This window comes from Leucoraja erinacea, unplaced genomic scaffold (genome assembly GCF_028641065.1).
Source record: "Leucoraja erinacea ecotype New England unplaced genomic scaffold, Leri_hhj_1 Leri_239S, whole genome shotgun sequence".
Classification (NCBI taxonomy): domain Eukaryota; kingdom Metazoa; phylum Chordata; class Chondrichthyes; order Rajiformes; family Rajidae; genus Leucoraja; species Leucoraja erinaceus.
Window position 1 is genome coordinate 37068 of NW_026576140.1, and position 144179 is coordinate 181246.

Here is a 144179-nt window from a genome sequence, read left to right on the forward strand (position 1 = left end):
CGCAGAAGGTTAAGGGGGGACTTGATAGACGTTTTTAAAATGATGAGAGGGATAGACAGTTGACGTGGAAAAGCTTTTCCCACTGAGAGTAGGGAAGATGCAAACAAGGGGACATGACTTGAGAATTAAGGGACTGAAGTTTAGGGGTAACATGAGGGGGGACTTCTTTACTCAGAGAGTGGTAGCTGTGTGGAATGAGCTTCCAGTGAAGGTGGTGGAGGCAGGTTCGTTTTTATCATTTAAAAATAAATTGGATAGTTATATGGACGGGAAGGGAATGGAGGGTTATGGTCTGAGCGCAGGTATATGGGACTAGGGGAGAATATGTGTTCGGCACGGACTAGAATAATAATAATAATAATAATCTTTATTTATATAGCACTTTTCAACAAAACCAGTATTTGAACCAAAGTGCTTTACAGAGATTGATTAAATTAATTGAACAGATCAAATGTCAATAAATCCATAAAAACAAAAAAAGAGAAAAAAGAAAAAAGACACAGAACAGTACACTATAGAAATCAACAAGAAACGTCCCCCCACAGCAGAATTCACTGTGAGGGAAGGCACTAAAATTATCCAGTTCTCCCCCTCATAGTCCCACCCGAGGTCGGGGTCTATATGTGGCCTCCTCAGCCAACTCGATGTTCTCAGGCCCTCTGCCGCGAAGCTGGATCATCGGCGTCGGGTGAACATTCTTCAGCGGCCTGGACTGAAGCGGCCGCTTCCTCCCTGAAGACTGCAATGTCCAAAGTTCTCAGGCCGCGCTGGCCGGACCGCTGACACTGGCGAACTCGGACACCAGGCCCCGCGGTGTTGAAATCCAGTGCCGCCCGCCCGCGGCTGGACGCTCTGCAGCCGCAGCTCAGCGATGTTCCCAGTGCTCCGGAGCTTACCCGAAGGCGACCCGGTAAGGCATCGCCCGCTCCGCGTTGGTGTTGGTGTCCCAGCATCTGCACCGCCGGCGAAGCCCCGCAGTCCCGGCAGGAAACGCCGCTCCAGCGCTGCTCCAGCTCGACGGTAGGCCGCACAGAGAGGACGAAGAAGCGGTTCGGAAGAAAACCGCTTCTCCGACCAGGTAGGACTGGGATTTAAACAGTTTTCCCCCCCCCCCCCCTTCCCCCCCCCCTTCCCCCCCCCCCCACCCACCACATAAAAGAAGACTTCCAATTAAAATTTCCCACGGACAGGACTAAAAATAAAAATAAAAAAGGGAGAAAGGACGGACTGCAGGAGGAGCAGCCATACACAACGGCGCATCACCCCCGCAGTCCGCCATCAAATTGGGGTGATGCGCCGTTGTGTATGGCTGCTCCTCCTGCAGTCCGTCCTTTCTCCCTTTTTTATTTTTATTTTTAGTCCTGTCCGTGGGAAAGGGTCGAGATGGCCTGTTTCCGTGCTGTAATTGTTATATGGTTAAATGGTTATATCCGTATATCTCTCTACAAATGTTGTTATTGTACCAACTTCAACTACATCCTCCGGCAGTTCGTTCCCAGATACCAACCACACATTCTGTGAAAATGTTGCCCCTCAGGTTCCTATTAAATCATTTCCCTCTGCGTTCTGTTTCGCGATTGCCCTATCCTTGGGGGGGGGCTGCATTCACGTGGAGAGACTCCCATCTAATCAACCCCTTTCACTCTCACAATGTTCTGCCCAACCAATGTTGTCCATTTGTAGACTGTTCCCGATTGTAATGTGGGACACGTGGTGGTCAGTCAGAGCGCAACAAGTCCCACAAACAGCAATGACCCAGATCGTCTGTTGAAGGCACATTAGATGAGGGATAAGCATTGTCCCCAGGACACTGCAATGGAGAGGGGAGGTGGACCATTCTCAGATGGATCTGGTGAGGTCGAGGGAGGGATTTCCTGGGTTTGGGAGTCTGGACAGTGACTGGAAATTTGCCATTTCTCCAATGGTGTTTACCATCATCTGCAGATGTACCATATAAAGCAAAGATTAACACAAAATGCTGGAGTGAATCGGCGGGACAGTCAGCAACTGAAGAGAAGGAATGAGTGACATTTCGCGTTGAGACCAGTGTTGCAGTGCTACTCTTTTAGGTGCCGGAGATGTCAAACCGGTACGTCATTTCAAGTTGTGCTTGGGGGGGGGGCAAGATAGTTTCCCAAGAGGGTCAAACACGAGTACATCCTATCACTGCATATCAGTGTATAACAAGTACAATAAAACAAAAAATACCTATTTTAATAATGACAAAATATTGCATGGTTACACTCACTAATTATCATGAAATATAATTATCAAGACAGTAAAGAAAATACGGCAATCATGTATTTTTACAGAGGTACCGGTCCGGCATCAATTCCCCCCGACTCTCCCGCAGCTCTGGACCTTCACACACTCACACACACTCACACACTCACACACACGCAATTGCACAAACACACACACACACACACACACACACACACACACACACACACACAAAAACACTCACGCACACTCACACTCACCCACACGCAATTGCACACTCACACACCCTCACACTCACTCACACTCACTCGCACACACACTCACTCGCACACACTCACACGCACTCACAGACACATACTCACATACACTCATACACCCACTCACACACACACTCACTCGCACACATTCACACATACACACATACTCAGACACACTAACACAAATCCCCACACTCCAACATACTCACGCCCACACAAATAATCACACCTCCACACACTCACACACGCACACTCACACACGCACACTCACACACACTCATACCCACACACACACATTCACTCACACACGCATGCAGTACTGGTATCAGAGGTTATGGGGAGAAGGCAGGAGAATTGGGTTATGAGGGAGAGATAGATCAGCAATAATTTATGTGGAGTTGATGAGGCTAAATGCTCCTCCTATCAGTTGTGATCTTATGAATAAGGGGCTGCACATCAACGGGCAGTGTTCCCCGAAGGTTTCCTCACCTCCATTCGACAGATACACCATGAGCATGGCTTCCCCGTGGCGGTTTCGGACTGAACACAAGGCCGTCATGTTCTCCCCTCCCTCACCCCCTGTCAGGGACAGGAAGCCAGTCACCAGATGCCCGCTTTCCACCTGCCAGGTGTGGAAACGGCCGTGGGTTTGGTTCCCGCTGAGGTTGGCGAGGGGGAGGTGCCAGGTGAGCTCTCCGGATGGGTTCCACCTGGCGGCACAAACACAGGTGACACTCTCAGGTGTCCGAGAGCATCCTGAATCCCGAGAAATCTCTGGCGGATCTGGAGAGGGAAGAACAACAAACAAGAAATGCTGTAGCAACAATGTGGATTTACCCTATTGTGTGTAGCATAGAGTTAAAGTCATGTCATAAGGAACAGGAGTAGAATTAGGCCATTCGGCCCATCAAGTCTACCCCGCCACTCAATCATGGCTGATCTATCTCTCCCTCCTAACCCCATTCTCCTGCTTCACCCCATAACCTCTGACACCCGTACTAATCAAGAATGTATCTATTTCTGCCTTAAAAATATCCACTGACATGGCGTCCACAGCCTTCTGTGGCAAATAATTCCACAGATTCACCACCCTCTGACTAAACACATTTCTCCTCATTTCTTTCCTACGACCTTGTGCTCAGTGCGTAACCGCCACGGGGAAGCCATGTTGACAGTGTTGGTGGAGGGTGAGGACACCTCCCCGGGGGGAGGGGAGCCATGTTCAAGGGTGGAAGGAGAGAACACTTCTGGGGAACGCTGTCCGGTCATGGGAAGTTCAGGTTTAGGTTTAATATTGTCACGTGTAGCAAGGTATAATGAGATGCTCTGGTTTGGATGGTATCCAATCAGATGTCCCACAGTGTGAACTGTGAAGAGGATGTTAGGAGGTTGCAGGGTGACCTGGACAGGTTGAGTGAGTGGGCAGATGCGTGGCAGATGCAGTATAACATAGATAAATGTGAGGTTATCCACTTTGGTGGCAAAAACAAAGAGGCAGTTTATTATCTCAATGGGGTTAGGTTAGGTAAGGGGGAGGTACAGCGAGACCTGGGTGCCCTTGTACACCGGTCACTGAAAGTTGACGTGCAGGTACAGCAGGCAGTGAAGAAAGCTAATGGAATGTTGGCCTTCATAACAAGAAGATTTTAATATATATAGGGCTCTGGTAAGACCACGTCTGGAGTATTGCGTACAGTGTTGGTCTCCTAATTTCAGGAAGGACATCCTTGTGTTTGAGACAGTGCAGCGTAGTTACACAAGATTGATCCCTGGGATGGCGGGACTGCCATATGAGGGAATATTCAAAAGCCTAAGCTTGTATTCACTGGCGTTTAGAAGGATGGGGGCGGGGGGGGTCTTATGGAAACATATCAAATTGTAAAAGAACTGGACAAGCTAGATGCAGGAAAAATGTTCCCAATGTCGGGCGAGTCCCGAACCAGGGGGCCACAGTTTTAGAATAAATGGGAGGTCATTTAAGACTGAGGTGACAGAAAACGTTTTCACCCAGAGACTTGTGAATTTGTGGAATTCCCTGCCACAGAGGGCACAGTGGAGGCCAAATCACTAGATGGCTTTAAGAGAGAGTTAGATAGATCTCTAGGGTCTAGTGGAATCAGGGGATATGGGGAGAAGGCAGGCACGGGTTATTGATTGGGGACGATCAGCCATGGTCACAATGAATGGTGGTGCTTGCTCGAAGGGCCGAATGGCCTCCTCCTGCAACTATTTTCTATGGTTCTATGTATATCTATGACCCGACACATCACACATTCCTTCTCTCCAGAAATGCTGCCTGTCCCGCTGAGGTACTCCAACATTTTGTGTCTAACCTTATCTAATCGTCTTCATCTTACAAGGGGAGAGACTGTGGGAGAGGGGCAGATATAAAACAATGAGCCGGCAATACACAATATGTTCCATTGGCTTCTCGTTTACTTTCAGAGAGACATGACCGTATGCCTACTCACATTCTACGATGAGGGTCACGGACTCCTCCCCTGTCCCGTGTTCATTCTTCGCCACACACTGATAGTCCCCTGCGTCCTTCCGAGTCACCCCAAGGATTTTCATCCACAGCTCGTTGCTGGAACGTGTCGTGTTCAGCGTCTCATTGAGATGTCTCCACGTCAGGTTAGACGCTGGGATACTGCGGATGGAGCAGAGGAACGCTGCAGAATTTCCTTCCTTTACCACGGAATTGTTCACGTTGTTGGGGGAAGTGATTGAGAGATTCCGCGGCGCATCTAAAGACAAATGAAGATTTAAAATGTGAGCTCACACAGTGCACAGAGTATTCCACGTGGCAACCACCTGTGTGAAGTCAGCAAGCAATTCTGTACATTCTTCCCATTGTCACGTTGCAATGACACGCTCCCACCAGCGGACGTGTACAGCTCCTGGAAGGCAAGAAGGAACCTTTCCCATCCCCACATCTTCTCCAATAACTTGGCGGCCTCTGGGGGATGGCGCTTGTTCAATAGACACTGGTGGCAGGTAGGTTGCATAGAAACATAGAAACATAGAAATTAGGTGCAGGAGTAGAGGCCATTTGGCCCTTCGAGCCTGCACCGCCATTCAATATGATCATGGCTGATCATCCAACTCAGTATCCCGTACCTGCCTTCTCTCCATTTCCCCTGATCCCCTTAGCCACAAGGGCCACATCTAACTCTCTCTTAAATATAGCCAATGAACTGGCCTCAACTACCCTCTGTGGCAGAGAGTTCCAGAGATTCACCACTCTCTGTGTGAAAAAAGTTCTTCTCATCTCGGTTTTAAAGGATTTCCCCCTTATCCTTAAGCTGTGACCCCTTGTCATGGACTTCCCCAACATCGGGAACAATCTTCCTGCATCTAGCCTGTCCAACCCCTTAAGAATTTTGTAAGTTTCTATAAGATCCCCTCTCAATCTTCTAAATTCTAGAAAATATAAACCAAGTCTATCCAGTCTTTCTTCATAAGACAGTCCTGACATCCCAGGAATCAGTCTGGTGAACCTTCTCTGCACTCCCTCTATGGCAATAATGTCCTTCCTCAGATTTGGAGACCAAAACTGTACACAATACTCCAGGTGTGGTCTCACCAAGACCCTGCACAACTGCAGTAGAACCTCCCTGCTCCTATACTCAAATCCCTTTGCAATGAAAGCTAACATACCATTCGCTTTCTTTACTGCCTGCTGCACCTGCATGCCTACCTTCAATGACTGGTGTACCATGACACCCAGGTCTCGCTGCATCTCCCCCTTTCCCAATCGGCCACCATTTAGATAATAGATGGTGTTGTCACATCTCGATCGGAAAAACACCTATGCCAGGATCCTCTTCATAGACTTCAGCTCCGCTTTCAACACAATCATCCCGCAGCAGCTGGTGGAGAAGTTGGAGCTGTTGGGGGTTGATGCTGGCACATGCAGCTGGGTCCTGAACTTCCTGTCGCAGCGGCAGCAGACAGTCAGGGTGGGCAGTAGGACATCAAAAACCATAGCCGTGAGCACTGGCTCACCCCAAGGCTGTGTCCTAAGCCCCCTTCTGTTTAGTCTGCTGACACACGACTGTACTGCCAGACTCAATAACAACTTCATCAGCAAGTTCGCTGATGACACAACAGTAGTGGGTCTCATCAGTGACAACGATGAATCGGCGTACAGGATGGAGGTGGAGCTGCTCACAGGTTGGTGCAAATCCCACAACCTCATTCTTAACGTGGGAAAAACTAAGGAGATGGTGGTTGACTTCAGGAGGGCGGGGAAACATCACCATGCACCTCTGCACATCGACGGAGCTGATGTGGAAAGGGTCAGCAGCATGAAGTTCTTAGGACTACACCTGTCTGATGACCTGACGTCCACGGCCAACACCACAGCTCTGGTCAAGAGAGCCCAGCAGCGACTTCACCCCCTCCCAAGACTACGGAAAGCAGGCCTCCCCACCACACATCTACGGACTTTTTACAGGGGGACTGTTGAGAGCACACTGACATACGGCATCACTTCCTGGTTCGGGAGCTGCAAGGCGTACGAACGGCAGCAACTGGACAGGATAGTGAAGACCGCAAGCAGGATTATTGGTGCTCCACTCCCCTTCCTGCTGGACATATACAAGAAGAGATGCATCAACAGAGCCATCTCCATCATCAAAGACCCTTACCACCCATCGCATGACTTTTTCACCATCCTCCCATCTGGGAAGAGGTACAGGAGCATCAGCTGCAAAACCAGCAGGATGCTCCTCAGCTTCTTCCCACAGGCTATAAGACTGTTAAATGAACTTTCCCCCCTGCCAAGTATCGCGCACAAACCCCCCACACTGCAGCAGAGCCACTGTTGTGCCGCTGCCGGTCGGAACGGCTGTTGAATGTTATTGAATGTTATTAGAGGGTTAAATTGTTCATGACATGTATTTTAATTTTAATTGCTATTTATTTTGTAACGAAAACTGAATGGACACTGGTTGAGAAACGTTTTTTTGTTTCCTCTGAGTATGCGAATACTCAGAAAATGACAATAAAGATTTACAATTACAATTACAATTACAATAGTCTGCTTTCCCGTTTTTGCCATGGGCTGTGATTCAACTGTGATGTTGTGAGATGTGGCAGAAGATGCAACAGTGCAAGTACTTTCATTCTGTGGTTCTGCGTTGCTCACACCACTCTATTGGGGCAAAGTGACGATGCATAGAGGGAGGCGTTGAGCATGGGCGGAAATCGCTATCATATCATGGGGGGGTGGGGGGCATATTTTTTGGGTGGCCCCGCGCGCATGCATGGACGGAAACATCGGGAGCTGACATGGTTGGTGAGCGACTTCGAACACCAGCAACAGCAGCTTCGTCCGCCCCGAATCGTGGGGCTTCAATCGACGCGTTCGCGGGGCCTTTCATCACCCGGCGCTGCCTAAAACCGGCCGCGGGATCTTCCATCGCCCGGCAGGGCTTCAACATCGGGGGCCTCGATCTCCTCGACGCAGCAAGATGACTGCGGGGCGATGCAAGACCGCGCGGCCGATTTTAAGCCGCGCCCTGCGATTAAAGGCACAGCGAACGGGCTCATTCAAACTCCGCTCTATGGTCTTTGCTCCACCAGGACGTTGCCCTCCTCCAATCACCGCGTTCTATCCTCAGTCCCACCACCCTACTTCCGCCAATGACCGACACTCCTCTCCTCCAATCATCGCGCTGAATCATCCTGCCCCCCCCCCCCCCCCCCCCCAGCCCCCCACTGCCTGCTGACTGACTTCTCTCTCGTCCAATCGGTGCCCTCCATCATCAGTCGCACCCGTACCAAAGATCTTATAGCAGAGCAAGATAGGCTGTACTGTCTCGCAGAAATTCATTCAAAGCACTTTATTCGTCCCCGAGGGGCAATTTAAAAGGGCGCATTAAAGTAGCTTTTTAAAAAGGGACACAATCAACAAACATAAGCAACACGCATACTGCACAATCAACCAGCACACGCATTTCACAGACACACTGCACAATCACACATCAACATTCAACACATAGCAATTGTTTTAAAATGCTTCCTAAGTGCTTCAATTAAAAAGTGCATATAGAAGGTTATTTCATTTCATATGTTCATGAGTCAGTGATCAGCATTAAAAAGCTGGACAGCCCTGGGGATGAAGGTTGCCTTCCTCCTCTGTGTCCGGCAACCCGGACAGCGGAGTCTGCGTCCTGAGGGGAGCCACTCAAACTCAGGAAACAGGATGTGAGAGGGGTCCTGAAGAATCCTGCGTGTTACCTTTACAGACTGTTGGTCGCATAGGGCAGTGAGAGTTCGGACGGGCTGCTCAATGATTTTTGAGCAGACCTTGACCACATTCAACAGGCGGTTTCTGTTTTGCAGGGTGATGGGAGTGGAACCAGCTAGTGAAAGAGAAGGTTATTACAATTTCAATGAATGCGTAGTAGAATGTGGTGATAATGTCTTTGTTAATCCCAAATGACTTCAGCTTCCTGAGTAGGTACTGTCTCTGATGGCACTTTTTAAGGATTTCCTCTATGTTAGAGGAAAACCTTAGCAGGTTGTCGAAGGCTGTTCCCAGGTATTTGTATACCTCCACTGGCTCCTGCTGGATGATAGCGGACATTTCTAATAGATTATATTTCACCGAATTTCAAAATCCGGATTTCAAAACATGGGAGGGCTTGTCCCCCACCTCTCAAAACATGGAGGGGTGTGGCCCCCCTGTCCCCCCAAGATTTCCGCCCATCGGTTTCCAGGAGGATGGCCCAACATTATCCATGGATACGACGGGTATGGGCCAAAGGCAGGTGGGACAAATGTTGCTGGGACATTTTGGCCGGTGTGGGCAAGTTGGGCCGAAGGGCCTGATTCAATACTCTGTCACTTTATGACTCTGACTCTATGATCCCTGGGGAACTGGTGATTGAACAAGGTCATCGGTAGTAAAGAAAGCAAATGTAATGCCCCAACCCACAATCCTGGTCACATCTATGGGACGATGGTGGAGAGGGTCAATAACTTCAAATTCCTGGGCATGCATATCTCCGATGATCTTTCCTGGACCGAGGCAATTATAAAGAAGGAACATAATCGACGCTACTTCCTGAGAAGATTACGGAGATTCGGCATATCAAAGAGGCTTGTCCTAAACTTCTACAGGTGCATGGTAGAGAGCATTTTGATTGGTTACATCGTGACCTGGTTCGGCAACTTGACGGTCCAGGGCTTGTATACCATGTAATGTTGAGGCTCTATAAGACGCTGGTAAGCCCGCATTTGGATTCTCCAGCATCTGCAAAAAAAATCCCTTGTCAATTCTTCCCTTCCCTCTCGTACCACCCCCTCCCCGGGCACTTTCCCTTGCAACCGCAAGAGATGCAACACTTGTCCCTTTACCTCCCCCCTCGACTCCGTTCAAGGACCCAAGCAATCGTTCCAGGTGCGACAGAGGTTCACCTGTATCTCTTCCAACCTCATCTACTGCATCCGCTGCTCTAGATGTCAGCAGATCTATATCGGTGAGACCAAGCGGAGGTTTATGCGATCGTTTCGCCGAACACCTCCGCTCGGTCCGCAATAACCAAGCTGACCTTCCGGTGGCTCAGCACTTCAACTCCCCCTCCCACTCCGTCTCCGACCTCTCTGTCCTGGGTCTCCTCCGTGGCCACAGCGAGCAGCACCGGAAATTGGAGGAACATCACCTCATATTCCGTTTGGGGAGTCTGCATCCCGGGGGCATGAACATCGAATTCTCCCAATTTTGTTAGTCCTTGCTGTCTCCTCCCCTTCCTCAGTCCCCCTGCTGTCTCTTCCCATCCCCCAGCCTTCGGGCTCCTCCTCCTTTTTCCTTTCTTGTCCCCGCCCACCCCCGCCCCCGATCAGTCTGAAGAAGGGTTTCGGCCCGAAACGTAGCCTATTTCCTTCGCTCCATAGATGCTGCTGCACCCGCTGAGTTTCTCCAGCTTTTTTTGTGTAACCTTTGGAATATAGTGAGTAATTTTGGGCCCCATATCTGAGGAACGATGTGTTAGCTCTGGAGAGGGTCCAGAGGAGGTTTATAAGAATGATCACAAGAATTAGTAGATTAACCTATGATGAGTGTTTGGCGGCACTGGGCCTGTATTCGCTGGAAACAATCTATTTATTTATCTATTTATGTATTTATTTATTTATTTATTTACTTATTTCGAGCAGAATAAAAGAATAAGAAGCAAGTGTGAAACAGCACACAGAGAACAAAACAAGAATGTTTATAAAGTGTCATAAACAATATCTATAAATAAATGAAATCGTATGTTTAGAAGAATGAGGGGACACCTCATTGAAGTATACAGCGTAGTGAAAAGCTTGGATAGACTGGATGTGGAGACGTTGGGAGAGTCTAGTGGGAGAGTCTAGGACTAGAGGTCATAGCCTCAGAAATATCGTCTGAAGAAGGGTCTCGACCCGAAACGTCACCTAATCCTTCGCTCACAGATGCTGCCTCATCCCCTGAGTTTCTCTAGCATTTTTTTTACCAACCTTCGATTTTTCCAGCATCTGCAGTTCCTTCTCAAACATCATTAAAGCTTGAGTTGTTTTACCTAATCCATTGTGAGTTGTCTGTTTTTAAGTGAGTCAACGTTAACATTGGCGTATAGTCGGCAGGATCTTCACTAGGGCCGTCAACAAATGACGGAGTAAGAGGTTGTAATGTGATCGGGACTGAACGGGGAGAAATCTGAGCTCTAATAGACTCTTTGAGATCGAACTCCCGTAGAAGCTCCCGGGGACGTCTGTGGTCCTTCATGAGAGGTTGATCTGGTTCCCTGCTGAGTTCCTTAATACAGACAACGAAAGTAGACAATAGACAACAGGTGCAGGAGTAGGCCATTCGGCCCTTCGAGCCAGCACCGCCATTCAATGTGATGATGGCTGATCATCCTCAATCAGTACCCCGTTCCTGCTTTCTCCCCATATCCCCTGACTCCGCTATCTTTAAGAGCCCTATCTAGCTCTCTCTTGAAAGCATCCAGAGAACCTGCCTCCACCGCCTTCTGAGCCAGAGAATTCCACAGACTCACCACTCTCTGTGAGAAAAAGTGTTTCCTCGTCTCCGTTTTAAATGGCTTACTCCCTATTCTTAAACTGTGGCCCTTGGTTCTGGACTCCCCCAACATCGGGAACATGTTTCCTGCCTCTAGCGTGTCCAAACCCTTAACAATCTTATATGTTTCAATAAGATCCCCTCTCGTCCTTCTAAACTCCAGAGAGTACGAGCCCAGCTGCTCCATTCTCTCAGCATATGACAGTCCCGCCAGCCCTGGAGTTAACCTTGTAAACCTATGCTGCACTCCCTCAATAGCAAGAATGACCTTCCTCAAATTAGGGGACTAAAACTGCACACAATCCCCCAGCTGTGGTCTCACTCGGACTCTGTACAACTGCAGAAGCAACTGCAGTTATGCAGGTAAGACCAATTGTGTATGTTTTGCTAGATGTTTTGCTGCGCAGATAGAGAGCCTGTCGTTCCCAATTACGAAATTGTTAAAATACACTGCAATAATGGGTAACAATTAGGACAAAAGTGAAAGGGAAACGCCGGTGCAACATATGGGTCATTTGAATCCAAAATAATATGCCAGTGGGCAGAAAAACAAGTGAAAAGGACCAAGGCAGAGACAGAAAGCGCTGATAAGAAACATAGAAACGTAGAAACATAGAAATTAGGTGCAGGAGTAGGCCATTCGGCCCTTCGAGCCTGCACCGCCATTCAATATGATCATGGCTGATCATCCAACTCAGTATCCTGTACCTGCCTTCTCTCCATACCCTCTGATCCCCTTAGCCACAAGGGCCACATCTAACTCCCTCTTAAATATAGCCAATGAACTGGCCTCGAGTACCCTCTGTGACAGAGAGTTCCAGAGATTCACCACTCTGTGTGTGAAAAAAGTTATTCTCATCTCGGTTTTAAAGGATTTCCCCCTTATCATTAAGCTGTGACCCCTTGTCCTGGACTTCCCCCAACATCGGGAACAATCTTCCTGCATCTAGCCTGTCCAACCCCTTAAGAATTTTGTAAGTTTCTATAAGATCCCCTCTCAATCTCCTAAATTCTAGAGAGTATAAACCAAGTCTATCCAGTCTTTCTTCATAAGACAGTCCTGACATCCCAGGAATCAGTCTGGTGAACCTTCTCTGCACTCCCTCTATGGCAATAATGTCCTTCCTCAGATTTGGAGACCAAGAAGAGTTCAGGAAACAAGCAGTTAGAGGTTAAGAACAAACCTGGTACCGATAAGTCCTCCGGGGACCCTTGTCTGGCATGGCGACCCTATATATATAGAAGCGGGGAGATGAAGGAACAAAGTCGGGAATAGTTTTGACCACCACCCCAAATAAGATCTTACAGGAGAGTGGTGACTCCGGAGAGTCGTGTGTATGTTGCATACATGACTATCCCTGACACTCTCGCCGGGTGATGATCAGTAAAGCTTGAGTTGGTTTACCCGACCCATTGTGAGTTGTGTGATTTTAAGAAGTGAACCTTAAAACACATTGCAGGGGGAAGTGATTGAGGGATTGCACGAGGCATTTGGAAACAAGTAACATTCAACAACCATAGAGCAGCTTCGAGGCACTTCCAGGTATCCTTTGATTATAAAAGCTGATATCACATTGTAAATTAATTCCTCTCAAAGCACACAGTGGAGGAATTGTCTTTCCTGACTTTGGAGGAGGTAGTGTCCAGTCTGCGGAAGGAGGTCCACAGTGTCAGAGGGTCAATGCTGAGAGACTGGTGCATTTAATAGGGCATTGGTGTAGTATTGAAGGGAACGGTGCACTGTTTGTTTTATGTAACAAAAGTAAATTATTCAATTACGATATAAAATAATACTTACAAAACCAAACCGTGGTAACTCAGCTTAGTACAACATCACCAAATTATCGAAGACGCAAATGTTTCAAACAACTATAATACAATCCTTATTAAGGATACATTGTGTGGGAGGTGCATTGTTGAGGGAGTGACGCACTGTGAGAAGAGCATTGCTGAGGGAGTGACACATTGTGGGAGGGGCAGCGCTGAGGGAGTGACACACTGTGGGAGGAGCAGCGCTGAGAGAGTGACACACTGTGGGAGGAGCAGTGCTGAGGGAGTGACACACTGTGGGAGGGGCAGCGCTGAGGGAGTGACACACTGTGGGAGGAGCAACGCTGAGGGAGTGACGCACTGTGGGAGGAGCAGTGCTAAGGGAGTGACACACTGTGGGAGGAGCAGCGCTGAGGGAGTGACACACTGTGGGAGGAGCAGCGCTGAGGGAGTGACACACTGTGAGAGGGGCAGTGCTGAGGGAGTGACACACTGTGGGAGGAGCAGCGCTGAGGGAGTGACACACTGTGGGAGGAGCAGCGCTGAGGGAGTGACACACTGTGAGAGGGGCAGCGCTGAGGGAGTGACACACTGTGGGAGGAGCAGCGCTGAGGGAGTGACACACTGTGGGAGGAGCAGCGCTGAGGGAGTGACACATTGTGGGAGGAGCAGCGCTGAGGGAGTGACACACTGTGGGAGGAGCAGCGCTGAGGGAGTGACACACTGTGGGAGGTGCATTACTGAGGGAGTGACACACTGTGGGAGGAGCAGTGCTGAGGGAGTTACACACTGTGGGAGGAGCATTGCTGAGGGTTCATTGTGATGCTTTGCAGTTTTGGAGTGCTGCAGTTTTGGAGAGGCAATGCTACCGTGTGTCTTATTATTAAAACTCCTGTCTGTCGGATGAGGTGGCAAATAGACAGTCCCTGCCCTCTCACTTGCTGCCAATGAACGCAGGACTATCCATCGAGGAGTACTGGATGTTTAGGATGATATTCACCAGTAAAATAATTAGTCAGCAACACATTGACATTTATACGACCTTGCTGTGAACGTTATAAAGTATTGTTGATTATGAACAGTCAATTATCCATGTCATCAGCAGAAGCCCCTTTTTCCCACTGACACAATAGTTCACGAGATTGATCCCTGGGATGGAGGGACTGTCATATGAGGGAAGATTGAAAAGACTAGGCGTGTATTCACTGGAGTTTAGAAGGATAAGAGGGAATCTTATAGAAACATATAAAATTATTAAAGGACCGGACAAACTGGATGCCGGAAATATGTTCCAAATGTTGGGCGAGTCCAGAACCAGGGGCCACAGTCTTAGAATTGAGTGGAGGCCTTTTAAGACTGAGGTGAGAAAACCCTTTTCCACCCAGAGAGTTGTGAATGTGTGGAATTCTCTGCCACAGAGGGCAGTGGAAGCCAAGTCATTGGATGGATTTAAGAGAGAGCTAGATAGAGCTCTAGGGGCTAGTGGAGTCAAGGGATATGGGGAGAAGGCAGGCACGGGTTATTGATAGGGGACGATCGGCCATGATCACAATGAATGGCGAATGGTGCTGGCTCGAGGGGCCGAATGGCCTCCACCTGCACCTATTTTCTATGTTTCTGTGTGTCTATGTTTTTCTGTAATGCGTGATTTCAAATGCCCCTGTCCCACTTAGGAAACCTGAACGGAAACCTCTGGAGATTTTGCGCCCTACCCAAGGTTTCCGTGTGGTTCCCGGAGGCTGCAGGTGGTTGCTGGAGGTTGCAGGTAGTGGGAGCAGGTAGGGAGACTGACAAAAAACCCCGGGAACCTCCGGGAATCGCACGGAAACCTTGGGCGGGGCACAATATCTCCAGAGGTATCCGTTCAAGTTTCCTAAGTGGAACAGGGGCATTCGGAACACAGTGGTCATATTAAGGAAGAGGCTTTTGCTCCCCAGCTGCTGCCCATCAGTGAAAGCCAGATGACCTTGTCAGCGTACCTGCACAGCTAATGGATTATTGCTGTTCCTGCACAATAAACGATCTCCGTACTCACATTGCACTGTCAGTGTGAGGATCTGCTCCGATGAGACCGTTGGGTATGTGACTCTGCAGGTAAGGTTTTTCCCGTGGTGTGTGAGCGCTGGGGTCAGGGACAGAACAGAAGTATGTGTCAAAGTGTCACCCCGCTGTGTTACGCTGTGTGAGGCTTTCGGTGGTTCATCAGCCGGGGTGTCCCAGGTTAAGGTGGGTGCCGTTCTATAGCACGTGGTGTTGAAGGAGCAGGTCACGTTCACAGGCTTTCCTTCCACCATTTCAGCAGGGAATATCGTGGGTTTATCTGTGAAATCTAACATGGAGAAACGGAGACTTTTAGTTTCACTATCACTAGATGCATCCGTTCACATCAAAATCCCAGTCCCACAAGAGAATGGACATTCACAAGCATGATCCATGGACAGGGAGGTACAACGGTTGTAGGGGAAACTGTGAAGGCCAGGGCTCAGTAACGTCATGATTTTCTGTGATCGGGTGGATGGGGGCTGGTTTCTCCACGAAGGGCTGTAAGGTGACCAAACATAGATTGTGCGATCATTTCGCTCAACACCTTCCCTCAGTCTGAATGGACCTACCCGATCTTAGATTGCTCCCGTGAATACGTGTTCGGCACGGACTAGAAGGGTCGAGATGGCCTGTTTCCGTGCTGTAATTGTTATATGGTTATATGGTTATTAGTTACTGAGAGAGTTAGGGAGAGGGAGAGGGGGGGAGAGGGAGAGGGAGAGGGGGAGGGAGAGAGAGAGGGGGAAAGGGGGGGGAGGGGAGAGGGAGGGGGAGGGGGAGGGGAGGGAGAGGGAGGGGGGGGGGGGGGGGGATGGGGATGGGAGGAGGGGGAGATGGGGAGATGGGGAGATGGGGAGATGGGGAGATGGGGAGATGGGGAGAGGGAGAGGGAGATGGGGAGAGGGAGAGGGGGAGATGGGGAGAGGGAGAGGGAGAGGGATAGGGGAGAGGGAGAGGGAGAGGGGGGGGGGGGAGGGAGATGGGGGGGATGGGGAGATGGGGAGAGGGAGAGGGAGAGTCCAGGACAAGGGGTTACAGCTTAAAGTCCAGGACAAGGGGTCACAACTTAAGGATAAAGGGGAAATCCTTTAAAACCGAGATGAGAAGAACTCTTTTTCACACAGAGAGTGGTAAATCTCTGGAACTCTCTGCCGCAGAGGGTAGTTGAGGCCACAGTTCATTGGCTATATTTAAGAGGGAGTTAGATGTGGCCCTTGTGGCTAAGGGGATCAGGGGGTATGGAGAGAAGGCAGGTACGGGATACTGAGTTGGATGATCAGCCATGAACATATTGAATGGCGGTGCAGGCTCGAAGGGCCGAATGGCCTACGCCTGCACCTAATTTCTATGTTTCTATCTCCCGGTTGCCAAACACTTTAATTTACCTTCCCATTCACACACTGATCTTTCTGCCCTAGGCCTCCTCCATTGTCAGAATGAGGACAAAGGGAAATTGGAGGGACAGCATCATGCTTTACTTAGCAACTTACAACCCAGTGGTATGAATATTGACTTCTCCAACTTCAAATAACCCCCGCATTCCCACCCAAGTCACACCAGCTTCAAAGTTATCTTGTTGAGCCTCATTGTGCTCGGTCTCACATTTAAAAAAAAAACACAAAATAAACCAATCTCATATTTCGCTTGGGCAGCTTCCAACCTAACGGTATGAACATTGACTTCGTTAACTTCAAGTAACCCTTGCATTCCCTCTCACTCCATCCCTCCCGCATCCCAGTTCTCCGACGACTCTGACGGTCTCCGACTACATTGTAGCGTTTGCCTTGGTTTTACCTTCTCCCAGCTGCAGGTACATTACCTCTCACTCCATCCCTCCCACTTCCCAGTGCTTCATATTCCTCGATCTCCATTCTTTGTCCTGTTTTCACCCCTGACACTTCGATATCTACGTATCTCCCTCTCCCCGGACTTCAGTCTGAAGGATTTCGACCCGAAACATCACCCATTCCTTCTATCCAGAGTTGCTGCCTGTCCCGCTGAGTTACTCCAGCATTTTGTGTCTATCTTTAAGCTAGCATCTGCGGTTCCTTCCTACACTAAACAACTAACTGTTCCCTTTATGACTGTTACATATTTGCATTGCTTTCAATCAATTGTTCTATATCTTTCTAGATCATCGTCTATGTCATTTGTTTCGCTTTCACCTGACTCTCAGCCTGAGGAAGGGTCTCGACCGGAAATGTCACCTATTCCTTTTCTCCAGAGACGCTGGCTGACCCACTGAGTTACACCTTAGGATAATACAGTCACTGATAAATCCAACGTTCCGAAGAGAGACGTGGTAAAATGAGGTCCTTGCTGCTGTGGGGAATGGATATGGACGGAGAGGGCTCAGAGGGTAGGGGCCAAATGTGGGCATTGGGACTAGCCTAGAATGTCAACATGGTTGGCATTGGATAGGTGGGCAGAAGGGCCTGTTTTCATGCAGTATAGCTCTGTGACTTTGTCAAGAGTGGAGATGAGTTTACAAAGAAGCGAGAAAAACATGCAATGGACAGGAATGCAAATTTAAAATTAGTATTGATATTTATTGTTATGTGTATCAATATACAGTGACAAACTATATTATGTGCGCTACGCACGCAGATTAAATAGGTATGTTACAAAACCTACCTGAATCGTGGCTGAGCATCTGCCCCACCCCGTGTGCGCGATTTTGGCGCTGTTTCGAGGGGGCGGGTTTAAAACGCGATTTTTACTAGGCTGTTGCAATCGAAAATGTTCTGCCTAGTAAATCATTAACGGAAAATCGCTGAAAGACCCCGTCGCAAAAGGTATTATTAGTTTTTATGGCCTTGTATAATAGTTATACTAGTTTAAAAACCACTCTCTCAATCCGCAACCTCTCGCAGCCTCAGGGTTTTATAAAGCAAACAATTAAAGGTATGTACCTTATTTTTACATTAAATGGGGCTTGTATATAACCCTGTATACATAGTTTTCTATAGTGAATAGTTCATTTTGGGCTCTTTATATCCCGCAGTATTTTTCTGGGCATTTGAGGGCACAAATCCAGCGCAATGTGAACGTTCTAAACCAGCTCGTTCACAGGAACCCACTAGAAAGCCGATTTAAATTGACTTTAATTTACGGCAATTGAACACAAAATTCCTTCCAATTGGCCTATAAATTGATGTAAATGAGATTTAAAAATCATGTTTTATTGTGAATTATTTGTGAATATTATTTGGACACATGGGCTATTTAAAAATGTTAATCATTTATTAAGAAATGGATAGATGTTTAGATCTAGTAATTGAAGTTTGAAATTAGCTACAATTGGGTAACTAACTAATTATATGCTTTAATTTCAGGTCCTCCAAGTAAGATTATTTTATATTTGTTTCAGAATGCTTCAATCTATGATAACTGAAATGTTCATTCAGTTCTCTTAATTTTTAAGAAGGTTATGGGCTTTTGACTGTCCACGATCACAGCTTTTTTGTTATGTCCATAGAAAATCAATAGGGAACAAGATGCTAATTTCCGAGTATGAAAATGGCCATAACTTTTTTATTACTTGAGATATGAAAGTGAGTTAGGTGTCAAATTAAACTTATTGTTATGCTTTATCTGACGGGATAAATTGCAGACTTGATTTTTTAAATCTCAAAATTTTGTAACATTGCTAGATTAAACCATTAATGAGGACAATAAGATCTGCAAAAGACAAAATAAAGAGGGGGGCAGAATATAATGTCAACGCTACAGAGAAAGTGCAGATGAAAAAAGTACAAGAGCCGCAATGAAGTAGGTTGGAAGAAAGGTATTTTGTCCCTGATGGGAGGAGGAGGAAGAATGAACGGGTTGTAAGTGGTTCTTGATTATGTTGGCTGCTTTACCTGGGCAACGAGGAGTGTAGATGGATTCACTGATAGCCATGTACATGTGCAATGCAAACCTGATAATCACAGTGCAAAAAACTGGACCTATGGTAATCATCAGAAATTAACCAGGAGGTTCCTGATGTGGTGTGTGTGTGAATAGGCAACGTGTACAGTTCATGTTATCCCCCACTCACTGCTGGACATATGTTGTGGAGTGATTATACAGAGCACTTACCTTTAACATGGAGCTGTGTTACAGGGTGGTAGTTGTAACGATCACTCCCAGCGAATTCAACTCTGAAAAAGTACGGACCTGCATCTCTCTGCATGACGTCGCCTATAACCAGGGAACAGTCGTTGTCTCTCAGATTTCCAGACAGCCAGGTCCGATTGCGAAACTTTGTTGATTCTAGACTGGGATTATCGGAGTGGAAGGCTACAGACCGAGGCTCATTGCCCTCACTGTTAAACCAGATTCCAGTCCGTGGTTGATTGTTCAGAGCCGACGGGTACCTGTAGTGACATGGAATCCGTGCACACAAACCATTCTGCGCTGTCACAATGCCGGGTGTGTCCGCACTCCACTCTCCCGACACCACGGCTGAGGAGAGAAAGAACAATCTTTAGTACCGTGTCGGAAGGAACTGCAGATCCTGGTTTAAACTGAAGATAGACATAACATGCTAGAGTAGCTCAGCGCGACAGGCAGCATCTCTGGCGAGAAGGAAGGGTAATGTTTCGGGTCGAGATCCTTCTTCAGCCCGAGAGTCAGGGGAAAGGGAAATGAGAGATATAGACGGTGATGTAGAAGGATTTGAGTATAGGAGCGGGGAGGTTCTACTGCAGTTGTACAGGGTCTTGGTGAGACCACACCTGGAGTATTGTGTACAGTTTTGGTCTCCAAATCTGAGGAAGGACATTATTGCCATAGAGGGAGTGCAGAGACGGTTCACCAGACTGATTCCTGGGATGTCAGGACTGTCTTATGAAGAAAGACTGGACAGACTTGGTTTATACTCTCTAGAATTTAGGAGATTGAGAGGGGATCTTATAGAAACTTACAAAATTCTTAAGGGGTTGGACAGGCTAGATGCAGGAAGGTTACACAAAAAAAGCTGGAGAAACTCAGCGGGTGCAGCAGCATCTATGGAGCGAAGGAAATAGGCAATGTTTCGGGCCGAAACCCTTCTTCAGACTAGATGCAGGAAGATTGCTCCCGATGTTGGGGAAGTCCAGGACAAGGGGTCACAGCTTAAGGATAAGGGGGAAATCCTTTTAAACCGAGATGAGAAGAACTTTTTTCACACAGAGAGTGGTGAGTCTCTGGAACTCTCTGCCGCAGAGGGTAGTCAAGGCCAGTTCATTGGCTATATTTAAGAGGGAGTTAGATGTGGCCCTTGTGGGTAAGGGGATCAGGGGGTATGGAGAGAAGGCATGTACGGGATACATAGAAACATAGAAACATAGAAATTAGGTGCAGGAGTAGGCCATTCGGCCCTTCGAGCCTGCACCGCCATTCAATATGATCATGGCTGATCATCCAACTCAGTATCCCGTACCTGCCTTCTCTCCATACCCCCTGATCCCCTTAGCCACAAGGGCCACATCTAACTCCCTCTTAAAAATATAGCCAATGAACTGGCCTCAACTACCCTCTGTGGCAGACAGTTCCAGAGACTCACCACTCTCTGTGTGAAAAAAGTTCTTCTCATCTCGGTTTTAAAGGATTTCCCCCTTATCCTTAAGCTGTGACCCCTTGTCCTGCACTTCCCTAACATCGGGAACAATCTTCCTGCATCTAGCCTGTCCAACCCCTTAAGAAGTTGGACAGGCTAGATTGGATGATCAGCCATGATCATATTGAATGGCGGTGCTGGTTCGAAGGGCCGAATGGCCTACTCCTGCACCTAATTTCTATGTTTCTATGTTTCTATGTAGAGGGATATGGAACTAATGAATGAAAGATATGCAAAAAAAGGAACCATGATAGGGGAAACAGAGCATTGTTGGCTGTTTGCTTGGAGAGAACAAGATGATGGTGCATATCGTGCGCTCCCTCAAAGACCCTCCCATTTAGTGTGGCTCTCCGCCTCACCGCTCCTCCCACACTGCATCGCTCCCTCCTCACTGCCCCTCCCACAGTGGAGGTGCGGACGGTGACGGCTGGTCCCACCTCAGCTCCCAGCGCTGAGCTCCTCTCCCAAGAAAATTCGCTCCCAGTGGCAGACAAAGAAGTAGAGAGAGTTAGAGAGAGAGCGAGATAAAGAGAGAGAGAGCGTGGCGGAGAGAGAGAGAGAGAGAGAGAGAGAGAGAGAGAGAGAGAGCGGTGCGGCGATGAACCGTGGAGGGAAGACCAGTCCAGTTTTGGTCAACACCTCCACAGTAGGACATTTTAACGGTTTAACGGTCGGAGAGCGAGGTCGGCTGTGGGAGCCCCGGGGCATGGTGGGCAAGCAAGGGGCATCGGGGGGGGGGGGGGGGGGGGGCGAGAGGGAAGGCCCGGTGTTGAGGAGGAGTGGCAGTGGTCGAGTTGTCGGATTAGTGGGGCTCAGTTGGATCGAGCGCTGATCCAAAAGGCCGAGAGTACAGGAACGTGGTAGGAGCGCAAACGGCTGGCGGTTTGCCATGTTTTCACCTGTTTGGCCAAATTTGCTTTAGTTGCTTATAAAACAGAACGTCACTAGGCTGCTGCAAAGCGTGGAGGTGCAACATCAGCAGAAAGGCTGTTTTTTAAATTTTGATTTAAGAAGAACTGATAATTTTGTTTTTATAACATATAACCATATAACCATATAACAATTACAGCACGGAAACAGGCCATCTCGGCCCTACAAGTCCGTGCCGAACAACTTTTTCCCCCTTAGTCCCACCTGCCTGCACTCATACCATAACCCTCCATTCTCTTCTCATCCATATGCCTATCCAATTTATTTTTAAATGATACCAACGAACCTGCCGCCACCACTTCCACTGGAAGCTCATTCCACACCGCTACCACTCTCTGAGTAAAGAAGTTCCCCCTCATATTACCCCTAAACTTCTGTCCCTTAATTCTGAAGTCATGTCCTCTTGTTTGAATCTTCCCTATTCTCAAAGGGAAAAGCTTGTCCACATCAACTCTGTCTATCCCTCTCATCATTTTAAAGACCTCTATCAAGTCCCCCCTTAACCTTCTGCGCTCCAGAGAATAAAGCCCTAACTTATTCAACCTTTCTCTGTAACTTAGTTGTTGAAACCCAGGCAACATTCTAGTAAATCTCCTCTGTACTCTCTCTATTTTGTTGACATCCTTCCTATAATTGGGCGACCAAAATTGTACACCATATTGCAGATTTGGTCTCACCAATGCCTTGTACAATTTTAACATTACATCCCAGCTTCTATACTCAATGCTATACCCAACGATTTATAAAGGCTAGCATACCAAATGCTTTCTTTACCACCCTATCTATATGAGATTCCACCTTCAAGGAACTATGCACGGTTATTCCCAGATCCCTCTGTTCAACTGTATTCTTCAATTCCCTACCATTTACCATGTACGTCCTAGTTTGATTTGTCCTGCCAAGGTGTAGCACCTCGCATTTATCAGCATTAAACTCCATCTGCCATCTTTTTGTGTCACGCCCTTCAGATAGCGGCCTCTCGGAGTTGTGCCAGCAGCCGCACGTTCAGCAGCCTCCGACACTTATGCCTTGTCCCACTTAGGAAACCTGAACGGAAACCTCTGGAGACTTTGAGCCCCACCCAAGGTTTCCGTGCGGATCCCGGAGGCTGTAGGTGGATGCCGGAGGTTGCAGATCGTGGAAGCAGGTAGGGAGACTGACAAAAACCTTCGGGAACCTCCGGGAACCGCAGGGAAACCGTGGGTGGGGTGCAACGTCTCCAGAGTTTTCCGTTCAGGTTTCCTAAGTGGGACAGGGGCATAAGTCCCATGAGTTGATGCGGCGTACACCTAGTATAAAGATGTAATTGCAGACAACCTGTCCTTCCAGGCCATTCTAGATGCTCTGGGTGAGACTACATGCAGGGAAGTCGGAGTCTCAGGCGCGGTGGTCAGTTGGAAATGTGAATGTTTACTAAAGACCCAAACAAAGACAACAAACTGTGAAAGTAACTTTGGCTCAATGTCTCCAGTGCGGAATTTGCACTTTTTCTATATTGCACCTTTCATTGTTGCACCCTGTTTAAAATACCTCAAAGGTTTTGCTACATTTTGGCATACTGTGAATATTTTAACATTTTAAAAAATGTATGTCTATTGTCTATTTTTATTGGTATGTTGTCTGTCTGTGTTTTTAATATTACTTGCACATTTGGAGTATGAGGAAACGTAATTTCGATCCTATGTGTAACTACTGCTGCATAATTGAATTGACAATAAAGTTACTTTGACTTTTTGACTTTGACTACCGGGGAGATGCCGTTCTCGTGGCGCAGGGCCGTCGTTGGCCTGCTACCGAAGAAGCGGGATCGCCGCCTTTTGAAGAACTGGTCTCTCTTCTCAGCACAGAATACAAAGTCTTTGCACGGGCAATGGCGAATCACCTGGGTCCCGTGCTGTCCCAAGTGATCGACCCAGACCAGTCGTGCACAGTCCCGGGCCGGTCCAACAAGGACAATATCCATCTGGTCCGGGACCTGATCCATCTGTCCCAGGGGGCTGAACAGTCAGTCGCCTTTCTCTCCCTTAACCAGGAGAAGACGTTTGACAGGGTGGGTCGCGACTATCTTCTTGGGACTATGCAGGCGTTCGGATTTGACCACACTTCGTGACCGAGTCCGGATTTTATTCACTGCTGTGTAATGCCTTGTTAAGGTCAACGACTCTTTGTTGGCACCCATTCGTGAATTGGCCAAGATTGACTGGCAATTAATTCTAAAAGGGTTGACGGTGGATATGCAATGGAAGACATTTAAAGACTGCATGGATGAACTACAAAAATTGTTCATCCCAGTTTGGCAAAAGAATAAATCAGGGAAGGTAGTACATCCGTGGATAACAAGGAAAATCAGGGATAGTATCAAAGCGAAGGATGATGCGTACAAATTAGCCAGAAAAAGCAGCATACCGGAGGACTGGGAGAAATTCAAAGACCAGCAGAGGAGGACAAAGGGCTTAATTAGGAAAGAAAAATAGATTATGAAAGAAAACTGGCAGGGAACATAAAAACTGACTGCAAAAGTTTGTATAGATATGTGAAAAGAAAGAGATTAGTTAAAACAAATGTAGGTCCCTTGCAGTCAGAAACAGGTGAGTTGATCATGGGGAACAAGGATATGGCGGACCAATTGAATAACTACTTTGGTTCCGTCTTCACTAAGGAAGACATAAATAATTTGCCGGAAATAGCAGGGGACCGCGGGTCAAAGGAGTTGGGGGAATTGAGTGAAATCCAGGTTAGCCGGGAAGTGGTGTTGGGTAAATTGAATGGATTAAAGGCCGATAAATCCCCAGGGCCAGATAGGCTGCATCCCAGAGTACTTAAGGAAGTAGCTCCAGAAATAGTGAATGCATTAGTAATAATCTTTCAAAACTCTTTAGATTCTGGAGTAGTTCCTGAAGATTGGCGGGTAGCAAACGTAACCCCACTTTTTAAGAAGGGAGGGAGAGAGAAAATGGGGAATTACACACCAGTTAGTCTAACATCGGTAGTGGGGAAACTGCTAGAATCAGTTATTAAAGATGGGATAGCAGCACATTTGGAAAGTGATGAAATCATTGGACAAAGTCAGCATGGATTTACGAAAGGTAAATCATGTCTGACGAATCTTATAGAATTTTTCGAGGATGTAACTAGTAGCGTGGATAGAGGAGAACCAGTTGATGTGGTGTATCTGGACTTCCAGAAGGCTTTCGACAAGGTCCCACATAACAGATTAGTATACAAACTTAAAGCACAAGGCATTGGGGGTTGTATTGATGTGGATAGAGAACTGGCTGGCAAACAGGAAGCAAAGAGTAGGAGTAAACGGGTCCTTTTCACAATGGCAGGCAGTGACTAGTGGGGTACCCCAAGGCTCAGTACTGGGACCCCCAGCTATTTACAATATATATTAATGATCTGGATGAGGGAATTGAAGGCAATATCTCCAAGTTTGCGGATGACACTAAGCTGGGGGGCAGTGTTAGCTGTGAGGAGGATGCTAGGAGACTGCAAGGTGACTTGGATAGGCTGGGTGAGTGGGCAAATGTTTGGCAGGTGCAGCATAATGTGGATCAATGTGAGGTTATCCATTTTGGTGGCAAAAACGGGAAAGCAGACTATTATCTAAATGGTGGCCGATTGGGAAAGGGGGAGATGCAGCGAGACCTGGGTGTCATGGTACACCAGTCATTGAAGGTAGGCATGCAGGTGCAGCAGGCAGTAAAGAAAGCGAATGGTATGTTAGCTTTCATTGCAAAAGGATTTGAGTATAGGAGCAGGGAGGTTCTATTGCAGTTGTACAGGGTCTTGGTGAGACCACACCTGGAGTATTGCGTACAGTTTTGGTCTCCAAATCTGAGGAAGGACATTATTGCCATAGAGGGAGTGCAGAGACGGTTCACCAGATTGATTCCTGGGATGTCAGGACTGTCTTATGAAGAAAGACTGGATAGACTTGGTTTATACTCTCTAGAATTTAGAAGATTGAGAGGGGATCTTATAGAAACTTACAAAATTCTTAAGGGGTTGGACAGGCTAGATGCAGGAAGATTGTTCCCGATGTTGGAGAAGTCCAGGACAAGGGGTCACAGCTTAAGGATAGGGGGGAAATCCTTTAAAACCGAGATGAGAAGAACTTTTTTCACACAGAGAGTGGTGAATCTCTGGAACTCTCTGCCACAGAGGGTAGTTGAGGCCAGTTCATTGGCTATATTTAAGAGGGAGTTAGATGTGGCCCTTGTGGCTAAGGGGATCAGGGGGTATGGAGAGAAGGCAGGTACGGGATACTGAGTTGGATGATCAGCCATGATCATATTGAATGGCGGTGCAGGCTCGAAGGGCCGAATGGCCTACTCCTGCACCTAATTTATATGTTTCTATGTTTCTATTCACTTTACGAGGGGGTACGTCAGGGAGATCTCATGTCCGGCCAGCTGTATTCCATCAGTGTGAAGCCATTCCTGTACATTCATCGGACGCGGTTGGCAGGCCTGGCTTTACCGGGGGCCAGCGGAGGTAGTTCTCTCGGCCTACGCCGATTATGTCATTTTGATTTTCACCGACCCTGTTGACCTGGGGAGGAAGCGTCAGTGCCAGCAGGTTTTCTCAGCTGCATCCTCCGCCAGCATCAACTGGGGGAAGTCTTCTGGTCTCTTGGTGGGTCGGTGGCAGGTGGACTCCCTGCGGGAGATGACACCTTGTGCGTGAAGCACCACCACCTCCTCTACCTGGGGGTCTACCTGAGTCCAACTGAGAGGACTTGGTCGGCGAACTGGCAGGAACTAGAGGCGAAAGTCATTGCCCGGCTAGGGCGTTGGTCAGGCCTCCTTGGCGTGCTCTCTTACATAGAAACATAGACAATATGTGCAGGAGTAGAGGCCATTCGGCCCTTCGCGCCTGCACCGCCATTCAATATGATCATGGCTGATCATCCAACTCAGTATCCCGTACCTGCCTTCTCTCCATACCCGCTGGTCCCTTTAGCCACAAGGGCAACATCTAACTCCCTCTTAAATATAGCCACTGAACTGGCCTCAACTACATTCTGTGGCACATTCTTAACGGGGGAGAGCATTGGTCATAAACCAGCTGGTGGCCTCTATGTTGTGGTACCGGCTGGTAACACTGGTCCCGCCCTCTTTATTTGTCACCGTGTGATCCATAGGAGGTTGTGAACTTGTCCTGGGGTGAGAAGAATCATTGGGTCTCTGCAGTGCTTCTGAGACTCCCGTCGGGGGAGAGCGGTCAGGCACTGGTTTGCGTCAGTACCAAAGTGGCGGCTCTCCGTCTCAGGACCATGCGGAGGTATATGTATTCCCAGTGTCCTCCTAGATGGCACGCGCTGGCGCCGTACTTTTTCCGTCAGGGTTGGTGCCTACAGGAGGGCACACAGCTCCCGGTAGCAGGCATCAGTCGACAAGCTAGGCAGCAGTTGCCTGGTTTTTATCGAGATATACTTATCCCAGAAATCTGGTCTCCTTCAGCCCGGGTGGGCGCTGCTCCACATGGTGCGGGAGGTGTTGTGGCTGCGAGGATGGGCAGTCCTCGCCCTTTCACGGTGTGTATCGAGGATAGGCGTATGCGTGGAGCGATTCCGGCCGAGCTTACCCCGGCTACGTCGGAATTGCTCAAAAGATCTACTGCCCGGGTCCCTTCCCGAGAAGCGGCCCCACGCAACATCAGTCTGAAGAAGGGTTTCGGCCCGAAACGTTGCCTATCTCCTTCGCTTCATAGATGCTGCTGCAGCCGCTGAGTTTCTCTAGCATTGTTGTGTTCCCACGCAACATGAGCCGCCTTTCCGAGATGGCATTGCGTGACGCGGTGAGGCGCATACTGCACAGGCTGCTCCTGCACACGGTACACTTCATCGCCCACGTCTTCCGTCCACAAACACCCCGGCGGTCTGTGCCACCACCTGACGGTGGGAGCGGTCCTCATTGGAGGTCTCTCTATAAGGGAGTCCTCCCGCTCTACATCGGGCACCTGGGGTGACGAATATTGCACATGGCTGTGGCATGTAACAGGTACTTGAGCCGGTTCACGGACTCGCCAGCCGCCTGCAACATCTGCGGCGAGGAAGAGACCGTGTTCCACGTCTACATGTAGTGTGAGAGGTTGCAGTCCCTGTTCGACTAACTGAAGGGGCTGTTCCTCACCTTTTGGCTACATTTTAACCCCACACTCCTGATATTTGGGCACCCGGTACAGAGGGGGGTTGGTCAGGAGGGATGGAGGGGATCTCCCTGTCCGTCTGCTCCTGGGCCAAGCCAAGATGGCCATTCACGGGTCCAGGCAGCGTGTAGTCGACGGCCGCACCACAGTTGACTGTCTACCCCAGTCTTTGATTGCGCTAATTTGTATATTTATAACCATATAACACCATATAACAATTACAGCACGGAAACAGGCCATTTCGGCCCTACAAGTCCGTGCCGAACAACTTTTTCCCTTAGTCCCACCTGCCTGCACTCATACCATAACCCTCCATTCCCTTCTCATCCATATGCCTATCCAATTTATTTTTAAATGATACCAATGAACCCGCCTCCACCACTTCCACTGGAAGCTCATTCCACACCGCTACCACTCTCTGAGTAAAGAAGTTCCCCCTCATGTTACCCCTAAACTTCTGTCCCTTAATTCTGAAGTCATGTCCTCTTGTTTGAATCTTCCCTATTCTCAAAGGGGAAAGCTTGTCCACATCAACTCTACCCCTCTCAACATTTTAAAGACCTCTATCTAGTCCCCCCTTAACCTTCTGCGCTCCAGAGAATAAAGACCTAACTTATTCAACCTATCTCTGTAACTTAGTTGTTGAAACCCAGGCAACATTCTAGTAAATCTCCTCTTTACTCTCTCTATTTTGTTGACATCCTTCCTATAATTGGGCGACCAAAATTGTACCCCATACTCCAGATTTGGTCTCATCAATGCCTTGTACAATTTTAACATTACATCCCAACTTCCATACTCAATGCTCTGATTTATAAAGGCTAGCATACCAAAAGCTTTCTTTGATTTAATTTGAATAAAAGTATTTGTATAATACAAAAAGCAGTGTTCGCTCCCTCCTCACCGCCCCACCCACAGTGCAGCACCCGCTCCTCACCGCCCCACCCACAGTGTGTACCTTCTAGTTACCTCCCCTCCCACAGTACGGCATTCCCTCAGCACCAGCGGTGGGGGTTAAGTGAGGGACAGGGGTGGTGGGGGAGGGGTCGCGGTGTGAGTCCGTTTTCTGGATCTCTGCTGAAATTAATCCCCTTCACAGCTCACTGGGAGTGAACTTGTGCACAGACTGTCGCCCGTAAACATGCCCGCGCTGCTGCTGACGGTACCTTGGAGAAGTGACAGGAAGAAGCAGACAGACTGTGGTCTGTGGATGAGGAACAATCTCCCAACCATTGTACGATCCTAGATATCCCGTCAGTTTCCAGCTCTCCCAGCCTGGAAGAGAAAGTAAATACAGTAAAACTACAACACCATGTGAAACCTTTTTTTTATTTTGTATCTTTTTTATTCAAAAAAATGTATTCAATTATTAAAAATATTTACAATACAATGAAACGAAACAGAATCCACCATCATAATACAAGACAAACATATATATTAAATAAACTACCATACAACTATGTTACATAGAAACATAGAAATTAGGTGCAGGAGTAGGCCATTCGGCCCTCGAGCCTGCACCGCCATTCAATATGATCATGGCTGATCATCCAACTCAGTATCCCGCACCTGCCTTGTCTCCATACCCTCTGATCCCTTTAGCCACAAGGGCCACATCTAACCCCCTCTTAAATATAGCCAATGAACTGGCCTCAACTACCCTCCGTGGCAGAGAGTTCCAGAGATTCACCACTCTCTGTGTGAAAAAAGTTCTTCCTCATCTCGGTTTTAAAGAATTTCCCCCTTATCTTTAAGCTGTGACCCCTTGTCCTGGACTTCCCCAACATCGGGAGCAATCTTCCTGCATCTAGCCTGTCCAACCCACTTAAGAATTTTGTAAGTTTCTATAAGATCCCCTCTCAATCTCCTAAATTCTAGAGAGTATAAACCAAGTCTATCCGGTCTTTCTTCATAAGACAGTCCTGACATCCCAGGAATCAGTCTGGTGAACCTTCTCTGCACTCCCTCTATGGCAATAATGTCCTTCCTCAGATTTGGAGACCAAGAAGAGTTCAGGAAACAAGCAATTAGAGGTTAAGAACAAACCTGGTGCCGATAAGTCCTCCTCATCGCGGTTTTAAAGAATTTCCCCCTTATCCTTAAGCTGTGACCCCTTGTCCTGGACTTCCCCAACATCCCCTGTCAAGGATGCATTCAACCCCCCGCGATGCCCAACGGTCCGGGAAACCCCCCAGGGTGTCCGTGGACAGCGCGTAATCCCACCCGGTCTCGGGCGTAACCCCGGAAAAGGAGCAGGCAGCCGGCTCGGGAAGAGCCGTCTTCCGCCTGGCGCCCTGAATCGCTGATTGCCAACTTGGCCAGGCCCAGAAACGACCTAACCACGGCATATTCAGCCCTACCCTCTCCCCTACGCACAGGGTGTCCAAAGATGAGGATGGTTGGTGGGAAATACAGCCAAATGGCACGGAGCAGCCCCTTTAGATATTGGAACTGGGGCTGCAACCTCACACACTCCATATACACGTGGAAAGTGGCAGGCGGCTGTCGAGTCTGTGAGCCGCGAGAGAAACAGGGTGCAGGGGATTCCTCCACCACACGTTCCCGAACCAACCAGTGAGTTTTGGTAGGCACATAACAGCATAAAATCTGTTCATCTCCCAACACACGTGTAATTCACCATCTGTTAGGTGTCACGCAGTGGTATAACAAATGTTCCAGTTGACTGGTCGGCCTAAAGAGAATGCAGTAACAGGTGGGAGGGAGTTTAATTGGGAAATGGGAATCTCGAGAAGTGGGATGGGAGAGCAGTGGTCAATGGGAAAAGTGCCCGGTAGTAGGGAACCGGGACCCTTGTGAGTGAGAAGGTGCCCAAGAAGAGCAAGATGACGTGCCTCAATGACTATCGACCAGTGGCAATACCGTCTGTGGCGATGAAGTGCTTTGAGAGGTTGCTTATGCCGCATATCAAGTCCTACCTCGACAAGAACCTCGATCCACAGCAATTCGCTTACCGTCATAACAGGTCAACGGTGGATGCGATCTCACTGGCTCTCCACTCCGCTCTGGACCACTTGGACAACAGAAACTCATATGTCAGGCTGTTATTCATTGACTACAGCTCAGCGTTGAACAACATCATCCCCTCCAAGCTGGTTACCAAGCTGTCAGATCTGGGTCTCTGCGCATCCCTCTGCAATTGGATCCTCGACTTCCTCATGCACAGACCACAGTATGTCTGTATCGGTGGAAATGTGTCATCTTCCTTAACAATCAGCACGGGAGCACTTCAAGGCTGCGTGCTCAGCCCCTGTTGTACTCTATAGACAATAGACAATAGACAAAAGATGCAGGAGCAGGCCATTCGGCCCTTCGAGCCAGCACCGCCATTCAATGTGATCATGGCTGATTATCCCAAATCAGTACCCCGTTCCTGCCATCTCCCCGTATCCCTCGACTCCGCTATTTCAACGAGCCCTATCTAGCTCTCTCGTGAAAGCATCTAGAGAACCTGGCTCCACCGCCCTCTGAGGCAGAGAATTCCACAGACTCACCACTCTCTGTGAGAAAAAAAAATTCCTCGTCTCCGTTCTAAATGGCTTACTCCTTATTCTTAAACTGTGGCCCCTGGTTCTGGACTCCCCCAACACCCGGAACATGTTTCCTGCCTCCAACGTGTCCAAACCCTTAACGATATTATATGTGTCAATTACATACCCTCTCATCCTTCTAAACTCCAGTGTCTACAAGCCCAGCTGCTCCATTCTCTCTGCATATGACAATCCCGCCATCCCGGGAATTAACCTTGTAAATCTACGCTGCACACCCTCATAGCAAGAATGTCCTTCCTCAAATTAGGGGACCAAAACTGAACACAATACTCCAGGTATGGTCTCATTAGGGCTCTGTACAACTGCAGAAGGGCATCTTTGCTCCTATATTCGATTCCTCTTGTCATAAAGGCCAACATGCCATTCGCTTTCTTCACTGCCTGCTGTACCTGCATGCTTACTTACATGGACTGATGAACAAGGACCCCCAGATCCCGTTGTGCTTCCCCTTTTCCCAATTTGACGCCACTTAGATAGTAATCTGCATTCCTGTTTTTGCTACCAAAGTGGATAACCTCATATTTATCCGCATTAAACTTCATCTGCCATGCATCTACCCATTCCGCCAACCTGTCCAAGTCACCCTGCATTCTCATAGCATCCTCCTCACAGTTCACACTGACACCCAGCTTTGTGTCATCTGCAAATTTGCGAATGTTACTTTGAATCCCTTCATCCAAATCATTGATAAATATTTCAAATAGCTGCGGTCCCAGCACAGAGCCTTGCGCCACCCCACAAGTCACTGCCTGCCGTTCTGAAAGGGACCCGTTAATCCCTACTCTTTATTTCCTGTCTGCCAACCACTTCTCTATCCATGTCAGCACTCTACCCCCAATAGCATGTGCTCTAATTTTGCCCACTAACCTCCTATGTGAGATCTTATCAAATGGTTTCTGAAAGTCCAGGTACACTACATCCACTGGCTCTCCCTTGTCCATTTTCCTAGTTACATCTTCAAAAAATTCCAGAAGATTAGTCAAGCATGATATCGCCTTCGTAAATCCATGCTGACTCGGACCGATCCTGTTACTGCTATCCAAATGTGCGGCTATTTCATCTTTTATAATTGACTACAGCATCTTCCCCACCACCGATGTCAGGTTAACTGGTCTGTAATTCCCTATTTTATCTCTCCCGCCTTTCTTAATAAGTCGGATAACATTAGCTACCCTCCAATCCAAAGGAACTGATCCTGAACATTGGAAAATTAGCACCAATACATCCATGATTTCTAGAGCCACTTCCTTAAGTACCCTGGAATGCAGACCATCGGGCCCTGGGGGTTTATCAGCCTTCAGTCCCATCAGCCTATCCAACACCATTTCCTGCCTAATGTGGATTTCCTTCATACTCACTCTATACTCATGGCTCATATACTCATGGCTGCGTACCCAAACATAGTGCGAGCTCCATCATCAAATTCGCCGACGACACCACTGTTGTGGGACGAATCGCTGATGGTGATGAGTCAGAGTATAGAAGTGAGATCCATCGATTGACCAAATGGTGCCAGCACATCAAACTGGCTCTCAACACCAGCAAAACCAAGGAACTGATTGTGACTTTGGAAGGGGTGGGACGGGGATCAACAATCCCGTTTATATCAACGGGACGATGGTGGAAAGGGTCAAGAACTTCAAATTACTGGGCGTGCATATTTCCGAAGATCTTCCCAGGTCCCAGCACACTGATGCAATCTTAAAGAAGGCACATCAGCGCATCTACTTCCTGTGCTGATTACGGAGAGTCGGTATATCAAAAATGACTCTCTCGAACTTCTAGTAGACAGCATACTGACTGGTTCCGTCATTGCTTGGTTCAGCAAATTGAACGTCCAGGAGCGGGAAAGATTGCAGAAAGTTGTGACCACTACCCAGTCCATCATGGGCTCTGACCTCCCCACCATCCAAGGGATCTATCATAGAAACATAGACACTTAGAAAATAGGTGCAGGAGGAGGCTCTACGCCCTTCGAGCCAGCACCGCCATTCATCGTGATCATCGCTGATCGACCACAATCAAGAATCCGTGCCTGCCTTCTCCTCATATCCCTTGAGTCCATATAACCATATAACAATTACAGCACGGAAACAGGCCATCTCGGACCTACAAGTCCGTGCCGAACAACTTTTTTTCCCTTAGTCCCACCTGCCTGCACTCATACCATAACCCTCCATTCCCTTCTCATCCATATGCCTATCCAATTTATTTATAAATTATACCAACGAACCTGCCTCCACCACTTCCACTGGAAGCTCATTCCACACCGCTACCACTCTCTGAATAAAGAGGTTCCCCCTCATGTTACCCCTAAACTTCTGTCCCTTAATTCTGAAGTCATGTCCTCTTGTTTGAATCTTCCCTATTCTCAAAGGGAAAAGCTTGTCCACATCCACTCTGTCTATCCCTCTCATCATTTTAAATACCTCTATAAAGTCTCCCCTTAACCTTCTGCGCTCCAGAGAATAAAGACCTAACTTATTCAACCTATCTCTGTAACTTAGTTGTTGAAACCCAGGCACCATTCTAGTAAATCTCCTCTGTACTCTCTCTATTTTGTTGACATCCTTCCTATAATTGGGCGACCAAAATTGTACACCATACTCCAGATTTGGTCTCACTAATGCCTTGTACAATTTTAACATTACATCCCAGCTTCTATACTCAATGCTCTGATTTATAAAGGCTAGCATACCAAAAGCTTTCTCTACCACCCTATCTATGTGAGATTCCACCTTCAAGGAACTATGCACGGCTATTCCCAGATCCCTCTGTTCAACTGTATTCTTCAATTCCCAACCATTTACCATGTACGTCCTATTTTGATGTGTCCTGCCAAGGTGTAGCACCTCACATTTATCAGCATTAAACTCCATCTGCCATCGTTCAGTCCATTTTTCCAAATGGCCTAAATCACTCTGTAGACTTTGGAAATCCTCTTCATTATCCACAACACCCCCTATCTTGGTATCATCTGCATACTTATTAATCCAATTTACCACACCTTCATCCAAATCATTGATGTACAAGACAAACAACAAAGGACAACTAGTACATAGAGCTCTATCGAACTTTCTCTTAAATCCACCCAGTGATTTGGCCTCCACTGCCCTCCGTGGCAGGGAATTCCACAAATTCACATGTCTCTGGGTGAAAAAGTTTTTTTTCACCTCAGTCATAAATGGCCTCCCCTTTAATCTAAGTCTGTGGCCCCTGGTTCTTGACTTGCCCAACATTGGGAACATTTTTCCTGCTTCTAGCATGTCCAGTCCTTTTATAATTTTATATGTTTCTATAAGATCCCCCTCATCCTTCTAAATGCCAGTGAATACAAGCCAAGTCCCACATTTGACTTTGCTATTCTTGTTCCCTTAATATACCTAAAGAAGCTTTTACTGTTCTTCTTTCCATTCCTGGTCAGCTTCCCCTCGTACTTCACCTTTTCAGCCCGTATTGCCCGTTTTGTTTCCTTCTGTTGTCCTATGAAAGTTTCCCAATCCTCTGGCTTCCGGCTACTCTTTGCTGTGTTATACATTTTTTTTCTTTTTGTTTTATTCTATCACTAACCTCTTGTCAGCCACGGTTGCCTCCTACTCCCCTTAGAATCTTTCTTCCTTTTTGGAATGAAATGATCCTGCGTCTTCCGGATTATACCCAGAAATTCCCGACATTGCTATTCCACCGTATCCCTTTCCAGTCTACCTTGGCCAGCTCCTCTCTCGTGACTTCATAGTGGCAGTCGCTGCCTCAAAAAGGCTGCTAACACCATCAAAGACCAAAACCACCCTGGCCACAGACGCATCTCTCCGCTGCTATCGGGAAGAAGGTACAGGAGCTTGAAATCTGGAACATCCAGGTTCAGGAACAGCTGCTTCCCCGCTGCCATCAGCCTATTAAACTCGCCATCAAACAAACTGTGAACAATAACAGCCTATTGCACTTTAACTGTTTATGTATTGTGTACATATGCGGTCTGCGGTATATAGACACACTGAACTATTATCTCCTGTTCTGTATTATGTTTACATATTTTGTTGTGCTGCAGAAGCAAGATTGTCATTGTCCTATCTGAGACACATGACAATAAATCTCTCTAGACCCGACTTGCCTTGATCAGAGGGTGGGTTGGAAGATTGCAACTTTCACGTGTCCGCCATGTTTCGACTAATGCATTCAACTCGACGTGCACAAACGGGAGATCAAATAGAACAAGTTGTCCAACAACTTTAGGCCGTGCACGCCACACGAAAGAAGAAGAAGAAGACCAGAGGGTGAGTCAAAAGAGGAACAAGACCCCATGGACTGAGAACAGTTTCAGGAAGCCTGTGAATGCGGGAACGGAGCTGCAGGATCCTGGTGATTTAGAACGGATGATGACAAACATCACTCAGTGAGCCAGAAGCCGAACCGCTGGGATTCCCAAACAGTCGAGTCGTGGATCATCGGAGTATTGTTGGTGCCGAGGCACAGCGACCTGGCGGATGTTGACAGTTGGCTTCCTCCCATCCCTTCCTCCCCGAAGCTGACTTCCTTCCATGCCTTTCTCCCTCAAGCTGGATTCCCCCATCCCCTACTCCCCCAAGCAGGCTTCATCCCATTTCCCTCACTTCCAAAAGCTAGCTATCTCCCACCCTTACTCCCCAATGCTGGCTAACTCCCATCCCTTACTCCACCAAGCCGAGTTCCTCCAATTCCCCATACACCCCAATCTGGCTACCTCCCATTCCCCTTACTCCCCCAATCTGGCTAATTCGCATTCCCTTTACTCCCCCAAGCTGGTTTCCTCCGATTCCCCTTACTCCCCCAAGCTGGCTAATCCCCATTCCCCTTACATCCCCAAGCTGGGTCCCCCATCCCCTACTCCTTAAAGCTGGCTAACTCCCATTCCTTATTCCCCCAAGCTACGTTCCTCCGATGCACCACACATCCCCAAGCTGGCTACCTTTCATTACCCTTACTCACCCAAGCTGGCTACCTACCTGTCCCCTTATTCCCCAAGTTGGGTCCCTCCATCCCTTACTCACCCGAGCTGGCTGCCTCCCATCCCTTACTCCCCAAATCAGATTCAGATTCAGATTCAATTTAATTGTCATTGTCAGTGTACAGTACAGAGACAACGAAATGCATTTAGCATCTCCCTTGAAGAGCGACATAGCAAACGATTTGAATTTAAAAAAAAAATAAGTGTCCGGGGGGGGGGGGGGTGATTGGCAGTCACCGAGGTGGATACCTCCCATCATTTAGTCCCTCAAACTGCCTTCATCCCATCCTTTACACCCCGAAGCTGTATTCCCCCCACCCCCCACTCTCCAACATGGCTACCTTCCATCCCTTACTCCCCCAAGCTTGCTACATCCCATCCCTTACCCCTCCCCAAGCTGGCTATCTCCCACCCTACTTATTCCACCAAGCTGGATACCTCCCTTTCCCCTTACTCCATCCACGAAGCTGTATACCTCCCATTCCCATTACTCCATCCACCAAGCTGGCTACCTCCCGTCCCTTACCCCCTCCCCCCAAGTTGGCTACCTCCCATCCCATAGGCCCCCAAGCTGACTGCCTCCCATTGTGCCTTACTCCCCCAAGCTGGCAACCTCCCTCCCCTCGCTCCCCCAAGCTGTCAACCCCCCAACCCTTGCTCCCCAAGCTGGTTTCCTCCCATCCCTTACTCTCCCAAGTAGGGATCATGACAGAGGCCCCCTCGTGGCGATCCTTGGAAGCGACGACGCGATGCATTCTGTGACGCGCCGGGCGACTATTCTGTCAATATGTTGGACATCGACAGAAACCAACAGCGAGCTACATCGTTTGACACACACGAGCGAACGAACACCCCCCCCCCCCCCCCAAGATGGCTACCTCCCATCCCTTACTCCCATCCCCCCCCAAGCTGGCTACCTCCCATTCCCCTTACTCCCCCAAGCTGGCTACCTCCCAATCCCCCTTACTACCCCAAGCTGGCAACCTCCCTTTCCCCTACTCCCCCTAGCTGTCTACCTCCCATTCCCCTCACTCCCCAGTGCTGTCTACCTCCCATCACTTACTCCCCCAAGTGTGCTACCTCCCATCCCTTTCTCCCGAAGCTGGCAGCCTCCCATACCTTACTCCCCTAAGCAGGCTGCGCCCCCCCCCCCCCCCCCCCCCCCAATGGAGAAGCCAGCGACCAACCACCTGCTTCGGCTCGCTTCATTTAGTTCGTTCTTTTTTTGTTGGTCATGGAATAATTGATTGTAAGACTATAGAACCCGCGGCATCGAATGACATAGATCGATGTGGGGTTTACTGGGGAGAAATAGCAGAAGCAAGGAAATAGTGAACAGATGGAAAGTTATGTATTATCCAGTTTGGGTGAGGGGATGGAAGGCATTTCCCTTATGTGAGGGTGGAGAATGGGGGGTTACCCTGTTGTGGGTTCGAGGTTGGGGGCGTTGAAGGGCATTACCCTGTTGTGTGTGGGGATGCTAATTGTTGGTTCCATTACCCTATTGTGAGTGTGGGGGACTCGAGGGCATTACCGTGTCGGCGGGGTGGGGAATAGAAACATAGAAATTAGGTGCAGGAGTAGGCCATTCGGCCCTTCGAGCCTGCACCGCCATTCAATATGATCATGGCTGATCATCCAACTCAGTGTCCCGTACCTGCCTTCTCTCCATACCCCCTGATCCCCTTAGCCACAAGGGCCACATCTAACTCCCTCTTAAATATAGCCAATGAACTGGCCTCAACTACCCTCTGTGGCAGAGAGTTCCAGAGATTCACCACTCTCTGTGTGAAAAAAGTTCTTCTCATCGCGGTTTTAAAGAATTTCCCCCTTATCCTTAAGCTGTGACCCCTTGTCCTGGACTTCCCTAACATCGGGAACAATCTTCCTGCATCTAGCCTGTCCAGCCCCTTAAGAATTTTGTAAGTTTCTATAAGATCCCCTCTCAATCTCCTAAATTCTAGAGAGTATAAACCAAGTCTATCCAGTCTTTCTTCATAAGACAGCCCTGACATCCCAGGAATCAGTCTGGTGAACCGTCTCTGCACTCCCTCTATGGCAATAAGGAATGTATTACCCTGCTGTTGGAGTGGGGTGTGGGCGTGGGCTTGTTGTGTGGGTGGAATGAGAGTATTACCCCGTTCTGTGAGGGTGGGGGTGGAGGGGATTAACCTTCCATGGGGGGCGGGAGATGCAAATAATTACACTGCTGTGGGAGGGCGGCGTTCCCCTGTTGTGTATATGGGGAGCGGGGTGGCGTTGCCCTGTTGTGGATACGAGGGGATGGAGGGCGCTACGGTGTTATGGATGTAGCGGTGGGGGCGATGGGTGGCAATGTACTTTTGTGTGTGCTCTTCACCCTGCACGCTAATTCATCACCAGTCTTATTTTACTAAGCACCTGACGTCGAATGTTTTTCAGAGTCATAACCCTCATTACCCTGCGTTATAATCTTTTGCATACCACCCGCCCCCCTAATTCCACTGAAACCGACCCCATATTCCATCCGAACTATTCCCCTCGTCATTTCATATTTGTCTATTATGGTTGCAAACATCTAGATTGTTACTTTTGCCCGCGCGAAACACAATGGACCACAATAATTCCTACATAGCAAATGTGGCAATAGGTTGGTAAATATGAACCACAATGAACAGTTCCATAAAACTGTGAAGTGGCCGTTTTATCCGAAAACCACAGGTTAAAGTTTGTCTACTGCCCGACCTTGATTCCGATCGCAGCCATTCAGCTTTATGGGCTCTGACGCTATATTAATAAACGCTGGGCAAAGCTCATCTCTGTCTAACAATGTTTACCTGATGGTACAGTTTGATCAGATTATGCCTCCCTCCACACCCTGTTTCCAAGACACGGGGATGTTCCCAATCACGCAGTGGTCCGTGCGGTTCGGGTTTATGAAATAAGGAGCCCGTTTTCTCAACTTGCCTGGTTACTGTGTTTATTTATCCTCCAGTCTTTCCCTCTCCGCCTCACAAGAAATGCCATGAGCTGTGGCCAGATGTGATATCCCGCCTCAGCCTGGTCATACATTGTTCATCAAATAATCTGTTATTTATAGGATAATAACCTCCACTCTCAGATCTCTATGAGGTCACCGGGCTCCAGGAACAAGGTTGCTGCAGAGGTGCCCGCGGGACTACTCTCCGGTGAACGATGAATAACCAATAACCATATAACAATTACAGCAAGGAAACAGGCCATCTCGGCTCTACAAGTCCGTGCCGAACAACTTTTTTCCCCTTAGTCCCACCTGCCTGCACTCATACCATAACCCTCCATTCCCTTCTCATCCATATGCCTATCCAATACTTTTGAAACACTCTTTCCTCTTGCACACTGTCTGTTACTTGAAGCTGATCCTGGTAGTACCCATTAGGATTGTAGCTGCACTTATATTTGCGGCAAGGCATTTTGAAATTAAATCAGATTCCAGTGTCCATCCTGGGTTATTGCGGTGTTCGACATTGTGCAGCAGGAACATGACTATAACCTCCTGGAGATAAGACTCCGGTTAATGGTCAGAGTTCGCAGATGTGATTAATATGTCTACGATATGTTCTCTGCATACTTTCAAGATAGAGTTAGATAGGCCTCTTAAAGATTCCGGAGTCATTGGACTATGGGGACAAGGGAGGAACGGAGTACTTATTGGGGATGATCGCATTGAATGGCGGTGCTGGCTCGGAGGGTCGAATGGCCCACTCCTGCACCTATTGTCTATTGTCTATTCATTTAGTTGTTATGTTGACGTTTAGAATCAGAGTGAAAACAAAATTGTAGTTAAGCTTATTTTTTTCTGTCAGTGGATATATTTTATCAATCTGTCAGATGCTCACATACTTTCGATAGAATGAAAAGCTGCGAAAATTATAATCATTGGATCTTCTAACCGTGCTCATGATAAATTAATCTTATGAAACCCAAGAATTGAGATTCCCCTCAATATATCCCTCTGTTGAGGCGAACATGGCATTCTGTGTTATTCTGTGTTGGCCTCTTCAAATAACTGATCTGGCTGCTGGAAGAGTTCTATAACATATAACATATAACAATTACAGCACGGAAACAGACCATCTCGACCCTTCTAGTCCGTGCCGAACACATATTCTCCCCTAGTCCCATATACCTGCGCTCAGACCATAACCTTCCATTCCCTTCCCGTCCATATCACTATCCAATTTATTTTTAAATGATAAAAACGAACCTGCCTCCACCACCTTCACTGGAAGCTCATTCCACACAGCCACGACTCTCTGAGTAAAGAAGTTCCCCCTCATGTTACCCCTAAACTTCAGTCCCTTAATTCTCAAGTCATGTTCCCTTGTTTGCATCTTCCCTACTCTCAGTGGGAAAAGCTTTTCCACGTCAACTCTGTCTATCCCTCTCATCATTTTAAAGACCTCTATCAAGTCCCCCCTTAACCTTCTGCGCTCCAGAGAATAAAGCCGTGACTTGTTCAACCTTTCTCTGTAACTTAGTTGCTGGAACCCAGGCAACATTCTAGTAAATCTCCTCTGTACTCTATCTATTTTGTTGACATCCTTCCTATTCTGTCCACTATTTTTGGTTTCAGTGTGTTCACTATTAAAGACAACACATGCTATATCCAATGAACATTCTAATTATGAATAATATAGATGGAGTATAATATTATTTGTTTGTAGCTGTTGTTATCCCGCTCTCTCTATATTGATTCAGCGCTATCGCCACCGACTGTTGTTTCCTCGACTTGTCCAAGCTTGCTGGGAACACGGGGTTTAGCCACAATCACATCCTGCATGCCAACAGCAAAAGTCCCGACATCTCAAACTTGGCAGCAACGGCTACTAACAGCTGAGAATACTTGAGGAAGTTCCGGTTTGAATATTGAGAAATACGTACGTGTAAAACAAAAACTATTTCCTTACAGAACCATTAATAACACACCAACATAGAGACAGTTTCACAGCTGCATAGAAATACTACCATGGCTGGAATTCCTGTGAAAACGCCACGATGTTGCCACATAAGATTTGTGTTCTTACCAGACGCTCTGCTCCCAATCCTGCTTCAAGCGAATCCGCGTGAGTGGGTTTTGTTGGTAGGTGCAGCAGGTGAACACACTCTGAGTAAAGGTCAATGTATAACACAGTCATAAAGCTGGTCTTCAGACCCATCAGCAAACAAGTCCACACCCTGATCCGACATGCTGGCACTGAATAACACAAAGTCTCTTTGAAGCGATTAGTTCCAACACTTTGTTTTAGAAACATAGAAACATAGACAATAGGTGCAGGAGTAGAGGCCATTCGGCCCTTCGAGCCTGCACCATTCGCCATTCAATATGATCATGGCTGATCATCCAACTCAGTATCCCGTACCTGCCTTCTCTCCATACCCCCTGATCCCCTTAGCCACAAGGGCCACATCTAACTCTCTCTTAAATATAGCCAATGAACTGGCCTCAACTACCCTCTGCGGCAGAGAGTTCCAGAGATTCACCACTCTCTGCGTGAAAAAAGTTCTTCTCATCTCGGTTTTAAAGGATTTCCCCCTTATCCTTAAGCTGTGACCCCTTGTCCTGGACTTCCCTAAGATCGGGAACAATCTTCCTGCATCTAGCCTGTCCAACCCCTTAAGAATTTTGTAAGTTTCTATAAGATCCCCTCTCAATCTCCTAAATTCTAGAGAGTATAAACCAAGTCTATCCAGTCTTTCTTCATAAGACAGTCCTGACATCCCAGGAATCAGTCTGGTGAACAGTCTCTGCACTCCCTCTATGGCAATAATATCCTTCCTCAGATTTGGAGACCAAAACTGTACTCAATACTCCAGGTGTGGTCTCACCAAGACCCTGTACAACTGCAGTAGAACCTCCCTGCTCCTATACTCAAATCCTTTTGCTATGAAAGCTAACATACCATTCGCTTTCTTCACTGCCTGCTGCACCTGCATGCCTACCTTCAATGACTGGTGTATCATGACACCCAGGTCTCGCTGCATCTCCCCCTTTCCCAATCGGCCACCATTTAGATAATAGTCTGCTCTACCCCCAAAATGGATAACCTCACATTTATCCACATTATACTGCAAGTTTTGTTCAATACTTCCTGTTTAGCGTATGGTGACAATAACCACGTCCCCACAACAATTCTATCTGCAAGTTTTGTTCAATACTTGACCACCTGATTCGTCTCGGTTCATAGAGTTGGTTAATGTATTGTTTTCCATTGAATATTTCGTTGTAAGACTATAGACCCCAGCGACATCGAACGCAAATATCGATGTTGAGTTTAATGGAGGGGCATAGCAGAAGCAAGGAACTCAGATGGAAAGTGATGCATTATCCAGTTTGGGGAAGGGGATGGAAGGCATTTCCCTAATGTGAGGGTGGAGGATTGAGGGGTTACCCTGCTGTGGTTTTGAGGTTGGCTGTTGTGTGTGTGGGGGTGCTAATTGTGGATGGCATTACCCTATTGTGAGTGTGGGGGGACTCGAGTGCATTACCGTGTTGGCGGGGTGGGGAATAGAAAAATAGAACATAGAAATTAGGTGCAGGAGTAGAGGCCATTCGGCCCTTCGAGCCTGCACCGCCATTCAATATGATCACGGCTGATCATCCAACTCAGTATCCCGTACCTGCCTTCTTTCCATACCCCCTGAACCCTTTAGCCACAAGGGCCACATCTAACTCCCTCTTAAATATAGCCAATGAACTGTGGCCTCAACTACCTTCTGCGGCAGAGAATTCCAGAGATTCACCACTCTCTGTGTGAAAAACGTTTTCCTCATCTCGGTCCTAAAAGATTTCCCCCTTATCCTTAAAATGTGACCCCTTGTTCTGGACTTCTCCAACATCGGGAGCAATCTTCCTGCATCTAGCCTGTCCAACCCCTTAAGAATTTTGTAAGTTTCTATAAGATCCCCCCCACCCCCCTCAATCTTCTAAATTATAGCGAGTACAAGCCAAGTCTATCCAGTCTTTCTTCATGTGAAAGTCCTGACATCACAGGAATCAGTCTGGTGAACCTTCTCTGTACTCCCTCTATGGCAAGAATGTCTTTCCTCAGATTGGGAGACCAAAACTGTACGCAATACTCCAGATGTGGTCTCACTAAGACCCTGTACAACTGCAGTAGAACCTCCCTGCTCCTAAACTCAAATCCTTTTGCTATTAATGCTAACATCCCATTCGCCTTCTTCACTGCCTGCTGCACCTGCATGCCTACTTTTAATGACTGGTGTACCATGACACCCAGGTCTCGTTGCATCTCCCCCTTTCCTAATCGGCCACCATTCAGATAATAATCTACTTTCCTATTTTTGTCACCAAAGTGGATAACCTCACATTTATCCACATTATACTGCATCTGCCATGCATTTGCCCACTCACCCAGCCTATCCAAGTCACCTTGCAGCCTCCTAGCATCCTCCTCACAGCTAACACTGCCCCCCAGCTTCATGTCATCCGCAAACTTGGAGATGTTGCATTCAATTCCCTCGTCCAAATCATTAATATATATTGTAAATATCTGGGGTCCCAGAATGGAGTGTGTAATCCTGTTGTGGAGGTGGGGTGTAGGTGTGGGGTTGTTGGGTGGGTGGATCGAGAGTATTACAATTCTGTGTGTGTGTGGGTGGGGAGGTGGCGATTATCCTGTTGTGCGGGGATGCAAATAATTAAACTGATGTGTGGGGGTAGGTGGGGATTACCCTGTTGGGGGGACGGGTGTAAAGAGGGGATAACACAGTCGCGTGGGGAACAGGGGGCATTAGCCTGTTGTCTGGGGGGAGGGGTGGAGGGTCTTGGTTGTGAGTGGGATTGGTGGGACTGACCATGTTGGACGGAGGAGGTGGGGGTCATTATTCTGTTGAAGGGCATTCCATTGTTGCAGGGGTGGTGAGACATTGTTATGTTGTAAGGGTGTGGTGGGTCAGCGTCGGGAATGGAGAACATCCCCCTCGTATGTGCGATCGGTTTGGGATGGGGAGATTTCCGGATTGTGTGGGAATGGGGAGGGGGAGGCCCCTGGTGTGTGTGTGTGCATGTGTGTGTATTTAACTGCGAACTTGATATGAATGTGAGATAATGTGTGTGTGTGTGTGCGTGTGCGTGAATGCGCGTGTGTATGGTTGTATGCAAGAAAATGTGTGTGTGATTGTGTAAGTGTGTGACAGCGAGTGTGTGTGTGAGATTGTGTGTGTGTGGATGTGCGTGTGCGTGCATGTGAGAGAATGTGTGTGTGTGTGAGTATGTACGTATGTGTATGCGTTACTTAATGTGTGTGTGTGTGTTAGTGTGACTGGGAGTGTGCGTGTGTATGTGAGATTGTGTGTGTGTGTGTGTGTTTATGTGTGTGTGTATGTGTGTGTATGTACATATGAGTATGTGTGTGTGTATCAAGTCAAGTCAAGAGAGTTTATTGTCATGTGTCCCAGATAGGACAATGAGATTATTGCTTGCTGCAGTACAACAGAATAGAGTAAGCATAAATACAGAACAGTTCAGGGTATCTATATAGCATAGACCATATATATACACTTAAATAAACAGATAAAGTGCAAAAGGCTGTTATAGTTCAGAGTTTGTTTGATGGCGAGTTTAATAGTCTGATGGCTGTGGGGAAGTAGCTGTTCCTGAACCTGGATGTTGCAGATTTCAGGCTCCTGTACCTTCTACCTGATGGCAGCGGAGAGATGAGTGTGTGGCCAGGATGGGTGCATCCTTGATGATGTTGGCAGCCTTTTTGAGGCAGCGGCTGCGATCGATCTCTTCGATGTTGAGGAGGTCAGAGCCGATGATGGACTGGGCAGTGGTCACAACTTTCTGCATTTTATTCCCGTTCCTGGACGCTCAAGTTGCTGAACCAGGCCACGATGCAACCAGTCAGCATGCTCTCTACTGTGCACCTGTAGAAGTTTGAGAGAGTCCTCTTTGACATACAGGCTTGCCGTAATCTTCTCAGGAACTAGAGGTGCTGATGTGCTTTCTTTATAATTGCATCAATGTGCTGGGACCAGGAAAATCTTCAAAAATATGCATGCCCAAGAATTTGAAGTTCTTGACCCTTTCCACCGTCGCTCCATTGATAAAAGCGAGATTGTATGTCCATAGCCTACCCCTTCCAAAGTCCACAATCAGTTCCTTGGTTTTGCTGGTGTTGAGAGCCAGGTTATTGTGCTGGCACCATTTGGTCAATCAGTCGATCTCACTTCTATTCTGTGGCTTGTCACCATCCTTTTTTCCAAAAAGGCAAGTACTGATGGAGATCCTGATGTGTTTGTACATGGAACAAAACTTAAAATTGTACATGAGTTTAAATATTTAGGAATCGTGATCGATTCACAGCTGTCTCAAACAACAGGTGAAAAGAACAGTAAATTTAATTCAATTTAATTTGTCCAATTTTAGATATATTAGAAATAATTTAACTATTGATTCAGCCAAACTATATTTTAATGCAATGATTGTGCCATACATGACCTACTATATAACAACTTGGTCACTGGCATGTAAGTCCACACTAAAGCCTGTTGAAATTGCTTATAAACAAGCCCTAAAAACTCTAGACAAAAAGCCCAGAATGTACCATCACTGTAGCATCCTGAAGAAATTTGATCTGCTGAACTGGCAAAACGTAATCAAATATTCGGACTCGATTTTGGTTTACAAAATCTTCCGTGGACTAGCCCCACCTCCGTTAAAGAACTTCATAAAGAAAAATACAAATAGGTCGACAACAGCAGCCTCCAGGGGTGATTGTATAGTCCCGTTTAGGAAAAGTGTCTTTGGGCAGTCAGTATTTTCATATCGAGCGTTGCAGACCTGGAATGCGATACCATGCGTCATACGGGATCTGCCAACCCTTACCTCATTTACCAAACATCTAAAAACATGGTTACTGCAAAATCAAAATTGCAATTATAATCTACCTTAACATTATCCTATGGTACTCTTTTATTGTTACTTTTTTACTTTATTGTTTGTTTTGTTTTGTTTTTGATTTTTGTTTTGTCTCTTCTCTTATTGATTGATTGTGTTGTGATGTGTTTACCTTGTTTACCAGAGGGACTAAAGATGGAAATTAGCTACTGGCTACAATCTTGCGTATTACATGTAAATGTTTATTAATATGCACTGTCCCCTAAATAAATAAATTACAATTACAACTACATCAGTGATTCGCTCCACAACAGTGGTGTCGCCGGTGAACAAGTCATGAGTATAGAGTGAGTAGATCACGGGTCTGAGCACGCAGCCTTGAGGTGTCCCGTGCTGATTGTTATCGAGGGTGACACATTTCCACCGATACAGACGGACTGTGGTCTGTGAATGAGGAAGTCGAGGATCCAATTGCAGAGGGATGTGCACAGACACAGATCTGAGAGCTTGGTAACCAGCTTGGAGGGGATGATTTTGTTGAATGCCGAGCTGTAATCAATGAACAACAGCCTGACATAGGAGTTTTTGTTTTCCAAGTGGTCCAGAGCGGAGAGGAGAGCTCGTGAGATCGCATCCACCGTTGATCTGTTGTGGCGGTAAGCGAACTGCAGTGGGCCCATGTTTTTGTCCAGGTACGAGTTGATTTGCGCCCTGATAAGCCTCTCAAAGCACTTCATCACCACAGACGTTAGTGCCACTGGTCGATAGTCTTTGAAGCACGTCACCTTGCTCTTCTTGGGCACCGGTATTATTGATTCCCTTTTAAAGCAGGTGGGGACCTCAGACCTCAGAAGTGAGAGGTTGAAAATGTCCGTAAAAACTCCAGCCAGGTTTTTAAAACACGCCCGGGTACACCATCAGGTCCAGGTGCTTTCCGCGGGTTCACCTCTCTGAAGGAGTCGGCCTCTGTAACTGTGACTGAAATACCATCACGGCGAATGGGGGCTCGGGAATGCACATTAGTGTTCTTCCTATCAAAGCGTGCGTAAAACGCATTGAACTCGTCAGGGAGTGATGCTTAGCTGACATTTGAGCTGCCTGTTAGGGGGTGATGGGATTGAAGCCCCGCCACAGTCGCCGAACATCAGTCTCATCCCCTAGCTTGCAGCAGAAGTCCCTTTCTAGATCTCACGGTGCGACCTGATGCAAGATCTCTCCCGAGCGAAGTGGTCGTGGTCCAGTAAGAGTTCCGCAAGAGTTCCGCACGATATAGCGGGAGGTAGATAAAGAGTTCCCATGGTACTCTGCAATTCTGTCATTTTTGCGAGTGACTTGTCCGTCTCCCGATCTTTCCCGGTAATCGTGAATGAACATCGTGGAATGTAGTGTAGTTCATCACGTGGCACAAATGATGTCACTTTTTTTCACACACTATAAATATAACCTCCGTTCTTAGAATTTGCTCATTTGCAGACATGCCTATACAAAGTATGTTCGAGTACAGGCTGGTTGTTATTTTCATGGAAGTGCTGTATGCATTAGCGCTGCATATGCATCAAAAACGCTTGCGTGAATGCAGAAGGGAGAGATTAATTACAAAGAGAATTAAGAGGAAGTCTCACTGGATTAAGCCCATGTTTCAACGGAGACCTCAATTTGGACAATATGAGCAACTGCTTAATGTGCTGTGCGAAGAGGATAAAAGTGCATTCAAAAACTTTGTGAGAATTTCACCAGAGCTCTTTAATGAGTTAAAGTATAATTTGGGACCTCTGCTGAAGAAGAATGACACTGTAATGAGAAAGGCACTGGAACCAGGGTTGCGCATAGCAATCACCCTCCGCTACTTGGCCTCAGGTGATTCTTATAAAAGTCTATCTTACAACTTTCTTGTCGCCAGCAACACCATTAGTGGTATTGTCCGAGAAACCTGTGAGGCGATCATCCAATTTTATTCAGCTGAAGTGATGGAATGCCCCACTACACCAGATGCGTGGAAGAGAGTTGCACTGGGGTTTGAAAACAGGTGGAACTTCGCTCACACATGTGGGGCTTTGGATGGCAAGCATGTGGCAATACGTAAACCACCCGGAGGTGGCTCAAATTATTTCAATTACAAGAAATTCCACTCAATTGTGCTCATGGCGGTGGTTGATTATAACTACAACTTCCTGTATGTGGATGTGGGCACACCTGGAAGTGCTGGTGATGGCCGGATTTGGAAAGAAACATGGCTTGGAAAGAGAATGGAAGGTGGAACAGCAGGCATGCCTGATCCAGAGCCTCTGTCAGGAGAAGACAGCCCGGACATCCCATATGCGATGGTTGCTGATGACGCCTTTGCACTACGGCCCTGGATTATGAAGCCATATCCACAGAGGAATCTAACTAGGGAACAGAGGATCTTCAATTACAGGCTGTCAAGGGCCAGGAGGGTAGTAGAAAATTATTTTGGCATCTTGGCAAACAGATTTAGATGCTTGCTCAAGACAATGGAGCAGAGGCCCAAGAATGTGGAGAGTATAGTATATGCAGCATGTGTTCTGCACAACCTGATCCGAATGAGAGGTGCACCTGCTGGATCAGCAACATTCATCCAGGACGGTGACATAGTGGACAGTGACACAGGGGAAGTAACACTAGGTGCTTGGAGAAGTGGTGCGAACAAGTTGAAAATGGTCTCACTGCAGCGTTTCAGAGGTAACTGGGGCACAGCCAGTGTGAAAGAGCAAAGAGACCATCTCTGCGCTTACTACAATTCACAATTGGGGAGTGTGCCGTGGCAGGACAGCTATATTGATGGGTAGCCGACCACAGGAACACCACTGCATGTTATAAGCTGACTTCCTAGTGTGGTTCTCTGAAAAGTACTTCCTATAATTTGTTCGTCAGCAAAACCTGCCATTTAGAACATTGCATTGTCCCTTTAAATGCCTGAGTTCATGCGTGTAGCGGAGGTTGATGGATATAATGTGTGTTAAATAATCTTGCGTGCCTCAATTGTTGTATTTCGTGTTTGCGAGGCCCTTTTACAGACAAATGTTTTGTGTGATGCATCTCCTCTCAATATGTGACAGAATTCGTCTTCTTATATTGTCAAATAGGAATAAAGACTTTGTATCACATTTACCGTGCTGATTGTCTTATTTCATTTTCTACCAAGAGGTGAAGAACACGTTTAAATAGCTGGACATTTCAGGGTCCTGCACACTCAAAGATGTTAATTAGTTAAAATGTGATTATATCACCTCCTTCAAGGTATTTTGTGTTTCAGCATGATAGGGAATAACATTAGAGACATTCATCTTGCAGTGATGTATTAATGACGATTTGCAGACATCAAGCTAATAGTCAAAAATATATTTATTCAGCAGGGAGATAAACAAGCAATAACAATCAAAATGCTGAGGTAAAAGCTTTATCACACTTCAGGATATAATAAAATGTGGGGCCACCTACAGAAAAAAGATATGCACAAGAGTACAAAAGGACACATCAATTAGCATACAGACATTGTAAAAGGAGTATAGATGTCACACAAAATGGTGAGTGGCCAACAAATAAAATAAACCAAAACTCAAGCTGTTATTTGAAAAAGCACAAAAAATATTATCAGCTTCCAAGGGTTAATTGGGATAGTTGACGTCAGCGCAACCTTGCGCACTGTCTTGAAAAGGACCATTCCCACGGATCTCTCCGCAAGCAACAGGCAAAGGTGGATCTCGAGCAGGCTGCAGGTCTGCAAACATCAGAGGTGATGGTGAGTGTCTCTAGAATGAAAGTAAGAAGCACATGTGAAAAATTTCCCACGGACCTTACAATTGCGGGAACTTCCATTAAAGTTCCCTTTTAATATCAGAGTTCTTCTCTTGAATCTCATTAATATCAGAGTTCTTCTCTTGAAGCTCATTAACACAACTCATGAATAAGTTGTTGTCCATATGTGGATGCTAATGATTTTTTTTTAATTTATATCGCACTGAACACAATAGTTTACCTGTTCAGCACGGAATGCTGGATGTCCCCCCATTGCAGGCGGCAATCCATAGTGCCTGTCTGTGTACTTTAGAATCACAGAGTTATGTGTTAGTCCATGTAAAAAAAACACAGATTATGATTCAAGTTTGGGAAGCGCACATATCTTTGTTAATACCTGGTCATAGAAGTGAGGCAGGCGAGGCTGAGGAACCAGTGGACGCTGCTCCTGAGGTGCACGTGCTTTCATTAACTGCACAGACAACACCACACATTAAAACTATGTTGCTTTATGACGCTGAATGAAGGGAATAATTTTAAGAATAGATCTATACCTTCTTATTTCTATAAGTGATCGCACCATTTACAATATCCCATCCATAATCCCATTCATCATCACTTATGACACCTTTAGTGATTGATCGACCAAACTCGATTGCCCTGTTCGTGAAGTCCGTTTGTGTGCGTCCTTCCTGCAACAATCTTTGGCAGTCTTGAATACTTCTATTGAGCTTAAAATCCAGAGCGCAAATATAAAAATCATCAAAAAGCAGGGTGGGGGCATTGTCCAATAAGCATCAAGTTTATATACTCACAATACTAATTCTGTCTACATCTGTCCCTTGTTCAGCACCTCCAGCTGTGGTGAGGTCTATGCTTGCACTGTGCCTACTGCACAGCTGTTTGCTGCTGGATGGGCTTGGTGTGGAAGTCCCTTCCAGAGGATCATCTAACAGCTGTTCAATGATGTGTTTTTCCTGTAGGAATTACATGAAGTCATTTACACATGGTGTCCAGAGCCTCCAGATATCAAAAATTTGCTGTAGTAAAATTACCTTGGGTGCGCTAGTCCTGGTCACTGCACGCACAATATGTCCTGATAGGAAACGCCACCTCTCCTCTATCCACCTATTCCTCTCTGTCTGTCTGTTCCCAGCTGTCCCTGATTTTGTCCCAAGTGCAGTGATTTTTCCGTACATGGTCCTCTGGTTAGCGATCCATTGCACAAGTTGGTCATCTGCATTAAAGTAGAGTGCTGGAATTAAATAGAACTTCAAGCATTGGATATATTCCGTTAAATTAAAGTTTTGGTCAGTAGTTTATGAGCATGCCCTCCGCATTTATTCTGCCATTTATTGTTCTTCTTGGATAACAGAGCACAAGTTGGTAAATACAGATGGCCTTTTTGAAGACAAGCATTACAATTGAAGATTGCCTGCCCTCATGCATAATTTATTTAATGGCTCTTTTAGAGACATGATCCCTACTTCAAAGAAAGAGGGTGTGAAAGCTGTCTGCCACTACTTTTACATTGCAGCTGCAGGAACAGACAGGCTTATAAGAAAAATTAAAGGTTACTGCCAAATGAGCACTTTAACATCTGTAGCGTGGTATGTTTTTAAATCATGGATAACATTACATTGTTCTACTGTACATAAACTTATATACTCACATGAGCACCGGGGATACTCCGCAGCCTTCATCTCCCACAGGTTGCGCTTTCTCTCCCTATTTCTATAATCATCTCTGGATTTATCATAGAGAATCTCATTAAATTGGTACCACTCCACCAGTTCCCCCTCTTGTTCCCTGGTGAAGTTATATGGCCTTACCTTCTGCCATCGTACCTTAATGCTATCGTCTGCGGAGGATATTGGGGAGGCAACAGCTACTGGGGAGGCAATCTCAAATACACCTTGATCACCCTGCTCCTCATTTACCTGCATGGCTACAAACTTTCTTACTGTCTTTGATCCCATCCTTTGTGCTTTTCTGAGAGGCATCTCTGCTAGTCTTTTTACTGTTACAAAGATTCTCCAACAATGACAATTAGGTGGGACGTCCTAGATCACACATGGTTCATTGGCGATATTGAGACCACCTTTTTTTACTCACCTTATGTCCCTTCTGTCCAGCTTCCGGGTTTGCCGTTTGCAGGAGTTCCCATGGTACTCGTAAGAGTCATTACGGATATCGCAAGGATATTGCACTGGCATCTGCACTCATACAATGTTGCAACGCTGCTCAAGACACTCTTGGAGAAATTCAAAAATGTTTGAATTTTCTCCCGACCTTACCAAGTCACACGACTGCCTGCCGTCAGCGCCACGGAGGTCCTCGGTGGTCCACGAATGCCGTACAGCTATCGCAGAAGGTTCCCACGATGTTACACTCTTGTTAGGTCTTGCTTCAGGTCGCACCGTGAGATCGCCCTTTTACCAAGGTAATATCTGGACCTCTGATAGACCTCTGTAACTCCACACCTGAATGCCCGGGATTTGCTCTTCAGAAGAATGTGGATCTCATGGTTCATCCAAGGCTTTTGGTTAGGAAACACTTGGAATGTTTTTGTTGGCATGCAGTCCTCCACACATTTCTTTATGAAGTCTGTAGCGACTGTAGCGCACATCATACCACTGGGTGTATCTTTCGCGTTCTTCCAGAGATGGCTCTGTCCATCAGTGCATTATGTTTATCTTGAACCTCCTGGCAGAGGTTAAGTAGTTGGCTCATATTAGATTCTACTTTGATTGCATTTTTATCCGATTCCATTAGTTTATTCAGTTTCTCAATTAATCTGGTAACCTGCTTCCATAGTTGGTTTCTCACCTTGTTGGCTTCCTTCAGAAATAGAACTCGGCCTTTCTCGGTGAATTTAACTTGTGTCCTTGGTCTTTCATCCCCACCTCGTGCTTCCTCGGTCTTTCTTCATCTTCCTGCTCCATGATTTTCAACAGGTCTTGGCAGATTGCCAAGTCTTTAAATTGAACGAACAAAGTCCTCTTGGCTCTGCTTTAATTTTGTTTGGTCAACATCCTCTTCAGAACAATAACAAATTAAATATGTAGACAACATCTGTCAACATCCACGAAGTTAAACATGTTAGTTCAAAAGGAATGTGTGTCCTATCTTGACTTCGAAACAATCCAAGGTAGGACTGGCTGGATTTTGCCAGACAGTGGAAAAACACTTTCTTGGCTATCTTCCAAGCTAGTGGCTCGCATTAAATTCATGGCTCTTCTTTACAGAAGCCATTTAAAATTAAAGCTTTGCAGCTTCAAAATACTAAGAAATAATAGTCGATTTCTACTCACGTTCATTATAATGTCTTCAGATCTTCAAATCAGTCGTGTCACTGTCGATAAACCTCCAGGCCATTTCTGGCCGAGATCTATTCTCTTCAGTTCCCAGCTGGAACCGGTCTTCTGGCTAAAACCTCTTTCGAGATCCTAGCCTAATCTTCTGTCCCACGCTCTGGGACTGTCTTCACCTCCTGTCAGAGGTATCCTTCGACTTTATGTTGCAGCAGATGTTTATATCGTTCAAGAGATGACTCCCTCTAGCCACTAAGTAAACAACATGGTTAAGGAGAATGTCGTAATATGCATGTGAGCTCTCCGTGAGACCTTCAGAGCTTCTTCACAGATAAATCTTCCTAACACAGTCTTTTGATTAACAGTTTCTTTATTGTTGAAGAAAACCAATCAGGTATACATCTGACCTTATACTCCGACTCGTACACTCTAATCTTCATCAAACTCCAACATATCGCTTAAACGTTAGAAAACTACTCGTGTCTCGGGTAAACGTCGCATAGTCGAAGAGTAAGCCTCCCCCATGTAAGTTCAAAACGAAACTAAAAACTAAGCTTCTGCACAAGAAACCTGGAACCAAACACGCCCTTGAAACGGTAATAAATCCCACCCACAGTCTAAAATTCAAAGGCACGTGCCATAATTAATGACACACAAAATAAGTCAAATGGCCAGTACAGGTGAGGGCTTGGAAACTAAGACGCTTGGACAGGTGCGTGGATAAGACAGTTTGAAGTGTGCGCAAGTGCGGGGATTTTCCAGAGTGTGTGCATGTGTGGGGCCTTTCCATAATGTGTGCATGTGCGGGGCCCCGGGTCAGCGAGGCCTGCGGAATCAGCGATATTTTCCAAACGCTTTGAAGTTATGTACTACAGGAATTAGTTGCTTAAAGCTTAAATAAAGTTTAAGTAAATCACAAGTAGCGTTAAAGTTTCATTTGCCTCAAAACAAGAGGATTTCAGAATAAGAGTAAAGATGTTCTTCTGCAGTTGTATAGGGCTCTGGTAGGACCACATCTGGAGTATTGTGTACAGTTTTGCTCTCCTAATTTGAGGAAGGACATCGTTGTGATTGAGGCAGTGCAGCGCAGGTTCACAAGATTGATCACTAGGATGGCGGGACTGTCATATGAGGAAAGATAAAAATAACTAGGCTTGTATTCACTGGAGTTTAGAAGGATGAGGGGGCATCTTATAGAAACATATAAAATTATAAAACGACTGGACAAACTAGATGCAGGATAAAATGTTCCCAATGTTGGGCGAGTCCAGAACCAGAGGCCACAGTCTTAGAATAAAGGGGAAGCCATTTAAGATTGAGGTGAGAATTTTTTTTTTCACCTAGAGTGTTGTGAATTTGTGGAATTCCCTGCCACAGAGGGCAGTGGAGGCCAAATCACTGGATGGATTTACGAGAGAGTTAGATAGAGCTCGAGGGGTTAGTGGAATCAAGGGATATGGCGAGAAGGCAAGCACGGGTTATTGATTGGGGACGATCAGCCATGATCACAACGAATGGTGGTGCTGGCTCGAAGGGCCGAATGGTCTCCTCCTGCACCTTTTTTTCTGTGTTTCTATGTAACAATTTAAGCAGCTCAATCTCAGAAGTTAAGTAGTGTGACACCGCGATAGAGAAATTATTAAAACCACAACGCTTGGATCTGGATCCCAACTCACCTACTGCTGCAAAGGGATGGAAGCATTGGCTTCAAACACTAAATAACTTATTTGATGAGTGTGGCGACATGGCACCCGATAAATTCAGGACATTAATAAGCTCTGTCTCTTATAATGTATATGATTACATAGAGGAATGTACAACTTCTGATTCTGCTATTGATGTACCAAGCAGACTCTTCGTTAAGACACCCAATGTAATATTTGCTCGACATCTCTTGCTACTCGTAAACAAAAACCTGGTGAGTCACTTGATGAATTTTTTACAAGAACTTCAAAGGCTTAGTAAAGACTGTGCCTTCAAAGCAGATACAGATGATCATTATCGACAGGAACTTATTCAAGACTGTTATCTATGGTTTGGTCTCGCCTTTAATACGACAGAGACTATTAGAAAACAAATCCTTAGATTTATAGTCAGCTTACAATCAAGCTTACTCCTTAGACTTGGCTCAGAAAAATTCGGGTGCTTATGGCTCATCTAATGTGTATTCTGCTGCAACTACTACAAAAGAATCTCACCCAAGTACTAATATGGAGCAAGCTGTAACAATTTCTACTGATAAATGTGCCCTTGCTGCAGCATATACTTATTCAAAAAGGAAGTGTTACTTTTGCTGGGGTAATATTCATAATAGAGCGATATGTTCTGCTTGAGAGGCAACTTGTAATAGTTGTGGCAAGAAGGGACATTATTCTAGAGTAGGCAAGTCCAAAGCAACTACAAAAAATGTGACTGCAGCCATGTATGTGCCTTCTTTATGTGCAATTACAGCTGCATTTCCTCAGAGCTTGTCTCATGCAGCTACAATGGTATCCATCAATGGCCATACACTTAATGTGCTACTTGATTTTGGAAGTCAAGAATGTTTTATAAGTGAACAAGCTGTGTCTCGACTAAATCCAACTATAATTCCTTCAAATAGCGAAATTTCGATGGTTCTGACGACTCTCTATACCAGTGGTTCCCAACCTTTTTTTGGCCATGCCCCACCTAATCAACTCTAAAATCCTGATTGCCTCCCCCCCCATGTGGTGATATATAATTCTTATCATTTAAAAAGTGAACTCCGTTTCAGCTGAAGAAGCTTAAAACGCCAATACCTTGATTGCATTAACTACACAATAAAGACCTTTTTTACCCCCAAAAAATTATTTACTCAAAATAACATCTGAAACATAAACTACATATGTTTACCTGATAGAAAATCCTAAAAAATAAAAATCGAAAATTTGGACCCAGACCTCAGTCTGTCCAAATTTCCCCCCTTAAAAATCAAATTTCCCCCCTGTGGGGCGTACGCCCCACATTGGGAACCACTGCTCTATACTCAAATTATTGGATCTTGTATTGTAGACTTTATTCTGAACAAAACTAGTTATAAATCTATACGTCATGGTATTTTGAAAAATTTGTGTACTGATATAATTCTAGGTCAGGATTTTCAGAAGCAGCACAGATCACTTCAAATAATGTATGAAGGAACTATGCCTCATCTTGTATTGTCAAAGCGAACAGTATTGAGTGGATTTCAGCTGCATCTGTTGAATGTCCTTCATTATTCACTAATTTTTCCTCTAAGTGCAAACCAATTGCTACAAAATCAAGTCATTTTAGTAAACATGACAGAAACTTTATCAACACAGAACTAATATTTTATGAAAAAGTATCATAGAACCCAGCTCCTCCCCTTGGAGGGCACAGGTTGTCGTGGTTAAGGACCCCTTGGAGAGACATAGAAAGAGAGTCGGCATTGATCAAACTATAAACCAGTTCACAGAGCTTGATGCATATCCATTAGCTCATATAGAAGAGATTATCAATACATTAGCTAAGTATTAGATATTCTCCACTTTTGACCTAAAAGGTGCTTACTACCAAATTCCTTTGAAAGAATCAGGTATGAAATACACTGTGTTTGAAGCAAATGGGAAATTGTACCACTACTGCAGAGTTCCTTTTGGTGTAACTAATGGTGTGACTGTTTTGCAGAGAGAGGTGGACAAACTTGTTGAACGGGAAAACCTTAAAGATACTTTCCTTTATCTTGATAATATAACTATTGCAGGAAGTAACTATTACTTAAGGAAGTAGCCCCATAAATAGTGGATGCTTTAGTGATAATTATTCAAAACTCTTTAGATTCTGGAGTTGTTCCTGAGGATTGGAGGGTAGCTAATGTAACCCCACTTTTTAAAAAAAGGGGAGGGAGAGAGAAAACGGGGAATTACAGACCAGTTAGTCTAACATCGGTAGTGGGGAATATGCTAGAGTCAGTTATTAAAGATGGGATAGCAGCACATTTGGAAAGTGGTGAAATCATTGGACAAAGTCAGCATGGATTTATGAAAGGTAAATCATGTCTGACGAATCTTATAGAATGTTTCGAGGATGCAACTGGTAGATTGGATAAGGGAGAACCAGTGGATGTGGTGTATCTGGACTTCCAGAAGGCTTTTGACAAGGTCCCACATAAGAGATTAGTATACAACCTTAAAGCACATGGCATTGGGGGTTCAGTATTGATGTGGATAGAGAACTGGCTGGCAAACAGGAAGCAAAGAGTAGGAGTCAATGGGTCCTTTTCAGAATGGCAGGCAGTGCCTAGTGGGGTACCGCAAGGGTCAGTGCTGGGACCCCAGCTATTTACAATATATATTAATGATTTGACGAGGGAATTGAATGCAACATCTCCAAGTTTGCAATCTTTGGCCGGAAGCAAGATGGCGGAGCAAGATGGCGGAGCAAGATGGCGGGGACTGGTTCCTAAAATGGGTCATATAATCACCCATGAATCCGCCCATGAGCGTACTACACGTTTGCGTGAGAGTAACCCATCTTGCTCTGCTATAAGATCTTTGATTAGCATCTTGTTCCCAATTGCTTTTCCTTTGACTTAACACAAAAGCTGTGATCGAGGACAGTCAAAAGCCCATAACTTTCTTAAAAATTAAGAGAACCGAATTACATTTTCAGTTATTATAGATTGAAGCATTCTGAAACAAATATAAAACATCTTTCATGGATGACCTGAAAGCATATAATTAGTTAATTACCTAATTGTAGCTAATTACAAAATTGACCGTCATGATGGAAATAGTAATAAACCCCCAGACTGCCTTGAAAATTTAACTTGTGATATTCTCAAGATCAGAATTTAATATTATTGTATTATGTGCTGTAAGTCCTCAACAGATAGGTAAATAAATTACAATATCTAGCAACAGACCAAGTCTTTATGGAGAAGATCAGTTGCAAGCTGGTACATTGGCATATTATTATCAGTAGCATCGTAATACTCCTCAGATTGTAATCAATAAGCAACTGTGCACACCTTGTTTTTCCTCAACTTTTCAGTTTTGGCATTGTAAACTTTCCCATTAAGAATGTCCTGCAGATTCCATTTCTTAAGAGAAGGATATTTTTTTTCTAAATAGCCTGAGTATATAGAGAAAGTTTGAACAAGTTAGGGCTTTATTCTTTGGAGCGCAGAAGGTTAAGGGGGGACTTGATAGAGGTTTTTAAAATGATGAGAGGGATAGACAGAGTTGACGTGGAAAAGCTTTTCCCACTGAGAGTAGGGAAGATTCAAACAAGGGGACATGACTTGAGAATTAAGGGACTGAAGTTTAGGGGTAACATGAGGGGGAACTTCTTTACTCAGAGAGTGGTGGCTGTGTGGAATGAGCTTCCAGTGAAGGTGGTGGAGGCAGATTCGTTTTTATCATTTAAAAATAAATTGGATTGTTATATGGATGGGAAGGGAATGAAAGGTTATGGTCTGAGCGCAGGTATATGGGACTAGGGGATAATATGTGTTCGGCACAGACTATAAGGGTCGAGATGGCCTGTTTCCGTGCTGTAAATTGTTATATGGTTATAGTATCCAAATAACAAACTAATCTCATTCACACAAGAATTCACAATATAACATGATTTTTAAAGATCACTGTCATGAATTTATATGCCAGATGGAAGGAATTTAATGTTCAATTCCCATAAATTAATCCAGAAACATCCACTGAAAATATAATCAAAATTATTGTTTTTTGCACAATACATGTGACTCAAACGTTTGTCAATATTTAGTTTAAAAATAATGATCATGGGGAGGGAATAACATGAAAATATAGACAGATAGCTTATGACATGATTGTCCAAAAACAAGAGCATTTTAATTATCTTGCGAGCAGGTGTTTCTGGAACGCGATCGATTGGAACATTTGCAGTGAATTTAAACCCCATATCCACAGCAAAAACACTGCTGTTTCGTATGGGGCCCAAATAACATTTTCACAATGTAAAATTAGATTATAGCCATGCAAGAAGCAAGGTTAAATGTGAAATAAATGACTAACCCTTTGTTTTGTCCCGTTCTTGTGACCGTCATGTTGTAGGTGTTGAGGGCGTTAGAAGTCGCTTTTTATTTTAATCCAATTGTCAAGTACTGCAGCAAACCTTTTTTAAAATATACTGCGAACGGAAATCCGATCAATTTTTCTTCATCAGCTAACAGCCAGAGGAAATCTGCCTCCAATAGGCAGTACAAAATTGCCCCGCCCCCCCTCAAAGGCGCCAAAGTCGCACGCATGGCCAATGGCAGAACTGCAGCGCCGCTGAAGGTAGGTTTTGCAATATCGCTACTCCCGCTCTCTCTGGCTCTGCTCTCTCTGTAAATAATCAATGAATCACCAAATAAACTACAAGTCTGGGGGATAAAACCTGGTCTGGTGGGAGAACTGAGGAAAATAATGATATAAACCTACAGGGGAGCGAAATAAACCCGGTCTGGAGGAAATCAGGTAAATAATGTTTTAAACACAAAATGGAGCTGAATAAACAGGGCTGTGGAGTCGTTCCCTGCCTTCTCCCCATATCCCTGGATTCCACTAGCCCCCAGAGCTCTATCTAACTCTCTCTTAAATCCATCCAGTGATTTGGCCTCCACTGCTCTCTGTGGCAGGGAATTCCACAAATTTACAACTCTCTGGGTGAAATTTCTTTATCTCACCTCAGTCTTAAATGACCTCCCCTTTAGTCTAAGACTGTGGCCCCTGGTTCGGGACTCGCCCAACACTGGGAACATTTTTCCCGCATCTAGCTTGTCCAGTCCTTTTATAATTTTATATGTTTCTATAAGATTCAAACAAGGGGACATGACTTCAGAATTAAGGGACAGAAGTTTAGGGGTAATATGAGGGGGAACTTTTTTACGCAGAGAGTGGTGGCGGTGTGGAATGAGCTCCCAGTGGAAGTGGTGGAGGCAGGTTCATTGGTATCATTTAAAAATAAATTGGATAAGTGCAGGCAGGTGGGACTAAGGGGAAAAAAATTTGTTCGGCATGGACTTGTAGGGCCGAGATGGCCTGTTTCCGTGCTGTAATTGTTATATGGTTATATGTTATATGGTTAAGATTCCCCCCCATCCTTCTAAACTACAGTGAATACAAGCCTGGTCTTTTCACTCTTGCCCCATATGACAGTCCCACCATCCCAGGGATCATTTTTTTGAACCTACGCTGCACTGCCTTAATCACAAGGATGACCTTCCTCAAATTACTAGACCGAAACTGTACGCAATACTCCAGGTTTAGTCTTCCCTGAGCCCTATACAACTGCAGAAGAACCTCCCCACTCCTATACTGAATTCCTCTTGTTATGAAGGCCAACATTCCATTAGCTTTCTTCACTGCCTGCTGTAGCTGCATGTCAACTTTCAGTGACTGGTGTACAAGGACACCCAGCTCTCGCTGTACCTCCCCCTTACCTAACCTAACCCCATTGAGATAATAATCTGCCACCCTGTTTTTGCCACCAAAGTGGATAACCTCACATCTATCTATATTATACTGCATCTGCCCACTCACTCAGCCCGTCAGGTCACCCTGCAACCTTCTAACATCCTCTTCACATCCTCTTTTATTGAAGCCCTTAAATCTGATTTAATTATTTTCAGTGCAGAGAACAGTCTCTCCACGCTGATCTGAGTGTGTGGTATGGCTGTTACTATCATAGCTGCAAACGTTACTATTTCTGGATAAGTAGGGATGAGAGGGAATTATTGACAGGGATTAATGAGTGGGGGTGATGCTGGAGTCAATGATTAAAGAAGTAATAATGGCGAATTTGGACAACGGAAAAGGATTGGTCCAAGTCAGCATGGATTTATGAAGGGGAAATCCTGCTTGACTAATCTTATGGAATTTTTTGAGGATGTGACAAGTAAAATGTACTACTAGTCATGTCTCTACTATTTATTTCATTCCCCTTACATGTTTTTCCTCTACCTGCTAAATTTTTGTAAGGTGTCCTTGAGACTCTTGAAAGGGGCCCATAAATAAAATGTATTATTAAAATAGATGAAGGAGAGCCAGTGGATGTGATGTATCTGGACTTCCAGAAAGCTTTTAATAAGGCCCCACACAGGAGATTAGTGGGCAAACATAGAAACATAGAAATTAGGTGCAGGAGTAGGCCATTCGGCCCTTCAAGCCTTCACCGCCATTCAATATGATCATGGCTGATCATCCAACTCAGTATCCCGTACCTGCCTTCTCTCCATACCCCCTGCTCCCCTTAGCCACAAGGGCCACATCTAACTCCCTCTTAAATATAGCCAATGAACTGGCCTCAATTACCCTCTGTGGCAGAGAGTTCCAGAGATTCACCACTCTCTGTGTCAAAATTTGAGCACATAGCATTGGAGGTTGGGTATTGACATGGATAGAGAATTAGTTGGCAGACAGGAAACAAAAAGTAGGAATAAACAGGTCCATGTCAGAATGGCAGGCAGTGGCTAGTGGAGTGCGGCAACTATTTATAATACATATTAATGATTTAGATTATGGTGTTAAAAGTAAGACTAGCAAATTTGCAGATTGCACAAAGCTGGGTGATAGTGTGAACTGCGAAGAGGATGCAAGGGAGTTGCAGGTTGACTTGGACAGGTTGAGTGAGTGGGCAGATGCAGTACAATGTAGATAAATGAGAGGTTATCCACTTTGGTGGCAAGAACAAGGAGGCAGATTATTATCTCAATGGTGTCAGATTAGGAAAAAGGGAAGTCCAATGAGACCTGGGTGTCCTTGTACACCAGTCACAGAAACTAGACATGCAGATATACCAGACTGAAGAAAGCTGGCCTTCATAACGAGAGGATTTGAGTATAGGAGTAAAGAGGTCCTTCAGTAGTTGTACAGGGACTTGGTGAGACCACATCTAGAGTATTGTGTGCAGTTTTGGTCTCGATTTTACAATTTGAGTAAGGGAATCCATGCTATTGAGGCAGTGAGCGTAGGTTCACCAGGTTAATCCCAGGGATGGTGGGACTGTCAGAGGAGCAAAAATTGTAAAGACTGGGCTTGTATTCATTGGAATTTTGGATGAGAGGGGATCTTATAGAAACACATAAAATTATAAAAGGACTGGACGCTAGATACAGGAAAAATGTTTGCAACGTTGGGGGAGTCCAGAACTAGGGGCCACAGTCTGAATAATGGGGAGGCCATTTAAAACTGAGATGAGAAAAAACTTTGTCACCCAGAGAGCTGTGAATCTGTGGTATTCTCTGGCACAGAGGGCAGTGGAGGCCAAGTCACTGGATGGATTTAGGAGAGTTGGATAGAGCTCTTGGGGCCAGCAGAATCATGGTATATAGAAACTTACAAAATTCTTAAGGGGTTGGACAGTCTAGATGCAGGAAGATTGTTCCCAATGTTAGGGAAGTCCAGGACAAGGGGTCACAGCTTAAGGATAAGGGGGAAATCCTTTAAAACCGAGATGAGAAGAACTTTTTTCACACAGAGAGTGGTGAATCTCTGGAACTCTCTGCCACAGAGGGTAATTGAGGCCACTGTTCATTGGCTATATTTAAGAGGGAGTTAGATGTGGCCCTTGTGGCTAAGGGGACCAGGGGGTATGGAGAGAAGGCAGGTACGGGATACTGAGTTGGATGATCAGCCATGATCATATTGAATGGCGTATGGTGCAGGCTGAGTTGGATGATCAGGCACGGGTTACTGATTGTGGATGATCAGCCATGATTACAATGAATGGCGTATGGTGCAGGCTCGAAGGGCCGAATGGCCTCTACTCCTGCACCTGTTTTCTATGTTTCTATGCCCCACCTGCAGAATTTATTCTATCTATGCCCCTCCAGGCGGCCGGGCAGGGCTGCTCTATAACCTTAGGGCAAGGTGAGCCGAGCGAGCGAGCGCGGGGGGTTGGCGGTTGGAGCGCGTACGCTAACCCGGGGTCGGAGCGCGTGCGCGGGGTTGGCGGTTGGAGCCCGTGCGCGGGGTTGGCGGTTGGAGCCCGTGCGCGGGGTCGGAGCGCGCAGACGGGGTTGGCGGTTGGAGCGCGAGGACGGGGTTGGCGGTTGGAGCGCGTGCGCGAGCCAGGGGTTGGAGCGCGCGCGCGGGGTTGGCGGTCAGAGCGCATGCGCGCGGACAGGGTTGGCGGTTGGAGACAGAGATTAGGTTGGCGGTTGGAGCCCGTGCGCGGGGCTGACCGTTGGAGCGCGTGCGCGAGCCAGGGGTTGGAGCGCGCGGACGGGGTTGGCGGTTGGAGCGCATGCGCGGGGTTGGCGGTTGGAGCGCGCGGACGAGGTTGGCGGTCGGAGCGCATGCGCGAGGACGGGGTTGGCGGTTGGAGACAAAGATTAGGTTGGCGGTCGGAGCGCATGCGCGCGGACGGGGTTGGCGGTTTGAGCCCGTGCGCGGGGTTGGCGGTTGGAGCGCGCGGACGGGGTTGGCGGTCAGAGCGCATGCGCGAGGACGGGGTTGGCGGTTGGAGACAAAGATTAGGTTGGCGGTTGGAGCGGGAACAAGATGGAGATGAACCGGCGCCGGGACCCCGGACCCTGGTGAGACAAAGATGGAGAGAGACAGTTAGAAACATAGACAATAGTTGCAGGAGAAGGCCATTCGGCCCTTCGAGCCAGCACCATTCGCCATTCATTGTGATCATGGCTGATCGTCCCCTATCAATAACCCGTGCCTGCCTTCTCCCCATATCCCTCGACTCCACCAGCCCCTAGACCAGTGGTTCCCAACGTGGGGCGAACGCCCCACAGGGGGGCAATTTGATTTTTAAGGGGGGCAATTGAGCGCGACTGAGGTCTGGGTCCAAATTTTCGATTTTTATTTTTTAGGATTTTCCATCAGGTAAACATATGTAGTTTTTAAGAAGGAACTGCAGATGCTGGAGAATCGAAGGTACACAAAAAAGCTGGAGAAACTCAGCGGGTGCAGCAGCATCTATGGAGCGAAGGAAATAGGCGACGTTTCGTGCCAAAACCCTTCTTCATATGTAGTTTATGTTTCAGATGTTATTTTGAGTAAATAATTTTTTGGGGGTAAAAAAGGTCTTTATTGTGTAGTTATTACAACCAAGGTATTGGCGTTTTAACTGGCGTTTTAACTGGCCTTCTTCAGCTGAAACGTTCACTTTTTAAATGACAAGAATTATATATCACCACATGGGGGGCAATCAGGATTTTAGAGTTGATTAGGTGGGGCATGGCCAAAAAAAGGTTGGGAACCACTGCCCTAGACAGAGCTCTATCTAACTCTCTTAAATCCATCCAGTGACTTGGCCCTCCACTGCCCTCTGTGGCAGGGAATTCCATAAATTCACAACTCTGGGTGAAAAAGTTTATCTCACCTCAGTCTTAAATGGCCTCCCCTTTATTCTAAGACTGTGTGTGGCCCCTGGTTCTGGACTCGCCCAACATTGGGAACATTATTCCTGCATCTAGCTTGTCCAGTCCTTTTATAATTTTGTATGTTTCTATAAGATGCCCACCCCCTCATCCTTCTAAACTCTAGTGAATACAAGCCTAGTATTTTCAATCTTTCCTCATATGACAGTCCCGCCATCCCATGGATCAATCTCGTGGACCTGCACAGCACTGCCTCAATCACAAGGATGTCCTTCCTCAAATTAGGTGACCAAAATTGTACTCAATACTCCAGATGTGGTCTCACCATAGAGCCCTATACAGCTGCAGAAGTACATTTACACCTACATTGAAATCCTCTTGTTATGAAAGCCAACATGCCACTAGCTTTCTTCACTGCCTGCTGTACCTGAACGCCAACTTTCAGTGACTGGTGTACAAGGACAAAGAAGCGAGTGTCACCGAACTTCTGAATTCTCTGGGGTGGAACCCTCTCCAAGACAGACGTGAAGCTCACCGTTTAACCTGTTTTTACAAAATGTTAAATGGTCAGCTAGACATAGATTACAAGACCTAGACCAAACCCAAACCAATTAAGAGCAGACGTGGGCATTCGATCCAATTTGTGATCCCAGCTACAAAGACAGATGTGTACAGCAATTCGTTCTTCCCACGCACAATTAAAACATGGAATAATCTCCACCAAGCTATAGTTATCCAACCAGATGCAACTAAATTTAAAGTAGCACTTCCTTCCCAATAACCCTTTCTGGCTTAATCCTTCCCTTCACCACCTCCAGTTTAAATTCCAGTTGGAATATTTTGGAGGACCAAAGAACCAAGAAGACGCCCAGGTCTCGCTGTACCTCCCCATTACCTAACCTAACCCCATTGAGATAATAATCTGCCCTCTTGTTTTTGCCACCAAAGTGGATAACCTCACATTTATCTATATTATACTGCATCTGCCACGCATCTGCCCACTCACTCAACCTGTCCAGGTCACCCTGCAACCTCCTAACATCCTCTTCACAGCTCACTCTGCCACCCAGCATTGTGTCATCCGCAAACTTGCTAGCATTGCTCCCAATTCCCTCTTCCAAATCATTAATATATATGTTAAACAGTTGCGGCCCCAACACCGAGCCTTGCGGCACTCCACTCACCCTCCCTGCCTATGAAAAGGACCCGTACACTCCTACTCTTTGCTTCCGGTCTGCCAACCAATTTTCTATCCACGTCAACACCCATCCCCAATAACATGTGCTCTAATTTTAGTCACCTGTCTCCCTTGCGGGACCTTATCAAAGACTTTCTGAAGTTCTAGATACACTACATCCATTGGCTCCCTTTAATCCATTTTACTTGTCACATCCTCAAAAAATTCCAGAAGATTAGTCAAGCATGATTTTCCTTTCATAAATCCATGCTGACTTGGACTAATCCTTTTACTGCTATACAATCCTTTTACTGCTATACAAATTATTACCTCTTTAATAATCCTACCACTGAAGTCAGCTAACTGGTCTGTAATTCCCCGTTTTCTCTCTTGCTCCTTCCTTGAAAAGTGGGATAACATTAGCTATCCTTCAATCCATAGGAACTGATCCTGAATCTATTGAACATTGGAAAATGATCACCTATGTGTCCACTATTTCTCGAGCCACCTCCCTGAGGACCCTGTGATGCAGTCCATCAGGCCCTGGGAATTTAGCATCCTTCAGTCCCATTAACATACCCAATAATATTTCTCGCCTAATGAAAATGTATTTCAGTTCCTCTACCCACTTTGATCCTCTGTCCTCCAGTACTTCTGGGAGGTTGGTTGTGTCTTCCTTATTGAAGACAGATCCAAAGTACCTATTCAACTCTTTTGCCATTTCCTTGTTGCCCATAATTATTTCACCCGTGTCTGCCTTCAAGGGACCCACACTTGACTGCTACTCTTTTCTTCCCCTCGTACTTCATCTTTTCAGCACATATTGCCCGTTTTGTTTCCTTCTGTTGTCTATGAAAGTTTCCCAATCCTCTGGCTTCCGGCTACTCTTTGTTGTGTTATACATTTTTTCTTTTTGTTTTATTCTATCCCTAACTTCTCTTGTCAGCCACGGTTGCCTCCTACTCCCCTTAGAATCTTTCTTCCTTTTTGGAATGAAATGATCCTGCGTCATCTGGATTATGCCCAGAAATTCCTTCCATTGCTGTTCCACCGTCATTCCTGCTAGGATCCCTTTCCAGTCTACCTTGACCAGCTCCCCTCATGCCTTCATAGTCCCCTTTGTTCAACTTCATCACCGCCACTTCTGATTTAACCTTCTCCTTCTCAAATTACAGATTAAAACTAATCATATTATGATCATTGCCTCCAAGTCGTTCCTTTACCTCGAGTTCTCTTATCAAATTTGGTTCATTGGACAACACTAAATCCAAACTTCGGGCAGGAGATACAAACACTAGAAAGCAGCTGTCCCTGTCACAAATCTGTCGTATGCTGCGTATCTATTCCCAATCTAAATAATCTACTCCTTGGTAGACGTCGCACTTTATTGTTATCTAAACTTACTCTGTTGTTTTCACATTAAATTCAGTATTCTGTGTATTTCCTCTTTTGCACAACCTGTTGTATTAATACAAGATCCACAAAATGCTGCAGTAAATGAGCAGGCGCGGGCTTACCCCTTACCAGCAGTGCTCTGTCTAACACTTCCTTTCTTCCAGCTTTTTGCAAACCTCCACCCCCAACCACTGCAAACAGTCCGACCTCAAATGTGTAAGAAGTAACTGCAGATGCTGGTTTCAACCGAAGATAGACACAAACAGCTGGCGTAACTCAGCCGGACAGGCAGCATCTTTGCAGAGAAGGAATGGGTGAAGTTTCGGGTTCAGACGCTTTTACAAACTGGTTAGGGACAGCAACGTACCTCGGTGACTGCCAATCACCTCAACAACGTCCCCCGGTGACTGCCCATCATCACCCCCCCCCCCCCCCCCCCCCCCCCCCCCCCCCCCCCCCCCCCCAACAACTTCGCTCAGCCCGCCTGAACCAACTTGATCTCCCGGTTGCCGGACACTTTAATTCTCCTTCCCATTCCCACACAGACCCTGCTGTCCTTGGTCTCCTCCATTGTCAGTGAGGCTAAACGCAAATTGGAGGAACAGCATCACACATTTCATTTGGGCAACAGTGGTATGAATCTTGATTTCTCTCACTTCTCTTCAGGTAGCCCCGGCATTCTCTCTCTCTCTATCCCTCCCCCACACAAGTGGCACAAGCTTCTCATTTTCACCCTACAAACCTAAAAATAGCCTTTTTCCTTTATCCTCGTTACTTTTTTGAATATGTCTTGAAATCATTGTTCTTTATCTCTCCATTACACCGTCTATATCTCTCATTTCTCATTTCCCTTATGGCTAACGTCAAAAGGAGGGTTTTGACACGAAATGTCACCTAATTCCTTCTCTCCAGAGATACCGCCTGTCCCGCTGAGTTACTCCAGCTTTTTGTGTCTATCTACCCGACCTCATATGTCACGTGTCCATGTTCTCCACAGATGCTGCCTGACCGGCTATGTTACTCCATTATTTTGTGTCTTTCTTTTGTTTAGTCTAGTACCTGCAGTCCTTTGTTATTACAGTTTCATTCCTATATGGTACGACCTGTGTGGACAACACACAAACCAAAATGTTTCATTCATAGAAACATGGAAAATAGGTGCAGGAGGAGGCCATTCGGCCCTTCGAGCCAGCACCTCCATTCATTGTGATTATGGCTGATCATCCCCTATCAATAACCCGTGCCTGCCTTCTCCCTATATCCCTTGACTCCACTAGCCCCTAGAGCTCTATCTAATTCTCTTAAATCCATGCAGTGACTTGGCCTCCACTGCCCTCTGTGGCAGGGAATTCCACAACTCTCTGGGTGAAAAAGTTTTTTCTCACCTCATTCTTAAATGACCTCCCTTTTATTCTAAGACTGTGTTCTGGACTCGCCCATCATTGGGAACATTCCCCCCCCCCATGTGGTGATATATAAATCTTATCATTTAAAAAGTGAACTCCGTTTCAGCTGAAGAATCTTAAAACGCCAATACCTTGGTTTAAACAAGCTTCAAAAGAACACGGCATCCATGAAAAAGAAAAACGAAATAAACAAAAGACAGTTAAAGTTCTGAGCAAGAAATTACTAAAAAAATTGTTTAAAAAAAAGAAAAAAACATTAGGTGGTATTAAAATAATAATAATGATAAATATGATAATAAAAGAGTATTTACAGGTAATAAAGAGAGAGACAATTTCTATATTAGAATATTGAAATATTTGTGGATTGTCTCATACGAAAAATCGAAAATTTGGACCCAGACCTCCTCAGTCGCGCTCAATTGCCCCCCTTAAAAATCAAATTGCCCCCCCCTGTGGGGCGTACGCCCCACGTTGGGAACCACTGCTCTAGTGAATACAATTCGTGCGGTATACATGCAATAATAAACCTGTACTGAGTTTGGGAGGCATGTATGGAGAAAGGAGCATAGTCACCGGTTCAGTTGTGAGACTCTTCCACCCAACAGTCACACAAGTTTCTGTCTCCAGTTGTATTTCAGATTTGCAGCCTCTAGGTTGTGGTTAATTTATCCCCGGGCGCTTAACACCGCCCACACGATGATGATGCTAATTCAGCACAGCCCACAATGTGCAGCCTATGGGCATTCTCCAGGTGCGCGCTCGATCTCTTTCCTGTTAGCGGATTGTGTCAGGGTTGCAGCAGCAGGGAGATGGACCTCGCCCTCCGGGGCGGGGGTGGCGGGAGAGGGCCGCTCGGAGTGCAGGGTGTGGGGAGACTGCAGATTCCAATCGGTGAGTATTTTTCCGCCGATTCTGAGTGGACGGGGTCTGATCTTGGGGAGTGACGGCGGTGGAATCTCCCCCATAGGCGGACGCTCTCCGGACCTGCATCGATCCTGCAGGTTCGGGACCTTCACAGCAGGCCCGTGACGCGGAGGACCCGGTGAAATGTTCCTGTGAGCGGTGCGGGTCAAAGATCTTATAGCAAAGCTATAGCTATATTTTTGCTATAAGATCTTTGGTGCGGGTCGTGGCGCCGGGACCAGATCCGCCCATTACGTTACCGGGTGTTGGGGGTTTCTTCTTCACCATGTCCGCATCCGAACCACCGCGTGGATGGATGCCCTTGGCCAATGCGGTTTTCATTATTCCATGATGCACAAATTGACCCACCGGCTCATTTAGAAACATAGAAAATAGGTGCAGGAGTAGGCCATTCAGCCCTTCGAGCCTGCACCGCCATTCAATATGATCATGGCTGATCATCCAACTAAAGTGTCCTGCCTTCTCTCCATACCCCCCTGATCCCTTTAGCCATAAGGGCCACATCTAACTCCCTCTTAAATATAGCCAATGAACTGGCCTCAACTGCCTTCTGTGGCAGAGAATTCCAGAGATTCACACCACTCTGTGTGAAAAATGTTTTCCTCATCTCGGTCCTAAAAGATTTCCCCCTTATCCTTAAACTGTGACCACTTGTTCTGGACTTTCCCAACATCGGGAACAATCTTCCTGCATCTAGCCTGTCCAACCCTTTAAGAATTTTGTAAGTTTCTATAAGATCCCCCCTCAATCTTCTAAATTCTAGCGAGTACAGGCCGAGTCTATCCATTTCACACGGTTCCATTGTACATACCATCTCGTCCATTCTGACAAGGCATTGAGTTACAGAGCTGACACACATTCTTGGAAGCGGGGATCTTGACCACCGATTCTACCGGTGACAGAATTATAAATTGTGCTTTCTGCAATTTCACCCTTCTACAACATGGAATATGATGTTTCTGTTCACCCAAACTGAGAACGCTTCCTGCCCAAGCTACCCCTTCTGCAGCCACTATCAACTGCAACCGCGGGCGTTGCAACGCCTGCCCCTATACGCCCTCCCTCTCTTTCATCCAGGGACCCCAGCAGTTCTTCCAAGTATAATAAACATTCATGTGGACCTCCTCTACCCTAATCAACAGCATCTGGTGTTCCCGATGTGACATCCTGTACATTGTCGAGACTAAGCGTAGACCCGGCGAGAGTTTAACTGAACATTTGCGCTCGGTCCGCCACGGCAATTGCTGAGCTTTGTACCTTTTTGTCGCCGGACTCCTCCATTGCTACTTCTGCATGCAAATTGAAGGAACAGCACCTCATTCAATCTTCATACCGTTACAAATTAAATTTGAAATCTCCAATTTTAGGTAACTGCAGCTTTCTTCCAACTCAAACCTGTGGCCCATCTGCGCTCTCACTTATTTCCATCCAGCTCTTCCCGCTTCCCGCTACTCTCCTTCCAGATTCACAATCCGCAAATCTTCAAACCTACCTTACACCTACTGTTCTTATTTCTTGCACAGTGACATTATTTTTGCATGCAGGCTTCGCCATTTCCAAAGTCCAAAGCCGGTCCACCCGCGAGTTCGATATACTGTAGCAGTTCCTGTGAACCGACGTCCCTCTCCTCTCCTCGCCCAGCCATCATTGTGGCCCAGGAGACGCCTCCTGGAAGGCACTGGAGACATTACCCCAGTTCATCCTCCAACCCAGCCCACTCATCGCGCCTGACATCTCCAGCTCTCTCCCGGTAAAGCTGTCCGATGAACCTTTGATCGGGTTTGGGCAGCGTCCTGTAGAGATGAAACGGATGATTCTCCCGTGAAGTGGGACTAGAGGTGGTACTACAGACATCACCTGACATCATGGAGACCCTGCAGAGTCCAGGCCTGGGATATAATCCTTCTATTCTGGAAATTAAACTCCAGGGATGTGGTGGAATGTACCATGGGAGCAGTGGGGACTACAGTTTCCAGCAGATTTGGGACGTTTGCAGTTGGCCCATGAAATGGTTTATTCCCCGTTCCAGCACGTGGGGAATTTGGCAATGGGTAACATGATGGTATGGAAGCTTTTGTCCTGGATGGCAGGGTTGTGGGAAGAATAGGGGCAGCAGAGTGCGACAGTAATTCCCAATCAGTGGGTGTTTTCCCTCTTTCTCTGTGAGTTGAAGCCTCCAAACAGGTGAGTTGTGGATGTTTGGTCTGGAATACCGATACGGTGATCAGGGGTTTTGAAAGCTTCAGGGATCTGGCACAAATTATGAATTGCTCCCTTGGATAGATCAGACAAAGTGTTATGGATGACAGGGCAGACATGAAGATCTAGGTGGTCTACTCCTGCCTTGATTGTTTGTTAGTTTGCTGGGGTACACCATCTTGTTTGGATGGGGTGTTTTCCACATCTCCGCTGCACTGCAATGCTGTTTATTGGTTCACAAGGCAATGTCTTTCTTCACATTCAATTGTCACCTGATGGTTCTGTTAATCTTGTTTATTCCAGAGCTACCGAGTTTGTGATCGCCTGTCATGGCTGAAGGTGGAGACTGGGGAGGTGATTCAGTGGCCTCTACATCAAAGAAACAAAAAGGTTTGTCTTCTGTGACATATATATGATGCCCTGACAGTGCGTGTGCACCTGATGTAAGAAATTATGTTCACACGGAAGTGGGAATAGGGAAGGGGCTGAGCACAGACATCACAGTCACAGGTGGGCGGATGCAGAAATCGTCTGATAAATCAGCACTCTTTTTGGAAACAAATTCTTTGAGTTACCGCAAAAGTTAAATCAGAATATCAGAGTCCAGAATCAGATTCTACGCAAAGATGAGCCTTTGACCCATTTGCTACCTGTCAATTTATCTACACTAATCCCATTTCTGAGCCCATAGTCTGTCGCCAACTATCAATTTACAGTTCAAATGCACATTCAGGTGCCCCTGTGACAATGTTGTGACAGTGTACCTGCCTCCAACACCACCTCAGGCAGTATGTCCCAGACTGCAGCCATCACTGCTGAAAGATTCTTCCTGAAAGATCATCCTCTAAACCTCATGGTGCCCGCATTAAATCGATGGAGAATTATGAAAAAAATGCTATGGAGAAAAATATTTTTGCCATTGACCCTATTTTTCTCACAGTATTATGGACTTCTGGATCACTGCCTGTCCGCGCCAGTTTCAAGGAAGACGACTTAAATCACTCCAGTCTCTGCTGATAAGTGAAATATTCATTTCCGAGCAATACCCTGATGAATCTCCTCCACATCTTATCCAGTGTAAAGGCATCCTTCCCACAGTATGGAGATCAGAATTGCACATACACCTCCAACGTAAGGCTTAATCAACTCCCTATAAAATTCTATCGCCTCCCTGCACTTGCATTCAATGCTGCAGCTAATAATAAGAATGTTAGAAACATAGAAATTAGGTGCAGGAGTCGGCCATTCGGCCCTTCGAGCCTGCACCGCCATTCAATATGATCATGGCTGATCATCCAACTCAGTATCCCGTACCTGCCTTCTCTCCATACTCCCTGATCCCCTTAGCCACAAGGGCCACATCTTACTCCCTCTTAAATATAGCCAATGAACTGGCCTCAACTACCCTCTGTGGCAGAGAGTTCCAGAGATTCACCACTCTCTGTGTGAAAAAAGTTCTTCTCATCTCGGTTGTAAAGGATTTCCCCCTTATCCTTAAGCTGTGACCCCTTATCCTGGACTTCCCTAACATCGGGAGCAATCTTCCTGCATCTAGCCTGTCCAACCCCTTAAGAATTTTGTAAGTTTCTATAAGATCCCCTCTCAATCTCCTAAATTCTAGAGAGCATAAACCAAGTCTATCCAGTCTTTCTTCATAAGACAGTCCTGACATCCCAGGAATCAGTCTGGTGAACCGTCTCTGCACTCCCTCTATGGCAATAATGTCCTTCCTCAGATTTGGAGACCAAAACTGTACGCAATACTCCAGGTGTGGTCTCACCAAGACCCTGTACAACTGCAGTAGAACCTCCCTGCTCCTATACTATAAGAATGTTAAATGTTGTCTTACTGTGTGTTGCTGACTTTAGGGATCTATGGATTTGTACGGGTGTTTCTCAGTAGACTCTAGGCCCTTGCAATTCATGGCGAATATCCTGGTTTTATTTATCCCTCCAACATGCGTCAACTTGCCCTTATCAGGATTACATTTGAAATGCTATTTCTCCGTCTAACATGTTGCCTAATCGTCCATAAATACTGGTTCAAATCGGAAAGGCCAAAATCGGGAATACTTGGAACAAAATTATCAAATTATCTCAAAGTAACGCATCCAAATTTTATATTAGATATATGGAGATAACATAGCACCAGATTCAGAAGGGTTTCGGCCCGATACGTTACCTATTTCCTTCGCTCCATAGATGCTGCTGCACCCGCTGAGTTTCTCCAGCATTTTTGTGTACCAGATTCAAGGACAGCTTCTTCCACGCTCTTATCTAATTTGTAAATGCAGCTAGGGATGTATTCCTGTCCTTCCAATTTACCGTTTTACCTATTTACGTCTACCCCATCAAGGACATTGCACTTTGTCCAAGGAACTGATCAGCTTTGTTTAATCTGTTCCTGAGTTTAAATTGATTGGGTCTGTGTTGGTTTATCCGTTCTGTTTGGATTATTACATGTAAAACCAAGCTTTTCACAGCACTTCGGTACATGTGACATTAATGCACGTACAGTGAAAATGAATGCATGACTGGGGAGTTGGTGTATGGGTCGGAGATTCAGATATTTGGACAATTTGGATCTTTTCTGGGATATATGTGACCTGGAGACGATGAACCTGAACTGGAAGGAGATTTACATCCTGGTGGCCAGTTTGGAAAGGGCTGCAAAAGAGGATTTAAACTGATTGGCTGCGGACAGAGTCAAAAGTAGTATTCAGACAGTTTGAACTGAGATGTCAGTGGACTTTGTGACCAATGACGACAATTCAATTAGCTTTGAAACCCTGTGTAAAAGAATAGTTCTGGTCTTCAATGTAAAATTTTAAATTAAGAGGTTTTTAAAATGATGAGAGGGATAGACAGAGTTGACGTGGAAAAGCTTTTCCCACTGAGAGTAGGGAAGATTCAAACAAGGGGACATGACTTGAGAATGAAGGGACTGTAGTTTAGGGGTAACATGAGGGGGAACTTCTTTACTCAGAGAGTGGTAGCTGTGTGGAATGAGCTTCCAGTGAAAGTGGTGGAGGCAGGTTCGTTTTTATCATTTAAAAATAAATTGGATAGTTATATGGACGGGAAGGGAATGGAAGGTTATGGTCTGAGCGCAGGTATATGGGACTAGGGGAGAATATGTGTTCGGCACGGACTAGAAGGGTCGAGATGGCCTGTTTCCGTGCTGTAATTATTATATGGTTATATTGGTGGTGGGAGTCCAACTTTGACAGTATGAGATAGGAACAATCATTGGACTAAGTAGTATGTGGGCAAAGGGACGTCTGAAAGGGGAAGTTTTTAAATTGAGATAGTGAAATTTCAAGATATGCATGTTGTCAGTGAAGTACAAGTGAGGAACCCAGGATGATGAGAGAAATTTAGGCTCTGGTTAGGGAAAAGAGAACATGGGTTAGGTATAGACTGCAAGGATCAATGCTTTCCTGGGAGAAGTGTGAGAAGTTGAGGAGCATACATAAGAACAAAAACAGGAGGGCAAATAGTGTGAACATGGTGGTACTTATAATTAAGGAGAAGTCAAATAAATGTTACACGTATATTAAAGGGAAAGGGGTAACTATAGAGTGAAATGATACCCTCACTGGTCATCTATGTGTGGAACTGCAGGAGATGGGCAAGGTCTTCCATTACAGTTTCTCCTCTGTATTTATCATGGAGAAACACAAAATCTTGAGTGCAGTTGTATTACAGGCGAAGTGGTGCTGGATGTCCTTACCTGTATGAAGATAAGTAAATCTATGGGGCCTGTGATTAGATGTATCTAAGGCCACTGTTGAAAGTCAGAGAATAAATTGCAGGAGGACTGGCTGAGATATGTGAATGATCGTTAACTGTGGGTGAAGTGCTGAACATTTGAGGGTAGATAATGCTGTGCTTCTGTTTTAGAAGTGTTGCAAAGAAAATCCTGATAGCTCTAGACAAGGAACCACGAGAAGAATGAAAACTACAGAGTAGTTAGCCTAATGTTTGTGGTAAAACAGTTACGGATATAAAGTGGTAAAATGTATGTGTATTTGAAAAGACAGATATTGGCGATAATCACATTGGTTTTGGCTTTGGAGGTCGTCTTTCACTAATTTGACTGGCACTTTTGAAGAATAAATGCGTAGGTTGATGAGGGCAGGGCCAGAGACATAGTTTGTATATATTTCAGCCTGTAAGATTCCCTGCGGTAGGTTAGATCGTATGGTGTCTACGGGGTTGCCGAACTGCATACAGTATTGGCTTGATGACTGGAAGCAGATTGATGGTGGAAGATTGCTTTTCAGACTGGAAGCCTGTGAATGGTGCGCCACTTAGGCTCCATGTTGGGCCCACTGCTGTCTCATCTGAAGAAATGAATTCAGCGGCGATGTTAAAGTATGATTAGTAAGTTTGGACATGTAAGTTTGTGAAGTCGAACCAGGATAGGACCTTCACGTTGAATGGAAATGCCTTGGAGAGTATCCGGTACAAGTAAATTCCCAAAAACTGGCATCACGGGTAGATAGTGGTGAAGGCGGATTTTGGTACGCTGGCCTTAATCATTCGGGATATTCAATATAAAAGTTGGAACGTATGTTGCAGTTGCACAAGACCTTGGCTGCACTTGCATTCTGCTCAGTTTAATCACCCTATTTCAGTAAAGATAGCATTAAGATGGAAGGTTGTGCAAAGACGATTTACGCGGATGTTCCCAGTTCTAAGGGCATGAGCCGTTGAAAGAGGTTGGGCAGGCTAAAATGTTATTCTTTGGTGCGCTGGAGGCATTATTCTTTGTTCATCTCGAGTGTGGTGCTCTTCGGTCTGTCCAAACCTTGTTGGCCGCCCAGTTTTTGGTCGCCTAATTATAGGAAGGATGTCAACAAAATAGAGAGAGTACTGAGGAGATTTACTAGAATGTTGCCTGGGTTTCAGCAACTAAGTTACAGAGAAAGGTTGAACAAGTTAGGGCTTTATTCTTTGGAGCGCAGAAGGTTAAGGGGGGACTTGATAGAGGTCTTTAAAATGATGAGAGGGATAGACAGAGTTGACGTGGAAAAGCTTTTCCCACTGAGAGTTGGGAAGATTTAAACAAGGGGACATGACTTGCGAATTAATGGACAGAAGATTAGGGGTAACATGAGGGGGAACTTCTTTACTCAGAGAGTGGTGGCTGTGTGGAATGAGCTTCCAGTGAAGTTGGTGGAGGCAGGTTCGTTTTTATCATTTAAAAATAAATTGGATAGTTATATGGACAGGAAAGGAATGGAGGGTTATGGTCTGAACGCAGGTATGGGACTAGGGGAGAATACGTGTTCGGCACGGACTAGAAGGGTCGAGATGGCCTGTTTCCGTGCTGTAATTGTTATATGGTTATATGGTTAAATGTCCAAGGGGGATTCCACCAGGGATTCCACCAGCTGAGCAGCAGCCTAACCAGCAGCATGTGCGTTTTTTTTTTAAACTTTTTGTTATTTTTAGTATGTCTAAATGTATGTCTTAATTTTTCTTGGTATGTTTTCATGTGGGGGCTGGGTGGGGTGTATAGGGGGAAACTGGTTATGGTTACCTACCTCAACGGAGATGCGACTTTTCGCATCTTCGCCCCTCCTCGCGGCCTAATAACTGGATTGTATCTTTGCTGGATTGTTACGGCCTCCCAGACCAGAGACGGGGCCAGAGTTTCAAACAGCAGGCGCGGAGGACTTACCATCGTGGAGCTGACGATGGCATACTTTGCCGAGGATCGCCGGGTTGGAGCTCCAACCACTGGGCCTGTTTACTTTAACATCATGGAGCAGGTCTGCGGAGCTTCTAGCCATGAGAGCGGCGCAAACTTTAACAACACGGAGCCTGGGATCCTTTGCCAGGGATTGCCAGTGTTGTAACTCCATCCAGTGGGCGCCTGTGGGCTCATTGTGAAGCTAGGGTCTCCGGTAAGAAGCAAGTGGCCGATTCGGGAACTCCAAGCCGACGTCGGAGTTTCGATCAGCCCGACGAGGGGGCCTGTACATCTGTAGCAGTAACTGGGGTGGGATCAAGGCCCTGACCAGGGGTGAACAAAGGAGGAAGATGACTGAATTTTATTGCCTTGCATCACAGTGAAGAATGCTGATTGCATTCTGGTGGCTGTTTATGTTAAATTCCATTGTGTACTGTGCTCTCTTTACTCCAGGGGAGGTCGTCGAGGAAAAAGAGGGCCACCAACAACAGTGGTACCCAGGGGAGATGGGGGTGGGGTGGCGTTATTGACCTGGATCGCCGCTGTGAGCAGCAGATAAAACTGTTTGATTAACTCGGCGACTCATGCGTACTGCCTGGTTGTGGTCTGCTGTACGATTTTATCCAGTTATGTGCAAAACAAAGCAGTTCACTGTAACTAGGTTCATGTGAATAAAGTATTGTGGAATATTGAGATTGATGGGTGATCTTATAGAGATGTATAACATCATGAGGGGGTAATAGATAGGGGGTATGCACAGGTATTTTTTCTCAGAGTAGAAGAATCTAAAGGGCAAAGGCTTAAGGTGAGAGGGGAGCCATTTAATAGGGACTCGAGGGTTAACATCTTCACAAAGATTGGTGGGTATATGGAACAAGCTGTCCGATGTGGTAATTGAAGCGGGTACTATAATAACATTTCATAGAGTTATAGAGTGATACAGCATGGAAACAGGCCCGTCAGCCCATCTTGCTCACACCGGCTACAATGTCCAGCTAGACCTGTCCCACCTGCCCGCGTTTGGCACATACCCCTCCAAACCTGTCCTATCCATCGACCTGTCTAACTGTTTCTTAAACGTAGGAAAAGTCCTTTCCTTAACTACCTCCTCCGGCAGCTTGTTCCATACACCCACCACCCCTCAGATTCATATTAAATCTTTTCCGCAAAAGACATTTGGACAGAGCGGTTTAGAAAGATTAAGGTTAACCCGTAGATTGATGGGACCACTTCGATTGGGGCATTTTGGTTGGGTTGAGCCGAAGGGCCTGTTTTCTTGCTCTGTTTCTAAGATGATCATTAACTTCCACTTGCCCCAGAATGTCAGCAGATTACTGCCGGATATTCGGAACCTGTGGTTTTCTCAATTTGAAATTTCTCTGCAACTTGCAATTATTGTTTTTTTTCAGGTGGGAAATTAACTCAAGTGCGCAATTTCCTCAAAAGACTTAGGCCACGCACCTCATCAAAGAAGGATGGTCAGAACACAGGAACAACGACAGAAAAGCAAAGACGGATTGAGAACGGAACGTTAATGGAATGTGAACCCGCCGAAGAGGAAAGTGAACAATGTCAGTCCCGAGGGAGAGGAATAGGAGACGTGGGTCACGGCCCTGGAACTGACCCAAGTGGCAAAGTCCAGCATGACCGAGATTCATCAAACAAGGAATCATCGAGTCTCATCCAAGGACCAGGTGAGTGAAATTGGAGGGAAGTGGATCCTGCAGAATGGTGAAGACTAGGGACAGAGAAGAGAAAAAAAACAAATGGGTTTGGGCGCGGGGAAACGGGAGATAGGAATAATGGTGTAGGAGTGCTGACTAGACCAATAATATTCTGCAAGGATCAGTTCTGGAACCTCCACAATTTCTAAACATGTCTAAACCAGAAGGCTTTCGACAAGGTCCCACATAAGAGATTAGTATACAAACTTAAAGTACACGGCATTGGGGGTTCAGTATTGATGTGGATAGAGAACTGGCTGGCAAACAGGAAGCAAAGAGTAGGAGCAAACGGGTCCTTTTCACAATGGCAACCAGTGACAAGTGGGGTACCGCAAGGCTCAGTGCTGGGACCCCAGCTATTTACAATATATATTAATGATCTGGATGAGGGAATTGAAGGCAATATCTCCAAGCTTGCGGATGACACTAAGCTGGGGGGCAGTGTTAGCTGTGAGGAGGATGCTAGGAGACTGCAAGGTGACTTGGATAGGCTGGGTGAGTGAGCAAATGTTTGGCAGATGCAGTATAATGTGGATAAATGTGAGGTTATCCATTTTGGTGGCAAAAACAGGAAAGCAGACTATTATCTAAATGGTGGCCGACTAGGAAACGGGGAGATGCAGCGAGACCTGGGTGTCATGGTACACCAGTCATTGAAAGTAGGCATGCAGGTGCAGCAGGCAGTGAAGAAAGTGAATGGTATGTTAGCTTTCATAGCAAAATGATTTGAGTATAGGAGCAGGGAGGTTCTACTGCAGTTGTACAGGGTCTTGGTGAGACCACACCTGGAGTATTGCGTACAGTTTTGGTCTCCAAATCTGACATTTTTGCCATAGAGGGCATGCAGAGAAGGTTCACCAGACTGATTCCTGGGATGTCAGGACTGTCTTATGAAGAAAGACTGGATAGACTTGGTTTATACTCTCTAGCATTTAGGAGATTGAGAGGGGATCTTATAGAAACTTACAAAATTCTTAAGGGGTTGGACAGGCTAGATGCAGGAAGATTGTTCCCGATGTTGGGGAAGTCCAGGACAAGGGCTTAAGGATAAGGGGGAAATCCTTTAAAACTGAGATGAGAAGAACTTTTTTCACACAGAGAGTGGTGAATCTCTGGAACTCTCTGCCGCAGAGGGTAGTCGAGGCCAGTTCATTGGCGATATTTAAGAGGGAGTTAGATGTGGCCCTTGTGGCTAAGGGGATCAGAGGGTATGGAGAGAAGGCAGGTACGGGATACTGAGTTGGATGATCAGCCATGATCATATTGAATGGCGGTGCAGGCTCGAAGGGCCGAATGGCCTACTGCTGCACCTAATTTCTATGTCCACGATTTGGTCAAAAACGTAGGTGGACGAGTTTGTAAGTTCAAAAACAATGGAACCATTTGCAGAATTGTGGATAATGAGGAAAGTTGTCAAAAGATCCGGAATGGACATTAGGCGGCACAGTGGCACAGCGCCGGACACCTGGGTTCGATCCCGAGTACGGGTGCTGTCTGTACGCAGCTTGTACGTTCTCCCCGTGACCTGCGTGGGTTTTACTCCATGATCTTCGGTTTCCTCCCACACTCCAAAGACGTACAGGTATGAAGGTTAATTGGTTTGGTGAATGTAAAAATTGTCCCTAGTCGATGTAGGATAGTACTAATATGCAGAGATCGCTGGTCGGAGCTGTCCTGGTGAGGCGAAAGGGCCTGTTTCTGCGCTGTATCTCTAAATTAAACTAAACATGTTGGAAATATAGTCTGAGTTAAGGCAGACGAAGATCGGATTGCTTTCTTTGAGTAATGAAGGCTGAGTGGCGGCCTAACAGAAGTACATAATAAAAGGGGCATAGATCTTATCAGTCTTGTTCCCAGGGGGGGATATCTCTTACTGGAGAGAGGAACATTTAAAGGGGACAGGCTGGACAAGTTTGTACGCAGTATTTGGTCGGTGCCAGAGGAGGTGGTGAAAAAGCTGTGTAGACTGACAGATGACTGACACAGTCAGGGAACAGAGGGATCCAGTCCATGAGAAGGTAGATTGGGATTAATTCAAATTGGCATGATATTGTTGATGCAGATATGGGGCATCAAAGGACCAGTTCCCGTGCTGCACTATTCTATGTTCTATGCAAGTTTGGCTTCATTAATACAAATCATAAAGTCATAGACTCGTACAGCAAGGAAATAGGCTCTTCGGCCCAAGATGCCCCATCTGCACTGGTCCCGCCTGCCTGCATTTGGTCCATACCCTTTTAAACCTTCCTGATCTGTGCACCTGTGCAAATATATTTTAAATGTTGTGGTATCACCTGCCTCAACTACCTCCTCCGGTATCTCGTTCCATATATCCAACATGCTCTGTGTGAAAATGTTTTCCCCCACATTCCTATTAAATCTTTCTCCTCTCGCCTTCAATCTATGTTCTCCGTTTCTTCATTCCCCTACTCTGGGTCTAAGACACTATTCACCCCCCCCCCCCTTCACGAACTTATCGGCCTCAATAAGATCATCCCTCATCCTCCTGCGCTACAAAGAATAAAGTGCTTACATGCTCAACCTCTCCATGTAATTCAGGCCCTCGAATCCTGGCAACTTGCTCTTACATGCTCTTAAGTCTTCTCCACACCCTTTCCAGTTTGGTAACATCTTTCCTATAACAAGGTGTCCAGAACGGAACACTACTCTAAATGTGACCTGGCCAAAGTCCTGTCCACCTGTTACATAACATCCCGACTACTATACTCAATATTCTCACTGATGAGCCCTGTCATTCACTAAGGTCCTGTCCTGCTTTGACTTCCCCAAATGCAACACTTTGTGCTTACCTGTATTAAACTCCATTCAACTTTCCTCAGCCCAACGGATGAAGACCCCTTTGCATCATTTGATAACCATCGTACTAATCATGCCTTGTGTACTCATCCAAATCTTTGATATAAACTACAAACAGCAATGGGGCCAGCAACGATCACAGGCCTGCAGTCTGAAAAACAAACTTCCACCATCACCCTCTGCTTCCTTTCATCATGAATTCTCTGTCCAGTCAGCTAGCTCTTCCTGGATCACTTGCGATGAAACCTTACAAAGCAGCCTATCATGTGGAACGTTACCAAATACCCTGCAGTCCATAAAAGTAAAGCCTCTGGCTTTTCCATTATCAATCTTTTAAGTTACTTCAGAAAATTCAATCAGATTTGTGAGATATGATCTCCGACTTACAAAACTATGCTAACTATCTGTAATCAGCCCTTTATAGATATATCATTCCCCTCAATATTCTCCAGTCATTTGCCTACCACAGACGTTTGGTTCACTGGTCTATGCCTTGCAGCCATTCTTAAATACAGGAGCTGATGGTCACCCACATCCTTTTATCCTGGTCTTTGGTCATGACCATCTCGCTGTTAGTTTTGTCCAAAGGGTCTCTCGGTTGATCGCTGGATCGTCCATCTGCATCTCCAATTCACAAATACAGCCAGCAAGGAGCGGTACTGAGACACATTTCCCACGGGTTTAGTCACCAGGGACACCAGCAGTTGCACGACATCCATATAACCATATAACCATATAACAATTACAGCACGGAAACAGGCCATCTCGGCCCTACAAGTCCGTGCCGAACAACTTTTTTCCCTTAGTCCCACCTGCCTGCACTCATACCATAACCCTCCATTCCCTTCTCATCCATATGCCTATCCAATTTATTTTTAAATGATACCAACGAACCTGCCGCACCACTTCCACTGGAAGCTCATTCCACACCGCTACCACTCTCTGAGTAAAGAAGTTCCCCCTCATGTTACCCCTAAACTTCTGTCCCTTCATTCTGAAGTCATGTCCCGTGAAGCTGCAGGAGGAACGTTGCATCATTCCACCTGCCTCTTGACGGCACTGAAATAAGAGACAACAAGCTCAAAAATCTCACTCAACAGCCTACTCAGCAGGTTCAACAGACTGGACCTTTATCTCCTGCCCCTCACCTCAGACTCCTTTCCGAGGACTTGTGAGCCGAAGACTCGCACTTGCCCTGTACACAGCCTCTCTAAGAATACAACTACTCCCAACAGGGTGCAGCTTGCCTTTTTATTAGTTGCTCAATCAACCTATTTCGATGATCCAAACAATCCGCGCCATATTTTCAAGTGCCCTGCTAAACTGTTAAATCATCACATCCACGCCATTAATATAGGTTTTAAACCTGGGAGACCCAGCACTGGCCTTTGAAGCATCGGTCTAATTATTGACTCATTGATCCAAATGAATGGGCTGTCAGGCAAGTGCACAGTGTTATGCTAGACGGTGTAGGAGCTGCAACATATTTTGACGTGTCCCTTGGGGAAAGGTTTAAATGTGAAGACGTGAGTCGCTCAGTGCAAGATTTCAATACTGTTACACCACCAGACCACAGGATGGAAATGGCTGATTCAGTTTAGTTTCTGGTTTAATAACCATATAACCATATAACAATTACAGCACGGAAACAGGCCATCTCGACCCTTCTAGTCCGTGCCGAACACATATTCTCCCCTAGTCCCATATACCTGCGCTCAGACCATAACCTTCCATTCCCTTCCCGTCCATATAACTATCCAATTTATTTTTAAATGATAAAAACAAACCTGCCTCCACCACCTTCACTGGAAGCTCATTCCACACAGCCACCACTCTCTGAGTAAAGAAGTTCCCCCTCATGTTACCCCTAAACTTCAGTACCTTAATTCTCAAGTCATGTCCCCTTGCTTGAATCTTCCCTACTCTCAGTGGGAAAAGCTTTTCCACGTCAACTCTGTCTACCCCTCTCATCATTTTAAAGACCTCTATCAAGTCCCCCCTTAACCTTCTGCACTCCAAAGAATAAAGCCCTAACTTGTTCAACCTTTCTCTGTAACTTAGTTGCTGAAACCCCAGGCAACATTCTAGTAAATCTCCTCTGTACTCTCTCTATTTTGTTGACATCCTTCCTATAATTAGGCGACATCCTTCCTATAATGTTGACATTCCACGCCTCTTCCCCTCCCCCCAAACCTACCCACTCCCACCCCCAACAGCGGGAGATTGATAATGGTGTATAGTGGTTCACGGTTCACTTGGTAATCTTTTTCTACTTGTCTTAATCATTGTCTAATCCCACTATTATTATTCGGTTTACTGCAGGGCAGCAGAATATGGTAACACCCATCCACAACATTGCTAAAGTTGGAAACAGAACTGCGGCTCCAGTCACCTCAACAACAAGGAAGAACACAGGTGTGTTGCAGAATTCTTCACAATATAAATGTTGTCTTGATATCTGGTTTGCATCTAATGCATGGTCCACAGGTCAGAAGGATAGGGAATTAAGGAAGGGACTGAGAAAGAGAGGATGTTAACATCTGCAGGCCGTAGTTGAAAGGACAGAGGGAGTGATCGTAGAAGTTATGAATCATCCTCATTGAAGAATCAGATGTGCATTAATGCAGTGACTGGGGAGAGGCTTTCTGAGAAAGTGAAGAGTATAAGTTATAACCATATATAAACCATATAACAATTTCAGCACAGAAACAGGCCATCTCGGCCTTACAAGTCCGTGCCGAACAACTTTTTTTCCCTTAGTCCCACCTGCCTGCACTCGTACCATAACCCTCCATTCCCTTCTCATCCATATGCCTATCCAATTTATTTTTAAATGATACCAATGAACCTGCCTCCACCACCTCCACTGGAAGCTCATTCCGCACAGCTACCACTCTCTGAGTAAAGAAGTTCCCCCTCATGTTACCCCTAAACTTCTGTCCCTTAATTCTGAAGACATGTCCTCTTGTTTGAATCTTCCCTATTCTCAAAGGGAAAAGCTTGTCCACATCAATTCTGTCTATCCTCATCATTTTAAAGACCTCTATCAAGTCCCCCCTTAACCTTCTGCGCTCCAGAGAATAAAGACCTAACTTATTCAACCTATCTCTGTAACTTAGTTGTTGAAACCCAGGCAACATTCTAGTAAATCTCCTCTGTACTCTCTCTATTTTGTTGACATCCTTCCTATAATTGGGCGAGCAAAATTGTACACCATATTGCAGATTTGGTCTCACCAATGCCTTGTACAATTTTAACATTACATCCCAGCTTCTATACTCAATGCTCTGATTTATAAAGGCTAGCATACCAAAAGCTTTCTTTACCACCCTATCTATATGAGATTCCACCTTCAAAGAACTATGCACGGTTATTCCCAGATCCCTCTGTTCAACTGTGTTCTTCAATTCCCTACCATTTACCATGTACGCCCTATTTTGATTTGTCCTGCCAAGGTGTAGCACCTCACATTTATCAGCATTAAACTCCATCTGCCATCTTTCAGCCCATTTTTCCAAATGGCCTAAATCACTCTGTAGACTTTGGAAACCCTCTTCATTATCCACAACACCCCCTATCTTGGTATCATCTGCATACTTACTAATCCAATTTACCACCCCTTCATCCAGATCATTGATGTACATGACAAACAACAAAGGACCCAACACAGATCCCTGAGGCATCCCACTAGTCACCTGCCTCCAACCCGACAAATAGCCATCCACCATTACCCTCTGGCTTCTCCCATTCAGCCACTGTTGAATCCATCTTGTTATTCCTGCATTTATACCCAACAGTTGAACCTTCTTAACCAACCTTCCATGAGGAACCTTGTCAAAGACCTTACTAAAGTCCATATAGACAGCATCCACTGCTTTACCCTCGTCAATTTCCCTAGTAACCTCTTCAAAAAATTCAAGAAGATTAGTCAAACATGACCTTCCAGGCACAAATCCATGTTGACTGTTCCTAATCGGACCCTGTTTATCCAGATGCTTATATATTATCTCTAAGTATCTTTTCCATTAATTTGCCCACCACTGAAGTCAAACTAACAGGTCTATAATTGCTAGGTTTACTCTTAGAACCCTTTTTAAACAATGGAACAACATGCGCAGTACGCCAATCCTCGGGGACTATTCCCGTTTCTAATGACATTTGAAATATTTCTGTCATAGCCCTGGCTATTTCTACACTAACTTCCCTCAATGTCCTAGGGAATATCCTATCAGGACATGGAGACTTATCCACTTTTATATTTTTCAAAAGTGTCAGTACTTCTTTTACTTTGAAACTCATAGTATCCATAGCTACCCTACTCGTTTCCCTTACCTCACATCATTCAATATCCTTCTCCTTGGTGAATACCGAAGAAAAGAAATTGTTCAATATCTCCCCATCTCTTTTGGCTCTGCAGATAGCTTCCCACTCTGTCTCTCCAATGGACCAATTTTATCCCTCGTTATCCTTTTGCTATTAATATAGCTGTAGAAACCCTTTGGATTTACTTTCACCTTGCCAAAGCAACCTCATATCTTCTTTTAGCTTTTCTAATTTCTTTCTTAAGATTCTTTTTACATTCTTTATACTCCTCAAGCACCTCATTTACTCCATGCTGCCTATAATTATTGTAGATCTCCCTCTTTTTCCGAACAAGATGTCCAATTTCCCTTGAAAACCAGGGCTCTTTCCAATTTTTACTGTTTCCTTTCAACCGAAAGTTGGTGCATAAAACATGGTGACTCTTGTGTTTGGACACTGTTGGAGTTATTATGGTCCAAGTTGTGCCTCAGAGTCATGGAGGCACATGGCATGGAACAAGGCTCTTCGGCTCACCTTGAACATGTCAAACAACATGGCCGATCTACTATAGTCCCACAAATCTGCGTAAGGCCCATGTCCCTCTAAACCTATCCTATCCATGTACCGGTTTCACCATAAAATCCCCTACCCCACCTGAAACCTATGTCATTTGTTTCTTGATTTCCCTCCTCTGGGTAAAAGACTGTGTGCATTAATCTATTATATATAATAGATAGTGTATCACTTCCTCTCCTGATCCTCGTGTATAGGAGGTTGGTCACTGGACTTGGGTACACATGACAAAGTATAGAAACATAGAAATTAGGTGCAGGAGTAGGCCATTCGGCCCTTCGAGCCTGCACCGCCATTCAATATGATCATGGCTGATCATCCAACTCAGTATCCCGTACCTGCCTTCACTCCATACCCCCTGATCCCCTTAGCCACAAGGGCCACATCTAACTCCCTCTTAAATATAGCCAATGAACTGGCCTCAACTACCCTCTGTGGCAGAGAATTCCAGAGATTGAATACATTGAAGCCAGGGAGCATGAGGCCACAGAGAGTGGAGCGATGGTGATGGGTGGGACAGACTTGGGTGAAGGAGAGCAATTGCAAGGTTTCTATTCTCCATGAGTAAGATGGGTGGTTCATTCATGTAGAAAATAATCCTAGGGAGATTAGTTGGCATCAACTGCAGTGTTGTCTCGAATGATAAGTGCACCTGCACCTCTTCATCAGTGCATCTGTCTACTGTGTTTTTGCTGTGAATTGTTCTCTGTCTGAACACCGGCTATGGAGATGATCACACTTCCCCAGTGCCCACCTTTCCCAGGTCACGCGCTGTCTCATCCCCCTTGGGCCCATGCCCCCTGGGTCACACTGTCATATCCTCCCCGGGTCAGACTCTATCTAACCCTTCCTGCTCACACGCTGCCTCAGCCTCCCCGATTCTTCAGGCTGGTTGTCGGAGGCAGCTGTAAACTGGCAGCGAGGAGCGGCAACACATAGCCTGGCAAGTGAGATGGAAATTATTGAGGAGATTGTTTTGATAGGTAGGTGGTTGGATAAAGGCTAGAGATGAAAATTCAAGGTGTTAGGCAGAAAGATTGAGAGTTGGAGATTGTGAAAATAAAGCAAAGAATATAGGAGGCAGGAAATGGGGAGGGGGGAAATCGGTGCTAGACAGCAGAGAGGGTGGGGGGGGGGGGGGGGGAAATAATGCGGGCATGCGGTTTGGATTGTTACTTACAATTGGAGAATTCAATGTTCATACCACTGGATTGCAGGCTACACAAGCGGAATTTGAGGTGCTGTTCCTCCAGTGAGCATGTGTCCAAGGTCAGAGACGTTACAATGGGAATGGGAAGAGAGTTAAAATGGTTGGCAATTGGAGAGACGAAGCATAGACTCATAGAAACAGAAATAGAAATTAGGTGCAGGAGTAGGCCATTCGGCCCTTCGAGCCTGCACTGCCATTCAATATGATCATGGCTGATCATCAACTCAGTATCCCGTACCTGCCTTCTCTCCATACCCCCTGATCCCCTTGGCCACAAGGGCCACATCTAACTCCCTCTTAAATATAGCCAATGAACTGGCCTCAACTACCCTCTGTGGCAGAGAGGTCCAGAGATTCACCACTCTCTGTGTGAAAAAGGTTCTCCTCATCTCGGTTTTAAAGGATTTCCCCCTTATCCTTAAGCTGTGACCCCTTGTCCTGGACTTCCCCAACATCGGGAACAATCTTCCTGCATCTAGCCTGTCCAACCCCTTAAGAATTTTGTAAGTTTCTATAAGATCCCCTCTCAATCTCCTAAATTCTAGAGAGTATAAACCAAGTCTATCCAGTCTTTCTTCATAAGACAGTCCTGACATCCCAGGAATCAGTCTGGTGAACCGTCTCTGCACTCCCTCTATGGCAATAATGTCCTTCCTCAGATTTGGAGACCAAAACTGCACGCAATATTCCAGGTGTGGTCTCACCAAGACCCTGTACAACTGCAGTAGAACCTCCCTGCTCCTAGACTCAAATCCTCTTGCTATGAAAGCCAACATACCATTCGCTTTCTTTACTGCCTGCTGCACCTGCATGCCTACCTTCAATGACTGGTGTACCATGACACCCAGGTCTCGCTGCATCTCTTAAGCTTTACTCGTGTTTAATAGACTCGTTGCTGTTTTGCTAAACTCTTAAGCTTTACCCGCCAATTCCTACTGGATTTTCCGGATGCTAACCAGTTTTACTCCTCGCGCAGAATTCTCCCTCCCTTTCCACATACATTAATTCATCTTGCTTCACAATTTGCAACTGTTTCACTCCTGTCTTTTCATCTCTGACCTTTGTCCAATTATCAGCCGATCAAAAACTCCCCTCACCTGCATCCACCTTACTTACCAGGCTTTGACCTGCCCCTCCTCTTGTCCACATTTCTCCCCGCTCACCGCCACCACAATCAGCCTGAAGAAAGGTCCAGACCAGCACATTGTCTTATTCCTATATTCTGGTTTGATCATTCTAATAGGGGGCAGGAACAGTCAGGATGAGGGTTGCTGTTGTAGCTGGAGCCAAGGGGACTGCTTCAGATGGTGTTTAATTTCTCTCTTTGAATACACAGATCTAACGCCTACATTCTCTGAGCTTCTGACACAGTGGAACGACTACCAATTTTTCCAACTGACAAAATTCTATCGGGAGAGACTGAAACAGGCGATTGAAGAAGGGGTTGAAAGTCTCGGCTTCATGATGAGACGGCAGGGATGCTTCAGTGAACAAGAACTCAGGGTAAGTGGAAAGAACACGGCGACTTCTGTTTCCTGTCACAGTACTGATGGCATCGAGGGGGGAAGAGTCAACAATGCCAGTCCCACTCACCTCGCACTCCCTGGGTTGAACAGTGCAATGGAGACACTGATCTCTGATCAGTTTGCATCCTTTGCAATAAAACCTGTGACCTGGGGATTTCTGAGAATTGTTCATTCTGATCCAGCTGTTCTTCCTACACATGCATCTTAGCACAATGGTCTGGAAGCAGTAAACCAGAATCAAATGTGATAGTACTGTTCAAGTGTCATAAGATTCATTGGTCACAATTAGTTCAGTTCATTAAACCACAGAGGACATTAGGCATAAGCACCAGGAACTTCGGATGCTGGTTTACAAAAAAACACACAATGTGCTGCTCAAAAGAACTGTTTATGGAGGTGCTGTGTTACCTGCTGAATTTGTCTAAGACATTGAACTGTTCGTTTAACATTCAATTGAAATAAAATAAACAAAAGTACATTTGCTAAAATCTACCATATCAACAAACGTCAGTTATTTACGCATCTGTGGGAAGAGAAGCCGAGTTAATGTGCAGTGAGAAGGGATGATGAGCTGGAGGAAATGTACAAGAGAGGGATGTCTTTGATCGGGTAAAACTGGGGGTAGGTATAGAAATACAAATGTTAACTGGTCAATGAGTGAATGCTGGCTCACAGAGGGTAAGAATGTTGATGAAAGAACATAATAGCTTCCAAATGCAGAGCAGGATGGAATGCAGGTTGGACTGGACACGTCCATTCCTAGTAGGATACAGTCCATGTGAGACCAAAAGGAATTGGATTAATTTCACATCAGTTTCAACACAGCCATCATTGGCCTGAATGGCCTGTTCTCGTGCTGTACTATGCTGTGTTCTCGGACACTGTCAGGTGTGAAGTGAGTTTCACACAGTCAGGACTCTGGGAGTACACAGATTGTCAGCACAGTGCCATGGGTGAATGAGGAGGCAATCCAATGCTCGCCACTATGCTCAAAACTACCATAATATTCCATCACTGAACAGCTAATTCCCTCCCCATTAGCATTGTCTCAGTCACTTCTCAATATATTCATTGTTGTTCTTCACAGAGTGTCGCTGAGCTGGCGGTAAAGGGAAACCGCAGAGACAGTTCCATACTCTTCCTCAGTCTGGTGATGGAGAAAGGCAACCATGCCCGGCGGGTGATGTGGGAATCCTTTGTGAAAATGCAGAATGAATTACCAAAGCTGCACAAAATACTGAAAGAAATCCAGGAGCTCGGTACGTAAATCAACACACTGAACTGAATATCACATTGAAACACTGGAGTTACCAATGTTATTCAAGTCTGGTTTAATGAATGCTCATTGATTTGAACAGGTCCTGATCCACAAGAATACATGGACATCGCCAGAGGTTTGGCTGAATTACCCTCTCATATGGAAGGTGAGTGTTGAAATGTACAGTTCACACCAACGACTTGTTAGAATTGATGTAATACTGAAACTATGTTCATAGATTTGGCGAATTGGTAATCAGACGATCAAAGGTTGAAGAATTTTTGGGACTGAGGCGGGAATTCACTATGGATTGCCACTTCGTCAGTACATTCAGGTTTAATTTAACTTGGTTTAGTGTATTGTCACTTGAACCGAAGTGCAGCAAAAAGCTTTTGTTGCATTCTGCTTAGTCAGCAGACAGACAATATCTGATTATAATCGAACCATTTACACTGTAAATATACATGATAAGGGAATAATGTTTAGTGCCAGGTAAAACGAGGAAACTCCGAGCGTAACCAAAGAGGTGGATAGTAGTTCCTAGATCATCTGATCTCTGATATACACTGAAAACATTACATCGCATTATATAACCATATAACAATTACAGCACGGAAACAGGCCATCTCGACCCTTCTAGTCCATGCCGAACACATAATCTCCCCATGTCCCATATACCTGCGCTCAGACCATAACCTTCCATTCCCTTCCCGTCCATATAACTATCCAATTTATTTTTAAATGATAAAAACGAACCTGCCTCCAGCACCTTCACTGGAAGGTCATTCCACACAGCCACCACTCTCTGAGTAAAGAAGTTCCCCCTCATGTTACTCCTAAACTTCAGTCCCTTAATTCTCAAGTCATGTCCCCTTGTTTGAATCTTCCCTACTCTCAGTGGGAAAAGCTTTTCCACGTCAACTCTGTCTATCCCTCTCATCATTTAAAAAACCTCTATCAAGTCCCCCCTTAACCTTCTGCGCTCCAAAGAATAAAGCCCTAACTTGTTCAACCTTTCTCTGTAACTTAGTTGCTGAAACCCAGGCAACATTCTGGTAAATCTCCTCTGTACTCTCTCTATTTTGATGACATCCTTCCTATAATTAGGCGACCAAAATTGTACACCATACTCCAGAATTGGCCTCACCAATGCCTTGTACAATTTTAACATTACATCCCAACTTCTATACTCATGCTCTGATTTATAAAGGCCAGCACACCAAAAGCTTTCTTTACCACCCTATCTACATGAGATTCCACTAGTCCACTATTTGAACAACTCCAGGCGTTAATTGTACATGGCTTTGCAATGTATCAGGTTGTGGATGAGATCTGTGAAATCCAGTGCACACCCAGAGAGACAGTGTATGCAGTGATGCCCCACACACTCCTGGTAGAGTCCTGACACACTGTGTAACCCCACACACTCCTGGTGGGACCCTGACACACTGTGTAACCCCACACACTCCTGGTAGGACCCTGACACACTGTGTAACCCCACACACTCCTGGCAGAGTCCTGACACACTGTGTAACCCCACACACTCCTGGCAGAGTCCTGACACACTGTGTAACCCCACACACTCCTGACAGAGTCCCTGACACACTGTGTAAGTCCTGACACACTGTGTAACCCCACACAGTCCCCTGGCAGGAGCCCTGACACACTGTGTAACCCCCCACACTCCTGGCAGAGTCCTGACACACTGTGTAACCCCACACACTCCTGGCAGGACCCTGACACACTGTGTAACCCCACACACTCCTGGCAGAGTCCTGACACACTGTGTAACCCCACACACTCCTGGCAGAGTCCTGACATATTGTACAACCCCACACAGTCTTGGCAGGGCCCTGACACACTGTGAAACGCCACACACGCCTGACAGGGTCCTGACACACTGGGAAAGCACACACACTCCTGGTAGGGCCCTGACACACTAACTCCATGCACTCATCGAGTCATATAGTCAAGTCAAGAGAGTTTATTGTCATGTGTCCCAGATAGGACAAATACATTCTTGCTTGCTTCAGCACAACAGGATATCTATCTAAGGTACACAAAATTGCTGGAGAAACTCAGCGGGTGCAGCAGCATCTATGGAGCGAAGAAAATAGGCGACGTTTCGGTCCAAAACCCTTCTTCAGACAGATGGGGGGTGGGAGGGGAGAAGGAAGGAAAAAGTGGAGGAGGAAGAGCCCGAGGGCTGGGGGATGGGAGGAGACAGCTCGAGGGTTCCATACCAGGGCATCGGAAATGTCCTCGTTCTTCAAGGAACGGGGGTTCCCCTCCGCCACCATATATGAGGCTCGCACTAGGGTCTCATCCATACCCCGCAACACTTCTCTCTCTCCCCATCCCCGCACTCGCAACAAGGGCAGAGTCCCCCTGGTCCTCACCTTTCACTCCACCAGCCGGCAAATACAACACATAATCCTCCGCCATCTCCAACGTGACCCCACCACTCGCCACATCTTCCCATCTCCCCCCATGTCTGCCTTCCGCAAAGACCGCTCCCTCCGCAACTCCCTTGTCAATTCTTCCCTTCCCTCCCGTACCACCCCCTCCCCGGGCACTTTCCGTTGCAACCGCATGAAATGCAACACCTGTCCCTTCACCTCCCCCCTCGACTCCATTCAAGGTCCCAAGCAGTCGTTCCAGGTACGACAAAGGTTCACCTGTATCTCGTCCAACCTCATCTACTGCATCCGCTGCTCTAGATGTCAGCTGATTTACATCGGGGGTTGGGGATCGTTTCGCCGAACACCTCCGCTCAGTCGGCAATAACCTACCTGAACTGCCGGTGGCTCAGCACTTCAACTCCTCCTCCCATTCCCAATCCGACCTCTCTGTCCTGGGTCTCCTCCATTGCCAGAGTGAGCAACACCGGAAATTGGAGGAACAGCACCTCATATTCCGCAGCTTGCATCCTGATGGCATGAATGTTGAATTCTCCCAATTTTGCTGTCTCCTCCCCTTCCTTAACCCTTGAGCTGTCTCCTCCCATCCCCTCGCCCTCGGGCTCCTCCTCCCCTTTTTCCTTCCTTCTCCCCTCCCACCCCCCATCAGTCTGAAGAAGGGTTTCGGCCCGAAACGTCGCCTATTTTCTTCGCTCCATAGATGCTGCTGCACCCGCTGAGTTTCTCCAGCAATTTTGTGTAGCTTTGATCTTCCAGCATCTGCAGTTCCTTCTTGAACAGGATGTCTATCTGTCTCTGTCTGTCTGTCTCTGTCTGTCTCTGTCTGTCTGCCTGCCTGACTTGTGAATGCCAGCCTTTAATTCGTTGCTACGCCAACCCCTCTCTCCTCCCTTTCCCTCTCTCCACTCCCCTCTCTCCTCACCCGTCTCCCACCTCCCTCCCCCGCGACAACCCCCATCCCTCTCTCCCCCACCTCTCTTCCCTACCAATCTCTGCCTCTTCCACCACTCCCCTTACCCGTCTGCCCCTCTTCCGCAATCTTATCCTCCCCCCTCCCTCACCACTATTCCCCCTCTCTCCCCCCGTACCCCCCTCCCATCCCACTCTTTCCCTGCCCCCCTACCACTGTTCCCCTCCCTCCACACTCTTCCCCCTCTCCCTCCTCCTTCCCCTCCCTCCTCCCCCTCCTGCCTCCTTCTCCCTCTCGCCCCTTCCCCCACCCCTCTCTCCACCCCCCTCTCCATCTCCTCCCACCCCCTTCCCTCTCTCCCCCCCCCCCCCCTCTCTCTCTCTTCCCCCTACCCCTGTGCCTCTTCCACCACCCCCCCACCCCTCCCCTCCCTCCCCGCTTTCACCACCCCTCACTCCTGGTGAACGTTCCATCATGTGATGTCACAATGCCCAATGCTCACAGATGTCCAATCGGAATGGAGTCATTTACATATGCCTTTGCAGGAGCCCCAGCCCCGCCCCCTCCCCCGCAGCATGTGTCGAAGCGCGTCGTCACGTGTGTGGGAATAGAGAAAGAGGATTGGGGGTGATAGGGAATGGGGAACAGATGGACTGTCCCTACCCCTCCCCCTTCTTCTCTCCCTCCCTACTATTTCCCCTCTCTCCGCACACCCCTCTCCCCCTCCCTCCACACTCTTCCCCCTCTACCCCTACCCCATCTCCCTCCTCGCCTCCCTCCCCCCTCCCCCACAGCTCTCTCTCCCCCTCCCCTCTCTCCTCGCCTCCCCCACCCCTCTCTCCTCCCCCTCTCCTCACCCCTCTCCCCTCTCCCATTCCCATTCCTCTCCTCTCCCTCCCCCCTCTTCCCCACTACCCCACCCCTCCCCCCCCCCCCACCCCCCTCCCCTCTCCCTCCCCACCCCCTTCCCCCTACCCCTCTGTCCCTCCTCCACCACTCCCCCCTCCCCTCCATCCGCACTCTTCCACCTCTCCCCCTTACCCCACCCCTCTTCCTCTCCCTCCCCCCCCCCCTCTCTCCTCCTCCTTTCCACCTCCCTCCCCCCCTCCCCCCCACCCCTTCCCCTCTCTCCCTCTTCCACCACTGCCCCTACCCCCCTTCCCTCCCCTCTGTCCCTCACCCCTCCCCCCCCTTTGTCCCTCTTCCACCACCTCCCCCTGTCTCTCTTCCACCACTCCCCCTACCACTCTCCCCTCCCTCCGCCCTCCTTCCCCTCTCTCCACCTCCCCCCTCTCACCCCACCCCTCTCCCTCCCTTCCCCCTCTGCCCCTCACCCTCCCCCTTTGTCCCTCTTCACCACTCCCCCTGTCCCTCTTCCACCACTCCTCCCTACTCTCCCTTCCCCTCCTCTCCCCTCCTCCCCACTCTCCCACTTCTTCCCCCCCCCTCTCCCTCCCCACCTCTTCCCCCCTCCGCTCTCTCCCCCTCCCCCTCCTCCACCCTTCCCTCTCCTCCCGTCCCCCACCCCTCTCTTCTCCTCTCTCCCCCCCCCTCCACTCCCTCTCCCCCATTCTTCCCCCCCTCCACCCACACTCCTCCCCCCTCTACCCCATCTCACTCTCTCCCTCCCTCCCCCCTCCTCACACCTCTCTCCCCCAGAGCTATCTCTCCTGTCTCCCCTCACCCCTCCTCCCCCCTCTCCATCTCTCTTTTCCCCACTCCTCTCCCCACCCTCACCTCTACCCCACCCCTCCCCCCTTCCCCTCCCACCCCCCCTTCCCCCGCTCCTTCTCTTCCACCTCTCCCCCTCCCCTCCTAAAACCCCTCTCATTCCTCCACCCTTCCCCTCTCCCCCCCTTCCCTTCCCGACTCCCCCTCCCTCATCCCTCTTCTCCCTCTCTCCCCCACTCCCTCCTTCCTTCCTCCTCCCCCACCCCTTCACCCCTCCCTTTCCCTCTCCCCCTCCTCCCCCTCCCTTCTTTTCTCCTCTTCCCCCCCCCCCCCCCTTCCCCACCCCCCCTTTATCCCACTTCTCCATCCCACTCTTTCCCCCTTCCCCCCCCTCTCCCCCCCTCGCTCCTCCCTCCCTCACACCTCTCTTCCCCCCCTCTCCTCCCCTTTCCCCCCTCCTTCTCTTCCCCCTCCCCATCCCCCTCTCTTCACCCCTCTCACTCCTCCTCTCCCTCCCATCTCTCCCCTTCCTCCTCCCCCTCTCCCTCCCCTCCCCCTCCCCTCCTCCCCACCTTCATTCTCTCCCCACCCCCTCTCCCCCTCCCATCCTTCCCACCTGTCATCCCTCTCCCTTAGTGTACGTTCCTCCCCCTCCCCTCTTCCTCCTCCTGTCCCCCTCCCCTTCCCTTCTGTCCCCCCCTCTCCTCCCCCTCACACCTCTCTCCCCTCTCTCCCCCCCTCCACCTTTCCCCTCTCTCCCCCCCCCCTCCATCCCCCTTCTCCTCTCTTCTCCCTTCTCCTTCCCTCTCCTCCCCTCTCCTCCCCTCTCTCTCCTCTCCTCTCCTCTATATTTCCTTCTCCCTCTCTCTCCTCTCCCTCTGTCTCTCTCTCTGCCCTCTCCTCTCCTCTCCCCTCTCCCTCTCCTCCCCCTCTCCTCCTCTTTTCCTCTCCCCTCCTTTCTCTTCCTTTCTCCCTGTTCTCTCCTCCCTCTCCCCTCTCTCCTCCCTCTCCTCCTCTTCTCTCTCCTCCTCTCTTCCTCCCCTCCCCCTCCCTCTCCTCCCCTCCTCTTTCCTCTCTCTCTCTCTTCCTCCTTCTCCTCTCTCCCCCCTCCTTCCCCTCTCTCCCCCCCCTCCCTCCTCCCTCTCTCCCTCTCCTCTCCTCTCCCCTCCCTCCTCTACTCCCTCTCCTCTCTCTCCTCTCCTCTCCTCTCCCTCTCCTCCTCCTCTCCCTCCCTCTCCTCCTCCTCTCTCTCCTTGGTTCTCCCTCTCCTCTCCCCCGTACCCCTCTCTCTCCTCTCCTCTCCTTCTCCTCTCCCTCCTCTCCCCTCTCCCTCCTGGCTCCCTCCTCTCCTCTTCCCTCCCCTCCCTCTCCTCATCTCCTCCTCCCTCCTCCCCCTCTCCCCTACGCTCTCTCTCCTCCTCTCTCCTTCCCCTCCTCCCACACCCCTCTCCTCCTCTCTCTCTCCTCTCCTCCCTCTTCCTCCCCCTCCTCTCTCCCTCTCTACCCTCCCCCTCTCCTCCTCCCCTCCCTCCCTCTCTTCTCTCCTCGCTTCTCCCTTCCCTCTGTTCCCCTCTAAATTCCCCTCCCTCTGTTCGTCCCCCTCTTCTCTCTCCTCCTTTCTTCTCTTCCTCCTCTCCACCCTCTCCCTCTCCTCTCCTCTCCCTCCCCTCCCTCTCTCCCTCTCCTCTCCTCTCCTCCCCTCTCACCTCCCCTCTCTTCCCTCCCTCATCCTCTCCCCCTCTCCACCCTCTCCCTCTCCCTTCCCTCCCCCCTCCCTCTCCCTCCCCCCTCCCTCTCCCTCCTCTCCTCCCTCCCTTCTCTTCCTCTCCCCTCCTCCCTCCTCCTCTCTCCTCTCCTCTCTCTCCTCTCCTTCCCCTCCTCTCCTCCTCCTCTCCTCTCCCCTCATTCCTCTCTCCTCCTCCTGCTCCCTCTCCTCCTCCTCTCTCCTCCCCTTCCTCTCCCTCTCCTCTCTCCTCCCCTCTTCCCTCCTCTCCTCTCTCCTCTCCCTCCTCTCCCTCCTCTCCTCCCTCTCCCCTCCTCGTCCCTCTCTCTCTTCACCTCTCCCTCCCCTCTCCTCTCCTCCCCTCTCCTCTCCCCACCTCACCTCCCCCTCCCTCGCCTCCCCTCTCCTCCCCCCTCCCCTCTCCCCTCTCCTCTCCTCTCATCTCCTCCCCTCCCCTCTGCTCTCCTCTCCCCCTCTCTTCTCTCCTCTCCTCCCTCGTCCCCTCGCCTCCCCTCTCCCCTCTCTCCTCCTCTTCCTCTCCTCTCCTCCCCCTCTTCCCCTCCCCTCCTCTCCTCCCCTCTACCCCTCCCCCCTCTCCTTCCCCTCCCCCCTCTCCCTCCTCTCCTCCCCCTCTCCTCTCCTCTCTCCTCCCTCCCCCTCCCCTCCTCTTCCCCCTCCTCCTCTTCCCTCTCCCCCCTCTCCCCCCCTCTCTCCCTCTCCTCCTCTCCTCCCTTCTCCCTCTCCCCTCCTCCCTCCCCTCTCTTCCACCTTCCTGTCCCCTCTCTCCCTCTTCCAGCCTTCGCTCCTTCTCCCTCCCCTCCTCACTCCCTCCCTCTCCCTCTCCTCCCTCCCCCCCCTCTCCCTCTCTCGCTTGGGCCCTCCCTTCTCTCTCCTCTCCCTCCCCTCCTCCTCTCCTCCCTCCCCCTCTCCTCTCCCCTCCTCTCCTCTCCCCTCCCCCTCCCCTCTCCTCCTCCCCTCCCCTCCTCTCCTCTCCTCTCCTCTCCCCCCCTCCCTCCCTCCTCTCCCCTCCTCTCCTCGTCTTCCCCCTCTCTCTCTTCCTCCCCTCTCTCTCCTTTCCTCTCTCCCCTCCCTCCTCTTCTCCTCTCCCCCCTCTCCCCTCCTCTCCTCCCCCCCTCTCCTCTCCCTCCTCCCCCCTCTCCCCTTCTCCTCTCCTCCCCTCCCCTCTTCTCCTCCCTCCCCCTCTCCCTCTCCCCTCCTCTCCCCCTTCTCTCCTCTCCTCTCTCCCCATCCTCTCTCTCTCTCCCGCTCTTCTCCCCTCCCCTCTCTCCTCTCCTCCCCTCTCCCCTCCCCTCTCCCCCCTCTCCCCTAACCTCCTCCCCTCCCCTCTCCTCTCCCCCTCCTCCCTCTCCCCTCCCCCTCCTCCCCTCCCCTCCCCTCCCCTCGCCTATCTTTTCCTCTCCTGTCCACTCCTCCCCCTCCCTCTCCCCCCTCTCTTCCTCTCCTCTCCTCCCCCCCCCCCTCCCTCCCTCCCCTCTCCTCCCCTCCCCTCCCCCTCCTTCCCCCCCCCCCTCCTACCCCCTCCTCTCATCCCCTCCTCCTCTCCTCCCTCCTCCCCCTCTCCTCTCCTCTCCTCTCCCCCTCCTCTCCCTCTCCTCCTCCTCTCCCTCATCCCCTCCCTCTCCCCCCCTCTCCCCCCTCTCCTCCTCTCCCTCCACCCCTCCCTCCCTCCCTCTTCCCCCTTTCCCTCTCCTCCTCCCCCTCCCTCTCCCCCCTCCCCCCTCCCTCTCCCTCCCCTCTCTCTCTCCCCTCTCCCTCCCCCTCACTCCTCCCCCCTCCTCCGCCTCACCTCCCCCGCCCTCCTCCCCCCTTCTCCTCTGCCCTCCCCACCTCTCCCTCTCCCCTCCTCTCTCCTCCTCCCCCCCTCCTCCTCTCCTCTCCCACCCTCCCCCTCCCTCTCCCTTCCCTCTCCCCCCTCCCCCCTTCCTCCCACCCTCCTCTCCTCTCCGTCCTCTCCTCCCCTGCCTTCCTCCCCCACCCCCTCCCCCCCCTCCCCTCACCTCTCCTCCCTCCCTCCCCCCTCCCTCTTCTCCTCCTCCTCCTCCCATCTCCCCCATCCCCCCCTCTCTCCCTCCCCTCCTCCATCCCTCCTCTCCACCCCCCCTCCCTCCCTCTCCCCTCCCCTCTCCATCTCCCTCCTCCCTCCCTTCCTCCTCCCTCTCCACCCCTTTCCTCCCACCCCCCCCCTCTCCCTCTCTCCTCCACCCCCCTTCTCCTTCCTCACTCTTCCTCCTCCCCTGCACCCCTCTCCCTCCCCTCACTCCCCTCCCTCCCCTCCTCCCCCTCAACTCTCTCCCCCCCTCCCCTTCCCTAACCTTCCTCCCCCTCCCCCTCCCCTCCTCAACCTCCTCCACCCCTCTCTCACTCTGCCTTGCCAAAGACATTTTTTGCCATACACCAGAGGGCGTACAGAGAAGGCCCCCTCCAGACTGATTCCTGGGATGTCAGGACTTTCACCTTGAAGAAAGACTGGATAGACTCGGCTTCTACTCTCTAGAATTTAGAAGATTGAGGGGGATCTTATAGAACCTTCAAAATTCTTAAGGGGTTGGACAGGCTAGATGCAGGAAGATTGTTCCCGATGTTGGGGAAGCCCAGAACAAGGGGTCACAGTTTAAGGATAAGGGCGAAATCTTTTAGGACCGAGATGAGAAAAAAACATTTTTCACACAGAGAGTGGTGAATCGCTGGAATTCTCTGCTACAGAAGGTAGTTGAGGCCAGTTCATTGGCTATATTTAAGAGGGAGTTAGATGTCTGGGCCTTGTGGCTAAAGGTATCAGGGGGTGGGGAGAGAAGGCAGGTACAGGATACTGAGTTGGATGATCAGCCATGATCATATTGAATGGGGGCGGTGCAGGCTCGGAGGGCTGAATGGCCTACTCCTGCACCTAATTTCTATGTTTCACTCTGCTCACCCCTCTCCCTCTCCTCCCCCTCCTCCACCTACCCATCCCTCCCTACCCCACCGCCATCCCTCTCTACGCCACCCCCTTCCCCCTCTTCCCCACCCCCTTCGCTCTCTCCCCCCCACCCCCTTCGCTCTCTACCCTTCCCCCCCCCCCCGTTCCCTCTACCCCTTCCTCTCCCCCTTCCACCACTCCACCGACCCCCTCCCTGCCCCACTCTTCCACGTCTCCTCCCTTACCCCACCTCTCTCCCTCTCATCCTCTCCTATCTCTCCCCTCTCGCTCCCCCACCCCTATCCCCTACCCCTCTGACTCCTGCACCTCTGTAAAACACCACACTCCACCCTAACCCCTCCTCTCCTCCCTCCCCAACACTTCCACACTTCTCACCACCTGTCCCCCTGCCATTCTCCCTCCCCACTCTTTCCCCTCTCTACCCCCCCCACCCTTCTCCCCTCCCTCCACACCTGTATCCCCTCCCTCCCTACAGTACACCCACACTTTTCCTCCCCACACCTCTCCTCTCACCTCCCCATCTCTCTCATCTAGGAACACCCTCTCCCTCTCTTAACTCCCCCTCTCCCTCTCTTTCCTCCCCCTGACCACTCCCCACTCCATTTCACAACCCCTCTACCCCTTCTCCCTGCCCTCCCCCCATCTCCATCCCTCCCCATCCCTCTCTCGGGCCCCTCCTCCCTCCATCCCTCTCTCCTCCCCTTCTCCATCCCTCCCCTCATCCCCTCTACCTCTACCTCTCCACCCCTCCTCCTCCCACCCACATCCCTTCTCACCCATCCCATTCCCCTCCCCCACCCCCCTACCTAACCGTCTCCCCCCCCACCCCCCCCCCTTCAGTCCCTGACCACCTGGCCCCCTTCCCCCTCCCCACACTTCCCCCCCCACCCTCCAAAACTCTTCCCCCTCTACCCCACAACCCCATCCATCTTCCCCTCCCTCCCTCTGGGGGGTTTTAGCGTGAGTGTGACTGCCGCAGCCCCCCCCCCCCCCCCCCCCCCCCCTCCCCACCCACCCTGACACGCGATGGGGAAACCCCACCACAACGGTCATAGCACTTGGTCTAGTAATCTTCGTAATCTTCTCACGAACTAGAGGCGCTGATGTACTTTCTTTATAATTGCATCAGTGTTCTGGGACCAGGAGAGACCTTCGGAAATATGCATGCCCAGGAATTTGAAGTTCTTGACTGGATTGTAGGTCCCCATCCTACCCCTTCCAAAGTCCACGATCAGTTCCTTGGTTTTGCTGGTGTTGAGAGCCAGGTTATTGTGCTGGTGTTGAGAGCCAGGTTATTGTGCTTGTTGAGAGCCAGGTTATTGTGCTGGTGTTGAGAGCCAGGTTATTGTGCTGGTCAATCGGTCGATCTCAGAGTGATCAAGTATTGAAACAGGCCCTTCGGCCTAACCTGCCCGCCGTGGCTAACATGTCCCATCTACACTAGTCCCATCTGCCTGCCCTTAGTTCATATCCCTCCAAACCTCTCCTGTCCATGTACCTGTCTAAATGTTTATTAAATTATGGGGCATTCCCAGCCTCAACTACCTCCTCTGGCAGCTTGTTCCATACCCCCACCACCCACTGTGTGGAAAAAGCTACCCCTCGGATTCGTACTAAATGTTTCCCCTTCACCTTAAACTTATGTCCTCTAGTCCTCGATTCCCCAAATATGGCCAAAGACTCTGTGCGTCTACCTGATTTATTCCGCTCATGATTTTGTACACCTCTATAAAAACACACTGTGTAACCCCACACACTCCTGGATAGAGTCCCTGACACACACTGTGTAACCCCACACACTCCTGGATAGAGTCCTGACACACTGTGTAAACCCACACACTCCTGGATAGAGTCCCTGACACACTGTGTAACCCCACACACTCCTGGATAGAGTCCTGACACACTGTGTAACCCCACACACTCCTGGATAGAGTCCCTGACACACTGTGTAACCCCCCACACACTCCTGGATAGAGTCCCTGACACACTGTGTAACCCCACACACTCCTGGATAGAGTCCCTGACACACTGTGTAACCCCCACACACTCCTGGATAGAGTCCCTGACACACTGTGTAACCCCACACACTCCTGGATAGAGTCCCTGACACACTGTGTAACCCCACACACTCCTGGATACAGTCCCTGACACACTGTGTAACCCCACACACTCCTGGATAGAGTCCTGACACACTGTGTAACCCCACACACTCCTGGATAGAGTCCTGACACACTGTGTAACCCCACACACTCCTGGAATAGAGTCCCTGACACACTGTGTAACCCCACACACTCCTGGATAGAGTCCCTGACACACTGTGTAACCCCCACACACTCCTGGATAGAGTCCTGACACACTGTGTAACCCCCCACACTCCTGGATAGAGTCCCTGACACACTGTGTAACCCCACACACTCCTGGATAGAGTCCCTGACACACTGTGTAACCCCACACACTCCTGGATAGAGTCCCTGTCCCTGACACAGTGTGTAACCCCACACACTCCTGGATAGAGTCCCTGACACACTGTGTACCCCCACACTCCTGTAGAGTCCTGACACACTGTGTACCCCCATACGCTCCTGGATAGAGTTCTTGACACACTGTGTAACCCCACACTCTCCTGGTTAGGGTCCCTGACACACTGTGTAAACCCCCACACTCCTGGATAGAGTCCTGACACACTGTGTAACCCCACACACTCCTGGATAGAGTCCCTGACACACTGTGTAACCCCCTCACCACTCCTGGATACTCCCCACACTGGATACAGTCCTGTGTAACCCACACTCCTCCCCTCCTCACTCCCTCCCTCACCCTCTCCCCACACACTCCTGGTCTCTGACACTCTGTCTCTCCCCACACACTCCTGGATCTCTCTCTCCCTCCCACTCTGTGTACCCCACACACTCCTGGATAGAGTCCCTGACACAGAGTCCCTGTGTAACCCCACACACTCCTGGATAGAGTCCTGACACACTGTGTAACCCCACACACTCCTGGATAGAGTCCCTGACACACTGTGTAACCCCACACATCCAACACTGGGTTCTTCAAAGTCTGTGTTCAAACCCAGAAGGACCAGTGTGTTTGTCGGGAGAATCTACTATAGGGCATGTAGGGACCAGTGAACTGGTCCTTTCACATTGCAGTTAATATCACAATCGGCTGGTGATTTTCTCAGCCGTGGCTCGCTGTCATCTTGCACGTCTGTAACCAGGTTTACCTCACTCTACTGAAATCCGTCAATGTTATTGAAGGGCATTGAACTCATTCTTGTAATCATGAATGTTGAGTTTTGAGTTGAGCCATCTAACATTGTGTCCATTATCTGCCTGTTCCCATGCAAGATGTTCAACAGAAACACAAGGAGACACTGAAGGCACAGACTGAAACACTGAGTGTGAACACCATCCTGATGAACGAGAAGGTTAAGGATTTCCTGCTGCTAGATCGATACGCTGAGCTCACAATCATCTCCACTGTTCGAGATCGGACACTGGTGGAACATGAGCTGCTGGCAAGAGGCCGGGACCATGAAGAGTGGAGAGAGGAATGTCTCCGGGGAAAACTGGAAAAAATCAGGACTGATCAATTGTTCCACAGCAGCTTTACCCGGAGTAAATCCCGATCTGGGAGTTCAGCAACAGTGGCCGGAGTCGCGGGGATCGGAAAAACAACAATGGTGCAAAAGATTGTTCATGACTGGGCCACAGGGGAAATATACCCACAATTCCAGTTTGTCTTCAGTTTCAAATTCCGGGATTTGAACACTATTAACTGCAGAATAAACCTGAGGGAACTGATTCTGGATCAGTATCCATACTTTGGGAATATGCTGCGGGAGGTCTGGAAGAACCCAGAGGGATTGCTGTTTATATTTGACGGTCTGGATGAATTCAAGGGCAGAATCGATTTTGCTGACAGTCGGAGAGACACAGAACCTAAGCACCAGTGCCCAGATCCCGAGTGGTGGTGTGAAGTGTCTGACATTGTGTACAGTTTAATCCAGCACAAGCTGCTCCCAGGGTGTTCAGTGCTAGTGACCACCCGCCCCACTGCGTTACATTTACTGGAAAAGGCAGAGATCAGTGTCCGGGCTGAAATCCTGGGATTTGTTGGTGAGGAACGGAAGGAATATTTCACCAGGTATTTTGAAGATCAGACGGTGGCAGCAGCTGTTTTCAAACATGTGAAGGAGAACGAGATCCTGTACACCATGAGCTACAACCCCTCCTACTGCTGGATCCTTGTCCTGGCACTGGGCCCCTTCTTCACACAAACACACCGGGACCCGCAGCGAGTTCCCAAGACCATCACACAACTATATTGCTACTTTATTTACAACATCCTGAAAAACCACGGCCGTGAGATTGAGAACCTCCGTGAGGTGTTACTGAGGGTTGGTCAGATGGCCTTCACTGGAGTGGCTGAGAAGAAGATTGTGTTCACAGATGGAGATTTGATCAAATACAATCTGCAGCCTTCCCAGTTCCTGTCCGGGTTCCTGATGGAACTTTTGGAGAGAGAGGATTCAGCCCGGAGCGTGGTGTACACCTTCCCGCACCTCACCATCCAAGAGTTTGTAGCCGCACTCGCACAATTCCTGACTGTAGATCCCGGGAATATCGTGAAACTCCTGTCTGAAGCCCACAGCACGACAGACGGGCGATTTGAAGTATTTCTCCGTTTTGTCGCTGGTCTCTCTCCTCCCCACGGACAGCTTGGATCCTGGAGGAGTTTCTGGGTAAATTCCCTCATCAAACAATCTGCCGAGTGATTGACTGGGTGAAGGAGGAGGTTAAACGCCGGGCTGGAAACACAGAGAGTGAAGCTGATAAACGGAGCCTCCTGAACACGATGCACTACCTGTTTGAGTCTCAGAATCCTGCACTGGCTCAGCAGACACTGGGATCTGTGGAAACACTTTCATTCAGTGGACTGGGACTGACCCCGATTGACTGTGCGGTCCTGTCTCATGCCATCAGGCTCTGTGATACAATCAAACACCTCGATCTGGGGAGCTGCCGCATTCAGTGTGAAGGTCTCCAGCGGCTGGGACCGGTTCTGCACAAGTGTCAGGACTTGGGGTAACTGTCCGTTTGATGCTAACACTGAACTGTAAAATTGTTCCACTATTTTGTTACTAAGTACAGCAACCCTTCTATGGGGCCGAGCGGCCGTCACTGTGCTCGGGGGGTAACCCCTCCTATTTTAACCTCCTCCGTCCCCCCCCTCCCCCAGGTCACCAGTGGTTGACTCCGGCTCCCCCAACCCCCAGGTCACCAGTGGTTGACTCCCCCCCCCCCTCCCCCAGGTCACCAGTGGTGGTTGACCCCCCCCCCCCCCCCAGGTCACCATGTGGTGACTCCTCCCCCCCCCCCCCCCAGGTCACCAGTGGTTGACTCCCCCCCCTCCCCAGGGTCCCCAGTGGTTGACTCCCCCCCCCAATCAAATGGGTCACCAGTCCCCCCCCCACCCCCACCAGTGGTTGATCCCCCCCCCCCCCCCAGGTCACCAGTGGGCTGACCTGCTTCCCCCCCCCGGTGGGTCACCAGAGTGGTTGACTCTCCCCCCCCTCCCCCAGGTCACCAGTGGTTGACTCCGTCCCCCCTCCCCCAGGTCACCAGTGGTTGACTCCTCCCCCAGGTCACCAGTGGTTGACTCCATCCCCCCTCCCCCAGGTCACGCGTGTTGCAGCCGTTCTCTGCAGGGGGGGGGGAGCGGGGGGGATTGGTTTACACTCACTGGGTGTCTGACACTGAACATTTCCTGGTCGTCGGTCGGGGAATGAGAATAAATGGTGAAAGTCTCCAAACACCGCAACCACAGAGATTTATTCAATAATGTGCTGAGCTGCTTCCACAAATATCCGTTTGGGAGAAGTTATCTATCTCAGCCCCGGGTTTGGATCAGTTTGTTTCTTACTCTGTCTGTTTGTGTTTAGACTGGGAGACAACGACCTGGGAGATTCCGGAGGTGAAACTGGTGTCTGATGCTCTGAGGAACCCGGACTGTAAAATACAGACACTGGGGTAAGTCCCAGACTGTGAGAGATTGTGTTTACACTCACTGGGTGTCTGACACTGAACATTAATATGATCAGTAATTGTGTCACTGATAAACACTGGGGATTTACACCGTCTCCTGTCTCTCTGTGTCCCTCACCCTCACTCTCTCTCATCTCCAGGCTGGACAGTGTCGGTCTCACAGATTCTGGAGCCGAGGATCTCGTCTCCGCTCTCAGTACAAACCATACGGTGACGGAGCTGTACCTGAGTGGGAATAAACTGGGAGATTCCGGAGTGAAACTGGTGTCTGATGCTCTGAGGAACCCGGACTGTAAAATACAGACACTGGGGTAAGTCCCAGACTGTGAGAGATTGTGTTCCCACTCACTGGGTGTCTGACTCTGATCTTTTTATGATATCAGTAATTGTGGCTAGTGAATCAAGGAAACACTGGATTTTGCACCGTCTCCTGTCTCTGAGATTTGAAATCATCTCACCCTCACTCTCTCATTCATCTCCGGAAACCGTGTCGTCTCTCACAGATTCTGGAGCCCAGGATCTCCTCTTGTATCGCTCTCAAGTACTACAACGGTGACGTGATCTGCTGTTCCCTGATTGGGAATAAACTCCAGATTTCGGAGTGAAAAACTGGTGTCTGATGCTCTGAGGAACCCGGACTGTAAAATACAGACACTGCGGTAAGTCCCAGACTGTGAGAGATTGTGTTCCTTCACACTCACTCTCTTGTCTGACTGATCTGAGTTCCATAGAGCCTCCTTAGGGCCAGTGGAAATCAAGGGATCAGTATTCATCAGTGTCCTGTGGATTCTGGGCCGGGTCGTCTCTGATCTCTGGGGACTCCACTCCCAGTCAGCGCTCTCACATGAATGTCTGGGTGCTGCTCTCACCCCTCTTGACAGCTGCAATGGTATTGTGGTCCAATCACCTATGTCCCTCATATCTATGGAATACACTGAACATACGTATGATCAGTATTGGTGTCACTGATAAACACTGGGGATTTACACCGTCTCCTGTCTCTCTGTGTCCCTCACCCTCACTCTCTCTCATCTCCAGGCTGAACAGTGTCGGTCTCGCAGATTCTGGAGCTGAGGATCTCGTCTCTGCTCTCAGTAAGTCCCAGACTGTGGTGACTGTGCTGCAACCTCACTGATGGGTCTAAACTGGGTGATTCTGGAGTGATAGAACTGGTGGGTCTAGTGGAATCAAGGGAACCAGGACTGTAAGGCTGGCACGGGTTATGATTGGGGACGATCAGCCAGGATCACACTGAATGGCGGTGCTAATGGCCTACTCATGCACCTATTTTCTATGTATCTATGACACAGAACATTAATATGATCAGTAATTGTGTCACTGATAAACACTGGGGATTTGCACCGTCTCCTGTCTCTCTGTGTCCCTCACCCTCACTCTCTCTCATCTCCAGGCTGAACAGTGTCGGTCTCACAGATTCTGGAGCCGAGGATCTCGCCTCTGCTCTCAGTACAAACCATACGGTGACGGGGCTGCACCTGAGTGGGAATAAACTGGGAGATTCCGGAGTGAAACTGGTGTCTGATGCTCTGAGGAACCCGGACTGTAAAATACAGACACTGGGGTAAGTCCCAGACTGTGAGAGATTGTGTTTACACTCACTGGGTGTCTGACACTGAACATTAATATGATCAGTAATTGTGTCACTGATAAACACTGGGGATTTGCACCGTCTCCTGTCTCTCTGTGTCCCTCACCCTCACTCTCTCTCATCTCCAGGCTGAACAATGTCGGTCTCACATATTCTGGACGGAGCTGAACCTGAGTGAGAATAAACTGGGAGATTTCGGAGTGAAACTGGTGTCTGCGGCTCTGAGGAACCCGGACTGTAAAATACAGACACTGGGGTAAGTCCCAGACTGTGAGAGATTGTGTTTACAGTCACTGGGTGTCTGATACTGAACACTAATATGATTAATAAGGAAGTGCAGATGATGGAAAATTGAAGATAGACAAAAATGCTGGAGAAACACAGCGGGTGAGGCGCTATCTATGGAGCGAAGGAAATAGGTGACGTTTCGGGTCAAGACCCTTCTTCAGACTAATGTGGGGGTGGGGGGGGGGAGAGAAGAAAGGAAGAGGCGGAGACAGTGGGCTAAGGAGAAAGGTTTCAACCCGAAACATCGCCCATTTCCTTCGCTCCATAGATGCTGCCTCACCCGCTGAGTTTCTCCATCATTTTTGTCTAACTGAACTTTAATATGATCGGTAATTGTGTCACTGATAAACACTGGGGATTTGCACCGTCTCCTGTCTCTCTCTGTTCCTCACCCTCCCTCTCTCTCATCTCCAGGCTGAACAGTGTTGGTCTCACAGATTCTGGAGTCGAGGATCTCGTCTCCGCTCTCAGTACAAAACCCTCACTGACGAAGCTGGACCTGTTGCACAACTCCCTCACAGACCGATCTGTGCCCGCTCTCCGCCGCCTCATACTGAACCACCAGAGTCTGGAGCTGATCTTGTCAGTGTTTGTGTTAATGTTTAATGTGATAAAATATCAGGGGATCTCCTGTGATTTTGTTCTGTAAGTGTTGTTGAAATTTTAACCCCAGTCCCTGTTATTGACACTGTTGTTTCATCTGTTTATTTTCTCTTTATTCCTCCACTTGTTTCAGGCTGCGGTGGAATGAGTTTAGTGCAGATGGACGGAAGCAGCTGGAGAGTCTGCGGGGAACCAGACCCGGACTGAGAGTGGTCGTGTGAACATCACGGGGTGTAAACGTCACCGCCCTGGGGACCGGAATATTGTTGGCCGATTCCCCGCCCTCCCCTTTAAACGGCCGCCATCCCTTTCAAACGGCCGCCCTCCCCTTTAAACCTCAACGCTTCCCGGGCCGGCCGGGCTGTGATGTCAGAGGCGGCCCTGCCTGCTGTCACGTGACCCGGGTACGCGGCGCTGCTGCTGATGATGCCGGATATCCGGTGCTGCCCCCCAGTGGGGGACGGTGGAATTACAGCGGGACCTGCAGGATCCCGGTTGTGACTTTATCAGCTCCTGCTGTGGATTGATGGTGACAACAACAGCAACATTGTTCAAACTGTTCATTCACACAGCAATGTATGTTACTGCTTTATCATTTGTAAATCAAATGTAAATAGTAAATGACAGTGAAAGTTAGTGGATGTCTAGATGACTAATATTTGCAGAACTCAATAAACACTTGTCAATTCCACTCCCTCCAGCTCGGATCATTGCAAATTTGATCACAAATATGTGACCGTCCCAATCTCCCCAATATTTACTTCACTCCTTTCTACCCCTCCCCTCCCAAACCTTTCTCCGCTGCTTTCTCTCTGTTTACCCTCCCGTACTCTTCCCCCATCTTTACCACCCTCCTGATCAACCATCAGTCTCTTGCTCCTCCCCCCCCCCCCCTCCCCCCCCCCCCCCCCCCCCCCTCCCCCCCCCCCCCCCCCCCCCCCCCCTCCTGATCTGCCTTTGTGCTACCCTCTCCTCCTCCCCATATAACCATATAACAATTACAGCACGGAAACAGGCCATCTCGGCCCTACAAGTCCGTGCCGAACAACTTTTTTCCCTTAGTCCCACCTGCCTGCACTCATACCATAACCCTCCATTCCCTTCTCATCCATATGCCTATCCAATTTATTTTTAAATGATACCAATGAACCCGCCGACACCACTTCCACTGGAAGCTCATTCCACACCGCTACCACTCTCTGAGTAAAGAAGTTCCCCCTCGTGTTACCCCTAAACTTCTGTCCCTTAATTCTGAAGTCATGTCCTCTTGTTTGAATCTTCCCTATTCTCAAAGGGAAAAGCTTGTCCACATCAACTCTGTCTATCCTTCTCATCATTTTAAAGACCTCTATCAAGTCCCCCCTTAACCTTCTGCGCTCCAGAGAATAAAGACCTAACTTATTCAACCCATCATTCCCTCTGTCTCCCCCTCCCTCTCCCCCTCATTCACCCCCCTCATTCTACCTCCACACTCTCCCCTCTCATTCTCTCCCTTCATTCTCCCGCTACACTCTCCCCTGCCTTTTATCCCGGATACTAGCGTGGATAGCAGGTTGACAGGATGGCAGAAGTCTAAAAGTGGCAATACAAGGGACTTTTCTGGTTGACTGCAAGTGATTAGGGTTCTGTCGGGTTTGGTGTTGGGGCCGCTACTCTTCACATTGCATTTTAATGATTTGGACGAGGGGTTTGAAGGCTTTGTGGCAAAGTGCGGATGATACGAAGTAGGTGTGTGTGTAGTGAAAGCAGGGACTCTGCAGAGGAACTTGGACAGGTTGGGAGAGTGGGCAGAGAAGTGGCAGGGAATATAGTGCAGCAATGTGTGGAGGCATGCATTTTGGTGGTAGGAATAAAGGCGTAGACTATTTTCTAAACGGTGAAAATCCGGAAATCGGAGATGCAATGGGACTTGGGAGTATTGGTGCAGGATTTTGTAGATTGGTTATTCCACACCAACCAATTGTAGTGCTTTATTAATAGAAGCTCCGCCTTCTATGCAGTTTATATTGTCAGAATTCAGTTCATGCTGTCAGTCGAATAACTGCTACATTTGCCCTAACAATATGCTGAAGTGTACTGTGAGTAAACTTTAATAAATAATGTACCATGTTGTGCGAGTGAGTAACTGACTCTTTTATATGGTGTCAGAAGTGGGATGGCGACCACAGGCCTGTTGCCTACGCCTCCTGCAACCTGACTGAAACTGAACAACGTTACTCCCAAATCGAAAAGGAATTACTTGCCGTGGTTTTCGCCAGTACAAAATTCAAAGACTTTACTTTTGGAAAATCTGTGGCTGTGGAAACTGGTCACAATCCTAAACAAACCCATCCACGCCCCTCTGGTTTGCCTGCAACAGGTGAGGATGCCGCTACAGCGTTTTGATTTTACTATAGTCTACAAAAAGGGCAAGGACTTGCACATAGCTGACACGCTATCAAGAGCCCCACGCAAAACCAGCGAACAACAGCCCTCTGAACAGAACCAGTTCTCACTAATGAAGGTATCGTATGTTCCCACTGAATGCCTAAGCAGCCTGGCAGAGTACGCAGCTGCAGACGAGATTCTAAAATTGCTGTCTTCCATCATCCGGCGTAGCTGGCTGGATAAACAACACAGTCCCCCCCCCACTCGCGATTCGCCCCTACTACCTAGTTTGTGATGACCTGGTGCTACTGGACGGGATTATAGTCAAGGGTCACAAAGCAGTCATCCCAGCTGTTCTTTGAGGCTGTCCACAGGGGCCACCCCGGTGTGGGGCCAACTCTATAATAAGCACAGAGCATGTTTTACTGGCCTGGTATGTCCAGGTACATATGTGAAACAGTCAGAGTCAGCGCTATCTTCAGCAGCCTAGTGCCACACCAACAGAAACAACCTTTCCTCTCGCAGCCAGTTCCTCCTCTGCCGTGGTCCACAGTCGCTACCGCCATATTCAAATGGCGTGGAAAACACTCTTTGGTTCTCGTTGACTCGTATTCGGGCTGGTTTCAAATTGATCTACTCCAAACGGTCACATCTGACATGGTCATCCAGAAGCTGTCACGCCACTTCTCCGTGCACGGTTCCCCTGCACGCCTCCTATCCGACAACGGCAGTCAGTCGGCCAGCACTTCAGAAACTTTGCTCAACTGTGGGATGTTTCTACCTATCACCAGCAGCCCTCAGTTTCCACAGTCCAACGGACTTGCCGAGCGGGTTGTCCGAAGCGCAAAACAGCTAAAGTTCACAACTTACTGAATCCGACGTCTACCTGGACCTGCTCAACCTAAGGAACATTGCCCGCGATCCCATACTGGGATATCCAGCCCAACGCCTGATGTCTCGTCAAACCCGTGGTGCCCTGCTCGTGCCACAGCAGTTGCCGCAGCCACAGGTCCGCACACCTCCCGTTGTCCAAAAATAACTCCAACTGAAACGCGATGCACTGAAACGATCTTTCAACAAGGCCAGCAAACCACTTAAACCTCTCTCTGGTGGGCAGGTTGTTCGGCTTCAGACTCACAAGAGCTATGGCCGTTTAGATCCCAGTCACAGCCCTGCCAAAGAACCGCGCTCATACCTGGTTAGCGCGGACGGGGGCCATTTACAGACGCAACTGTCAACCTCTTCCTGTGATGGAATCACGTCCTGCGGCTCCGTATCCAGAGGTCACATGTTTGATGTACCCTCCCATTGCAGGGCTGACAGCTCCCTTGCGCCCAGTTGCTGCAGAACACTGACCCGTGCCCCCTGCGGCCTCTCCACAATGTTCGGCGCCCCGCTCGCCGGTTTCGCTGCCTCCTCTCTACGGGTCTCCGATACCGCCCCCCGTTACTTCCCCAGTCAGTTCCCCGGTGAGAGGAGGAGATGTGGATTTATACTGCACAAGCGGCGGATGGGTCTGTAGACCACCCCTTAGATATGGAGATTTTGTGTAAATATCTATCCATCCCAGTATGTGTTATTACACATTTCTGCTACCGTATTATTTAGTCATCATGTATTAATGTGTTTCTGCTTATTGGCTTCCATTTTAGTTGTGCTTTATTTCATTTCTACAAGGAAAGATGTAGATTGGTTACTTCACACCAACCAATAGTTGCTACGCTTGCCTTAACAATATGCTGAAGGGTACTGTGAGTAAATTGTAATAAATAATGTTGTACCGAGTGACTGACTCTTTTACAGATTCCCCAAAAGTAAATCTGCACTTGAATCGGTAGTAAAGAAAGCAAACTCAATGCCCGCTAGCATTTATTTCAAGAGGGCTTGTATGCAAAAACAGGGATGTAACGCTGAGGCTCAGTAAGGCACTGACTGGTAAGGCAAAATTTGGAATATTGTGAGCAATTTTGGGCACCATATATAACCATATAACAATTACAGCACGGAAACAGGCCATCTCGGCCCTACAAGTCCATGCCGAACATGTTTTTTCCCTTAGTCCCACCTGCCTGCACTCATACCATAACCCTCCATTCCCTTCTCATCCATATGCCTATCCAATTTATTTTTAAATGATACCAATGAACCTGCCTCCACCACTTCCACTGGCTCATTCCACACCGCTACCACTCTCTGAGTAAAGAAGTTCCCCCTCATATTACCCCTAAACTTCTGTCCCTTAATTCTGAAGTCATGTCTTTCAAAACTCTTTAGATTCTGGAGTAGTTCCTGAAGATTGGCGGGTAGCAAACGTAACCCCACTTTTTAAGAAGGGAGGGAGAGAGAAAATGGGGAATTACAGACCAGTTAGTCTAACATCGGTAGTGGGGAAACTGCTAGAGTCAGTTATTAAAGATGGGATAGCAGCACATTTGGAAAGTGGTGAAATCATTGGACAAAGTCAGCATGGATTTACGAAAGGTAAATCATGTCTGACGAATCTTATAGAATTTTTCGAGGATGTAACTAGTAGCGTGGATAGGGGAGAACCAGTGGATGTGGTGTATCTGGACTTCCAGAAGGCTTTCGACAAGGTCCCACATAAAAAATTAGTATACAAACTTAAAGCACAAGGCATTGGGGGTTCAGTATTGATGTGGATAGAGAACTGGCTGGCAAACAGGAAGCAAAGAGTAGGAGTAAACGGGTCCTTTTCACAATGGCAGGCAGTGACTAGTGGGGTACCCCAAGGCTCAGTACTGGGACCCCAGCTATTTACAATATATATTAATGATCTGGATGAGGGAATTGAAGGCAATATCTCCAAATTTGCGGATGACACTAAGCTGGGGGGCAGTGTTAGCTGTGAGGAGGATGCTAGGAGACTGCAGGGTGACTTGGATAGGCTGGGTGAGTGGGCAAATGTTTGGCAGATGCAGTATAATGTGGATAAATGTGAGGTTATCCATTTTGGTGGCAAAAACAGGAAAGCAGACTATTATCTAAATGGTGGCCGATTGGGAAAGGGGGAGATGCAGCGAGTCATGGTACACCAGTCATTGAAGGTAGGCATGCAGGTGCAGCAGGCAGTAAAGAAAGCGAATGGTATGTTAGCTTTCATTGCAAAAGGATTTGAGTATAGGAGCAGAGAGGTTCTACTGCAGTTGTACAGGGTCTTGTGAGACCACACCTGGAGTATTGCGTACAGTTTTGGTCTCCAAATCTGAGGAAGGACATTATTGCCATAGAGGGAGTGCAGAGACGGTTCACCAGACTGATTCCTGGGATGTCAGGACTGTCTTATGAAGAAAGACTGGATAGACTTGGTTTATACTCTCTAGAATTTAGAAGATTGAGAGGGGATCTTATAGAAACTTACAAAATTCTTAAGGGGTTGGACAGGCTAGATGCAGGAAGATTGTTCCCGATGTTAGGGAAGTCCAGGACAAGGGGTCACAGCTTAAGGATAAAGGGGAAATCCTTTAAAACCGAGATGAGAAGAACTTTTTTCACGCAGAGAGTGGTGAATCTCTGGAACTCTCTGCCACAGAGGGTAGTTGAGGCCACTTCATTGGCTATATTTAAGAGGGAGTTAGATGTGGCCCTTGTGGCTAAGGGGATCAGGGGGTATGGAGAGAAGGCAGGTACGGGATACTGAGTTGGATGATCAGCCATGATCATATTGAATGGCGGTGCAGGCTCGAAGGGCCGAATGGCCTACTCCTGCACCTAATTTCTATGTTTCTATGTCCTCTTGTTTGAATCTTCCCTATTCTCAAAGGGAAAAGCTTGTCCACATCAACTCTGTCTATCCCTCTCATCATTTTAAAGACCTCTATCAAGTCCCCCCTTAACCTTCTGCGCTCCAGAGAATAAAGACCCAACTAATTCAACCTTGTCTGAGGAAAGATGCGCTGGCTCTGTAGAGGGCCCAGAGGAGGTTTACAAGAATGTCCCTAGGAATGAGTAGGTTAACGTATCATGAGCGTTTGTCGGTACTCGCTGGAGTTTAGAATAATTGAACATTTACACCTCATTGAAACATACAGTATAGTGAAAGGCTTGGATAGCGTGGATGCGGAGAGGATTGGACAGGCCTGTTTTTTATGTTTCTATGTTTCATGTATTTCGGGTTTTTATGAAATGTGGGTTCTCCATTTAGAAACATAGAAATTAGGTGCAGGAGTAGGCCATTCGGCCCTTCGAGCCTTCAATATGATCATGGCTGATCATCCAACTCAGTATCCCGTACCCGCCTTCTCTCCATACCCCCTGATCCCCTTAGCCACAAGGGCCACATCTAACTCCCTCTTAAATACAGCCCATGAACTGGCCTCAACTACCCTCTGTGGCAGAGAGTTCCAGAGATTCACCACTCTCTGTGTGAAAAAAGTTCTTCTCATCTCGGTTTTAAAGGATTTCCCCCTTATCCTTAAGCTGTGACCCCTTGTCCTGGACTTCCCCAACATCGGGAACAATCTTCCTGCATCTAGCCTGTCCAACCCTTTAAGAATTTTGTAAGTTTCTATAAGATCCCCTCTCAATCTCCTAAATTCTAGAGAGTATAAACCAAGTCTATCCAGTCTTTCTTCATAAGACAGTCCTGACATCCCAGGAATCAGTCTGGTGAACCGTCTCTGCACTCCCTCTATGGCAATAATGTCATTCCTCAGATTTGGAGACCAAAACTGTATGCAATACTCTAGGTGTGGTCTCACCAAGACCCTGTACAACTGCAGTAGAACTTCCCCGCTCCTATACTCAAATCCTTTTGCAATGAAAGCTAACATACCATTCGCTTTCTTTACTGCCTGCTGCACCTGCATGCCTACCTTCAATGACTGGTGTACCATGACACCCAGGTCTCGCTGCATCTCCCCCTTTCCCAATCGGCCACCATTTAGATAATAAATTTACTACATCAATCATCCGGATATATAAAGATATTCTTAGAAACAGAAAATATGTGCAGCAGGAGGCCATTCGGCCCTTCGAGCCAGCACCACCATTGACTGTGATCATGGTTGATCGTCCCCAATCAATAACCCGTGCCTGCCTTCTCCACATATCCATTGATTCCACTAACCCCTGGAGCTCTATATAACTCTTACATTAAAAGAATATAATATAGGGTAAAAAGACGATATTAAAATTGAAAAAGGCCGACCATTTATTTTGTGGACAACACGTCACGTCAACAAACCTCACGTCAAAAACCTTGGCGTGATATTTGACTCAGCACTGAAATTTGACAAAGAAGTCAATGCCGTGGTAAACGCTAGCTTCTTCCAGCTTCGGACGATAGCTAAAATTAATGGGGATAAATAGGATAATGGGGTTGAGAGGGAAAGATAGATCAGCCATGATTGCATGGAGGAATAGACTCGATGGTTCGAAAGGCCTAACTTTGCTCCTATCGCATATGAACATGAACAGGGGGTCGCAGATTAAGAATAAGGGGTCGGCCATTTAGTGCTGAGATGAGGAAAAACCTTTTCCCCCAGAGAGTTGTGAATCTGGAATTCTCTGCCACAGAAGGCAGAGGACGCTGATTCACTGGATGTTTTCAAGAGAAAGTTGGAAAAAAGTTCTTGGGGCTCAAGGATTCAAGGGATATGGGGAGACGGCAGGAACAAAGTACTGATTGTGGATGATCAGCCATGGTCATATTGAATGGGGGTGCTGGCATGAAGGGCCGAATGGTGTCTACTCCTGCATCTATTGCCTATGTTTCTATGAATTAAAGTGATGTGGATAAAATACAGGAGACCTGTCATTGCGGTGAACAACCACGAGGTGGGAGTGTTGACCACGGAATAACAGGACCTGGAATTGCAGCGGGTCACTACTATATAACCATATAACCATATAACAATTACAGCGCGGAAACAGGCCATCTCGGCCCTACAAGTCCGTGCCGAACAACTTTTTTTCCCTTAGTCCCACCTGCCTGCACTCATACCATAACCCTCCATTCCCTTCTCATCCATATGCCTATCCAATTTATTTTTAAATGACACCAACGAACCTGCCTCCACCACTTCCACTGGAAGCTCATTCCACACCGCTACCAATCTCTGAGTAAAGAAGTTCCCCCTCATGTTACCCCTAAACTTCTGTCCCTTAATTCTGAAGTCATGTCCTCTTGTTTGAATCTTCCCTATTCTCGAAGGGAAAAGCTTGTCCACATCAACTCTGTCTATCCCTCTCATCATTTTAAAGACCTCTATCAAGTCCCCCCTTAACCTTCTGCACTCCAGAGAATAAAGACCTAACTTATTCAACCTTTCTCTGTAACTTAGTTGTTGAAACCCAGGCAACATTCTAGTAAATCTCCTCTGTACTCTCTCTATTTTGTTGACATCCTTCCTATAATTGGGCGACCAAAATTGTACACCATACTCCAGAATTGGCCTCACCAATGCCTTGTACAATTTTAACATTACATCCCAGCTTCTATACTCAATGCTCTGATTTATAAAGGCTAGCATACCAAAAGCTTTTCTTTACCACCCTATCTATATGAGATTCCACCTTCAAGGAACTATGCACGGTTATTCCCAGATCCCTCTGTTCAACTGTATTCTTCAATTCCCTACCATTTACCATGTACGTCCTATTTTGATTTGTCCTGCCAAGGTGTAGCACCTCACATTTATCAGCATTAAACTCCATCTGCCATCTTTCAGCCCATTTTTCCAAATGGCCTAAATCACTCTGTAGACTTTGGAAATCCTCTTCATTATCCACAACACCCCCTATCTTGGTATACTACTAGATGGGAGTGTTGACCACTGAATAGCAGGACTTCCCATTGTGCCACAAGGAGAGTGCCCACAGTTAATGGCAAGACCCTGAACAGCATCGATGTACAAGGGGGACTCCAAGTTTTTTGACGATGTAACTAGGAAAATGGGCAAGGGAGAGCTAGTGGATGTAAAGTACCTGGACTTTCAGAAAGCATTTGATAAGGTCCCACAAAGGAGATTAGTGGGCAAAATTAGGGCACATGGTATTGGGGGTAGAGTGCTGAAATGGATAGAGAAGTGGTTGGCAGACAGGAAACAAAGAGTAGGGATTAACGGGTCCCTTTCAGAATGGCAGGCAGTGACTAGTGGGGTAGCGCAAGGCTTGGTGCTGGGACCGCAGTTATTTACAATATACATCAATGATTTGGATGAAGGGATTCAATGTAACATTAATAAATTTGCAGATGACACAAAGCTGCGTGGCAGTGTGAACTGTGAGGAGGATGCTATGAGAATGCAGGGTGACTTGGACAGGTTGGGGGAGTGGGCAGATGCATGGCAGATGAAGATTAATGCGGATAAATGTGATGTTATCCACTTTGGTAGCAAAAACAGGAAGGCAGATTACTATCTAAATGACGTCAAGTTGTGAAAATGGGAAGTACAACGGGATCTGGGGGTCCTTGTCCATCAGTCTATGAAAGTAAGCATGCATGTACAGCAGGCAGTGAAGAAAGTGAATGGCATGTTGGCCTTTATAACAAGAGGAGTCGAATATAGGAGCAAAACGGTCCTTCTGCAGTTGTACAGAGCCCTAGTGAGACCACACCTGGAGTATTGTGTGCAGTTTTGGTCCCCTAATTTGAGGAAGGACATTCTTGTTATTGAGTGAGTGCAGCATAGGTTTACAAGGTTAATTCCCGGGATGGCGGGACTGTCATATGCTGAGAGAATGGAGCAGCTGGGCCTGTACACTCTGGAGTTTAGAAGGATGAGAGGAGATCTCATTGAAGAATATAAAATTGTTAAGGGTTTGGACACGCTAGAGGCAGGAAACATGTTCCCGATGTTGGGGGAGTCTTGAGCTGTAGCCTGTAAAGCAAAAAGGGGTATGGAAGATGAAAGAGTGGTGGAATGGAGCGCTCAGTTGATATTCTGCATTTGAGGCCTTATAACCATATAACAATTACAGCACGGAAACAGGCCATCTCGACCCTTCTAGTCCGTGCCGAACACATATTCTCCCCTAGTCCCATATACCTGCGCTCAGACCATAACCCTACATTCCTTTCTCGTCCATATAACTATCCAATTTATTTTTAAATGATAAAAACGAACCTGCCTCCACCACCTTCACTGGAAGCTCATTCCACACAGCCACCACTCTCTGAGTAAAGAAGTTCCCCCTCATGTTACCCCTAAACTTCTGTCCCTTAATTCTCAAGTCATGTCCCCTTGTTTGCATCTTCCCTCCTCTCAGTGGGAAAAGCTTATCCACGTCAACTCTGTCTATCCCTCTCATCATTTTAAAGACCTCTATCAAGTCCCCCCCTTAACCTTCTGCGCTCCAAAGAATAAAGCCCTAACTTGTTCAACCTTTCTCTGTAACTTAGTTGCTGAAAACCCAGGCAACATTCTAGTAAATCTCCTCTGTACTCTCTCTATTTTGTTGACATCCTTCCTATAATTAGGCGACCAAAATTGTACCCCATACTCCAGAATTGGCCTCACCAATGCCTTGTACAATTTTAACATTACATCCCAACTTCCATACTTCTATACTCAACTATACTTATGCTCCTATACTCTCTCCATGATAAATATAAATACATATACATAAAATAAAAGGATCTGTCGTGGCCATTTGGCCTGTTTTGCATGTCACTGATGATGGCATGTGCCTTTAAATTTTAGTCTGCCCGTTATATTGTGGGTGGGATTTGTGACGTGTTTTGGCGTGTGTTTGGAGCTTAGATGCTTGCGCAGAAGTCTAGTGTTTTGATTAGTTTGGAGAGACGATGAAGAAGGTTAATCCTTCGAACATGTCAATGTTACGGAGACACGAGGAGTTTTGTAATGTTTCAAGTTGCAAGTTGGAATTCAAGGAAGATTGCAATAACGAGTCGGAAGAAACTTTGATGTAACTTGCTGTTTACCATCAACATAAAGGGAGGAGGAGGAGGGGGAGGGGGAGAAAGAGGAGGAGGAGGGGGGGAGAGGAGGAGGAGGAGGAGGAGAGGAGGAGGGTGGAGGAGGAGGGAGGAGGAGGGGGGGAGGGGGAGGGGAGGAGGAGGAGGAAGGGGGGAGGGGGGGTGGGGGGGAGGGGGGGGGAGAGGGAGGGGGAGGGGGAGGATTAGGAGGAGGGGGGGGGGGGGGCACCGGGAGACAGTATTGAGATTTTTTTTTTTAAATGAAGATCAGGCCGCAGCATTTCCATTTCGAGGGCTTCTGCTCAATTGGGAGTTAAAGCTGAGTTAGCTGCGCTCTCAATAGAAGCGGATGCCTTGAAGAAGAAACATGAGATCGAGTGGGATCAAGAAGTCAAGGAGAGACAAAAAGAAGAGATAGAAACATAGACATAGAAATTAGGTGCAGGAGTAGGCCATTTCGGCCCTTCGAGCCTGCACCGCCATTCAATATGATCATGGCTGATCATCCCAAGTCTATCCAGTCTTTTCTTCATAAGACAGTCCTGACATCCCAGGATCAGCCTGGTGAACCGTCTCTGCACTCCCTCTATGGCAATAATGTCCTTCCTCAGATTTGGAGACCAAAACTGTACGCAATACTCCAGGTGTGGTCTCACCAAGACCCTGTACAACTGCAGTAGAACCTCTCTGCTCCTATACTCAAATCCTTTTGCAATGAAAGCTAACAAACCATTCGCTTTCTTTACTGCCTGCTGCACCTGCATGCCTACCTTCAATGACTGGTGTACCATGACACCCAGGTCTCGCTGCATCTGAATCCACCCCCTTTCCCAATCGGCGCCACCATTTAGATAATAGTCTGCTTTCCTGTTTTTTGCCACCAAAATGGATAACCTCACATTTATCCACATTATACTGCATCTGCCAAACATTTGCCGAATCACCCAGCCTATCCAAGTCACCTTGCAGCCTCCTAGCATCCTCTTCACAGCTAACACTGCCCCCCAGCTTAGTGTCATCCGCAAACTTGGAGATATTGCCTTCAATTCCCTCATCCAGATCATTAATATATATTGTAAATAGCTGGGGTCCCAGTACTGAGCCTTGGGGTACCCCACTAGTCACTGCCTGCCATTGTGAAAAGGACCCGTTTACTCCTACTCTTTGCTTCCTGTTTGCCAGCCAGTTCTCTATCCACATCAATACTGAACCCCCAATCCTTGTGCTTTAAGTTTGTATACTAATTTCTTATGTCATCTCTTGTCGAAAGCCTTCTGAAAGTCCTTATACACCACATCCACTGGTTCTGGACCCTATCCACGCTACTAGAACCTGCATTACATCCTCGAAAAATTCTATAAGAGATTCGTCAGACATGATTTACCTTTCGTAAATCCATGCTGACTTTGTCCATGATTTCACCACTTTCCAATGTGCTGCTATCCCATCTTTTAACCATAAGTAACGCGACAGCGAGATGAGATGAGGCGATGTAAGGAACAACTGGAGTTAGACACAAAGATGGCAGTGGCCAAAGTGGCAGTGGTCTTTGTAAGGAAAAACTTGGATGGGATGAGAGTATAACTCAAACATCCTCGCACCGTTGGACAGAATGGTTAACAGACCTCCATAAAAGGTCAAAGTTTAATGTGGATCGGTGCATAAAGCCTAAAAACGTTGGTAAGATCAGAAGTTCACAATTGCATCGTTTTTCGGATGCCAGTGAAAGTGGTTACATAGAAACATAGAAATTAGGTGTAGGAGTAGGCCATTCGGCCCTTCGAGCCTGCACCGCCATTCAATATGATCATGGCTGATCATCCAACTCAGTATCCTGTACCTGCCTTCTCTCCATACCCCCTGATCCCCTTAGCCACAAGGGCCACATCTAACTCCCTCATAAATATAGCCAACGAACTGGCCTCAGCTACCTTCTGTGGCAGAGAATTCCACAGATCCACCACTCTCTGTGTGAAAAAATATTTTCCTCATCTCGGTTTTAAAGGATTTCCCCCTTATCCTTAAGCTGTGACCCCTTGTCCTGGACTTCCCCAACATCGGGAACAATCTTCCTGCATCTAGCCTGTCCAACCCCTTAAGAATTTTGTAAGTTTCTATAAGATACCCTCTCAATCTCCTAAATTCTAGAGAGTATAACCCAAGTCTATCCAGTCTTTCTTCATAAGACAGTGCTGACATCCCAGGAATTTAATAACGCTAAGTATAACGCTAAGAAAAGCCGCATAATGGTAGTTAGAAGCGCTGAGGACAGGGAATCAACTTTTCCAACCTTTTATTTGTCAGACAGTCCTCTTGCAGTGTGTGAGGAAATTAAATACTTAGGTCATGTCATATCTGATGACGGGAAGGATGACAAAGACCTCTACCGACAGCGCTGTAAAATTTATCTTCAAGCCAACATGCTTATAAGGAAGTTTTATATGTGCTCTGACCATGTGAAGTGTTCCCTGTTCAGAACCTACATTACACCATTATATACTGCTCAATTGTGGTCTAGGTATAAGAAAAAGAGTATGCAGAGTACTTAAGGTAGCATACAATGATGCAACGGGGTTGCTGCTTCATGTCCCTAGGTGGCATAGTGCCAGTCAATTGTTTGTGTCCACTAGAGTGCCAACCTGTGAGGCAGCTGATGTTTAGTTTTATGTGTCGCCTGGACAAGTCAGAGAACCACATCATTGAAGCCTTAGTCAGCCCTCTGAAAAGCTGCTATAGATTCACTTCTAGGCTAAGACGGCATTGGTGCAATAGCTTATATATAATTTAGGCTAATATGCAATTTCTTAATGTATCTTTGTAATTCTTTGTACTGTTTGATGTGTATATGGACCTGTGCCTGAAATAAAGCTTTAATAATTTTGTAACATTGCTAAAACACTCGCTGCCAAAGTGAGTGCAGCTTTTTGTTTGTTTGTTTGTTCGTCTACCTTCAGTGTGGAGAAGGTTCTGGAGCTGAAACGCCGCGCGGTTGCTGCACTCCGGCAGTTGGCGGCCGCCTTCACATTTAAAAATAAACCGCCATCTTGCAGCTTCTTGCTGTAGCAACCAAAGATCTTAGCTCCGCTCTGGCGGTGACGTCTCGGCGCAGGGCGGGCGGGCAGTCGCACGTCACGGCGCAGGGTGGGCGGGGTCGGTGTACGTCACGGCGAAGGGTGGGCGGGGTCGGATAACGTCACGGCGCAGGGTGGGGCGGGGTCGGTGTACGTCACGGCGTAGGGTGAGCGGGGTCGGGGAACGTCACGGCGCGGGCGCCGGGTGGGCGGGGTCGGAGAACGTCACGGCGCCGGGTGGGCGGGGTCGGAGACCGTCACGGCGCCGGGTGGGCGGGGTCGGGGAACGTCACGGCGCAGGGTGGGCGGGCGGTAGACGTCAGGTCGCAAGCTGGACGGCTGGCAAGACGCGGATCCCCGATGCCCGGCGGCCCCAGGTCCGTGCGCCCCCTCACTTCATCCTCGCCCCCCTCCTCACCCCTTCACCCCCCCTCCTCCTCAACCCCTCCCTCCCTCATCATCAACACCCCCACTCTGCCTAACCCCCCCTCATTCCCTTCACAACCTCCCCCCCCCCCCCCTCCTCACCGGCCTTACCCCCCTCACAACCTCACTCACCCCACGCCCTCAGCCCCTCCCCCCCCTCCTCCACCCCCTCTACCCCTCCTCCCCTCCCTCTCCCCTCATCCCCCTCCCCCCCTCACCCCATTTCACCCCTCCTCACCCCGCAATTCCCCTTTCACCCCCACTCACCCCCCTCACCCTGCCTCTCTCCCTCACACACACTCACCCCCCTTTCACCCCCTCAGCCCCATTTTTTCTTCCTCTCACCCCCTGCCCCCCCTCACCCTGGCTCGCCCCCTCACACCCCCCTCACCCCCGTCAAAACCCCTCCCCCCCACGTCACCCCATTCACCCCCTCACCCACCCTCCTCCTCAAACCCCCCCCCCCACCTCACCCTCCTCAACACCCCCACTCTGCCTAACCCCCCCCCCTCATTCCCCACCCCCCTCCCCCCCCATACCCCTCATCCCCCTCAGAACCTCACCACCCCTACTCACCGGCCTTACCTCCCTCAAAACCTCACCCCACGGCTCAGCCCCTCCCCCCTCCTCTCACCCCCTCGACCCCTCCCCCCTCATCACCTCCCCCTCCCCCTCTCACCCCCCTCACCCCATTTCATCCCTTCGCCCCCTCCTCACCCCCAATTCCGTTTCACACACTCACCCCCCTCACCCTGCCTCTCCCCTCACACACACACTCACCCCCCTCACCCACCCACCACCCTTTCACCCCCCTCCCCCCCCCCCCTTTCTCCCTCTCACACCCCCCCCCCCCCCCATCACCCCCCAACCCCTCTCTCCCACTCACCCCCATCAACCCACCCTCCCCCTAACCCTCCCCTCACTGCCACTCATCCCCCTCACCGCGCCGTTCACACCCTTCAACCCCCTCACCACCACACCCCCGTCAAACCCTCCCTCCCTCTTCACCCCTTTGTCTATGTTTCTGTGAAACGTCACCTGTCCACGTTCCCCACAGACGCTGCCCGACCCGCTGAGTTACTCCAGCACTCTGTGAACTTCTTCCCAAGATGCATGTCGGCTCCCTCGTGACTCAGCGCCAACCTGCAGTTCTTCTGTTGTTGTATAGGGCTCTGGTGAGACCACATCTGGAGTATTGTATACAGTTTTGGTCTCCTAATTTGAGGAAGGAAATCCCTGTGATTGAGGCAGTGCAGCGTAGGTTCACGAGATTGATCCCTGGGATGGTGGGATTGTCATATGAGGAAAGATTGAAAAGACTAGGCTTGTATTCACGAGTTTAGAAGGATGAGGGGGTTTTTATAGAAGCATACAAAATTATAAAAGGACTGGACAAGCTAAATTCATAGCAAAAGGATTTGAGTATAGGAGCAGGGAGGTTCTACTGCAGTTGTACAGGGTCTTGGTGAGACCACACCTGGAGTATTGCGTACAATTTTGGTCTCCAAATCTGAGGAAGGACATTATTGCCATAGAGGGAGTGCAGAGAAGGTTCACCAGACTGATTCCTGGGATGTCAGGACTGTCTTATGAAGAAAGACTGGATAGACTTGGTTTATACTCTCTAGAATTTAGGAGATTGAGAGGGGATCTTATAGAAACTTACAAAATCCTTAAGGGGTTGGACAGGCTAGATGCAGGAAGATTGCTCCTGATGTTGGGGAAGTCCAGGACAAGGGGTCACAGCTTAAGGATAAGGGGGAAATCCTTTAAAACCGAGATGAGAAGAACCTTTTATCACACAGAGAGTGGTGAGTCTCTGGAACTCTCTGCCGCAGAGGGTAGTTGAGGCCAGTTCATTGGCTATATTTAAGAGGGAGTTAGATGTGGCCCTTGTGGCTAAGGGGATCAGAGGGTATGGAGAGAAGGCAGGTACAGGATACTGAGTTGGATGATCAGCCATGATCATATTGAATGGCGGTGCAGGCTCGAAGGGCCGAATGGCCTACTCCTGCACCTAATTTCTATGTTTCTATGTTAAATGCAGGAAAAATGTTCCCAAAAATGTTGGGCGAGTCCAGAACCAGGGGCCACAGTCTTAGAATAAAGGGGAGGCCATTTAAGACTGAGGTGAGAGTTGTGAATGTATAGAATTCCCTGCCACAGAGGGCCGTGGAGGCCAAATCACTGGATGGATTTAAGAGAGAGTTAGATAGAGCTCTAGGGGGCTAGTGGAATCAAGGGATATGGGGAGAAGGCAGGCACAAGTTATTGATAGGGGATGATATGCCATGATCACAATGAATGGCGGTGCTGGTTGAAAGGGCCGAATGGCCTCATCGTGCACCTATTTTCTAAGTTGTTTCTATGTTCTAATTACGTGGCGGTGTCGTCAGACCCCCTCGAATTGGGGGTGACATTATGGCACCAGTCGTGCGAGCGACACACGTTACGGTGGGGATACGTCATGGCGCAGGGCGGCTGGCTGGCGGACTTGTGGGCAGCTCGACGCAGTGCCCGCCGGTTGCTCAGCACCACCAGGTCGGTGCAGCCCCCCCTTCTCTCATTTTCATACTCACCCCCTCGTCTACCACCCTTATTCCACCCCCTTTCCCCCCCTCCCCCACCCTGCTCCCCCTTCCCTCACTTCCACTGTCCTCATGCCCCTTCCCCCCTTGCCTCCTCACCATCTCTCCCTTCCTTCCTGCCTCACTTCTCCCCCTCCCTGACACCTCATCTCCTCCCTCAATAACCCCACTTTTCAAGCACTAGTAATGTTCACTTGTTAGTAATGTCCTGTTTGCCAGCTTGTTGACCCTCTGTGATCCCCTCCTGTAGGGTTTAGGAGCCGTTGATGTGGGCGGAGAGACGGGGAGGTGAGCGGCCATTGAGGGGCGGCCAGGGTGCCAGTGAGGACCCCCCCCCCCCATGTGCTCGCTGTGCGGGCTGAGCTTCGATGGAGGACCACATGACGGAGCACAACAAGGAGAAGCGTTATGAGTGCGACGTGTGTGGCAAGGCCTGGCGGTGCCCGAGCGAGCTGGAGGCCCACCGGCGGGTGCACACGGGAGAACGCCCCTTCGACTGCTCGGAGTGCGGCAAGAGCTTCAAGACGGCGAAGGTCCTGAAGATCCACCAGCGGGTGCACACGGGCGAGAAGCCCTATGGCTGCTCCACCTGTGGCGAGAACTTTGCCCGGTTGTCGGGGCTGCAACGCCACCGACTGGTGCACAGCAGTGAGCGGCCCTTCACCTGCTCCGACTGCGGCAAAGGCTTCAAGTCGCCCCCGGACCTGAAGGTGCACAGGCGCCTGCACACCGGGGAGTGGCCCTACGCTTGCAGCGACTGTGGCAAGGGCTTCATCGCATCCTACAGCCTGGTGGAACACCAGCGCACCCACACCGGCGAGCGCCCCTACACCTGCGCCCAATGCGGCAAGGGCTTCACCCGCTCCACCAATCTGCTGGAGCACCAGCGCACCCACTCCGGGGAGCGTCCCTTCACCTGCAGCACCTGCGGCAAGGGCTTCACCCGCTCCACCAATCTGCTGGAGCACCAGCTCACTCACACCGGCGAGCGCCCCTACACCTGCGCCCAGTGCGGCAAGGGCTTCACCCGCTCCACCAGGCTGCTGTCCCACCAGCGTGTGCATGCCGGTGACCGTCCCTACTCCAGGCCCATCCGCTGCTCCGACTGTGGCAAGAGGTTCAAGAGGGCGCAGGAGCTGCTAATCCACCGGCGGGTGCACAAGAGCGAGAAGCCCCATGGCTGCTCCACCTGTGGCAAGAGCTTTGCCCGGTTATATGGGCTGCGGGTGCACCGGCGGATACACACGGGCGAGAAGCCTTACGGCTGCCCCATCTGCGGCAAGAGTTTTACTCAGTCGTCGGGGCTTCAGCAGCATCAGCGGGTGCACAGCAGTGAGCGGCCCTTCACCTGCACCGACTGCAGCAAAGTCTTCAAATCGTCCACGGACCTGAAGGTGCACAGGCGCCTGCACACCAGGGAGCGGCCCTACACCTGCAGCGACTGCGGCAAAGGCTTCACCCAGTCCAACAGCCTGCTGTCCCACCAGTGCACCCACACCGGGGACCGTCCCTTCCCCAGGCCCTTCGGTTGCTCCGACTGCGGTAAGAGCTTCAGGAAGGCGCAACAGCTGAAGACCCACCGGCGGGTGCACACGGGAGAGAAGCCCTATGGCTGCTCCACCTGCGGGGAGAGCTTTGCCTGGTTGACGGGGCTACAACGGCACCGGCAGGTTCACAGCAGTGAGCGGCCCTTCACCTGCTCCGACTGCGGCAAAGGCTTCAAGTCGTCGCCGGGCCTGAAGGTGCACAGCTGCCTGCACACCGGCGAGTAGTCCCTCCAGAGCTGCCAAGTAGTACGGGTTTTCCGTATTTTGTACGGAGATGTGATAAGAATACGGATGTATGGTTTTGCTTTCTTAAATATGGATTTTTTTTTTTTTAAATCGGGCCCGACTTCCTGTTTCATCTTGCTGCGTAAAAAATGCAAGGACATAAAATGTCATACTGTACCTCTAAAAATTATAGCAGATTAAATCTATTAGTATTTTAAATTTCAAGATCTGGATGATTATTTTTGTAAGCTTTGATCTGCCTGTCCCATATAACCATATAACAATTACAGCATGGAAACAGGCCATCTCGACCCTTCTAGTCCGCGCCGAACACGTATTCTCCCTTAGTCCCATACACCTGCGCTCAGACCATAACCCTCCATACCCTTCCCGTCCATATAACTATCCAATTTATTTTTAAATGATAAAAACGAACCTGCCTCCACCACCTTCACTGGTAGCTCATTCCACACAGCTACCACTCTCTGAGTAAAGAAGTTACCCCTAAACTTCTGTCCCTTAATTCTCAAGTCATGTCCCCTTGTTTGAATCTTCCCTACTCTCAGTGGGAAAAGCTTATCCACGTCAACTCTGTCTATCCCTCTCATCATTTTAAAGACCTCTATCAAGTCCCCCCTTAACCTTCTGCGCTCGAAAGAATAAAGCCCAAACTTGTTCAACCTTTCTCTGTAACTTAGTTGCTGAAACCCAGGCAACATTCTAATAAATCTCCGCTGTACTCTCTCTATTTTGTTGACATCCTTCCTATAATTAGGCGACCAAAATTGTACACCATACTCCAAAATTGGCCTCACCAATTTTATGTCTTAGGGCTAACATGAGGGGGAACTTCTTTACTCAGAGAGTGGTAGCGGTGTGGAATGAGCTTCCAGTGGAAGTGGTGGAGGCAGGTTCGTTGGTATCATTTAAAAATAAATTGGATAGGCATATGGATGAGAAGGGAATGGAGGGTTATGTTATCAGTGCAGGCAGGAAGGACTGAGGGAAAAAAAGTTGTTCGGCACCGACTTGTAGGGCCGAGATGGCCTGTTTCCGTGCTGTAATTGTTATATGTTATATGGTTAAGAAAAATGCAACCCTATATCGCTATGATTTGTTCGCCATCTTACTCACCGTCTCCTTCTCCTCCAACCACCCCAAGGTTTTTTTCCGATCGGTGAAATAATAAAAAATTATGTTTAAAAAATCGTGAGATCAGCAGATTGGTCTTCTCGCCGGTCAGTCACCATGATCAAGGTAATGCCCCTTCTGGTGGGGCCAGGAGAATAAAGCCCCGGAGGCCGAATGTGAGTCAGTCACCCTGAGAATGTGAGTGAGCGTTGAGTCCAGAACTGTGAGTCTACGCCGTGAGTGAACTGAACTGTGAGTTTGCACTGTGCATGAATTGAATTGTTGGTCTGCACTGTGCTGCTTGAACTGAATTGAAGCTTTGGTCTGCACTGTGTTGCTTGAACTGAATGTTGCACTCATTCCGGAAGTCCCACTCAGAGGAGAGGCCGCACTCAACTGCGTCAGTAGATTCAATACAGTTTTACTGTCATATATATGTAGTGTGCAAATGTGTGGGAGTGAGATATATGGTGTGAGTGTGTGTGAGAGATGGCGTGTGTGTGAGATGGTGGGTGGGTGTGTAAGATGGTAGATGTATGTATGTGAGCTGAAGGGTGTGCATGTGTGAGATGGATGTGCATGTGAGTGCGTGTGTGCATGTGTGTGAGATAGAAGGTGTGTGTGAGATGGAGTGTGTGTGTCTGTATGTGATGGAGGGTGTGTGTGTGATGGAGGGTGTCTGTGGGCCCACCAGCCGTGAGTGAGAACTGCCAGCCCACCAGCCATGTGTGAGTCAACTGATGTGAGTGAGTCAACTGCCATCCCATCAGCCGTGAGTGAGTCAAGCCCATGCCACTGCCATCCCATCAGCCGTGAGTGAGTCAACTGCCATCCCACCAGATGTGAGTGAGTCAACTGCCATCCCATCAGCCGTGAGTGAGTCAACTGCCATCCCACCAGCCATGAGTGAGTCAACTGCCATCCCACCGGATGTGAGTGAGTCAACTGCCATCCCACCAGCCATGAGTGAGTCAACTGCCATCCCACCAGCCATGAGTGAGTCAACTGCCATCCCACCAGCCATGAGTGAGTCAACTGCCAGCCCATCAGCCGTGAGTGAGTCAACTGCCATCCCACCGGATGTGAGTGAGTGGAGAGGTGGAATGTTGAATTGGGGACCAGCCCTCCCGTGTGAACATGGGACTCAACGGGTCCCACTTAGTCTAGTGAAGGTTAAAAAATCATAAATACCGCCCCTTCCGGAACCCACTTTCAATAGCGCGGTGAGGAGAATAAAAAGTTAAAGGGGTTGAGCTCAGTGTGTTGAGCAGCTAGTGGAGAGTCAGCGGCTCACAGGCTGCTTCTGCGGCGAGCAGCATGACCAGAAGGAAACTGATGAGTTGAACCGGAAGCCTCTGAGTGGTGCCAGAGTGGGACCGGGAGCTGCTGCGTGTGGCTGAAAGCTGAAGCCACCCCCCCACATCCCCTCCTCCACACCAGCCCCTCCCCCCACCCCCCCCCCCCCCCCCTCCCTCACGGTGGAACATGGCTTTGGGGGAAACAGGTGAGTGGTGGAATATTGCGTTGTGGAATGGGTTGCATTTTGGTGGACTCTCATGTGACTGAGACCCAATGGGTCACACTTAGTCTAGTTAACAATTAAAGGTCATCTGGACATCAACCTCTACTCAACCCCTTCCCACGCCACAGACTCTCTGGAGCCATGAACCTCATTGTCTTTACAGCTTTTGAAAAAGTTGACAAGCAGGTTCTACAGAAGCAGAAATCCTCCATTTTGTCACATACTCAAAATGCCTGATATTATCAATCTTATTGAGTCTCATTGCCTGTAACCTGATTGCACCTCCCCCACAGCCAGCTTCCTTTTTTTCATATCCTTAGCATCTGCTTTGGTCTGTTATTTTCACACCTCATCCTTCCATATCTCTATTTTCCCTCTTCCCTGACTCAATATGAAGAAGGGTCTCAACTCAAAACGTCACCCATGCCTTTTCTCTAGAAATGCTGTCTAACTTGCTGACTTATTCCAGCTTTTTGTGTCTTTCCTCTATTTTTCCCTCTCCCTTTATTTCCCCCTTTTCCCCTTTCACCAATATATCTTTCTCTAGCTTTACATTCTGCTCATGTTCTCTCACAGCCTTTCCTGTTCTTCCTGATGATTAGAAATTCTGAATCAATGCTGTAAGATTGTTCTGTAAGACAAAATCTACAGAGTGATTTAGGCCATTTGGAAAAATGGGCTGAAAGATGGCAGATGGAGTTTAATGCTGATAAATGTGAGGTGCTACACATTGGCAGGACAAATCAAAATAGGAAGTACATGGTAAATGGTAGGGAATTGAAGAATACAGTTGAACAGAGGGATCTGGGAATAACCGTGCATAGTTCCTTGAAGGTGGAATCTCATATAGATAGGGTGGTAAAGAAAGCTTTTGGTATGCTAGCCTTTATAAATCAGAGCATTGAGTATAGAAGCTGGGATGTAATGTTAAAATTGTACAAGGCATTGGTGAGACCAAATCTGGAGTATGGTGTACAATTTTGGTCGCCCAATTATAGGAAGGATGTCAACAAAATAGAGAGTACAGAGGAGATTTACTAAAATGTTGCCTGGGTTTCACCAACTAAGTTACAGAGATAGGTTGAATAAGTTAGGTCTTTATTCTCTGGAGCGCAGAAGGTTAAGGGGGGACTTGATAGAGGTCTTTAAAATGATGAGAGGGATAGACAGAGTTGATGTGGACAAGCTTTTCCCTTTGAGAATAGGGAAGATTCAAACAAGAGGACATGACTTCAGAATTAAGGGACAGAAGTTTAGGGGTAACATGAGAGGGAACTTCTTTACTCAGAGAGTGGTAGCGGTGTGGAATGAGCTTCCAGTGGAAGTGGTGGAGGCAGGTTCATTGGTATCATTTAAAAATAAATTGGATAGGCATATGGATGAGAAGGGAATGGAGGGTTATGGTATGAGTGCAGGCAGGTGGGACTAAGGGGAAAAAAAGTTGTTCGGCACGGACTTGTAGGTCCGAGATGGCCTGTTTCCGTGCTGTAATTGTTATATGGTTAAGACTAAGGGATGTACTGGTCTCAGATTATGTGTGGTTCCTCTATCATCCCCTTATATGTACATACTTGGTTTCCTGTATTCTTTGTACGTGTCGGTTTGTAGATCGGGGGAATGTGGGAGGTGCTAAACGGTGGCATTAACATATAAAGAGCCTTGCAATTAAGGGCAGGCAGTTTTGACTTTTTGCCAGGTTGTAACCCAGTGGTTCCCAACGTGGGGCGTACGCTCCACAGGGGGGCAATTTGATTTTTAAGGGGGGCAATTGAGCGCGACTGAGGAGGTCTGGGTCCAAATTTTCGATTTTTCGTATGAGACAATCCACAAATATTTCAATATTCTAATAAAGAAATTTTCTCTCTTTATTACCTGTGAATACTCTTTTATTATCATATTTATCATTATTATTATTTTAATACCACCTAATGTTTTTTTCTTTTTTTTCTTACAATTTTTTAGTAATTTCTTGCTCAGAACTTTAACTGTCTTTTGTTTATTTCATTTTTCTTTTTCATTGATGCCATGTTCTTTTGAAGCTTGTTTAAACCAAGGTATTGGCGTTTTAAGCTTCTTCAGCTGAAACGGAGTTCACTTTTTAAATGATAAGATTTATATATCACCACATGGGGGGGGAGGGGGTGGGAGCATCAGGATTATAGAGGTGATTAGGTGGGGCATGGCCAAAAAAAGGTTGGGAACCACTGGTCTACAGATATGCATGGAGGTGAGAATAATTTCTTATCATTTTTGGAGATGGTGGCATTTTCTTTCATTATTGATAGTACAACATGAATTGTGAAGAATTCCAAAGAACACAGTGAGGTCAGGAAAAACTTGCTTTATTTGTCACGTAAGGCACAAATGCGTTGAGGCTTTCGTTTAAAAAAAACACTTTAAAATGCCTTTATGTACATGTACAAGTAAAAAATTAAAAGCTCCATTTTAAAAATGAAAAAATAAAAAAATAAATAAAATAAAATGCCTTTATGTTGTTGGGCCAGTGGCAGCCAGTTGGTTCTGTGAGCAGCCGGCTGTGTGCAGCTCGACTCAATTTTCACTTTCACTTGGGTATAGTATGAATGAGAGCGGAGGCTTGGCGATCGTTTCGCCGAACACCTCCGCTCGGTCCGCCTTAACCAACCTGACCTCCCGGTGGCTCAGCACTTCAACTCCCCCACCCATTCCGTATCCGACCTCTCTGTCCTGGATCTACTCCATGGCCAGAGCGAGCACCACCGGAATTTGGAGGAACAGCACCTCATATTGGATAGGCTGGGTGAGTGGGCAAATGTTTGGCAGACGCAGTATAATGTGGATAAATGTGAGGTTATCCATTTTGGTGTCAAAAACAGGAAATGGGAGATGCAGCGAGACCTGGGTGTCATGGTACACCAGTCATTGAAGGTAGGCATGCAGGTGCAGCAGGCAGTAAAGAAAGCGAATGGTATGTTGGCTTTCATAGCAAAAGGATTTGAGTATAGGAGCAGGGAGGTTCTACTGCAGTTGTACAGGGTCTTGGTGAGACCACACCTGGAGTATTGCGTACAGGGAATGGAAGGTTATGGCCTAAGCGCAGGTAAATAGGACTAGGGCAGAATATGTGTTCGGCACGGACTAGAAGGGTCGAGATGGCCTGTTTCCGTGCTGTAATTGTTATATGGTTAAAAAGTGTTTCCTCGTCTTAGTTCAAAATGGCTTACCCCTTATTCTTAAACTTGGCGGGTCTGGACCCTTTTTTGGACTGATGGAGTCGGGGGAGAAAGCTGGACAAAAAGAGATGTGGTCGGAACAGACTCCAGGAGTTGATTAGGAGGGGGGAGTCTCCTTAATTTGGAGAATTCAATGTTCATGTCATTGGGCTGAAAGCTATGAGGTGCTGTCCCCCTCCAGTTTGCGTGTTACCTCACTCTGGCAATGGAGGAGGCCCAGGACACAAAGATCCGTGTGGGAGTGGGAAGGGGAGTTAAAATGGTTGGTAACCGGGAGATCCAGCAGGCCTTGGCGGACCGAGTGCAAGTGTAGGGTGTAATGCACGCCTAGTCTAGATACAAGGAACAGCAGATGCTGGTTTACAAAAAGAGACACAATCTCCTGGAGTAACTTGCACCTCTGGAGAGCACGGACAGGCAACATTCTAGGTCAGGACCCTTCTTCACACTGCATGGTGTGGGGGGTGGAGAAAGTTGGAAAGGAGAGGTGGGAGTGATCACCTTACCTCTACAGATGCCGCCTGACCCACTGAGTTCCTCCACTGCTTTAGAGGGAATGGACAGACGACGTTTTGAGTCAGGACCCTTCTTCAGACTGATTGGAGAGGGTGGGGGGAGGAAGCTGGAAAAGAGAGATGGGGGCTGGACAAAGCCTGGCAAGTGATAGGTGGATACAGAATACTGGAGTAACTCAGCGGGACAGGCAGCATCTCTAGAGAGAAGGAATGGGTGAAGTTTCAGGCTGAGACCCTTCTTCAGAAGTGATAGGTGGATATGGGTGAGGGAGACACAAGAAACTGCAGATGCTGGAATCTTGTATGGAACACAATTTAGTTAGATGCACAGAGTCTCTTGCTCAGAGTGGGGGAATCGAGGACCAGAGGACATGGGTTCAAGGTGAAGAGGAGAAGATTTAATAGGAATCTGAGGGGTAACTTTTTTACACAAAGGCTAGTGGGTGTATGGAAGAAGTTTCTGGAGGAGGTAGTTGAGGCTGGGACTAGCCCAACGTTTAAGAAACAGTTAGATAGGTACATGGATAGGACAGGTATAACGGGATAAGGACCAAACACAGTGTTGGAGTAACTCAGCGGGTCAGGCAGCATCTGTGGAGAACATTGATAGGTGACATTTTGGGTCAGGACCCTTCTTCAGACTGACACTATGTTAACAGACGATGGGGTGATCAGCAGATGAGTAGAGTGTCAGAGGCAAGAGAAAATAAGGGGATAAAAGGGTGTGAGATAAGGAGAGAGGAATGTATATGTGCAGCTTTAAGGGACATTGGTCAGGTAGCATTTGGAGTATTGCATACAGTTCTGGTCACTCCATTACAGGACTGATGTGGAGGCTTTGGGGAAGGTGCAGAGATGGTTAACCAGAATGGTTTAAAAACAAGGAACTGCAGATGCTGGTTTACAAAAAAGGACACAAAATGCTGGAGTAACTCAGCGGGACAGGCAGCATCTCTGGAGAGAAGGAATGGGTGATGTTTCGGGTCGAGACTGAGGAGGGTCTCGACCAGAAACGTTACCCATTCCTTCCAGCATTTTGTGTCTACCTAAACAGCACCGATCTATCCATGTGGCGGTGTGGCAGCAGGCTGGAGGAGCGGGCAAAGGGCAGGTGAAGGGCTGTTTGCCAGTGTGGAATCGCCGGTGCTCCAGCAGGTGGTCAAGGTGGGTGAAGCCCTTACCACATGATGGGCAGTGGAAGGGACGCTCACCGCTGTGGGTACGCCGGTGCTGCCACAGGCTGGACATGCGGGTGAAACCCTTGCCACACTCAGCGCACACAAAGGGTCTCTCTCCGGTGTCACTCACCCGCTGGTGCTCCCGTAGCCCCCGTGCGCTCTTGAAACGCTTGCCGCAGTGGGAGCAGCCGCTCACCGACGTGGGCCCGCCGGTGTTGCCGCAACCCTCGTGAGCTGTTAAACGCCTCACCGCAGTACGGGCAATCGTAGGGCGGGCCACTGGTGGGCACCCGCTGGGAAGACAGGGCGTGGGAGGCGATGGCATAGCGCTCTCCACATACCGGGATGGGGGTGGGACGGTCGCCGGTGTGCACCCGCTGGTGGGACAACAGCCTGGTAGAGTTGGTGAAGCCCTTGCCGCACTCTACGCAAGTGTAGGGGCGCTCGCCGGCGTGGGTGTGCTGGTGCTTCAACAGGTTGCTGGAGCGGGTGAATCCCTTGCCGCAGTCGCTGCAAGTGTAGGGCCGCTCCCCGGTGTGCAGGCGCCTGTGCATCTTCAGGTGGGTGGACGACTTGAAGCCTTTGCCGCAGTCGGAGCAGGTGAAGGGCCGCTCACTGCTGTGCACCCGCCGGTGCACCTGCACCCCCGACAACCGGGCAAAGCTCTTGCCACAGGTGGAGCAGCCATAGGGCTTCTCGCCCGTATGCACCAGCCGGTGGATCTTCAGCTCATACCCCCTCGTGAAGCTCTTGCCGCAGTCGGAGCAGATGAAGGGTCTCTCGCCTGAGTGCACGCTTTTGTGCTGCAGCAGGTTGCTGTAGCAGGTGAACTTCTTGCCACACTCCGAGCAGTCGAAGGGGCGTTCTCCCGTGTGCACCCGCCGGTGGATCTCCAGCTCGCTCGGCCTCTGCCATGCCTTGCCACACACGTCGCATTCATAACGCTTCTCCTTGTTGTGCCCCGTCATGTGGTCCTCCATCGAAGTTCAGCCTCTCGAAGCTCAGCCCGCACACCGAGCAGATGGGGGGCTCACTGTCCGAGCTCACCTGGCCGCCCCCAATGGCCGCTCACGTCCGCGTCTCTACGTCCGCAGCAACGGCTCCTAAACCCTGCAGGAGGGGAACACAGAAGGTCAACAAGCTGGCAAACAGGACATTACTAACGCGCAAACATTACTAGTGTTTGAGGGGGGGAGGGAGGGGAGGGGATAGGAATGGAGAGGTGGTGAGGAGGCAAGTGGGGACAGTGGAAGTGAGGGGAAGGGAAGAAGGGAGGAGAGTGAGGGGAGAGAGGGGTGGAAGAGGAGGCGACTGTGCCTTTGCGGTTGCAGCTCCTAGACTGTGGAATCCCTGTTCCCATCAGAACTGCCCCCTCCTTCGACTCTGTTAAGTCAAGACAAAACTCAAGCCTTTCTTCAGATTCAGATTCAATTTTAATTGTCATTGTCAGTGTACAGTACAGAGACAATGAAATGCATTTAGCATCTCCCTGGAAGAGCGACATGGCACATGATTTGAATAAATAATAATAAGTGTCCGGGGGGGGGGGGGTGGTGATTGGCAGTCACCGAGGTATGTTGTTGAGTAGAGTGACAGCCGCCGGAAAGAAGCTGTTCCTCAACCTGCTGGTTCGGCAACGGAGAGACCTGTAGCGCCTCCCGGATGGCAGGAGGATAAACAGTCCATGGTTGGGGTGAGAGCAGTCCTTGGCGATGCTGAGCACCCTCCGCAGACAGCGCTTGCTTTGGACAGACTCAATGGAGGGGAGCGAGGAACCGGTGATGCGTTGGGCAATTTTCACCACCCTCTGCAATGCCTTCCAGTCGGAGACAGAGCAGTTGCCATACCATACTGCGATGCAGTTGGTAAGTATGCTCTCGATGGTGCAGCGGTAGAAGTTCACCAGGATCTGAGGAGACAGATGGACCTTCTTCAGTCTCCTCAGTAAGAAGAGACGCTGATGAGCCTTCTTGATCAGAGTAGAGGTATTGTGGGTCCAAGAGAGGTCATCGGAGATGTTGACTCCCAGGAACCTGAAGCTAGAAACACGTTCCACCTCCGTCCCGTTAATGTGGATGGGGGTGTGCGTGCCGCCTCTGGACTTCCTGAAGTCTACAATGAGCTCCTTGGTCTTCTTGGAGTTAAGGGCCAGAGGTTCTTAACGTCCTCTGAGGGAGAGCTATATGTATGTATTTATGTACGTACTTAATCTATGAACCACTGTTGTATAATGTTAGTACCTCCACCAATGTAAAGCGCTTTGGTCAACGAGAATTGTTTATTAAATGTGTTACAGAAATAAAAATTCTATAATAATAGTAAACTTGACTCCCACATCGCAAACTTTATTTGGGACTATAAATCACATCAAATTCATAGACGAGACTTATGTACCCCCAAAGAATTTGGCGGACTGACACTCCCTAATTTCTTGTATTATTACTGGGCAGTGAATATTAAGAATGTAATTTACTGGTTGGACAATTCAGCCCAGCAGGCAGAGTGGATAGTAATGGAGAGAGAGGATTGTTCGCCTTTTGAGATAGGCGCGATCCTTCTCTCCCCAATAAAATTCAAGATTATTTGAAAAAACATACACAAGAATATCAAACTGATGTCAGATATATTAGAGTTCAAGAAGAAACTGCAGATGCTGGAAAATCGAAGGTACACAAAATTGCTGGAGAAACTCAGCGGGTGCAGCAGCATCTATGGAGCGAAGGAAATAGGCGACGTTTCGGGCCGAAACCCTTCTTCAGACTGATGGGGGGTGGGGGACAAGGAAGGAAAAGGGGAGGAGGAGGAGCCCGAGGGCGGGCGGATAGGAGGGTGGGAGGAGACAGCTAGAGGGTTAAGGAAGGGGAGGAGACAGCAAGGGCTAGCAAAATTGGGAGAATTCAATGTTAATGCCATCTGGACGCAAGGTCCCCAGGCGGAATATGAGGTGCTGTTCCTCCAATTTCCGCTGTTGCTCACTCTGGCAATGGAGGAGACCCAGGACAGAGAGGTCGGATTGGGACTGGGAGGGGGAGTTGAAGTGCTGAGCCACCGGGAGGTCAGGTTGGTTATTGCGGACTGAGCAGAGGTGTTCGGCGAAACGATCTGGTTTGATCTGATCTGGAGAAACGTTCTGTAACACCGCAAGAAATGCAACACCTGTCCCTTCACCTGCCCCCTCGACTCCATTCAAGGACCCAAGCAATCGTTCCAGGTGCGACAAAGGTTCACCTGTATCTCCTCCAACCGCGTCTACTGCATCCGCTGCTCTAGGTGTCAGCTGATTTACATCGGGGAGACTAAGCGTAGGTTGGGCGATCGTTTCGGCCCTAAACGTCGCCTATTTCCTTCGCTCCATAGATGCTGCTGCACCCGCTGAGTTTCTCCAGCAATTTTGTGTACCTCAGATATATTAGATGAAGGTATGAATAGAAAGGGGGAGTCAAATAACTTAATATCATACTTGTATAATATCATTCTAAATATAGAAATACAATCATCAGATGCAATTAGGAGAGAGTGGGAACATGAATTAACATTAAAAATTCCTAAAGACAGATGGGATAAATACCTATATGTACATAACTGCTCGAATTAAAATAAGACGCATCCTAAACCAATTTAAAATATTACATAGACTATATTATTCGAAAACTAAACTGAATAAAACGTTCCCAAATGTTTCCCCCATCTGTGATATATGTTTATCTCAAGAAGCAACTATAGCACACTCCTTCGTCTCTTGCATAAAACTCCATACATTTCGGAAAGAAATCTTTTAAATCTTCACAAAATTAGTTAAAATAAAAATGGACCCCATACAGAATTGATTATTTTTGGAATAACAGAAGCCTGCTCTGAGCTAACTACATTTCAAAGACATTTCCTTAATTACGGCCTGATAATGGCAAAATTACTAATACTCAAATTTTGGAAAAATGCACCCGCCCCGACGCTCAAAGTGTGGATACAAAGCATGCCAGAGACGCTACATTTTGAAGATATGAGACTCATCTTAGCAGGAAAATCATAGCAATTTTTAAAGATATGGTCTCCTTTCATTGATTTATTGCAAGTATAGTATGGTGCAACTCAACTCTGGAAATTAACCGGTTCTGAACTGGGTGATGGGTGTGGTGAGATATGAAGTAGGTATATCCCTTCTCTGTTTCTAATCTTAGTTTCTTTTTTCTCTTTTTTCTCTTTCTTTCTTATTTTTCTTTATTTTTCTACAAGCCATCACTTGTTAAACCCAGGCACGACAGGGCTTTACACATCACACCTTCTTTCACTCTTTCCTTTTCTCGCTTTCTTTTTCTTGTGTTATCTTTCTTCTGTTAAATTTAAAATAGAAATAATAGGAGAAGATACCAATTTAAATAAAGATCAAAATGTTTTTTTTAATTATGGGTTAATAATTGGAAAGAAATTGATACTTAAATTTTGGAAAAATACAACCATACCAACTGTTAAAATGTGGATTAGGAATATGATGGACATAGCACGCCTTGAAGAAATGAGACTCCGACTAATAGATAAATATGACCAATTCTTAAGGAGTTGGTCTCCTTTCATCGACTTTTTGGAATCATGTGATGCAGCGGTACCGTAAAGATTGCTGATTTCAGTTCATGACGCGGATAGATCTACATCTCCGAATACAGATTTGAAAAATTCTCTTTTAAGGGGCCTTCTCTTCTATTTCTACTTTCCACTTTCTCTCTTCCTTTTTTATTTTTTATATACACACTTCAAGTTTTTCTACTCTCTACCATCTATTTTTCCACTTTTTCCTCTTTCTATTGTTTTCTTTTTCTTGTCTTGCTTACTTCCTTCTTATAACATAAAACTAGAGGTTGTACATAGAATGGATTACGGTATTACATAGTTGGCACCTAAAATTAGGTTCCACTGTACTGTTTTGTGCTGTATTAACTTCTAATAAAATAAACAAAAAAAACAAAAAAAAAAAAAACATTTTAAATAGAAGTTGTACACAAAATGTATTATGTCCTAAGCCACGCTTTATACTACTGTGCACTGGTTTTATTTATTTTTTAAATAAATAAATAAGTGACTTGACTTGAGGAGGACGGCCCTGCCCCGTGACGTACCCCCGCCCTGCTCCGTGACACACCCTACCCTGCATCGCGACGTACACCCGCCCTGTGCCGTGACGTACAGTGCCCTGCGTCGTGACGTACACCCGCTCTGCGTCGTGACCCCCTCCCCCCATCCCACACACGCATATCGCACATTACCGGTGATGAGGCCGAATAAAGTTACAAAAATAAGAGAAAATTAAAATAGGTTCCAGGGCTAGCTTACAGCTTATGTTTAGTGTCAAATTAGGCTTGCCTCAGGTTGCAGTGTGTGGGATAATGAATACCATAACATTGTCTCCCAAGTGAGGAGGTGACAGAGAGGAAGAGAGACATAGCTAGTCAAATCTTTGAAGTGAGATGCAATAAAGCAAATGACCAATGTTTATGGGGGAGGAGGTGATAGAGGAAGAGAGACATAGCTGGTCACATCTTTGAAGTGAGATGCCATAAAGCAAATGACCAAAGTTTATGAGGGGCGAAGTGACGAGAGAGGAACCAGGGAAGTGGAGAGATAAGATGACTTAAAGCAAATGGCCTATGTTTATGAGGGACCAAGTGACAGAAGAAGCAGCGAACAAGCTAGGGTGATCTCTTTGGAGATAAGATGACTTAAAGCAAATGGCCAATGTTTATGAGGGGCCAAGTGACAGAGAGGAAACAGCGAAAGAGCTAGGGTGATCTCTTTGGAGATAAAATGACCTAAAGCAAATGGCCAATGTTTTTAGTATATCTTGTACCATGTAAACAAAAGGCCTTTGATGTGATGCATTCTGTTGAAACCTTTTCCTGTACTTGCAGGTGCAGCAGGCAGTAAAGAAAGCGAATGGTATGTTAGCTTTCATTGCAAAAGGATTTGAGTATAGGAGCAGGGAGGTTCTACTGCACTTGTACAGGGTCTTGGTGAGACCACACCTGGAGTATTGCGTACAGTTTTGGTCTCCGAATCTGAGGAAGGACATTATTGCCATAGAGGAAGTGCAGAGACGGTTCACCAGACTGATTCCTGGGATGTCAGGACTGTCTTATGAAGAAAGACTGGATAGACTTGGTTTATACTCTCTAGAATTTAGGAGATTGAGAGGGGATCTTATAGAAACCTACAAAATTCTTAAGGGGTTGGACAGGCTAGATGCAGGAAGATTGTTCCCGATGTTAGGGAAGTCCAGGACAAGGGGTCACAGCTTAAGGATAAGGGGGAAATCCTTTAAAACCGAGATGAGAAGAACTTTTTTCACACAGAGAGTGGTGAATCTCTGGAACTCTCTGCCACAGAGGGTAGTTCAGGCCAGTTCATTGGCGATATTTAAGAGGGAGTTAGATGTGGCCCTTGTGGCTAAGGGGATCAGGGGGTATGGAGAGAAGGCAGGTACGGGATACTGAGTTGCATGATCAGCCATGATCATATTGAATGGCGGTGCAGGCTCGAAGGGCCGAATGGCCTACTCCTGCACCTAATTTCTATGTTTCTATGTTTACCTCTGACATGACTAATGTCTGTGGAATGTGCTAAGGGGACAAAAAAACCCTATTTAAGGCAATGTAATTCTGTTGTTCAGAGAAGGGGACCGAGGATAGTTGAGTGTCTACATTGGTCACTTAGCTGGAATTCTCGCTCCCTTCCATCGGCCGATGTTAAGTAAAGTTTTGAACTGGTCTACCAAACAGTTTGTGTGGTGTCTGTTTATTAAGAAGCGAACCTGGTTTAGTAGTTATAAAAGTAACCTTTTCACCGGCACCCTGACGTCATCCCCAATCCCGCTGCCAGGTGTAAAGCAAAGATCCTACTGCACGCAAGATAGATCACTCGACGAAAAAGACGTAGTACGGTCATGGGCAGATTCATGGGTAATTTTTGGCCCCATTTCCTGATTCCGGATTCCGTCTCCGCACAAAAGCCGGTTATGGAAACATCCTCGTAAAATATCGATGTTACAATATTCACCTTCAGCAGCGCTGCAGTTGTGCCACTGGCCGTGTGCGTGACTTTGGCGCCTTTGAGGGGGGGGTAGGGTCGGGATTAAAATGCCGTTTTCTCCTGCCTGTCTGAGATATATTTTATTGGGCTGCTAGCTGATGCAGAAAAATCATTCCGACTTCTGTTCTCGAAAGTTGTTAAAAACAATCATGGGACAATTGAGTCGCTGGAGTAAAATAACAAAGTGACATAACGCCGTCAAGGCTGACAACAGGATGGTTCTCACGCAGGGGACAAAACACAGGGTAAGTCGGCTATTTTACATATAAACGTGCTTCTTAGGATGACTTTAATCCAAATGTCCTTGCCAAAAGTGTGATTTTGGCCCCATACAAACCGGCAGTGTTTTTCCTGCCGATATGGGGTTCAAATTCAGTGCAACTGCAACGTTCCAATCGATCGCATTCCACAAAAACCCACTCACAAGATGATTTAAAAGCCCATTAATTTACGGAAATTAAACATTAAATTCCTTCCATTTGGACTATAAATTCATGACAATTAAATTTAAAATCATGTTATATTGTGAATTTGTGTGTGAATGTTTTGGCTATTTAAAAATGTTAACCTTTTCTTAAGAAATGAATAGATATTTAGATCTAGTAATTGAATTTTGTAAACATAGAAACATCGAAAATAGGTGCAGGAGTAGAGGCAATTCGGCCCTTCGAGCCTGCACCGCCATTCAATATGATCATGGTTGATCATCCAACTCAGTATCCTGTACCTGCCTCCTCTCCATACCCCCTGATCCAGTCTTTTTTCATATGAAAAGTCCTGACATCCCAGGAATCAGTCTGGTGAACCTTCTCTGTACTCCCTCTATAGGGTGATTTCATGAAAGGTCACTGGAGCATAGATCCGCACCCACGTGACCGAAAATCTGAAGTGGAGTACATGCTATACATCCGGTACATGTTAGTGAATGGGAAAACACGCACTTTCACACCCGTTAAAAACATCGAAAACGGACAGTTTTTGAGCTGCAATTTACTGTGCTAGTCGGGGTGACCGTGAGGCACAGCTACCTAAACTTACAGTCCAAAAAAAAGATTGAAACTAAGGTAAATTCAAGAGGGAGCTGAAGGTGCAAATCCAGCGGAAATGACCAGCGGACATTTGTCGTGGAGATT

General features: G+C 47.8%; 4 protein-coding genes, 1 long non-coding RNA gene and 1 pseudogene across 9 annotated transcripts in view; 3 read left to right on the plus strand and 3 right to left on the minus strand.

Moving 5' to 3' along the window:
• Positions 1 to 1370: 1370 nt before the first annotated feature.
• Positions 1371 to 29285, minus strand: LOC129716453 (sialic acid-binding Ig-like lectin 13). The gene is made up of 5 exons (XM_055666323.1): positions 29185 to 29285; positions 19435 to 19800; positions 15344 to 15637; positions 4952 to 5227; positions 1371 to 3263 (listed from the first exon to the last, which is right to left on the minus strand). The coding sequence occupies exons 1-5, from the start codon at positions 29249 to 29251 to the stop codon at positions 2869 to 2871; spliced, it is 1398 nt and encodes a 465-aa protein (XP_055522298.1). The 5' UTR covers positions 29252 to 29285; the 3' UTR covers positions 1371 to 2868.
• A 20418-nt stretch (positions 29286 to 49703) lies between these two features.
• On the minus strand, positions 49704 to 69579 carry LOC129716455 (uncharacterized). 3 transcript variants are annotated; one of them, XM_055666325.1, is made up of 8 exons: positions 69414 to 69579; positions 53525 to 53776; positions 51266 to 51447; positions 51026 to 51187; positions 50765 to 50941; positions 50608 to 50682; positions 50452 to 50517; positions 49708 to 50224 (listed from the first exon to the last, which is right to left on the minus strand). In XM_055666325.1, the coding sequence occupies exons 3-8, from the start codon at positions 51407 to 51409 to the stop codon at positions 50081 to 50083; spliced, it is 768 nt and encodes a 255-aa protein (XP_055522300.1). In that variant the 5' UTR covers positions 51410 to 51447; positions 53525 to 53776; positions 69414 to 69579; the 3' UTR covers positions 49708 to 50080. The 3 variants fall into 3 exon arrangements, with proteins under 3 accessions (XP_055522301.1, XP_055522300.1, XP_055522299.1); XM_055666324.1 differs by lacking the exon at positions 69414 to 69579 and having other exon boundaries at positions 53525 to 54066; XM_055666326.1 differs by lacking the exons at positions 50452 to 50517; positions 69414 to 69579 and having other exon boundaries at positions 49704 to 50224; positions 53525 to 54066.
• A 116-nt stretch (positions 69580 to 69695) lies between these two features.
• LOC129716454 (NACHT, LRR and PYD domains-containing protein 3-like) lies at positions 69696 to 109837 on the plus strand (annotated as a pseudogene).
• On the plus strand, positions 107398 to 107886 carry LOC129716457 (uncharacterized). Its single transcript, XR_008726641.1, has 2 exons — positions 107398 to 107447; positions 107827 to 107886. It is a non-coding gene; the product is annotated as an uncharacterized LOC129716457 (long non-coding RNA).
• Positions 109838 to 123906: 14069 nt separating the features above from the next.
• Positions 123907 to 129616, plus strand: LOC129716450 (zinc finger protein 420-like). 3 transcript variants are annotated; one of them, XM_055666319.1, is made up of 2 exons: positions 123907 to 124002; positions 126890 to 129616. In XM_055666319.1, the coding sequence occupies exon 2, from the start codon at positions 127008 to 127010 to the stop codon at positions 128409 to 128411; it is 1404 nt and encodes a 467-aa protein (XP_055522294.1). In that variant the 5' UTR covers positions 123907 to 124002; positions 126890 to 127007; the 3' UTR covers positions 128412 to 129616. The 3 variants fall into 3 exon arrangements, with proteins under 3 accessions (XP_055522294.1, XP_055522296.1, XP_055522295.1); XM_055666321.1 differs by having other exon boundaries at positions 123985 to 124002; positions 126897 to 129616; XM_055666320.1 differs by lacking the exon at positions 123907 to 124002 and adding an exon at positions 125092 to 125226.
• Positions 129617 to 133250: 3634 nt separating this feature from the next.
• LOC129716452 (zinc finger protein 239-like) overlaps positions 133251 to 144179 on the minus strand; it is a 14049-nt gene continuing 3120 nt past the window's right edge. Inside the window, exon 2 of the mRNA XM_055666322.1 lies at positions 133251 to 137079. Within this exon, the coding sequence (XP_055522297.1) occupies positions 136092 to 136949 (858 nt within the window). The 5' untranslated portion in view covers positions 136950 to 137079 and the 3' untranslated portion in view covers positions 133251 to 136091. The remainder of the gene's footprint in view (positions 137080 to 144179) is intronic.

Coding starts and splice junctions, on each gene's coding strand:
- LOC129716453 (XM_055666323.1), bottom strand. CDS start 29,251: ATGGTTGGGAGATTGTTCCTCATCCACAGACCACAGTCTGTCTGCTTC. Junction 5,228..15,343: donor CCTCACACTGACAGTGCAAT/GTGAGTACGGAG, acceptor ATTTGTCTTTAG/ATGCGCCGCGGAATCTCTCA. Junction 3,264..4,951: donor CGTGACCCTCATCGTAGAAT/GTGAGTAGGCAT, acceptor TTCCCTCTCCAG/ATCCGCCAGAGATTTCTCGG.
- LOC129716455 (XM_055666325.1), bottom strand. CDS start 51,409: ATGTACGGAAAAATCACTGCACTTGGGACAAAATCAGGGACAGCTGGG. Junction 50,942..51,025: donor ATGTAGACAGAATTAGTATT/GTGAGTATATAA, acceptor CTGGATTTTAAG/CTCAATAGAAGTATTCAAGA. Junction 50,225..50,451: donor CAGCATTCCGTGCTGAACAG/GTAAACTATTGT, acceptor CTTTCATTCTAG/AGACACTCACCATCACCTCT.
- LOC129716450 (XM_055666319.1), top strand. CDS start 127,008: ATGGAGGACCACATGACGGAGCACAACAAGGAGAAGCGTTATGAGTGC.